Here is a 121896-nt window from a genome sequence, read left to right as displayed (position 1 = left end):
GGTAATTAGGTTTACTTAATTTATTTCTAGAGGAAGTACTGGGGATTGAACCCAGGACCTTGCATATGCTAAACATGCACTCTGCCACTTGAGCTATACCCACTCCTCTTGAAGGTATATTTTTGAAATTCCCCGGGGGACTCTAATGTGCAGACAAGTTTGGGAACCACTGGTACAGTGGCTAAGAATATATGTTTTTGAGTCAGACTGCCTGGGTGTGAACCCAGATTCCACTGCTTGTTAGCTGTGCAGCCTTGGGGAAGTTGCTTAACCTTTCTGTGCTGCGGTTTCCTTCTCTATAAAATAGAGCTAGTAATAGGGTTGTTATGATGATTGCATGAGTTAATATATGCAAAGTGCTTAGAACAGTGTCTGACACGTATTAAGTACCATCTCTAATGTTAGATACTATTGTTACTGTTTCCTGAATGCCTGCTATGAGCAGTGCCCTGGGCCAGAGATGGAAGATTTGGTTCTTGCTTCTGAGGAACCCAAGACCCGGTGGCAATACATCAAACTCTAATACAAAACTGATTAGACACAGCTAATCATTCCAGCCATTTGTTTCTTATAAATGGAAATCAATTTGTTTTGCTTCTGAGAAATTGAGTGGCATTTTCAAAGCCTAGGAAAGGAGCAGAAACCACTCAGAGCAGTTTTAGAACTGGAGTTCATGATCTGGAAGGCAACATCTGGTCTTCTCTTTTACTGCCACCCAGACATCTGCTTCCCTGACAATAAACACAGACTCGGGGCAACCGTGCGAAAGCTGAGGGAGCCAGTTCCCTTTTTAGCCTGGGGTTCAGAATTGACTGGTTACGGGGAAATTTGACTTGAACGTTAAATCTTGGGTAGCATCTAGAAGTAAAAGTCAAGGAGGGTGCTGGAGGCAAAGTCTTTTGGGTTTTGCGTTAGCTGAGAAAAATGAACACTGGCACATCCTTACAGTAAGAATTTCTAAGGCTATGATAAGAGGGCAAAAACATTCTTTTAAGTTTAGATTTCATTGAGGTATAAAGGAAAACATGACTACTCAATGCCAAGTACTAATGTTGCTTTCGAAACGCTAATTGAATATTTTGTCTGCCCAGATGTGGCCCATTTACTTTTAGAGTGATGGAGACCTCAAGGGTATAACTCCAAAAACATTGAACATTTAGTAAAAGTGAAGCACAATGCACCCCTCCCCCCCAAAACTTCACTAATTAAAAATCAGTATCAATGTCATAGCTCCATAGTTAAAATTTCTCCTTTCATTTATAATAAACAATTCTCCTCCAAATAAACACCTCCCTCTCTTCTCCATTTCAGTTTAAACTAAAGTTTTACGTCCTCCTCACCCCCTGTCTTCTTCAAAATACGATTTTCTTCGAAACTGTCCTTAATCCTTCACACCAGATTTCATTTTGAAAGCCACCTTCTTAGTCTTTTTGTCCTATTTGCTGAACTGGGGTTTCAGACAACTCTCTACCCCAAAGGTTGGCCTTGAGCAAGCCGCTTAACTTGGCTGCACCTCAGTGTCTCAGCGGTGTGCTTGCCTCTTGGAGATCTCACTACCAGGGGAAACACCAATGATACGTGACGCCCACTTAAAATTGGAGTGGCTGTTGTCAACTGCCCTCTTGTGGAAGTTGTACTTGCTGACATACCCACCAACAGGGCTCAAGAGAAACTGTTGCCTTTTCACATTTACATGTTTTGTTATGCTTTGTACCATATCCATTGTAACCCATTCAAGGACTTTGAAAATTTGTGCAGAATTCTGGGGAAAGAGCACTGCTCCTTTGACGCCAGCAGGGGGCGCCCGCCATCCTCCTCAGTGGGACTTCGGTTTTTAGCATCTGCCCCCTACAAAGCCCTGGCGGCACATCTGAGCCTGCGCAAATTCTGACCCCACACAGCGTGGGAAGCCTTTGGAAAAATCCCAGCTGTCTCAACCCTTGCACAAAGCTAGTTTGTAGCAGCTTCCTCTTAGTCAAGGACATGGCTTAAATTTAAAATAAAAATGTCATTTTATTTCACAATTCATTTCTCTTTGTAAATACTGGTTAGGGCAGTTAAAACACACCCGGCCCCTGTCTCAGTCCTGGAGGCTTGTGAAAGTCGCCCCTGGTGCAGTTTTCAGAACAGGTTGATAAGGGAATATTTGGGACAGGAGATAATAGAAATGTGCTTTGTATTAAGATAAAGATCTCTGGCTGTGTTTTCTCTCCTGGGTCGGGGTGGGGATGTAGGTAAAGGTGAGTCTGAAACAGAAGCCTGTTTAAGCTTCTCTGCTAATTCATCCCTTTACTGGAAATGCAGTCCTGGCCCCCAGTCCTGCCACTCAGGGCTGAGACTCGGGGGAGGTGGCTGAGACACTGGCTTTGGGCACCAATTTAAAGAAGAGGGGCGCCAGGGCACGTCCATAATCAAGATAATAATTTAATGCAATGTTTTAAAAATATCAAAATGAATGCAAAACACTCATGATGAACAAAACATTGACATTTTAAATAAAAAGGATGGACCTGTGTTCCATTCTCAGCCGGGTCCTGCTGGGTCCTGTCTTCACTTAAAATGTGGTATTATGTTCATGATGATTGACTCTCATTCTTCCCTCGGCTCCATCTTTCCCCATCTCACCCCCAGCCCTGCCCCCATCACAAGGTTGCCAGTAGTCACATTAAGAGAAGCCACAAGGAGTAGGCTGGAGGTGTTTATTGTCCAACACTGGGGAATGATGCCAAAGTCAATAATGGCAAGTTGCTGTAAACTGATGTCACTGGACTGGAGGAGAGCGTCTGCTGTGATGATGTTAGCAAACATCCATTGTGTGTGCAATGCTGAGTGATTCTCTGGCTATTTAATCATCCCAACTGTTGTTTGCGTGGTACCCCCTCCCCAACTCCGCCCCAGCTCCGAGTGGGCCGGCCTCCAAGCCTCCCTTTGCTAATGTTCTCCTGGCATCATGGCTTCTCCCCTTCTCTTTGTTAAGTTGAATCCTTCAAGGGCTGAAGTTCCACCACCTCCAAGAAGTCTCCCCAGACCACCAGCCTTTCCTGGAGGCCACTGATGAGGAAGTGGATCAGATCAGCCAGAATGTGGCTCTCAGCTGGGGGTGGGGGGTGATTTGCTTCCGGAGGACCTGGAGACATTGGTTGTTGCACTTGGGGAGGGTGGATGCGCTTGGCGTCCAGTGGGCAGAGGTCTAAGACGCTGCCGAACGTCCTATGGTGCCCAGGACGGCCCCACGGCAGAACGCTGTCTGGCCCCAGATGTCCTTAGTGCCAAGAAATCTTGCGTCAAACTTACTAAGATATTACTAAGGATTTTGTGAAAACGCTCAGGAGTCAGATTTGTGTTTCATCATTGGCCTTTCCTGTTTTTTCCCCAAGAAGTGACAGACGTTTGGCATTTGGCTCCCTTGGAGAAAGGGATGAGCAGAATAATACGGGCTGTGGTTTGAGGACGCTCCTGCTTTCTGGCCTGAGTTCTGAACTGAATGAGGCAACAGGAGTCAGCAGATGGGGCCACAATACTCTTTTTTTTAATTTTATTTTTTATTGAAGTATAGTTGATTTACAATGTTGTATTAGTTTCTGGTGTGCAGTACAGTGATTCTGTTATACATATATATATATATATTCTTTTCTCAGATTCTTTTTCATTATAGGTTATGACAAGATATTGAATATAGTTCCCTGTGCTATACAGTAGGACCTTGTTCTTTACCTGTTGTATGTATAGTAGTGTGTATCTGCAAATCCCAAACTCCTAATTTATCCTCCCCCCTTTCCCCTTTGACAACCATAAGTTTGTTTTCTATGTCTGTGAGTCTGTTTCTGTTTTGTAAATAAGTTCATTTGTCACTTTTTAGATCCTACATATAAGTGATATCATATGATATTTGTCTTTCTCTGTCTGACTTACTCCACTTAGTATGACCATCTCTTGGTCCAGCCATGTTGCTGCAAATGGCATTATTTCATTCTTTTTTATGGCTGAGTAGTATTCCATTGTGTATATATACCACAACTTCTTTATCCATTTATCTCTCTATGGACATTTAGGTTGCTTCCATGTCTGGGCTATTGTAAATAGTGCTAGTGTGAACATTGGGGTGCATGTATCTCTTCAAATTAGAGTTTTCTCTGGATATATGCAGAGGAATGGGATTGCTGGATCATACGGTAATGCTATTTTTAGTTTTTAAAGGAATCTCCATTCTGTTTTCCATAGTGGCTGCACCGATTACATTGCCACCAATAATGTAGGAGGGCTGCCTTTTCTCCACACCCTCTCTAGCATTTATTATTTGTAGACTTTTTGATGATGGCCATTCTGACTGGTGTGAGGTGATACCTTAAGGTGTAGTTTTGATTTGCATTTCTCTAATAATTAGCAATATTGAGCATCTTTTCACATGCCTATTAGCCATCTGTATGTCTTCACTGGAGAAATGTCTTCTGCCCATTTTTTGATTAGGTTGTTTACAATATTATCTTTATTACTGAGAAGAACTAGCTTGGACAGTGTCACTCAGGCATGTGCCAACAATGGGCTTCTTAATTCTGAAACCAGGAATCAGGCTGCCTTACCCATGCAGGCCCAGGCAATGCTGACAATTTCCCCCTCTGAGGCAGATCCTCATGGTGGAGAGACCTGGGCATCTGCAGACAGGCAGGACATGGGGGAAGAAACAGCTCTGCAGGCTCAATTCCTTTTTAGAAATTAGTCAGTCAGGTAAGTCACTTTTCTTCCTTGGAGAGGAGTAAGGGGCGGGAAAGAGGCTCAGAGATCAGGGAGCAACCCCTCCTCATTGAAACCTGGTGAATCAGTGAGGATGGGCTGGGCTCTGCTGCAGTAACAAACACGACTCCCAGCTGTCTGTGGCTTAAAACAACAAAAGTTGATTTCTCACCCACGCTGCATGTTTAACACAGGTTGGTGGGGGCCCTGCTCTTCTAGTCCTTGGGGGTCCGGGCTGACGGGCTCCAGGCTGACGGGCTCCACACCTTAGTGACACCACCCTCTTGATTTAAGTCTCCGGAGTTTGCTACAGCAGAGAGAGGAGAGCAGGGAGAACTCTGCTCCTCAGTGCTTCTGTCCAGAGGTGGCACACAAGTGCCCTCACACTGGTGAGTGGAGTGTGAAGCCCACGCTTCACCTCAGTGGGGTGAGGAAGTTCAGCCGCTCATCTCCCAGTACAGGAGGACCAGGATTGTCAGAGAGCAGAGGTCATGCCCCTCCCACCACCTCCATCCGCACTGAGCTAAGGCACTTCCACTGGAAAGACAAGGTGTTCTCAGGAAGTGTTTTCTGGGGAGGTACTCGACAAGCTAGAGAACGAGATGTGGCCGGAGAAGAGCTGGTGCTACCCTCAGACCCTACCCTGATGGTACCACTGTGTGATGGGCAAAGCATTTGGGGCCTCAGTTTTTCCAGCTGTGAATTGAACAGGCTGCACTAGGTGATCTCTTCCATGTCCTGTGAACTCTTTAAAGGTGGGAAATGTCTCATTTACCCTGCACTTCTGTGCCTTGCACAATACCTGGCCTGCATTAGACACTCAGTCTGGGTACTTGAAGCACTGAGTGAATCAGCTGCTCTGATTCCATATGAGTTTGGGAAGGTCAGGGGTGGGGGAGCTCCTTAGCTCACCACAGTACGCCTAACCCATCATGGCTTTTAACTCCATTTGAGGTGAGCTCTGTGCCTTCTGCACCCCCCTGCCCCCACCCCAGCAGCAGAACCACTAGTTGACCAGCTGCTGATCACAGATGGGTGGGTAAACCCAGCCTAGACCTTTGGAAGAAACATCCAGATGAACCCAATCCAAGTGGTCAACTACAGAACTGTGAGCTAAGGCTGTCATTTTAATTCGTTGAAGTTTTGGAGTGGTTTGTTATGCAGCAATAGATGACTGATACGCTTTTCAGGCCATGATCTATATTCTAGTGAAGTGATGTCTCTAAAACACAGGTCTGTGTATGGCATTCCCCTGTTCAGAGTATCCATTGACTGGGTACACTGACCCCTTAGCCTTGGCATAATTCTTCCAGCTCTTGATTTCACTGGCTGAAAATATGGGTGAAGCAAAGGCAGCAGGTGGTAAGTACCCTCGCTGTCCTGTTTAACTTTAAGACTCAGCTAGGGGTCTCCTCCTTTGATGCCTCCTTCCTTTCTGAACTCCTCTCGGGCAGACTCTGTCCCCCTCATATTTCAGATCTCATACTTAGAAGTGGGCTTTTTTCTTTAAAATTTTTTTTAATTAAAAAAAGTTTAAACTTTCAATTAAAAAAATTTAAGTTGAAGTATAGTTGATTTACAATGCTGTGTTAGTTTCAGGTATGGAGCAAAGTGATTTAGTTACACACATATCTATTCTTTTTTAGATCCTTTTCCATTATAGGTTACTATTGAATAGTTCCCTGTGTAAAGTAGGTCCTTGTTGTTTATCTATTTTATATATTATAGTGTGTATCAATCTCAAACTCCTAATTTACCCTCCTGTCCTCCCCTTTGATAAACAACATTTGTTTTCTATGTCTGTGAGTTTCTGTTTTGTGAACAAGTTCACTTGTACAATTTTTTTAAGAGTCCACATATAACTGATATCATATGATATTTGTCTTTCTTTGCCTGACTTACTTCCCTTAGTGTGCTAATCTCTAGGTCCATCCATGTTGCTGCAAATGGCATTATTTCATTCTTTTTATGGCTGAATAGTATTCCATCACACACACACACACACACACACACACACACACACCCCACAACTTATTTATTCAGTGATCTCTTTTCTTATTTGCCTCCCCTGCATGAGTGAACTCCTCAAGGATGGGTGTGTTCTAGATACTTTTGTGATCTTTGTTGTAACATGCTGCCAAGAGACCCTGTAGCTTCGCTTGGATAACTCCAGCGATGGGGAACCCACTGTTCTCCAAGTTGTATCAAGGAACAGCCATCATGGGACAGCATTCTACCATGGGACAGCTCTGTGCATCAGAAAACTCCTCAGATTAAGCTGGAGTGTGCTTCTCTTTGGTCTTACTGGGGTCACACCAAATACATTTGTTCCCTTGTCCCCACAAGTCTTGTCCACTTCAGGTAAGCCCTCTCAGGTTCCAGCTGTGTCACAGAGGGTATGATATTGAGTCCCTTCAATAGTCAGATCTCCTTTTTCTGAATCAGCCAAGAACTGGACACAATACACCTCATGTACCTTGTCCAGTTCTAAGCTAAATGAGATATCACCTCCCTCACTTTAGTTGCTATACTCCTGTTAATGTAGCCCAACCACCAGCAGCTATTTCAGCAGCAGACTGTGCTCCCTGCCAACTAAAACTCTGAGGTGACTTCCCTAATACTTGCTGAGCACCTAGTGACCCTTCTAATAATTTTCTGTCTCTAGAAGCTCCTGGAAAGTAGACCTGGAACCCTGCTCACTGCCTCAAATCCCACCCCAGCCACAGAGAGCTCGACCACCATCAAGGCAGCTCAAATGATAGGGTCCCTGACACTCAGGCCTCTTCTCTGACCTCACAGCCTAACGAGCATCCCAGGGTAACCCGGGGTGAGTCTCTGCCCATCTCTGGGCCTTGGTGTCGTTATCTGTGAAATGGAGGGGCTGAACTTGGCGATATTTTCTTTTGAGCACTTTTGATTAGATTCATAGATTCCTTTTACTCTTTACTCAGTCTCCCCTAATGGTAACATCTTGCACACGGGACAATATCACAATCAGAAAATTGGCATTAGTATAATTTTTCAGATTCTATTTAGATTGTACCAGTTTGACATGCAATCATTTCGATGGTATTTAAAGCACCCTCCAGCCCATAGGAGAAAACTTCCCACCTGCTCTTCATCAAGCTCATGACTCATCTCCGGAGAGTAAGAAGCGGCCTGTGTCCATTGCAACACCCAGGAGTCTCCCCAGGCTGGGATTTGTGGGGTGGGGGTGGGCGGCTTAGTGTTGCTCAGTGTCGGGATGGATGAGGAGGTGGACGCAGTTGGGGACGGGGGCTGGCAGCCTCAGAGTCACATGCCACGCCCAAAGCTGGAAGTGAATTGGAGAAGAAATCCCATGTCTCTACTTGATTCTCTTGGAGCAGGAGCCCAGGTGGGTGCTGGAGTCAGGGATGCTGGAGGCCCGCTTGCTAACACGCCTTGCTGTGCCAGGTGTTAGCCCGGCCAGGTGAGGCCAGGGCCTAGACCCAGGTGTGAAATCCTCCAGGTGAGCGCATCAGCCAGATACATGGGGACTCAAAAACATACATTTCTCCCGCAGCACTGATCCTTTTAAACAAGTCAGGAATTTCTCCATCTGCGAATGAATAATTAACTTCCCCAGCAGAAGGGCAACAGCATCCTTGTTGTGGGGGTTGCCAGTGTCTGTCCCGCTGTGGGCCCGTGTCCTGTGCTTGGTAAGTGTCGTGGGCGTTCCGTAAACCAGGTGTCTGCTTCCCAGAGAGCATGCTGACAGTCTGCTGTTGAGCTGCAGGCCTGTGAACAATGTTCTGACTTCTCAGGCCAGCACACTCTTCCAGAACGTGGGATTATTTTATTCCACCCCTGAAAAGGAAGGCTATTTATAAGCCGCAACTTTAACGCAGGGGCTGAGAAAGAAGGGAAGAGGGCGTGCCAGGTCAGTGCACTCAGAGCAGAGAGACGGCTGTTACTTTCTTTCTGACTCTCTCTTCCTGCCTGTTCTTGTTCCTCCACTACGGGACCCTTGCTCACCTGGTTCCTGCCTGGGGCTCAGAAATGGTATTGGCATTGGAGGCGAGCAAGCCGGGGACTCCAGCCTCCACCCTCGGGTGGAGGTCCTGCCTACAGGGGCGCTGCGACTCAGCACCAAGGGGCTGGTGCCCTGGGGGAGCCCCGGGAGGCCAGCTCCCAGAGGACCAGGGGTGCTCCTCTGTCTGGTCCCCTGCTGTGTTCTCAGAACCTGCTTGAATGCTTGGCACAAAGTAGATGCTCAGAAAATATGAGCTGAATGAATGAAAGCCGACTGTGTTGCAGGAGCTTCCAAGTGTTCAAGGGAAGCCCAAAATGTGGATCCTTGTACGGAACTTAAATCTCTGTAGCCAATTTAAAAACATTTGTGAAACACCACGTGGTCCAGATTAGACACGTGTGCAGAGGGGATTCTGCTTGTCGACCTAAATCCAGGCCACCTGAACCTCTCTCTGCTCTCCAGGAAACCCTACGGGGGCCGGGACACTGATCAAAGTGTTGTCACTGATGGCCTACAAGGACCTGGCGGCCCAGCCCCCACCAGTCTCTCCATCACCAGGACGCAGGAGCACCGGCCTTCTTTGTGTTTCTTAAATGACTCTGGGTCTTCAGTGCTCTCCCATGAGGACTGGTCCTTCCCACGAAGCAGGAGAGGCTGCTCGTCCCTCCCACACCCCCCCAGTCCAGGGAGACTGGCCTTGGTGCCTGGCCCCCTGGCCTCTCCTCCCAGGTCCCTCCAGCATCCTGCATGTCTGCATACAACCCATCCTCCACCTCTATTCTTTGACCGTCTGGTCCCTTTATTCCAACCACCCCATGCCGTGGCCGCTATTGGCCCTTGTCACCTGCCAGGATGGACCCACCTCTGGAAGGTTCCAGGCAAGCATTCTCACTCTGTGGCCACAACCTCCTAGTTTTCTTGCTCTGTCCCCCAGGTGCTCCCACCACCCCGTTCTTTAACCACACCAAGGTCACTCTACTTTCTTCACCTCCTATGTTTATTTCCTTCCCCAGTTTAGCCATTCCTCATGATCTGACCAGTCTTCCCAGTGCCCCTGAACTCTGGCTGTCCGTCTGACAAGTCCCATCTCTGGAGCAACCTACTGTTTGCCTTTCTTGGGCCCGCTGAGCATGGCTGGAGTAAATCACATAGGAACTGCACGCCTCCGGCTCCAGCCAGGCCCTGGCAGCTGCCATCTCAGCCCTTGGCCATCACAGAGCCTTCCATCACCTTCCTGCTCCTCAGACCTCAAGTCCCTGCATAACCACCTGGTACTGCTTTCCTCCATCCTCCCTCCTGACCTTTGAACCCTCCTGTCTCTGGGTCTGATATGTTTCTTTTATCTGGAACACTCCTTTCCCCATTTTGCTTGGCCAACTGCTGATCCTTTGGGATTCAGTGTATATGTCTCTTCCTCCCGGAAACCATCTCCAGCCATCCCCTCCCAGCTCCCCGGGCTGGACACCCCCTCTCTGTGCTCTCGGAGAGCCTGCTCTCACCCTCTCACCCCGTGCTGGAGTCACCCAGTGCTGTGACACTCTCCTAATTATTGTCCCCATTGCCACGAGCTCCTGGAAAGCAGACATTCTCAGGTCAACCCTGGGGACCCCAGCAGCGAAAAGAGCACTGAAGCATTAAGTGCCAATAAGTATCCTTTTGCACGCAGCCCCCGCTTCTACCCGTGTGTCTCGGTTATGCCCCAGCAGATCTTCCTGCCTCTCTCCGTGTGTCCAGATTCTACCCCTTGTCAAACTCAGCTCACAGTTTACTCCCTTCACAGCCTCTCTGTTGCAGCCTGGAAGGAGCCCCCATCTCCGCTGTGTGCTCCTGGAACTGGGTCTGTGTGATGCTCGTGCAATTTCTTGTTTTCTTTCTTTCTTTCTTTTTTATTTGTACTATAATTTTTTCGATCTAAGTAAGCTCTTTGGAGATAGGCCCTCTAGCCAGCGCATCTCTGCATTCCTAGCGGAGGGTGTCATAGCCGGGAATAACCTGGAACGTTGTGAATGGGCAAGTGGATGTGGGATAAGAGATACTTACTGAAAACTTGTTTCCTGTCGCTGTAACAAATTAACCACAAACTTGTTGACTTAACGCAACATAAATTTATTATCTTACGGTTCTGGAGACCACATCCGAAATCAGTGTCACTGGGCTAAAGTCAAGACGTCAGCAGGGCTGGTTCCTTCTGGAGGCTCCAGGGAGAAGCCTTGCCAGTTGATGCTTCTGCTGGGCGCCTGCAGTCCTTGGTGTGTGGCCCCTTCACTGCATCCCTTAGACGTCTTGCTTCTGGTGTCACATTACCTTCTCCATCTCTGGCCCTCCTGCATCCCCTTCGTAAGGACCCTGGTGATGACACTGGGCTCACCCAGATGATCCAGGATAACCTGCCTGCCTCAGGGTCCTGAGCTTAATCACATCTGCAAAGTCCCCATGACCGTATAAGCCCTGGGAGTTCCTGGGACTGGGTCCCGGTTATCTCGTGGAGCCTTTACTCAGCTACCACAGTCACATTCCTTACGTCCCAAGTAATTGATAAGGAAACTACACTTCTCGGCTCCCTGCTGTTTTAATTCCGCCAGAAAAGTTGGAGGATTTCTTTCCTATGGGACAAGGACATTGAAGTGAGACTTCTAGGGAGGCACTGTTTATAAAGTTCCCAGACCTTGGTCCTGAAAAGCCGTCCCCAAAAGACATAAATTATTGGATTCAGGCAGCTGTTGAGGAAGGCAAAGAAGTTGGCCCACTGCAGGCCCAGGTCGGTGAAATTCTCCCAGAAGCAGCCTCGGACCGCCCGCACCTGGAACAGGAATTCCAGGAAGGCAAAGAAGTGGTAGGGGGCCCAGCAGATCAGGAAGGCGGCCACGAGCGTGAGGATCAGTGCCGTGGTCTTGCCGTCCGTGGGCCCCCCGCGCCTCGTCCTGCCCACCTCCATCCGCCCTCGCAGGGCCGCCAGGATGTGATAGTTGAAGAAGACAATTGCCACCAGCGGCAGGAGGAAACCCAGCACGTTTAACTCCACCATCCTCGCGAAGGGCCAGGCCGGGTGGGGGAAGAGCAGCACGCAGGCGGAGACGTTCAGCTCCGGGACGGCCCTGACGGAGCGCAGCAGGAAGGTGGGGGTGCTCAGCAGGCCGCCCACGGCCCAGATGAGCGCGCACGCGGCATGGGCCCGCCGCCGCCGCCGCCGCCCCCGGCTGGCCATGGGGTGCACCAGCAGGCGGTAGCGGTCCTGACTGATGGCCACCACCAGGAAGATGCTGATGAACAAATTGGCCTTGATGACGCCGTTGACGACGCGGCAGAGGGGGGCCCCAAAGGGCCAGTTGAATTCGTTCCGGATGTTCTCTGCCCAGAAGGGCAAGCCCAAGACAAACACCAGATCGGAAGCCGCCAGGTTGGCCAGGTAGATTTCTGCCGCGTTCAGGCGCCGTCGGGGCAGCAGGAAGACGGACAGCACGAAGAGGTTGCCCAGCAGACCGCAGAGGCAGACGGCGATGATGAACGTCGGTAACACTCTGTGCAGCAGGTCCCAGGCTTCCGGAGCGCTGTCGCAGGACGTGGCATTTGGAGGCGGGAGCTGGCTCTGGTTGGAGGCCTGGAGCTCCAGGAGGGCCCGGGAGGCCATTCACAGCACCTGCAACGAACAGCAGGTAGCATCACTGCGGAGGCGGCCAACTGTCCCCCAGGCGGACCCAGCCTGGGTGTGGAGAATAAAGTTTTATTGGCACACGGCCACACCCATTCCATTCTGTGTTACAACAGCAAAGTTGGGTGGTTGCAACAGCGGCGCTGGGCCTGCACAACTGAGACTATTCACCACCTATTCCCTGGGAGGAAGATTTGCTGACCCCTGGTATAAAGGGAAGGACCAGGGCTTTGAAACCTGAGTATGAATCCTGACACGACCACTCGGTGTGGGCCACTTAGACCCACTGGCTTTTATTTCCCTTTTTGAAAACTGGAGCACATCCTACCCCTATTGTGGGACTGTGGTGAGGACCGGGGAGGGTATCCATGGAGAACTCGGTGTGGTTGCCTGGCACAGAGCAGGCACTCAATGGAAGTGGGCTGTGGGTCTGAGTAACAGCCATGCTATTATTATTAACAGTTTCACAAACGTTGAATGGGCACCTACTTTGTGCCAGCACTTTGCCAGGTGCTGGAGATACAGGGAACAGGACCCCGCCCCATGAAGGTACCCATCATCTAGACGGAGGCAGACGAGGAGACGGTGGTCCGTGACTGAAATCGGCATCGAGCAAGGCTGAGGAAGAGGCACAGCCAGCGGGTTTGCTGATGCACCGGGCTGGACCCGTAGGGTGTATGGATGGGGGCAATTGTAGCAGGCGTGGCGTTTCTCGGGCTCCACCCCTACAAAACCTTCCGCCCCCTGGATGAGTGAATATATGCAAAGTGCTCCTAACGTTCCTGGCCCTTTGTAAGCACTTGCTACTCATTAACAGTGGTGCTTAAGAGTCCTTCAGCTGGGTAAAGTTCATAGTACCCAACGCAAGATGTCGCAAAAGGAAGAGCCTATTTGGCTCTGCGATGCGAGGCAATCACTTTGAGTCTTGGAGCCCGGCTTTCCTCCCCTGAAGAGGATGCGACAAGCTTCTCCCTGTGACACTGTAACTCACACACTGGGCCATTCACAGCAGCTACAATTTACAGGTTCCTCATCCACTCATTGGTCCACTAGGCAAGTGTTCACTGGGTACCCACTACGTGCCAGGCACTGTTCTGTGCATTTGGGACACAGTGGTGAATCCAAAGGGCAACCCCCCCTGCCCTCAAGGTGCTTCTAGCCTAGGGGCAGGAGAGAGGCGCTGGCAAGGAGCATGCAACAAACCTGCTAGCAGGGGAGGGGCGGCAGTGGAGGCAGTGAGCCGTGACCCGGCTCTAGATACATTCTGAAGGCAGGACCCCCATGGTTTTCAACTGGATATAGGTTATGAGAAAGGGGCACTTGTATGATGCCTAGATTTTTAGCCTGAGTACCTGGAAATAGGAAGCTGCCATCAACTGAAATAGAGATGACAGGGTGGAGAAAGCCCATTTTTTGGCAGGGGAGGATCAGGAGTTCACTTTTGGACGTGTTAAGGTTGAGCTGGGTTGGAAATCAAATGAGGTGTCAGGGGCTGTTAACTATACTGGACTGGTGATGGCGGACCAGGTCTGTGAGATAATGATACACAGCTGGGAATTGTAATCACATAGATGGCATTTGGTATTTAAAGGCAGAGGACTGGGTGAAATCACCAAGGGAGCATGGGGACAGAGAAGAGAAGCTGGTGGGCTGCCAGTTGATGGGTCAGGGGGAGACATGGGAAGTTATGGGCTAGGTGGCTCTGATGGCCCCATGGCTTACTGAGTTCAGACCTAGAGCGTATGGAAAAGCAGGGGTGCTCTTGTTTTGCTATTTATTTCAGGACACAAATCCACAGCTAAATGTTTGTTTTGTTATTTGGCAACGCTTTTAAACTTTGCAAGAAACACTTGGAGTAGCAAAGAGCAAAAAAAAAAAAAGTTTAATGAATATTTAAGGCCTGAACTTCTGTCTCTCAAGGAAGTTGACTGTGAACGTGGAACGTGCACAAAGTGTCTGTTGATGTTTGCATCATGATGGGGACTGGCGGTTTCACTGACCACAAGGAAACTTGAGACAGAACTGCTATCAGAAGTTGGTGGGGCAGGGGCGAGGGTACAGCCCAAGGGGTAGGGCGCATGTTTAGCATGCACGAGGCCCTAGGTTCAATCCCCAGTGCCTGCTCCATAAACAAATGAGTAAACTTAACTACCTCCCCTCAAAAAACAAACAAACAAACAAACAAACAAAAAGAAGTGAGTCGTTTTCAAAGCTGGTGCCCTAAGACATAGGGGCAGGGGATGCTGTCTAGGGCACTCTGGAAGGATAACTTTTTGCTTACAGCAAACAACTCTCCTTTAAGTTAATTCAGCTCATTTTTGGTTCCAAGTCATCCTGTGCACATACAACGGTGGAGGTGATGGCTGATTAATGTGTCTGCTCTCCAAGAGCTTCACAGACAGTGAAATGGTGCCACTTTAGTGTCAGCATCCTTAGACTCCTCAAGTAGAAAAATCAGTCGGTTCCAGTCCTGATTCAGTTTTTCTCATCCCATTCATGGAATCAAAGCCAAACTATTGAAAGTTCACTCTGGCGAAGTGAAACAATGGACATTCTGTGAATACTGTCCTAAAGTCAGTTTACATGGTTCACATTGGAAATAAAGTTGTGCTTTTCTGATGACAGTGCACCCACAATTTGGCAGGGCACAGTGTCACGGTAACAACAACGCCCTTGCTAACATACGAGGCCAGTGGGGCAGAAATGCACTTTGAACAGGTCCTGGTGCACACACAATTTCTGTGTATAAATGAGTTTCACTATTTTACCACTGAAATGGAAACTCAGGAACTGAATTCCAGAAGGCTGTGTTCCCGGAGGGCCTGTGTTCTTGGCAGTGGGATTCTCATTTGTCTCCTGCCTCGGAGCCTGAACCACTGGGAGGTCTGAGAAGGAACCAGAAGGAGGGGAGGATGTTTGCCGTGGACACTGACTGAGTCCCTACATGTGGTCTGCTTGGCTTCTCTCCCTTCCCTCCTCCAGGCCTCCTTGAACATGTAGGGCAGGGGGGCTGAGTCCCCTCTGAGGTGTAGGTGCCTGGGCAGGTAAGGGTGGCTCTTGGGGGGCACTGGATGGGACTCCTGTGTCCTCCTGAGGGACCACAAGGTCAGTGAGGGGCAGGAGCTGCCCAGGCACTGCCAGACCAGAGCATGGGCGGTGCCCCAGTGGCACAGTGCTGACAGGAGGGGAGGCTGGCAGAATCACGGTCCCCAAAGATGTCCACGTCTCAGTCCCTGGGATCTGCCAGGATGTTCCCTTACATGGCGAAAGGGACTTTGCAGGTGGGATGAAGTTAAGGATCTTGAGATGGGGAGATGGTGCTGGATTACGGAGAAGGACTTTATGTGATCACAAGTGGAAGTCATTTCACTTATAAGTAAAAGCAGGTGGCAGGGAGGGGGTCAGAGTCAGAGAGAGATCAGAAGATGCTGTGCTGTTGGCTTTGAAGATTCAGGAAGGGGCCACGAGCTTAGGAACACAGGCAGCCTCTAGAAGCTGGAAAAAGCAAGTCACAGCTTCTTCCTTCAAGTCTCCAGAAGGAGCACAGCCCTGCCAGCACCTTGACATTAGCCAGATGTGGCTGATTTTGAACTTCTGCCCTCTAGAACTCTAAGATAATAGATTAGTGTTGTTCTAAGCCACAAAGCTTGTGTTCATTTGTTACAGCATCAGCTGGACACTAATACAAAGGTCAAGACCTCACCCTGCCCAGGACTCCAGGGACTGTAACCTACGCGACCAGCAGAGACCTCTTCCTGATCAGTCCAGTGGATGCTGCCCGCCAGCCTGCAGGACCCGGCTGCGTCTGCAGCCGGGCTTTTTTTCAGGAGGTTGCCTTTACCAGTTGCTGCCTGTGTTTACGTGAAGTTGGCCAGAGAGGAGAAATTATCCTTCATTGCTTCCTAGTTCTAGCTCTGATATGTGCCTGACACATAGTAGTCAATTAACAGCAGCTACTGATACTACTCCTAATACTGGATTCTACTTGAAAAACTCGGGGGTGATGTCAGGCAAGTCTACTAGAGATGATTCGCCAACTTCTGTGTGATATTTTCTGAGTTCTGCGTATTCTAAAGCTGGCACCTGCTACTCAGGGGACAGCGTGCCCTTCATCAACAAATTAGCTTTCTTCAAATTAATTTCAGTTCCGACAGTGAGGTGATGATAAAGGCATTTGAGATACAGATACAGATATTAAAGAATGTCAACCTAGTTACATAATAAGATACTGTTTTCAAACCACAAATAACCCAACCAGTTACTGGCCTTATGGAAGTTTTGTAGGTGACTCTGGGGAGACCAATTCGATTTTTATAAATCAGAATTGGTAGATTGTAACTGGTCAGAGATCACACGGAGCTCTAAGGGCTGTGTTCAACTTGACAGGTTTCATATGACCCTGCTGAAAAGACCTGCTGAAAATGCCCTCCTGGTCCAAACCCTCCCCCTCCCCCTCCTCTTCTGGAAAAGCGACTAAAACCCAAAGGAGGCATGGAATGCAAGTCTCTTTAATTGACCCAAAATTACGTTTTAAAAAACCATACACTTACAGAAAGCTGAAAAGTCTGCCAATATTAGTTGTAAAAGGAAGGTTTGTGGTTTGTTTTTTTTTCCCTGAGATGGAGATCCTCTCTAACTTCTTACTCGTATAAAAGAGAAAAAAAAGGTGGTCATTTACTTACTCAGACAAAATGAGAGCGATCACAACTTCAGTGGGGTTTTCTGATGGTGAAAGCTGGCTTTGGAGATATTTTCTGCTCTGGGAAGCGCTGTGGAAGTGTGAGGGCCTTAAATTACATAACCCCCACACCAGTGATGTCATTGGTGGGGCTGCCAGAAAAGTGGGCCTTTCAGGAGGGAGCAAGCTGGGATTTTGAAAGGAAGCCTGTCTTGCACTTTGGGGCTGGCAAGAGATGACTCACCCACTATCTCCCTCTTTACTGTGGTAACATCTGGGAAGCCCCATGATCTTGCCCAAGAATGGTACAGCAGCCAACATGCCCTTCAAACACACGTGGGCATCACTGAGTCCCAATGAGCATCGCCCTGTATCTGTGGACACTGAGCGGTGACTTTGCCTTTTCGCGCTGGGGGCCTGAATGCCTGGGGTTCTGCAGCAGCTTTTGTGGAAGCTGACTTGATTATCCCCTTTTGAATTTTGGCCATAAAGGGTATGGCGCCAAGAATCCATCACTGTGGACCCTGTTAAACAAACAGTAAGCCAGGAAAAGCTTGACTCATGCAATGTGCAGAGTTGAGTAAAATCGGATGAACTTTTCCCTAAACCCCCCCTGGCAGTCCTGAAATCTGTTTCTGATGTAAGTCTGCACGTATCAAGTGGAGCCACTCAGGGCCTCGTGTTCAGACCATCAGAAACTGCTGGTTTTCCGTGAGTGTCAGGCCTCAAGATCCTTTGACTGAATGACGCCTACCTTCTGTCCTGGCTGCTAAAAATCAAGACCTTTCAAGCTCCCCCGCCAAGTGCAGGAGATGCTTCTGCACCAGGGCTTTGATTCTGGAAAGTGACCCCCAAATCTCAGGCCTCAGCACCCCACACCCTAGTCCTGCCTCTGGGACCCTCTGCTAGCCTTTCTTGATGTCACCTTGCACCCAGCGTGTCTGGAGCACAAAACGTCCCCTTTGTCTTCAGCATCTGGCGCCCTTGTCGTGTCTCCCTTTTCTGTTACTGACACCTCAATGGGGACAAACTACACTTTTGAATTTTCTAGCCGCTTTCACCCATTGCTGAACGCCTTAAAATTATGGGAGCTGGTTATAGGAAAAAAAAAAAAGGACCACGCTAAGAGTCAGGAGCGGATCTGCGTTTTAGGAAGGAAGCTGGGATTTACCTTTAGGGAAGGGCTCTTCACGTCAGGAGAGACTTGGGATGTTTTCAGTCATGCCGATGTTAGGGAAGTGCCTGCCATCATTTTGGGATAAATTTTAGCCAGAAAAGGTTCTGCAAATCCCAGTCCTTTTTAGTGAGTAATGTCAACTGGGATGTCGTCAGCCAGACCCCCTTGGCAGAGGCGGTCGGCTTTTCTCCCTTTGATGCGAGTTTAGACAAGACCGTTTCTGAGAGGTGTCTGTCCTTGGGAGATGTCTTCCTGCCCGGGCACATGTTTCCCCCCCAGAGAAGACCAGCTCTGCCAGGACAGCAGTGCGCAGGCCTGATCCTGGCTTTGCCTCGTGCAGAGGGCAGGCTGTGAGAAGGGGCCAGTGCATGGCGGGCCACGTGGCCGGGACTGCCGGCGCCTCACATGCCACCGGTGGCGGCTGCAAGTGGTCTTTTGGGGACGGACTCTCGGGCAGCCTTGCCAGGGCCGGGGGGCCCCCACCCCGTGGGTGGAATGGAAAATTCTGTAAGGAAGATGGATGTTCTCACGGCCACTCACCAAGGTTGGGAAATAGGCAGTGGGCCTGGATCCAGGGAGGGGAGGGTGTGCCTCTGCCTCTGAGGCTGTGGGGTGTGGGAGCCTGAATTCTGGGGCTGAGGGCAGGATGAGGGAGCCTCACGTCTAGAAAGGCCCACAGGCCCCCAGAACATGGAGACAATGGGAGGGGACTATGAGACAGAGCTGAGGCTGTGAGCATTTATCTTTAACAGAGACCATGCTGGTCCCCATGATTGGGAATGCATCTGTGAGATGCAGAACTCAGGGTTTTCAGTTTTCAGAACTGAGTGCTGAAGAGAACTTTCACATTTCTGGAAGACTCGAGGTCATCCTTGACCGGCAAGCAAGCAGAGAAAACTACGTGTAGTTGTCATTGTGGTGAGTTCTATGAAGAAGCACTCAGGAGGCAGTGTGCCACACAGCAGAGAGGGGGGTGAGCATTCGTACTTCAGGATGTCAGGGAGACAGAGGGAACACTGGCGCTATGAGGAGAAACCAACTGTAGAGTCAGAGGAGCTCAGGGCAGGCAGAGGGAACAGCATAAGTGAAGGTCCTGGGGCTGCTCAAGGAACTGAAGAAGCAAGCGTAGGAAGTGGAACGGCTGGAGAGAAGGTGGAGGGTGGGCAGGGCGAGCCCAGATGGAGCCTGGGACAGCAGTTTATGGAGTTCAGAGTTTCCCATGTCCAGTGACATTGCAGGTTGCAGGTGAGCCACGGGGTCAGGACCTGGGAGAGCGACAGGAAGGAAGAAGGATTGAGCAAAGGAAGCACTGAGCTGCAGGGCGGACTTAAGAGAAGCCTCCACAGATCTGTGAACATTCTTGAATGGGATGACCCTTCAGAGCTGTCTGAGTTGGGACAAGAGGGCTGGGCTTCCCTCCTCCCCTCAGCCACTGAATGCAGGATGCCCTGGAAGGCGGTGGACCTCAGGCGAAACGGCACCCTTCAGCTGAGCACCGTCTGCCAGCAGCATCCCTGGTAGTTGGGGTAACAGGTCTCTCATACCTTAAAGAATGTCTGGATGGCACATCCGCCAGAAACAGGCCGTCACCCAGGGGTTTGAAACATTTGAAAAGAACACCCTAACCCTTGTGTGGCAAATGAGTTGGAAGTATTCAAGGCTGGAAGAGGAGTTGGAACTGGGGATGGATTTGAGATGGTGCCTGGAACTGAAAGTGCCTGGTGTTGCATGGGGAAGGGGGAAGCATTACAGATTTTTCTAGGAGTAACTGGGTGGTACCATTTACTGAGATGGGGAAGATGAAGGAGGAATATGTTTTTTAAAAAGAGAATCAAAAAGGCTGGTTTTGGAATTAAGTTGGAGATGCATGTGAAATAACTAAATGGGGCTCTCCACTGGGCATCTAGGTCAGAGAAGATTCCTCAGAAGAGAGCTGGTGGCAGAGACGTGCATCAGTCAGAGCTCCCCAGAGACACAGAGCCAATAGGATCTATCTGTCTGCCTGCTTATTTATCTGCCTATCTCTCTATCTATGTATTCTATGTATCTATGTATTTATCTATCCATCCATCCATCATCCATCTATCTATCAAGAGATTTATTTCAGGGAATTGGCTCACATCATTGTGGATGCTGACAAGTCCAAAATCTGTAGGGCAGGCCAGCAGACTGGAAACTCAGGCAGGACTTGAGGCTGCAGTCTTGGGGCAGAATCTCTTCTTTTTCAAGAAACCACAGTTTGGACTCTTAAGGCATTCCTACTGCTTGGATGAGGCCTACATTATTGAGAATCATCTCCTTTACTTGAAGTCAACTGACTGGAGATGTTTGCCACATCTGCAAAATACCTTCACAGCAGCACGTAGATATGGATTTGGTCAAATAACTGGGTGCTGGAGCCCAGGCACGTTAACACATAAGACCAAGCATCGCAGTGTTTAGAGCCGTGATCCTGGCTGGGATTATTTAGGTGGGCCATGTAGAGAGATGAGAAGAGGGTTTAGGATGGAAGGCTGAGGAATTCCAACACTTAAACCTCAGGTGGAAAAGGAGACGCTGGGTAAGGAGAATAGGAAGGAGCAGGCAGTGAAGGTCAGGTTCTGTGCCAACCAAGTCTGGGAGCCTCCGTGTTAGGCAAAGTCGTGCATTAGACAAAGCACAGTGGGCAGGACTCTTGTCTGCAGACCTTCTCAGGGCCTTGAATGTGTGTCTGTGCAGCCCCATGAGGAAGATGTTGTAGCTGCATTTCTCAGACTCATTTGACTAGTCAGGAGCCAGGCTTTTGTTCTTGTGGTGGTGGTTGTTTGAGAAACTTTCGGAAACCCTGCAGAAGTAAATAATTGCACCAAAATAGCTTGAACATTGGAAGGGGAGCCCTGCAGCTCCAGAAGAAGATGATGACAGGACTCAGCTGAAGAGAAAGAATTTGGGCAACTAATTGGAGCAGGGGTGCTGAGTGAGAGGCACTGTTCTTCGGTGATGGAGCACGCGGCGGGGGGTGGGCTACCCCGAGAGGCCTCTCAGCAGGCAGGATGCCGGGGTCTCACTGCCTTGTCTCCCTCCAGGTGGACAGGAACTTGGTGAAAGAATCTGATCCCAAAGCCGGACCCCAGTCCTTAAGGTCTGATGCAGAAGTCACGGTGGGCAGGTGCCTGCCATGCAGTCACTTTGTCAGGGTTTAAATCCCCGCCCCATCACCGCTGAGCTGGGTGGACTTGGGCCACTTTCTATACCACCTCCTGGAGCCTCGGTCTCTTTTTCTTTTCCTTTCTTTTTTTTTTTTTTAGGTTAAAAAATTTTTAAATTATTTTACTTTGTTTTTAAAATTATTTTTATTACTTTTATTTTAAAATTAAATAAATTAATAAAATATTCATTTTATATTTATTTTTAATTAAAATTTTTAATTAAAATTTTTTATTTTTTTATTTTTTAGCCTCAGACTCTTAGTCAGTGGAGCAGGCCTCTGCTCAGAGTTTGGGGATCGCATGAGATGGCGTGCTGACGTGGTGGCCCTTGGTCAGCAGCCAGCGGGAGCTGTCCCGGCTTTAGCCCCTTGCGGTGGTAGTGTGGGCACAGGAAGGGCTACATAAGCAGTCCTGCGTCTGGGCCGGGGCTGGGGAGAGGAATGGGCATGCTCTGCTGCCTTCTGAGTGGGCCGTGCAGTGACTCAGCCTGGAGGGAGGCGTCCAGATGGGCCTCGGAGCCCTGTCCTGGGCCATCTTTCAGGCTTGTTTATAAACAGCCTCCCGCTGAGGTGGGCTTGGCGGCTGGGCTGTCGGGAAGCCCAGAGCCTGGCCCCGTGGCCTCCTCTTAACCTGGTCCGAGACTCCCTCCCGGAATGGGCTTGCCTTTTAGGGAAGGAGGAGAGAAACGAGGCAGCCCGGGTCCCGGGTGAGCAGCGACGGGGCACAGAAACGCAGCACCACGGAGCTTGTGGTGCGCACGCTGGGGCCCCAGGCCAGTCCCTAACATGCTGCGTCACCTTGAGAGAGGCCTCAGCACCCTCCTTTGTAAGAAATCTCAAGAATTCTGTAAGATGGCATATCCCATTCTCACTTAGGAAACCTTCTGTTGCCAACTAGCAGCTCCAGCCCCCAGGAGACCTGAAGGAAGCGTCTGGTCCCCTCTTCGTTTGTTAGGGTTGGGGTGTGCACGGACGACCTTCACGGTGAGCAGGTGCTCAGAGCTGTTACAGAGTTGTAACAGCTCCCGCATCAGTCTCCTGGAGCGGCCGCATCAAAGTACCCCAGAAGGTGTGGCTTAAAGGAACAGAAATGTATTCTCTCCCAGGGAAGGAGGCTGGAAGTCCAGAATCAAGGTGCTGGCAGGGTGGGTTCCTCCTGGAGGCTCTGAGGGAAAGTCTGTTCTAAGGCTCTGCCCCGCTTCCAGTGGCTCCAGGCAACCCCTGGTGTCCCTCGGCTTGTAGAAGCATCACTCCATGTCTGCCTTCCTCTTCTCAAGGCCTTGTCTCTGTGTCTCTGAGAGTCTTTTCTTCTTATTGGGACCCCAGTTACTGGATTCGGGGCTGATCCTTATCCAGTATGACCTCATCTTAACTTAATTACTTCTGCAAAGACCTTATTCCCAGATAAGGTCACATGCTGAGGTGCTGCATGGACATGAATTTTGGAGGGCAGGGGACGCTATTCAACCCACTAGGACACCTTTCTCTTGTTAATCTTTGTAACACCTAGATCCTCATTTTATAGGCAACCCCCCCAAAACTTGGAGCAGTTAACTGATTGTGGCAAGTGGCAGAGCTGGTGTGTGACCTGGGAACCTGGCCCCAAGTCCGGGGGGTCCCTGTCCTGTTGCTGTTGCCCCTTACAGGTTACAAAGCCCCCTTTCCAGAGTCATTAGCTCTGGGTGACCTAGGCATACTTATTCTATCATCTGCCCATTTGACTGATGAGGAAACTGAGGCCAAAGGCCGAGGCGGGAAATGAGTAAAGTGCTTTGCCAAGATCACTTGGCAAGTAGGTGGCACGGTAGGGACTCAAGGTCTGGCCTCCGGGGTTCTTCCTCTACAATTAAATATTACATTTCAGTGTAGGCTGGGGAAAGAAGCCAGACACGGAGGCACAGACTGCATGATTCCGTCTACATGTAATGTCTGGCACAGGCAAATCTAGAGACATAAGGAAAGCTAGTGGCTACTGGAGGCCATGAGGAGCGAGGAATGCAGTGACTGCTAATGGGTGTGGGACTTCACTGTGGGGTGATGCCTGGGCTCTGGAATTAGAGAGCAGGGCTGGTTGCATAATTCTGTGAATACACTAAAAGTCACGGGAACGGCTTAACTATGAGGCTGGTAAATCATATTTCAGTAAAGCGGCTATAAAACATATTCATTGTAAGACATCAGCCACCAGCCTCTGGGGAGGTGACTTAGTAGGAAGCAGGCATTCACAAGCCCCAGAAGATGCAAAGTCTGTTCACTGGGGCAGAAACAGCCCAAGCTGAGACTCAGAAGCCCTCCATGCAGAAAGGCACCTTGAGCCCTTTCTCAGTCCCAGAATTTGCATCCCTCTTTTAAGGCACGGATACACAGAGAGCAGGTGGGCTTCCGGACCACCCTCCTGAAGAACCGCATGGCCTTAGCAGGTTATTTCCCTCTCTGGGCCTCAGTTTCCACATCTCAAACTGGCGATGATACAGGCAGCTGCCTACCTGCGTGGTCGTGAGGGTCACGTCTAAAAGGAACTCAGCAGAGTATAAGACATTTTCCTTGATCTCAGCCAAAAACACACAAACAAACCATTAAACTTTCAGCCACTGTTATTGCCAAACTGTGACCTCCTTGCTCAAGCCTGTCCCCCACATCCTCCTGGGGCTTGGCGAGAGGTCAGGGCTGTGGGACGCTCAGCAGGGGCTCAGGGATTGAGGAACTAGGAGGTGCGCAGCACGTGGCTGGGGTCGACAGATGCAGACTCCACCTTCCGAATCATAAGAGCGGTGCTCAGGTGCCTTCATCATCAGCAGTAGCTGCCACCAGCCACAGCAGCAGCAGCACCAGTTCCTGACCGGTCACCTGGCAGACAGTTTACACCTCTGCACCTGGCCGTCACCCGCTCTGTCTGAGCAGACTTGGGAGCGGGGCCCATCTCTCGTTTCTGAGTCCGCCAGAGGCTCCCGTGGGCTTCTCCCCATCACAGCAACTTGCTGGGGCCAAGGAGGGTCAGGAGTTGGGATCCGTTCGTGTTGCCTGGCTGGGGTGGGGCGAGGTGGGAGGGAGAGCCCTGCCCAGATTCCTCCAGCTTGCAGACTTCCTTGAGTCATGACCCACTGTGGAAAAAGTGCCTTGGATGAGTAAGCTCCCTTGAGCACTTGTGGGCAACTTTCTCCAAGCCCAGGGCCTTGGTGGGAAGTGTGGGCACTGAAGGGGGATGGAATATCTGCTGGGCACTGTCCAGGCACTTATGTCCAGTACGGCTGGAGGATAGAGAACAAGCCAGGGACTGGAGAGAGGGAAAGAGACAAGGCAGGGGCCAGCTCATGAAGGGTCTTGCAAGCCATGTCACAAAGACAGAACTTTATCCCAAGAGTGGTGGGACCCTGTTGAAGGGTTTCCTGTTAGAGATGCGATCATCACCTTCCCCATCAATTTCATTACAGCCGTCACCCTCAGCATCACCATCATTTCCATCACAGCCGTCATCATCACCATCCACATCATCACCATCATGGCAGCTCATGGGTTGACTGACTGCCAACTCTGTTCCAGGCTAAACACATTTATACTCAAATCCTGTTTACAGTGCTACGAGGTGGATGCCATTATTATCCTCATCTTACAGCCGAGGAACTATAGGCTCAGAGAGGGTAAGTGAGATGCCCAGGACACAGTAAATAAGAGTCTGAGCCAGAAGCAGATGTGGTATCCAGGTCCGCCTGATCCCAAGGCCTTGGCTCCTAAACACTGTCCTTTACTTGTATAGCCTCCCTATTGGCGTATTTGCGTTCTTAAAGGATGTCATTGGCTGCCGAGTGGAGAATAAGAATTGGGAGAAGGATGTGGTTAATATCAGAGATGGGGAGACCAATGAGAGATGATGGTTAGACACAGAAAGAAGCAGACAGATCCATGAAGCCCTTAGGTAGAATCTGAAAGAGGTGCTAATTCATTGGGTGGAAAGGATAATGGAGAAGGTGCACTTAACCATAAGCCCCAGGTTTCTAACATGGATGGATGGATGTGTAGATGGAGCGCTGCCATTTCTGTAGACTCAGAATGCGAGTTTTGTTTAATGAAAGAGTGAGTGAACGAATACAAGAATAATGAAGGGGTCCCAAAATGGAGTGGGTAATGAATCCCCCATCACTGGGAGTATGCACGCAGTGGTTAGACAACTGTTTGCTCTAGACCTTGTCAAATGGAGAGCAAATGGAAGGCACTTGATATCTATAGATCGATTGATCTGTCTGTTTATCTATCTGTCTATCTATCTGTCATCCCACATGCATGAATGATTGGATTCCTGTCATCCTTGTTCCTCTAGGGCCTCATGGGGCCTCATGGGCACCTGATGGGAGCTCAGTAATGAGTGACTGGTATCGGAATGTAGGATGGGAGAAAATAATAAAAACTTGTCAAAGTTTCTTAAATTTCTACTTGAAGTATAATTTTAGAATGTGCACATTTTAATACATGTTAATAAACATACACATTGGACATATATAATCAAAATTGTTTCACTTATATGGATACACAATCACTTATATGGATGGCTTGGTCCCCACTGATCCACAGGGCAGAAGCCCTAAGGTAGGTTGAGTGGAAATAAATGAAACTCCTTGCTCCACCAAGGCTTCTAACTGCCTGTGGCAGCGTCCTTGACTAAACTCACTGTTTTGAGAGTTGTAACAAATGAAAGAACTTAAGCAAAAAATGCCTCATTCATTTATCATGCTCGACAGAAAAGACAAGTTTGCACTGTTCATCCATTTCTCCTCTTTTGTAAAACCCTCCCTCTTTACAATGTAACAGCTCTTTCACAAGATGGATGTTCTTTATCACAGTATCAACACAACACACCCGGCAGCACCCCTCCCGCAGCCCAATCGCTCCTCAGACCACGCGTGGACACTTCAATGACCTTTAGGAGCCCTTTAAGGCTGCGATGGGGCTCTGCTCATAGGACACCCTCAGACCATACACACCCGCTGATGAATGAGGGCTACACGTTCGATATCCCAGCCTCCTTTCCCCCCGCCCCCCCACAATATCTGCTTGGTTTAACACCGTTCTAATACTAAACTGTTTCTGCTTCTTATTTCGCCTGTTTTCTTTCTCCAGCTGCAGTGTGTGTGCTTATTGGGGCAGAGGGGTGTGAGAGACAGAAAGGAAGAAATGGCTGGGGCAGGGAGGGAATCTTTTTCCACCCTTTTTCTTTTAAAATCCAGACCTGGCTTGGTCAGGATTTACGGGCTCTTTGCCATCCAAATCCGTCTGGTCTTCCAGGTTCCATTCTCTCCAGAGAGAGCCCACTAACAAATCACCCATTTACAGAGCGAGTGAGCTCTTCCCAGGCGACGCCTCGGTTACCGCCCCGTGCAGCTCCCCAGCTCCGCTGCTCCTGAGTGCCGCTCCGGCCTTGACGCTAAGCAGCTTGATATTGGCGCCTGAGTGGTGCTTTCTCCCGTGGGCCAGCCACAGGAGGCAGATTACAAAACGCGTAGAAAAAGAAGAAACGAATTCCCCCTGGAGGACCTGGGACGTGGGGCCAGGGCTGTCTCTTAAGCTTCTGGCCAAGGATGCGGGTCCCGCTTCTTCCTGCCTGACACGTGGTACCCGCCCTCGGCCCCGCCCACCACGGCCCCGCCCTGCCGCGCGCTCCACCGCCCCGCCCACCACCCCGCCCCTGCCCCCGCTCACAGGAGACGGAGCTGGTCCCTCTGCAGTTGGTTGTTCGGGCAAATGATCTGATGGGGGCAGGTTGGGAAAGGCGTTCTCTCATTTCCATTGAAGAGGTGATCTTCCCTGAAAATGCTGTGTGTGGGGCGGTGGGGAAGAAGAGGGAGGAGACTGATGGGAAGGACAGGTGGGGGAGGGAGCTGACGTTAATAAGCACCTACTATGTGTCAGACACTGATTGGTGCTTTGCACAACCATTACCTACAATACCAAGTCTCTCCTACAGACCTTTTGCTGAACCTTAAATAATTCCCTTTCTGCGGGCATAATAATGCCTCACATTTACATAGCACCTTTCATTTGTCAAAGTCCTTCTATGCCTGTTACGTCCTTTAATTCCCCCAACAACCTCGAGTTACAGAGGAGGAAACTGAGGCAGGGACACAGCCACGTGCAACTCGTGATCCGCTGAGCTGGGGCGTCCAGCCGTCACCTCGCCACTCTGCACCGCCCACAGTGCCTTGCTTGACCACTCCTAGAACAGCCTTCTGGTGGTTGCAGGTGCTGAATCACTCCCACATGGGTCTGCAAGTTCCTTCAAGATGGAGACAGAACTCTCTTTTTTTCCCCTCTTGCCCACAGTGCTCAATGCTGTGTGTACAGCAAGTGCTGGATAAGTGCTTACTGGGCTCTTCTTTGGCACAGACCACCTTGTCTTTCTGCAAGGGGAATGAAAGAATCTCAGTCCCTGGGTTCTTACCAGAGATCTCTCAGAGTTTAACCTTCATTTATCTGAGAAATCATCCTCCGAAGTCCCAGCTGAGTGGATTAAAGAAACGCAAGACAAAACTTCAGCTGGGTCCCGTGTGGATACTCAGATGCTGCACCAAAGCCGGACTGCATTTCTGGAGATCTGAGCGGTTCTGCTGGGGCAGCGTGGGACAGCCTGTGGGAGGGAAGCTCAGTCACTCCTGTCCCTACCCCCAGGCTCCCTCCACTCCTGGGAAGGAGCAGACTGGCCCAGGGGTGGCAGCAAATAAGAACAATAATACTGTCGTGTTTATGGGACCTTTGGCTGTGCACCAGATCCCTCCAGCCTCTCAGCCTTGCTCACTGCAACTTGGGCAGGGCGGGAATTTCGCTCCTCTGTTGTGCTGGAGACACCGACTCCCTGCCCAAGGTCACACATGGGATGCCTTCTGTCCCTCCTTGAGCGCGTCCTGGAGAGCCCCGTCCATCAATCGTCACGCGCACGAGTAGCCCGGGTACCATTGCTCCCTGGTTGCTCCCTACCCGCTACGGCAATTTGTGAATCTGGCGTTCCACGGAGATGGAGGTCCGCAGCGTGCCCATGGAGCTCTCCATCTGGTTGGGCTCCGACAGGCAGCCCGCTTTCCCGCACAGCCGCCGGTACACCTCCCGAGACTTCTTGCGGAAGCGCTTGCCCACGATCACGTACACCAGCGGGTTGAGGCCGCTGTTGCTGTAGGCGGCGAAGGAGGCGATCTGCGTGAAGACGTCGACCACGTGCTCATGCCAGCAGCCGGAGAGGACGCCGAGGCGCAGCAGCGTGTCCAGGAAAGTGCTGATCTGGAAGGGCAGCCAGCAGATGACAAACAGCAGCAGCACAGCCAGGACCAGAACCGTGGCCTTCCTCTCCGTCTGGATCTCCTTGAACTTCTGCATCTCGTTGTTGCGAAGCACATGCATGATCTGCACGGTACAGAAGGTGATGACGCTCAGGGGCAGCACGAAGCCCACGGAGTTCAGGAGGATGTTGGTGAACACCTCCCAGCTGCGGGACGGGTAGTCGATGAGGCAGACGGTGACGTTGTAGCCCTCGTCCCTGTACTCCTGCATGGTCCGGAAGGCCAGCATGGGGGAGCTCAGGAGCAGCGTGCACCCCCAGATCACCACGCTGTAGAGCTTGGCCCAGCGCACCCCGCGCATCCGGCCCATGGACATGGTCTTCACCAGTGCCAGGTAGCGGTCGATGCTCACCAGCATGAGGAAGCAGATGCTGCTGTAGAAGTTCATGTAGACCACGGTGTTCACCACGCGGCACAGGACCTCCCCGAAGAGCCAGTCGAAGTTGTTGGCGATGGTGATGGCCCAGAAGGGCAGCCCGCAGGCCAGGAGCAGGTCGGCTGCGGCCAGGTTGCCCAGGTAGATCTCCGCCACCGTGCAGCTGCTCTTGTGCAGGCAGAAGACGCTGAGGACAAAGATGTTTTCTAGAGCCGCCAGGATGAACAGGACCCAGAGGAAGGGGGCCTGGGTGATGTTGAGCCAGCTCAGCCACTCAGAGTGGGCGCAGGTGCTGCTCTGGGGAAGGGTCCCGTTGAGAGCAGGTTGGAGGACTTGCGAGGTGACATTGAACATTTTGGCGCTGCAAGAAAGTGGAGAGGAGGTTGTTACACCTCGAGGGCACAAGAGGAAGGAGAGACAACTGATGCAGGAGGAGAGGGGATACTTCCAAAAGGTGAGGTCAGGGGTGGCGCTCAGGCCCTTTCTGTGCTGTGTTCAGGGACAGGTCCGGGCACAGGTGAGTCCCTAGGGTCTTAGAAAGGTGCCTCTGCTCCTTGGGCCTAAACTGAGAGCTCGTGTTCTTCACCTCCAGGCTCCACTGGGATGTTTCCTTGGCCAGCATCCTTCACCCACGTTGACAAGCGTGAGTCTTGGACCCGGGACCTCCTTGAAACTTCCACGATGGGAGGATATACAGTGTGTTCCTTCCTTATTGCACGGGCTCCCCCCAAGGAAGCTGGTCTCTGTCAGCCACTCATGCCTGGGCTTTGGGTGAGTAAATTATTAGAAGAGAAAAATGATATCATGCCAGACAGGGAGGTTCCAGCCTGGCTCCAAGACCACAGCCGACCTGCCCACGCCCTGTCTCCCGGCAGAGGGCAGCGTCGTGCTTTGGTACCTTCCATCAGCATAGCGTTGATGATGATACGAGGTTGCTTGACAGAAAGGGAGGGCAGGGGCTTTGGAGTCAGACAGTCCTCTGGGTTCAAATCCTGACTCTGTCATTAGCTGTGTGACCTTGGATCAGTTAATTAACCTCTCTGAATCTTAATGTCCTCCCTTGTAAAGTGGGAACAACAAAATCTGCTTCTCAGGGTTGTGGTGGGGATCTGAGACAATGTGCAAAAAGTCCCAAGAGCTATACTTGTTGCAGTAAACATGAGTAATTACCTATTTTTTGTGGACTTATTAAAATAACCCACATCAAACTCCTGCACCACTGTTGGCAGGTTCTTGCTCCTGTGTTGGTGACTTCATCATTAACACACTGGCTTCTCTGTCACTCTGGGGTGAGACTCAGACTGGGGCAGTTCACTTTCCGGAAGTACCACTAAGGCCAGTGCATCTCTGCCTTCAGCAAAGAGGTATGAGGCTTGGACAGACCTGGTGCTGACCCTAGCTGTGTGGACTTGGGTAAATTGTTTGACCTGTCTGAGCTTCCATTTTGTTTTCCTTGGAGTACAGGAAAACTCTTTCCCTGACTTGCCTGGCACGGCTGTTGCAAGGTTCAAATCCAAGAGTAGGAATGGAGATGATGAGAAGCCAAAAGTACAACGCAGAGGTGGGATGAAGGAGGCATTTTCTTAGCGCTCCGTGGGGTGGATGAAGGAGGTGGAGGCAGAGGGGCTCTTCTTCGGCAGTTTATTGTTGGGAAGGCTCGGAGGGGAGGAGCTGAGCAGCAAATTATGGGAGGGAATTTCCTGATTGCTTCAGGATTTCCTAGGAAAAGCCCCCATGCGTCCTGCAGCAGCTGGCTGGCTTTGAGGGGCCAGATAGGGGAGCGGGGATTAACTCATTCATAGATGCGTTTATTTTAATGTTTCTTGAGCATCTCTGCCATGCTGAGCTCCACCTTGGCTGTAGGGACCCAGAGGGGCCACCACACATCTCTTGCATCACCTGAGTGCCCCACAAGTGTGACCCAGAGTGTGGTGAGGGCCGAGGGGTCGGGGGAGGGGCGGGTGGAGGAGGTTGGAGGTGACTCTGGAGCTGGGTCTCAAGGGCTGAAGAGCATGTCAACAGGGGCCAAGAAGGAGGGAGGGCAGGTCGGGCAGGAGGAGCAGCTTGGCAGAGGCACAAGTGGGGAAGCTGCTGGCCTCTTCTGGCAGGTGGACTCCACGTTGGATGGGGAGGTGGGAAGTGACCAGAGATGGGCTTGAATAAGGGAGTAAAGATGGTCTTCAGTTGGGTGCTAAGAAAGCGAGGCTTTGTCCCCAAGGGCTTTAAGGAGCAAGTGATGGAATGGGAAGCATCCCCTGGAAAGAATCTGCCGGTGGAGTGGTGGTTTTAATATATTCAAAAATTCTCTGATACTCCTTTCAGAAGGCGGAATCTAATTCCACTTCTAGTGAGTGTGGCTGGACTTAGGGACTTGCTTTCCACCCACGGTGGCTGTGATGGTGTGTGGCTTCCAAGACTAGGGCAGAAAAGCATTGCAGCTTCCTCATTGGCTTCTTGAGTTGCTTGCTCAGGGGGAGGCCAGCCACCGTGCTGTGAGGACCCTCAAGTAGCTCCATAAAGAGGAACCAACTTGCCTCGTTGGATGTGGATCCACTGGCCCCAGTGAAGCCTTCAGTTGATTCTGGTCCCCCAGCCTTTGAGTCTTCCAGCTGAGGCCCCAGATATCGTGGACTAGGGACAAGCCATTGCCACTGGGCCGGAAATTCCTGACCTGTGGAAACCGGCAGGCTTCTCTGCAGAACCTCCGAAGGTAAGACCTCCCTTGCTCAGTCCCACTGGTCCAGCCTTTGGCCCATTTCTTCAGGTACAAAAGCCCTGCCTCCTCAGTGCCCCAGACTTGGGGGGTTGCCTCTCAGGGTCTAGCTCCCCAGAGACCCAAGGGTCATACCAGGTGATACTTTAATTTCCCAGCAAGGGAGGCCCTAGCCGACAGGATGGCACCCGGCCTGTACCTGACTCTGGGAAGCCACAGGATCGTCAGAAGGTGACCTGGGGAGCGCTCGAATGGGAGCTGTAGGGCCCGTGTTCCATGGCCCCTGCTGAGATGGCTGTCCAGTCATCTCCATGGCAGGTCACACCTGCCACTGGGCCCGCTGCCCTTTGTCTTACTAACACTGCCCCCCTCAGGACTGACCCTCTCTTTCCTCTGCTTCCATTAGGGATCAGTTCCCCCTACATCCTCTCTTTGGAGTGTCCTGACCTTCCCTGGATGTCAGCCATATGTTGGAAACATCTGGTCTTCATGGCCACTGGGCACCTCTGTGATCTCTTGGACTTGACTCCAGAGTTTCACTCTTTCCCTGTCTACATTCATCTGGGGTCACTCATAGGTGTCCTCCTGCACACCCCTCCCCCAGACAGAACAATCCACGCCCTCTGCCCCGGCAGACCTCTGGGGATGTGAACACCAGCCCCACTATCCTTTGAGTAGTTTTGTCTTTGAATGTAACTTTGCCTGTGGCTTTAACTGCTGTCCAGTGGAGGAGGGGCTCGCTCTCCTGGGTGTTCCTGGCTTATCCACCTCCCACCAGCAAGAAATAGTAAATCAGGGAATCCCTTTGACTCACCCGAGAGAGGCAGCGGTGGGCAGGGCGTCCTCATGAACAGACAGGAACATTGGTCTCTTCCAGGCAGAGAACATTCGGATGCAGAGGGGGACGTGAGCGAGGCCCTGCCTGGGCTGACTGGAGGAGAAAAGATGGTTAGATGGTGGAACTGGGGAACCATAAAACACACACATTCTCCACTGGGGGAGGGGAATGGGGCCTCCATGTAACAGATACTCACTAAGCATCCCTCACACACTGGGTGCCAGGATGTAACGTGAGAGCAGCATCTGTCCTGCAGGAGCTTATGGCCTAGTGGAGAAGCCCCAGGCATTACTGTGTCCTTAAGTGACAGAAAACTGCTGTAAGTGCTATGAAATAAAATGCAGGGTCCTGTGACAGAATGGAATGTGGGGTTCTAAACCCACCTGGGGCAGGGGGTGACTGAATATTTATTGTGAGACCTGGGTGAGCTGGGTGAAGGGATGGCAGTGGAGAGGAGGGTGTCTGGGCAGAAGGAGCAGTAGGTGCAAAGGCCCTGAGGCAGGAAGAAGCTTGGTGTGAATGTGTGTTAGGCCCTAGAGGCTGCTGGGAGACAGGACTGTGGCGAGGGTAGGGGCTGGGGGGGCGCAGAGTAGAAGCAGGGAGACTAGTTAGTAGGTGTGGCCCATTCTTCTAGGCACAGGATGAAGGAATTTGAAAAGGATGCATTCCAGAGGTGTTCAGGGAGTAACACTGATGTGTCTGGTACAAGACTGGACGTGGAAAGGTTGGGGCTGAGTGTGAGGAAGGTGCCCCCACCTCTCTCTTGTGCTGCCATCTCCTATGAAGGGGACGAAGAAGGACAGCTGACTTGGAGAGAGAGGCTCCTGTGTTTAAACTTCAGCCTGTTAAGTTTGAGGTGTTTGGAGACTTGCGGGTGGGTCTGGAGCTCAGGGGAGAGGGCTGGGCTGGGGGCAGTTTCACTTTGCAGCGCTGGAGGTGACTTAGACACAGGATCTCCAGGACCTCGGAGTCTAACAGACTAGTTCAGATGAACATTTCCAATCCACTGCGGTGGGCACTGCTCCTACGTGCTCTCAAGTTCTGAGCCCCAGGGGGAGGGTGGAAGCCTTTCTCCCCAAGGGGGCTGGCACTGACACAGCCTCTCTACCCCTCTTCAAGTTGAACTGCACTCAGATCCAGGGAGGTGGGCATCGGCGGGATGCTTGCTTTGCAGAGGGGGAAACGAGGTGCAGAGACAGAGGGTGACCTGTCCAAGCACCACTGCTGCCAAGACCTGGAGGTGGGACTTAAACCCATCTGGTGCTAGACTTCGACCTCTGCCCAGCATCCTAGGTGACCTCTCGCTGCTTCTAGGAAGGGCCTGAAAAACCGAGCTCACTCGTGCACATGGGTGTGCGAACATGCGTGTGTGCATGCGAGTGTGTGTGTTTGTTTAGCCTTGGACCTGTCCTGCCCCAGCTTTCGGCTGCCCCTCAGCTAGAGGAGTCTGTGCAGACCCCGGCTTCCAGAAGCCCAGCTCTCCTAATGTTGTGGGAGCGGGAGATAAGGCAGTGGACCATTCTGGAAATTTGAACACTTTGGGAAAAAAAAAATTGAGGCTGGATTGGTGAGCAGGAAACGAAGCAGAAGATACTCAGTTAACACCCAGAAAAGGTTTCCCCAAACCCCTAAGCCAAGCTGAGGTCAGGATTTGAACTTGCAAGAGATGAGATGCGTAGCAAATCCTTTTGATTCTTCAAGGAGGGGGCTCGGGGTAGGGGAGAGAGACCTAGTAGGGTGGCCCTGGGAGGGGCCCTGCCGGGTCCTGGAAAGAAGATTCAACTGGGGGGTCAGAGGTCGTATCACGTGTTCAGATCACTCCTTCCTCAGCGGCAGTTATTGTCCGTTTTTCCGGTGCTGGAGAGTCAGTGGGGAAGAGTGGAGATGAGCTTCCCCTCCGCCCTGTGGGGCTCAGCTCCCGCCCAGGGACCTCGGCCTGCTCGCTGGGCCTCCCAGCTCGGCCTCCAGGGGAGGTGGCCTGCTTTCCCTCCCTGGCTGTCCTCCGTGATGGGGCCACCTGGTCTGTGGTGTCCCCGCATCTGGCAGAATCAGCCCACCTGTATCCTCACTGTTTGCCAGCAACTGTCAACAGTGGTCTTGTTTCCAAAACAAACTTGAGGGCTTTCCTCTCTATGGTGTCCGGAGAGCAGGGGTTTGAGGACAAGGGAGAAGCTGGGGGTCTGAAGTCCCTTGAGGTGTGGTTGTGTGTCTGCTTTGGAGGCCTGCCCTGGGGCAGAATGGATGGGATCGCACACCACCCCCTGCTTCTCCTCCCCGGGGGCGCGGGGACTCTATGCACCACAAGGTTGCCTGGCTTCCCGTGGGATTTGGCCCAGAGGGGCACCTGAAGGAGGCTGAGGGACAGAGGACAGTGAGCGAGAGGCAGGGGCTCCCACCCCTGCCTTGGGGCCTCCAGGGCCAGGCCGGGCCTGGAGCCCTGACAGCACCCATCAGGGGCCCTTCCCAACTTGCTGTAACTCTCACCTCCCTTCTCTGGCTCAGGCCCCAGGTGGGGAGGGAGCCGGGAGTGGGTCCTCCCCCAAGGCCTCTGCTGTGCAGGCTCTGAGGCCCTGGCAGTAAACAGACCCTTAATGTAGGTAACTAGACTCTCTGTTGAACAGAGCCTCCACTCTATAAATAGACCCTCTGTTAAGACTCTCTTCATATTAGCCGGTTAGGATGTGCTCTCTCTTTCCTACTGGGATCCTGCCTTGGGGTTACAAACTCGGATGTCAGGGAACTATTTAAGGGACTGTGGCTGGGGGCGGGGCCGTGGTGTGTGGTGTGTGGTGTGGTGGGCACGTGGGCACTGAGGGCGGTGGCGGAGGTCAGGAGTGCGGCCCCCGGTCTGTGATCTTGGGGGGGTCCCCTTGCACCCCTGGGCCTCGGTTTCCTCTTTCCTCGCCGACACAGCGGGGAATGGGGGGGCCATGCTCCCCCGACCCTGCTCCCCGTGGCTGGGCGCGGGTGATGAGGCCATGAGTCGGCAGCTGGGCTTTCCCCTCATTTTTCAAACTAATGCTTTAGGAGAGACACCAAACCCCCTGATTCACTTCACTCTAGCTCCCTCAGTATTCGGTCCAAGGAGACTTACTTTGAAAGAATTTCCTTTGGTTGAATCACATACACACTGGCTCTCAGGGCAGGAAGCAATTCCACTTTAGTCTCAGAGAGAGTCTATTCTGGTCCCTCAGGAAGCCATGTCTCAAGGGCTCTGAGGCTGTGGCCACCCCAGAAGGCTCAGCATCCCTTCCTCAAGGGCCAGCTTTTGCCTTGTATAGGGCCCTGTCCCTGCCCCCAGCTTGCGTCCGGGATTTTGCGGTGGCGTGCTGGAGCCGGGAGGCATTTCCCAAAGTGAAGGCTGTGGACTAGATGGTAAATAACCCCAGTCATTGAGTCGCTCCTCCCTGTTAGCCCTGGAGAGTGTCCAGTGATGCTGCGTGTCTTCAGCACCTCTCCGGTGTTTGTCATTAACGGAAAAGTGGTCCAGGTGACATTGACAGGGCAGAGCCTGTGCATGGGGAAGGGCTGGAGGAGGGAGACACGGCCCTGGGGAGTCCAGCTGAAAACTGGTGTCACAAATGGGAGGCCCAGCCTGGCCATCAGGCTCACAGACTCTGGAGCCGGACCTGGAACTGGCGCCCCTCCATCTGGTCACAGTTTAACCTCAGGGTGGCTCGTTTTCCTCAGCTGTAAAATGGGGGCTGGTGTAAAAAGAGCTCCCACCTCCTGGGGCCACTACGGGAGCAGAGGATGAATACAGATGCACAAAGCACGCGGGGAAGGTGCCCAGATCAGGGGTGACTCCACCCGCACCAGCACGGGGGCCATTCTGCTTCAGCCACACTTGGGGGTCTGGGGGTGGGACCTAGAAGCCCCGCATGTGGCCCCGCATGTGGCCTGCTGTCCCTCTCCCAGCCTCTGCTGAGGTTTTCAGACACCGTCCCACAGCAGGATAGAGAGACCAGAGGGCTGCTGGGACATTCCTGGCCCTCTGATCCATGGGAATCATTGAGACTGCACAGTTCTAGCCTCTGTCTGGCGCGGGGCTGTTCCCCTTGTGGCTTTAGCATCCCCTCTCGTGGTGAGCGGAGGTCTGTGCGCGCATGCGTGCATATCCCATTGTAACATACACATCTGCCTTGTTCTTCTCCTCCACCCCGCCTGCCGCTGTGTTTTGCAGACCCCAATCTCTTGGAAAACATTTGCTCCATAAGTAAATAAAATCTCACAGACCACCCAGCAAATTGGAGTCAAGGCCACAGCTGGAAAGAACCAAGGTCTCCCGAATCCCAGCTCAGAACCCTTTCCTGGGCTCCTCCCAGAAGAAATATTCTAAAATCTGCTTGACGCGGTCGCTGAGTAAGGACACAGTTTCTGGACAGTCACAAAGGCAAAACTCAGGCCACAGTAAACGCTGGGGGTGGCGATGGGGCCTCGTGCACCGGGTCAGCCTCACTGCCAGGGAGAAGCGTGGCCAGAGGACAGTTTCCAAGGGCCTTTTTCTCCATTTCCCTGTGAAAAGGCCAGAGCTGTCTGTAGGGGAAGGATGGAGTTTGGGGAAGTCAACCTCTGTTCCAGGAGCACCTACAGAGGGCTAAATCAGAGGGTCCAATTCAGTCTTAGACATACGCATGTGGGCCCTTCTGGCATTTGGACACTTTATGGGCCTGGAATGTTTTGGAGGCACCTACGCTGTGGGGGAGCGGGGAGCTGGCGGGAGGTCCTTGAGAAGTGGAGCTCCTCTCCTGCCCCGCTTTCTGCAGGAGAGTCTGGGGCTGTCTCCCTGACCCCTCTCACCCTCAGACCCCGGGCTCATGTCAGTCTTCACCTGTCTCCTGTTTCTTCTGCTGAGATTATTCTGTTCAGCACATCTTGTTTCTTTCCCCCATGTTGGGTTTTGTAGTTTTCATGAACAAGCAACTTTATCTGATACCCTAATACTGATTTTTCCGCTTAAAAAAATTACAACTCCCTTTTTGTTTTAAAAGATAATATAACCCCAGTAAATAGCATTTTAAAGTCCTGGAATCTCCCAGAGAGCTATCCTCAGACAGCTCTTTTTATGTCCCCATTCAACTGTCCTTTCGTCTCCTGTGGTTTTATATAGAATAGTGTTTCAAGGGAATTTTCCCTTGTTGTTCCACAGTTTTCATAAAGAGGCCTTTAAAATAAATTGCATTTGTGCATTGTTGTTTATTAAACCATTCCTTGATTTGAATCCCTTTGTATATACTGTCATGTGTTTTCGTGGGACCCAGCCACATTGACCTACATCCACTCCTCAGGATATTTCTTTTCCTTTTTGGGGGGAGTGGGAGGTGGGGAATGTAACTAGACTTACTTATTTAATTTAAGAAAATGGAGGTACTGAGGCTTGAACCCAGGACCTCATGCCTGCTAAGCACACACTCTACCACTGAATTATATCCTCTCCCACCCAGGGATATTTCTCAGCTTCCCACCACCTCTGCCTTTGCTAGGACTGCCCCTTCTGCCTGGGTGCCCTTCCTCGCTTCTGCCTGTTGAAGTTGAGGCCGACTCAGTCACTAACCCTTCCATGGAGCCTCTTAAGTGCCCTGCAATGGTCAGTTTCACATGTTACCATGTCTAGGCTACAGCCCAGTTGTTCAATCTCATACTGATCTAGGTGTTACTGTAAAGTCACTTGGTAGATGTTACTGAAGTCCCTAATGAGACTTTAAGTCAGAGAGATTAGCCTCCATTATCTGGGTGGGCCTGACTTGATTAGTTGAAAGCCCTTAAGAGCAGGAAACCTTCTGAGGTTTCCCAGAAGAAGGAGAAATTCTGCTTGAAAGCAGCAGCTTAAGTCCAAACCGAGAGTTCTGGCCTGCTCCTCGGGTCTTACTGACGGATTCTGAACTTGCCTAGCCAGCCCTACCATCGCTTAAGCCAATTCCTTGCAATAAATCTATTAATACGCATCTCCTACTGGCTCTCTTCCTCTGGTTGAATGCCCTGGAGCAGAGGAGTTCTCTCCCTCTTGTCTTCCTCCTCCATCTCCCTGACATTGATTTAGGGCATGTCTATTAGAGATGCCTGTCTTGTGTCTTCCTGTCTCTGTTACATGCCTGATGCCTATTAAGTGCTCAATAAATGATTGCTGACTGACTCATAGAGGGCAGGGTGAGCCTTCTTTTTCTTTTTCTCCCCAGCAAACACATTTGCAGGGTAGAGACAAAGGGAACTAGAAGAACTTAAAAGTGAGCCCTGCCTGTTACATCCTGAAGACCTGCCTGGGTGGTTGACCTGGGTGGTTGATGCATCCTTATTCCCACACTGCAGACAAGAAGGCAGAGGCTAAGCTGAGTAACCTGAGGTGGGTCCAGCTCACACGGCCAGCCAGAGGCAGGGCCAGGATTCAAAGCCAGGTCTGCTCGAGTTCAAGCACCAAGTTATTTCTCTTGTACCTGACAGCCTCCCCGACTCCAAGTTCCTGGTCAGGTCACCCCCACGAAACAGTTGAGGGATGAAGGGGGCTGGAGGGCCTGACAGTTTCTGGCCTGAAGGGGGTGCTGTGACTTCATTCCTCAAGGGACGATGTTCTGGGCAGGCGGCTGCAGGTGGGCAGCATAGACCCGGCTCAGAAGGCCGCACGGGGATGGCTCGGGGATCAGCACAGGGCGGGAAATCACAGCCCCTGGGCTTTGGTCACTGGGATGCTTTGGTGATGTGGGTTTCTTAGCGCAGGAAACCTCAGTCTCTCAATCTTGCCAGTCACCTGTGGTTTGGGCCCTGAGTGGAGCTTCAAGGAGCAAGCCATAGGGTGAGTGTGTGCGTGTGTTTGCGTGTGTGTGTGTGTGTATATAAGAGCATGTGTCGTGTGCCAGGAGATGTCCCAGGGGTTAGAAAGACAAAGGAACTGGGGTTTAACTACTGAAATCCAACCAGTTCAGAATCCCAGCTCCAGCACTTGGCTGTGTCTAACCTTGGACAAGCATCTGAACCCCTCAGGGCCTCAGTTTCTTCATCTGTCAAATGGGGAGGCTAATAGCACATACTTGGTGGGGTTGCTCTGAGAATAAGAAGGTTAATGACTGTCAGGGGCTTAGAACAGTGCTTGACACCCTTTAAATGCTCTGTAAGTATCAGGGTTTCCTGTCTCTGCTCTGTAGTAGGTTTCTGTGAACAACGTTATTGGAGAAAAGAGTTCTGCTTAAAAAGAAAATGTTCACCCTACCTGCAGCCCCTCACGACAGAGAGGGAAACTGAGGCTCAGGGAGGTGGGGAGATGCCCAAAGACACACAGTGAGTAAATGCCAGTCTGCAAGACGAGCCGCAGCCTCGCCTGTCTCCTGCTGGAGTGGCCTTTTAGGGGTCTGCTCCGGGCTGGAGGTGACCAGGGGTTGGGACGCACTTGCAGGTTGGGGCCCCTGGGGACAGAGCCGAGGGCTGCCTTAATTGAAGCCTGGTGACCTGCCCCAGGCTTACTCCCCTTTCCTTCTCCCCCTGCTCTGGGAACCTTCCTGGGTTAACCCGACAGGATCCGGGAAACAGCTCTTGGACACTGTCTCATCAGACCCCTTCATGTTACAGAAGTGGACACGGAAGCCCAGAGACAGTGGTGGGCATACTCCCCAGACACACAGCCAGTTAGTGGCAGAGCTCAACTTTGAACCCAGATTCTGGCATCCTGGTACTCAGGCCCCCTGTATTTTTTTTTTCCAATCATCCCACAGCTGCCCCCATCCTGTGTGCTAATGTCTGATTGTGAACATGTTCAAAAACTGAAACCTCATACCCCCAGCCTGTGCAAAGGTGTGGTGGAGCATGTACCGAAACTGTACAAGCAGCCGCCCTTGCGTGATTAGAAAGATGTCCTTCTGGGAGAAAATATTTGCAAATGACGCGACCGACAAGGGAATAATTTCCAAAATATACAAACAGCTCCTACAATGCAGTAACAAGAACCAAACAACCCAATCAAAGACCTAAATGGACATTTCTTCAAAGAAGACTTACGGATGTCCAACAGGCACATGAAAAGAGCCTCAATATCGCTAATTATCAGAGAAATGCAAACCAAAATTACAATGAGGTACCACCTCACACCAGTCAGAATGGCCACCATCAAAACTCCACAAACGATAAATGCTGGAGAGGGTGTGGAGAAAAGGGAACTCTCCTACACTGTTGTGTAGGGAACGTAGTTTGGTGCAGCCATTATGGAAAACAGTATGGAGAGTCCTTAAAAACCTAAAAATAGACTTACCATATGACCCAGCAATCCCACTCCTGGGCATATATCCTGAGAAAATTCTAATTTGAAAAGATACATGCACCCCAATGTTCATAGCAGCATTATTTACAATAGCCAAGACATGGAAGCCACCTAAATGTCCATCAACAGACATAAAGGAGATGTGATGTGCATATGTATGTGGAATGCTACTCAGCCATGAAAAATAATGAAATAATGTAATTTGCAGCAACATGGATGGACCTAGAGATGATCATACTAAATGGGATAAGTCAGAGAGAGGAAAACATGTATCATATGATATCAATTATATGTGGAATCTAAAATATGATACAAAACAGAAACAGACTCACCGACCTAGAAAACAAACTTGGTTTGTTTACCTATGGTTACCAAAGGGGAATGAGGTAGGAATAAATTCGGAGTTTGGGACTAGCAGATACAAACTACTATATATAAAATGGATGAACAAAGTCCTACTATATAGTGCAGAGAACTATACTCAGTATCTTGTATTAAACTATAATGGAAAAGAATCTGAAAAAGAAGACATACATACATATGCATGTATAACTGAATCACTTTGCCGTATGCCTGAAACTAACACAGCATTGTAAATCAACTCTCCTTCAATTAAACAAATTAAAAGAAAAAGAAAGCTGTCCTCTTTCCACTTTCCTGTATGTTCTGGGGTTTCTGTCACAGGCTTGCAAATTACTTATTTATTTATTTATTTACTTACTTACTTACAAATAAAATATTCTTTTTTATTGAAGTACAGTTGATTTACAATATTATATTAATTTTAGATATACAACATAGTGATTCAATGTTTTTATAGATTATACTCCATTTTACAATGGGAGGAAATAGAATTCTTTGTAGGAGAGCAAAAGCAGAAACCACATGAGAAAGGAAGGCTGCGGGTCCAGAGGGAATGTGTTTTCCAGAAGAGCCTTTGCCCAGGAGCAGCTCGGACCCGGGGAGCTGAAGATGCTCACTTCCCTGAAGACGCTATAGCTCCCCGAAGGTCCTGGTGGCCCCGGGGGTGGCCAAGGCTCTGCTAGGGTGGGAGGAGAGGACAGCTGGCCAGGGGCTTCAGCCACACGCAAGTGTGGGCTGTGGCCTGTCTTCCCACTCAGCCCGGTTTCCAACACAAGGCGGGGGAAGACACAATAAACGGAGATGCTGAACCAGCTGCAGAGAAAAAACTATCCTTCTTGGCACGAAGGGGGTTGGGCCCTGCCCCAGGCGCGTGCAGGAGGAGCGGTGGACACCAACTTGGAGTTTTATCCTTTCCCGCAGAGGGTCATCACAGGATGCCCTGGGCTCCCAGGAGACTGGTACGCATTCACCTCCCAGGAGTAGCCTTCCTGCCCATTCATTCATTCATTCATTCAGTCATTCAACAAACTTCTATTCCCCATGTATTTGCCATGCTTAATGTGAGATGTAGTGAGAAGAGTACAGGAATGGTGGGCAGGACAAAAAGAATTTAAACATCAAACCCAATCTTGATGCCATCCTTTAAGGACTATCTCAAATGTCACCTCCTCTGAGAAGCCTTCCTTGACCTCTCAGCCAGTAGAGATCCCTCCGTTGTCTGAGACTGTGTAGCAAAGAGGTGGAAGAGTCCAGGGCTCTGAGTATCAGAGCCCTCAGCTCTAGTTCTGCCTCCGTCACTGAGTACCAGGTGTGACCTTGGATAAATGCCTTGACATCTTTGGGACTTCATTTCCCCATGGGGAGAAGGAAAGACTGTCATGGATGATTCTGGAGGCCTTTGCATAACCGTGACCCTAAAGAGGAAAGGAACTGTGGAGGGGAAGCAGTGAGCTCCTGGTTCTGAGGAGCATGCAAGCAGAGGCAATAGGGTTGACACACTGCATTTTCAGGGGTACATCTCCTCACTCATTGGCATCCAAAGGCTCTTATAGAGATGGAAGAATAAGTCAGTCTCAGCAAATTTCCCTTCGCTGCCTTCTTGCCTGGCTCCCTAAGGCCCCCAAAGATTCCGAGTCCCAGGTTCCGGCCTTATCCTGTCAGGCCTGCATAAGTCAAAGCCACAGTCAAGTCAAATGTGTTCCCCAGCCACGTGACTGATGCCCTCTGCCCAAATCCGCTGCGAGATGCTGATCCTCTTGGAATGCAGGGACTCAACTTTCAGAATTCTAGAGCTCTGGGTTTGTCAGTGTTACACCTTTTCTAGAAAAGAGTGGAAGGGGAGCATGTTTCCTGAGAGTTGACCTGCAGAGAAATGGGTCTAGAATCCCCCCGACGGGAGAAGCCGAGAGGATGGGAAATGTTGGCCCTGCGTCCCCAGCCCAGGCACTCACATCATCCCCGGAAGCAGGAGTCAGGCAAAACTGGGATGTGTCTTGGTTTTGTCTGGCTGGATAACCTGGACAGGTGATGTAGCCTCTTGGAAAAATGGGCATAAACTGCCCTGAAAAGGGTGTCGTGAAGCCCAGTAACAATGTGTAAAAGTGCCTGCAACTTTCGTTTTGTTTGCACATTTCTGAGTACATCACAGATAAACCCCTGCATGTAGGGATGATGGTAATCATCCCTATTTTACAGGTGAGCAAACTGAGGCACAGCCAGTAAGGTGGAGCTGGAATTTTAATCCCAAGTGGTCTGAGCCAGAGCCCCAGGTTTGATTCTGGGGTTTGTTTTTTAGCTTGTTATTAAGGAAAGTTTTGAATGTACGCACAAGTAGCTAGACTAGCATCTTGAAACTATGTACCTATCACCCAGTTTGAGTAACTGCCAAATCACGAAATCAGGGTTGATCTAATTGCTTCCATCCCAAACCCCAGCCTCACCCCTTCTGGAGGATTTGAAGCAAATCTCGCACGCCTATCACTTAACCTTTAAATCTTTCAGGATGCATCTCTAACAGATAAGGACTCTTTTTCAAAAAGCATAACTGCACACCCATTATCACACCTAAAAGGCAGCAACAATAATTTCTCACCAGCATCAACCATCCAGGCAGGGTTCCAGTTCCGATTGTGTCATAAATTTCATATAATTTTTTTTCAGTTATTTTCTTGAATCAGAATCCAAAGGCCTTCACACATTGGTTTGGTTGCTATGTCTCAAGTTTTTTTTTTTTTAATCTAGAGGTTTTTCCTGATATCTGTCATTCTGTCTTTTCTTCCTTATTAATTTAATTTTTAAATTTATATGTTAATGAGTCTTGGGGTTTGTTCTATAGAGTTTCCCACAGCCTAGAGCAGTCCTGTTCAACGGAAATATAATGTGAGCTGCAGAGTAATTAAAATTCTCAAGGAGCCATATTAAAAAAACCAGGCTATATTAATTTTAATAATATGTTTTAACCCAGTGTATCTATTTATTTTTCTAATTGAGTTATAGTTGATTTACAACATTGTGTTAGTTTCAGGTGTACAGCAAGGTGATTCGGTTATACATATATGTGTATATATCTATATTCTTTTTTTTCAATTCTTTCCCATTATAGTTTATTACAAGATATTGAATACAGTTCCCTGTGCTCTGCAGTAAGTCCTTGTTTATCTATTTTACGGATAGTAGAGTGTATCTGTTAATCCCATACTCCCAATTTACCCCTCCCTCGCTTCCCCTTTGGTAACTGTCAGTTTGTTTTCTAAGTCTGTAAGTCTGTTTCTGTTTTGTAAATAAGTTCATTTGCATTATTTTTTAGCTTCCACAAATAAATATCATATGCTATTTGTCTTCCTCTGTCTGACTTCACTTAGTATGATCATCTCTATGTATGTTGCTGCACATTAACTCAGTCTATTAACCCTAATCTAAAATGTCATTTCAACATGTCATCAGCAAGCTCTTCCCTGGTCACAGTGCATTCATTCAGTCAATTTATGAGCGCCTACTGTGTACGGGCTGCCAGGACATGGTAACAGCTTCAGCCTTTAGGGTTTATTCTGATTGCCCAGCAGTATTCTAAGTGTTGCTTGTGAGTCAGTTCATGCGCTCCACATCCATCGTAGATGGAGGTCCTATCATTATCCCCATTTTACAGTTGAGAAAGCAGAGGCATGAGAGATGAAGTAACTTGTCTAGAGTCACACATCTAGTTGCTGGTGGAGCTGAGCCTTGAACTCTGGCATCACTGCACTGTCTCTGTAGTGTGAGGACAGTGGTAAACAAGACCCAACACCTGCCCTCAGGTGTCTCCCAGCTGATGGGGAGTATGCCCAAGACGGGGCACACGAGGGTCCCTGGGGAAGATCTCAGCCCCTTCCACAAGTGCCAGGTGACTCAACAGTGTAGCATTAACATTTGGCTCTCCTCTCTTTGGCTTCCCTGCTAGGACACCTGACCAGCCAAAGCGTGTTCCTGTTAGGGTAGGACTGGAATGAGGGGCCGGCTAAGTCTGGAGGCAAGGAGCTAGGGGGCTGGGCAGCCAGGCAGGAGAGATGATGGCGCCAGAGATGGAGTTGGGGATGGAGGGGGGAGGTGCAGGAATGGGGAGATTCAGGGAGGGAAGATGGAGTCCAGAGAGGGTGAAGAAGGGACTGACCAGGGATGGTCCGTGACCTTAAAGCGGGTGGGGAGAAGGAAGGCGGAGCAACGGAGGGTGACACTCTGGGACTCAGGCTGGTACCTCCACTGGCAGGATCTCAGGGGAGCCCCAACTCCTCAGAAGGCAGACGGAAAGACCTTAATGGTTTCTCTGGTTCCCAGAGAGCTGTCAGCTTCCTTCCACATCTGCCCTTTCTAGCTGACTTCTGGCACTCCGGGACTATCTGTCCTGCGGTGGAAAGCTTGTCCCAGAAAGACCCGTTCATGCCTCATTCACCTTTGGGACCCAATGTCGAGCCCCTGGCACAAGGTAGACTCCTGGTAAATTTTTTTTTTCCAGTAAATACTCAGTAAATGCTCCCTCTGACTGGCCCTAGACCACCATTCACAAGAAGAGGCCCTGGCAGCCCTGCCTGGCACCTCTGGGCACCTCTGAGCAAGGGTGGGCTTCTTCGGACAGACCGAGAGGGGACAGACGCAGTGATGTGCTGGCACGTGTCAACAACTGGACCTCTGGGGAAGAGAAGACCTAACTGGTAGCATCTGTGAATTTTCGTGATGTAAATATGCTACCATGGCTGCTTTCAAGTCCAATTGACCTCATAAAATTCCTGACAATGTTTTAACAATTGACTCCACGCCTCCCACCTCCCGAGCCCCAGCTTATACCATGTCAGAGGACCACCTCCCTGCCTCCTTGCCCATCTCCCCTGCTACACAGGGCAGGAGCCCTTCCAACTCCTATTCATCCTTCAGATTCAGGTGAACGTCACCTCCTCCAGGAAGCCTTCCAGGACCCTGCTGAGTCATTTCTCTTTCATACAACTCTCAGCACATCATAGGTAAACAACTTGTTTAGTCGGCTCTCTCCCCGGTAGGCTGGGAGCCCCCGACTGCAAGAAATGTCTGAGTCTTCCCTCTACTGTATGCTTATCTCCAGGGGCTGGGCCTGGCCCATGGCAGGCACACAGGAAATATTGTGGAAGGGAAGGATAATGACGACAATGATGACGTTGACAGCAATGCATGTACCATCTGCTGGATGACAGCTCTCTTCTGAGCACGTAACAAATAACAACTCATTCAATTCTTACAACAACTGTAGACAGGCATTGCCAGCCCCATTTTACAGATGGGAAAACTGAGCCCCGGCAAAATTCAGTGGCAGAGCCTGGCCTGGGACACTGTGCGGAAGTGCTACGCTCAGTCCTGTAAAAAAGGTGGGGCTTACAGCCTTGTCCTCATCTTAACAACCAAACAAGCTTGCATTCCGGAGAGGGGCTCGTCCAAGTTTAGGTAAAGGCTCTTGGCCAAGGTCATTGCTATTAAGTGGGTTGGGATGGGGTAGGATTCAGACTCAGGGGTCTCGGATGCAAAAGTGCTTTGTAAACTGCCAAGTAGCACAGACCTGTCAGGGCCACGGAAGTTCTGAGCCAGAAGAATCTCGCTACTCAGAAATTTTTTAGTCCAACCCTACCTAACTGAACAGGTGAGGAAACCAGAGCCTTGAGAGGGAGGTGACCTGTCCCGAGTCATGCATGAAGCGTCCCGACCTCAGTCCTCCGCACACAACCCCATGATGCCAGTTACTTAGCAGCAATGGGTATGGCACTTCACAGTTTATGCCAGGGAGGTTTGCACATTGGTTCTTTCCCTGAACCTCATGATTTTCCTGCAGAAGGCCTATTAGATGCATTTTATAGACAAGGAAACAGAGGCTCGGCAAAGTGATGTATTGAAGCTCACATCTTCCTAAGTGGGGACCCAGGGGACCACTACCAGAGCCACCAGAGAGATGCAAAGAACCAAGAAAGAGCCAAGTTGGGTGTGTCATGTGTATCAGGCAGACCCTGCTGGAGGGGCCTGGAGATAGGGGCTCAGGAAGGGCTTGTGAACTCCTCCTGATTCCTGTCCCCCAGCCACTACAGGGCTGCCTCATCAGGGCTTTCAAATGTCAGCCTGTGGCCAGGGCGGTGGGAGGGCCAGGGGGTGACAGGTCTGCCTGGCCCGACCCCCAGTTCCTCTCTTCCCTCTGAACCTTGGCTTCCTCATCTGCAAAGTGGGGAGGGTAGCTGCGCTGCCCCTGGGGTTGTCTGGGGAAGAGAAGAGCTGATGCCGTCAGCTGCCGAGCCTCAGGGCTGGCGTGGAGCTGATGGCCCCCCAGGCAGCTGCCGCCTGATGTGCTCTTGTTATTATTATTATCTGACCTTCCCTGGGCCACTGACTCCACCTTTGAGCAGGTGGCTTTCCCTCTCTGGGGCTCAGTTTCCTCATCTGTAGGGCCAGGAGTGAGGTGATCACCAGATTACTTTGTAAGGTCCTCCCAGCTGTGACAGCCTGTGATCGGCAGCTTTCTAAATCTGCCCGTCCCAGGGTGGGCCTCCTCCCTGCAATAACTTTCTGTTAATACATATTCCCGGCGCTGTTGTTCCCATGTACACAAACACACACACACACACACACACACACACACACACACACACACACACACACACACACCCTGACTGCCACACTGTCAGTCACTCAAGCACAGAGCAGAGTCTTTGCTTCTTTGAACCCCTGGTCCTGGCAGCATAACTGCTAGTTGAATGTTTGCTGAACTGCACTGCTATTATTGGCAGTAGTGAGTTCCCCGACCCTGAAAGTATTCAAGTAAAGTCTGGGCAGTGTTTTTGGTGTATTTGGGCCAAGATTCCTTAAATCCTGCGGGTTTAGCCCTAGGACTACATGTGGCCGCCCCATCCAATGCCACAGCCCTCTTAGCCCCTTGGCCTTTCTGGTTCAAGACACATGTTAAATTTACATGATTTGAAGGTGCTGGGATTGCTGACTGTGTGTCAGTGCATTCACAGACCTGACCTCCCGCAATTCTCCAAGAACACTACAGGGGGATTACCCTGAGTGTGACACCATCTGGCTTCAGGGTGGAAAATGAACTTCAGAGAGGTTGTTAACCCCCAGAAGGCCGCTCCGCTGTGAAGCAGGGTGTGGCCTCAGACCACCCAACACCTGCATTTCTTCTGCTTGTGGGAGGGGGAGAGAAGTAGCCGGGCCGGGAGCGCTGCTGTCCCTGCAAGGTAACCCTGCAGAGGAACCGTGGTTTAGCTCAGCTGGCGCCGCGGCGACCTGGCCCGGGGGCTCTGAGACCGCCCTGGACCCTGCTTGCGGGGGGCCGAGCCCCGGGGTTCATTACCTCTAGTGCTAAGGCAGGTGGAAAATTCCTACTTTGTGAGCCTGGAGAGAGGAGAATTTCTGACATGCACGAGCTTGCCTAGCCCCCGGGTATTTCACAATTTGGGATGTGGAGAGAAGAGCTGTGGGGATGCCCGTCCAGGCCTCGGTGAGCCTGTGCAGGGGAGGAGGTGGGGCAGAGTGTGTGGGGGGGCACGCCCAAGCAGCCCGCTCTCCCGCACACTCTGCTGGATGCGGGGAAGCGGGCCCGCAGTCCTGTGCCTCTGCTCACTGCCACGTCCCTTAGCCTCTCAGAGCCTCAGTTTCCTTGGTTAAGTGGGATGGGTTATTGGGGTAGGTACTTGGTTAGCGATTGATTATCATTAGCAGGAGTTTGCATCTGCTCAGATGCCAGCTCCACTGTCTCCAGACTCTGGCTGCCTGGCCCTGATCCTTCAAGAACCTTTGGAGCTAAGCAACATTAAAAAATCTGTGTTGCAAGGGCCAGTCGCAGGCTGGGGAGGCAGGCGGATGGCAGCTTCTAACTCCTCACTGAATAGGGGCAGGCAGAGGGGGTTGATCGGCTCTCAAACTGGCCTCCGGAAAATTCAGGTTTGATAATTCGATGAAGCAAATCAAGAACTTAAAAAAATACCCTTTACTTTTTGCTTGGCATTTCTGAAGACAATCAAAAGGACAGGAGAAGCCTCCTGTCTTTCGATTAGGGAAACAAGAAATAACTGAAGGGTTTCAGACCAGGGGACTGGTTAAATATGAGAAAAATGACACTTTGAAGAGTTCACCAACAAAGAGAGACTGCTTCTGAGTTCACGTCAGTGGGGAATAGAGCTGGGTGCTAACTGGTATATATGACACGGTAGGGAAATGTCTGGAAGGCAAACTACCAAACTGTTCCTGGCGGTGGCTGCTTCCCGCGATGGCATCCTGGGTTGCTTCTGCGTTTTCTTTACTCCTTATAGTAGGCGCTACATTTTCCACGAAGAATGCTGATTTCTTTCGGAATGAAACTGTTTAAACATTTAAATAAACCAAATATTCTCTCCTAGTTTTTTTCTCTTAAAATAGAGAAGGAATGAGGGGTTAGCTTGTGTAAGAACGATGATCAGCCAAGAAAAGACCTCGCTTACGTGAAAACTGCTAAATCAATGCGCAATCACGTTTTCATTTAAAATGAAATGTTTAGCGTATTTAGGAGCTGTTTCTTCCATGATTTCCTGCCTTACCCAACCACCAGTCCTGAGCAGGTGAATTCAGTGAGCTGATTCCTTTTTTTTTTTAATTAAAAATGAACTTTTATTTTTAATGGAGGTACTGGGGATTGAACCCAGGACCTTGTACATGCTAAGCAGGTGCTCTACCACTGAGATATATATACCCTCCCCTCTTCAGTGGGCTTCTAAGAACCCAGGAAAAAGCAGCCAGATGGAGGGCTGCTGAGGGAAGCTCTGGGAAGGTGGGATTTCCTGTTGGACCCAAGAGCTACTCGTGGTCCTGACAGTGTGTGGGCTGATTTCCTGAATTTGGGGTCCCAGTGGATCCACAGGTAAGGACAGAGTAAATCCTTCCCCAGACTCTGTTCTTCATTTTGACCCCGATCTCTGTCGCCGGAGTTTCATCTCTGAGTGATTTTTGCACGGTGGTTGCAGGGATGGGATGTCCTCTGAGCCCTTTCCCACAGGAGCGTGGCTTCCCGCTGCCTTCACTCTTGGAAGGCCCTGCGCTGTGATAACCTGTTTCTCTCCTAGGTCTGGAGATGCTCCTCTGTTGGATTGGATGTAGCGATTGATCACTAAAGGGTGTTTGTTTAAGCTCTTGATTTGCTTCACCGAATTATCAAAAGTGAATTTCCTGCAGAAAGCCTGAAGCCGGCCTGATTTTCCTTTCTTTGTGTGTTGCCTGCCACTGTCCCCTGTCCTGCCACCTCTGGTTTATCTGGCGGCCTGTCCTCACCACCTTAGGCCAGCTCTGGCCATTGAGGCAAACACGCAGAAAAACGGAAGAGGCTGGAGGAGAGAATGACTGAAGGCGTCCAGATCTCGAGTCCCACTTTTACGAACAGCGTGACTGAGTGAGGGCCCCTGCTCTCGGCCCAAGCCCCCCACTTGTAGGACTGGGGACATTATCTCCTGGCTGGAGGTTGTGGCAAGGACCCCGGGCGATCACCCCTGACCGTCAGGATCTCATTTGCCCACGGCAGCCTTTCCTGCCACCTCCGTACCCCAGCCCCGGGTCCCGGACTGGTCTGGGTGGTGACTGCCCCAGGTCCCCCCGCTCCCCAGCCACAGCCACCACAGTCCAAACACACTCTCAGAAGAAATTCCCAGGCCACTTGCAAGGAAAATCCCCGTGGTTGAGGTTTATCTTCGCAGTAAACACGTGTCCACTGCTGGGGACACGCTAGGCATCCCAATCAGGGCAGCGGGCACCCAGCCGGGGCTCGGGGTTTACCCCCAGAGTAAGAGCCGGGCCCAGGCTCCCAGGGGCGCGTCCAGCCCTGGCCTCTCTCCCCCGCCGCCCCCAGCGGCAGGGCCGGTCTCCTCGCTGGCCTGAGCCCACCTCCTGATCCTCCCTGACATCCTGGCCAATCCCGGGAGGCACGGTGTCCTTGTGGGAGGAACCAGACCAGCTGGCAACCCCAGCTCAGCCTCTGTCCCCTCTCAGAGGGTTGCCTCAACTCCCCCCAGCTCTCGAGGGGGGAGCCAGCCCTGCTCTATCAGAGTTTTGGGTGACAAGGATGCTGGATGGGGCTGAGATACACACTCACGGGGCACTGGGTGTCTGCGGCGCCTGGTCTGTCCCACAGCTGGGCCTGCCCCACCTAGACACACGCTCCGCTCCACCCGGTCCAGGACCCTCGCGGGAGAGAACGTGAACCCTGCCCACACGACAAGTCAGATAGTGTAGACGTCACGAGCTGGTTGTGGGGACACTGAGGCAGCAGAGGAGTAGTGTGTAGTGTGTGTGTGTGTGGTGTTTATTTGTGTATGTGGTTTATTTTTATGTGTGTGCGATGTGTATCATCACATGTGTGATGTGTATATTTATGTTTTTATGTGCGTGTGGTATGTGTATATGTGTGGTGTGGGAGTGTGTGTGTATGTGTGTGTATATGTGTGGTGTGTGGGTGTGTGGGTGTACGTGTATGGTGTGTGTATATATATGTGTGGTGTGTGAGTGTGCGTATATATGTGTGGTGTGTGTGTGTTTATGTGTGGTGTGTGAATGTGTGTGTATGTGTGGTGTGTGAGTGTGTGTGTGTATATGTGTGATGTATGTGTATATATGTGTACTGTGGTGTGCGTGTGTATGTGTGTGGTGTGTGAGTGTGTGTCGGGGTGGCAGACAGGCCCAGGAAGGGAGGAGTGGAGACCCTGCCATTGGGCTCTGGACCCAGGAAGCCTAGGACCAGCCATGCATGTGACTGTCGCAGGTGCTCCGGGATGGCCCCAGGGTCGCAGGTGCAGAGCCCTGCCCTCGAGCCCTGGGCCCTGGCCTGTCTGTCCCGCAGGCGCGGTGCTCCTCGTTGGCAGCAACCCCCGAGCTGGGAGCCCAGAGCATGTCTCCTCGGGGGCCCGGGCAAGAAGGAGCAGCTGAGCCTGTCGCACACAGCCCTGTTGCAGCAGCTGCACAAAGGCCGAGGGCGCGGTCTTGTCCCCTGTGCAGGTGGGGAGGCAGAGGCTCAGACCAGTCAGTGACATGCCCTGTGCTGCCCAGCAAACAGTGGGTCCAGCGTGCATCAGAATGCTGGGCTGTCAGACAACGAGGCTGGTGTCCCCACCATGCCCTCTGTCCCCACTGTGCCTTTAGGGAAGCCGGCTTTCGGGGTCCAGACGGACCTTCAACGCAGGGACTTTGCCGAGTGATGAAGGCCCACGAATGGCTGCCGGGGGCCCCTGGGGGCTGGACCCCATTCCCTTGCAGAAGGCACCCCAGGCTCAGAGCTGGTAAGCTCAGAAGTGTCATCGTGCCCCAGAGCCATTAGGACACAAGGGAAGAAGCCTGGAAACTCGCCAACCAACTGCTAGTCTGCGGTGACAGAGAGGCCTCCTGGGAACACCTGTTCTCCGCAGGAGGCCAGAGGCCACACTCAGGGAATTCCAGTGCTAATGTCCTGGCTTCTGATGGCCCGATGCCCTTCCTGCCTCAGTGCAGAGTCCTACCCGGGTACAGTCCCCACCAGCCGGGAGGGCGCTCAGGGTCCGGCTCTGGGCCACCTTGCAAGCTGCTGCCCGACTCTGTGCGAGGCCCAGAGGTTATTCAGGTTTCCTTTAGGGCTTAGAACATGATCAGTTTCTGTGAAGACTCCTTGGCATGTATTTCCTTTGTCAAGTACAAAGTAAGATAATTTATAATAATCACATTATAATATATTACACATATTTATGCACATACTCTTCTAATGGTTAGCTTTAAAATTTTAACAAACATATTAAACCTTGTTTCTGTCCATTAGCATTGAGTAGAAAAATAACTATTCTTGCAGGTAAGAGAAAATCTTTAGCACACTTTTCCTTCTCCCTTCTTTTTCCCTTCCTACTTTCAGATTTGGTTGAAGTAATGAGAAATTTTCGTTCCAAGGAGTTTCCTAATTTTTATGTCTCTTTTAAGCCCCCTGCCTAAACAGTGACTAAGCTTCACAACCACATTACAGTCTATTTGTCAGTCATACTTTAGAATTGAACTGGTTTAATGAGTCAACTAATTTTTCCTATAACATGTCTTGAACTATTTGGTGGGATTAATCTCCCAAGTGGCTGGAAGGTACAGCCCCAGAGGCTCTGGAAGGACTGCAGAAGCCTCCCCTCCCTGTCCTGAATTCTCAGGGAGAGGGTGTCTGTCAGTTTCCGAGATGAGGTGGGAGGGGGCAGTGAGGGAGCCCTGGGTGCCAGGGTTTGGGGGCCCTAAATCTCTCGACTGTGGGGATTAAGAGGAGGGGCCTGGGGATGGTGGCTTTGGGGTCCAGGGCAGGGACAGGGCTTGAGGTCTGCTCAAGTTTCTCTCCCCAGAAAGCCCTTTGCTAAGGCAGTGTGTATCAATGGCTGGACTTTTCCGGTCAGGCCACACCCGCCCTGGAACATAGTAGCTCAGGGGACCCAAAGGAAGGAGAAGATGTGACGTCACGGGTGCACATCAACACAGTAACAGCACAGAAGCAGCGGGGCCGCCCAAGTGCCTGCCCCTCTACAGCTTGCAACATGCGATGTCTGGTGCAGGCGCTGTGATTTCCAGATATGGACTCGAGGGTCTCGCAGCCGGCCAGGCCAGCTAGCGAGTTTAGATCAGGGTCTGGAAGCCAGTTCTCTGCACCCCGCCTCCCAGCGCCCCACTAGCCTCAGAGACCAGAGAGGCCCAGAGGCGCTGGGCTGTGTAGGGTGGAAACCTAAAGTATGAGTGGCAGGGCTTCAGCTGTTGCCACCCACAGATGCATTGCCTAGGAATCTGAATATGGGCATGCTGGGGGTGCCCTGTTCCCTGGGACTCCCAGGCCCTCACTCCTGTCCCCAGAGGCCATCCCTCTGCTAGGCGGACACCTGCAGTGAGCCTGGCACCTGCTTGTGCTGCACCAGCATCATCTGAGTTAAACCTCATCATGGTCTTGGAAACAGGAGTGACTATCCCCATTGTACAGCTGAGAAAACTGAGGCTCGGAGAGCTTCTCCAGCAGTAAGTCATCAGAATTCAAACTCAGAGCCCATGCTTGCTCAACTCTGCTTTGTGCTGTGATGATTTTTTTTGAGGCGGTTCACATATTTCTAGCATCCGGAATCCTACAGATCCCAGAGTCAAAGAAACATCTTACTCGTTGGGTTTGTTCTGGAACGTGTATTTTGATTAAGGAGCTGTGGACGCTTGGCTAAGGGAGAACCCATAAAGATGGGAATTATACTGTCCAACTCCAAGAGATAGACGGTGGACCAGTGCTCAGTGGGAGCGGGATCTAGCTTGTCTGAGAAAAGACTTTTCACCTGGCCAGTTCTCCAGGGATGGAGCAGGCTGCCTTGTAAAGTGCCGAACTCCTCGTTCCTAAGCATGCGAACTAAGAAGGTTGCTCAGGGGTCCGGGGATTCCTGGGATGGGTGCGCCTTGAAAGTGATGCACTCAGTCTTACTATCAAGTCTTAGGGAGTTCTGATCATTTGACTCAAGGTCCTGGGATACCCTAAATGCCTTCTGAATCCTCAAAGCACAGGTCTGCTCTGTGCGCTTAAAAAAGTTTTAAAATAGACTTTATTTTTAGAGCAATTTCAGGTTCACAGAAAAATTGAGCTGAAAGTACAGAAAGTTCCCATACGGCTCCTGTCCCACACGTGCACAATCTTCCCCAGTTATTGACATCCTGCACCAGAGTGGTGTGTTCATACAAGTAATGAACCTCCAAGGACACATTGTATCACATGGTTTACGTTGGGACTCACTCTTGGTGTTGTATATTCTACAGTTTGGAAAATGCTATTATAGTTCCATACAGAATAGTTTCACTGCCCTGCCCTAGAAATCCTCTGTGCTCCGTGTGTTCATCCCTCCCTCCCCACAACTCTGGCAGCCACTGATCTTTTTACTGTCTTATAGTTTTGCCTTTTTCAGAATGTCACACAATTGGAATCCTGCTATATGTAGCTTTCTCAGATTGGTTTCTTTGACTTAGTAATATGCTCTGAGTGCTTTTACTGCCTGCCAAGTGATCAGTGTTCATTTATTCACTCATCCACCCATCCATCCACCAATCCATCCACCCACAGTCCATCCATCCACCCATCCACCCATCCATCCACCAATCCATCCACCCATGTGTCCATCCATCTACCTATCCATCTATCCATCCACCCATCTGTCCATCCATCTACCTATCCATCTATCCATCCACCCATCTGTCCATCCATCTACCTATCCATCTATCCATCCACCCATCCATCCATCCCTCCATCCACTATTCAGTTATTCAGCAAATACTGACCAGTGCCTGCTCTGTGCTAGGCTCCTTTCAATGCAGGGGAGACAGCTATGAATGGACAGACATGATCCCTGCTTTCATTCTGAAAACCAGAATCCCCTGGTGGGTCTGCGGGGGCATTCTCCGGTGTCCCAGGTGTGCCCCTCTCTGACTCTATGGTGGCACAGGTCAGAGGGGCAACCCCTAGGGTTACCCTTGGAGCGCCTCTGAACTTGTATCCAGACACAGTCACTGTGTTAGCAGAGACCACATGGCACAGCTGTTTCCCCTGCTTGGAGCCATTGGTCAGCATCTCCTGAACTCGGTCTAATTCCAAGCCCCTAGTCTCACCACCAGTCAAACACCGGAAACTCCGCTTGTTTACAAGGGACAGACCTGAGGCCCAAAGAGGTTGAGGTGTTTCCCTAGACACTGAGCAGAGGGCTTTTCTCATTTACGTGCCGGCTCTGAGGCTCAGGTTCCTCATCTCTTCTGTGAGGGTCTTGGAGCACACGACTGCAGGGGTTTTGTGAGTCCAGGGCAGAGCTGGGATGAGACCCTGGGATCCTGCCAGTGGGGCCAGCCCGGGAGCCTTCATTTTCAGTGTTTTCCAAAACCCCTTCTCTTGGCTGTTCCCTACACCTCGTTTGACTCCTGTCCTAAGCGAGCAAAAAGCAGTAAACGCTTCTTTCAAGTTTGTGGGGCTCCTGTGGTGGGAAAGTCCCCCTCACCCCCACTGCTGCCAGAGTCCAGAGGGACACACAACAGTTTTCCTCCAGAGAAGGAGGGTGGCCAGTGTCCTCTGGGGTCGCTCACCATGCCCCAAGCCGCCCACTGAGAGAAGGAATAAGAGGCAGGGTGGGCCCGGGGCCCCACCGCCCCACACCTGGGCCAGAGTTCCCACTTCCTGTGGGCTGGCGGGAGCCACGGGCAGCCTGTGACTCAGGGAGGCACATTCTAACCTGCCCGGGAGAGCAACGCCCACCTCCCACCCCGACCCAGGCTCCTGAAACCACCTGCCCATGGCAACTCTAATAACGGCTAACACTTATTAAGTGTCTACTGCATATGTGACACTTTGTAGGCGTGACCCCATCTCTGTCATTGCCACCCTCCACCAGGTCAGCTTTATGGCGCAGGGAACTGAGAAAAGACTGACTCAGTAATGTTTCTCAGGGGATGAGAGCAGAGCTGGGGCGCCAACCCTGGCTAGATGCAAAGTCCATGCTCTAAGCCAATGCACTATCTTATCCCTCTGTCCTGGACAACGAGGACTGGACAGGAGGAGACAAGATGCTTGTCTGAGTTAATGCCACAACCGCCTCAGTGCACATCAGCCAGCGTTTATAAACCCCCTTCCACCTGTGGTCTGACTAACCCCAGCCTCCCTACAAAGTGGGCCAGCAGGATACTTGGCAGATGAAAAACTGAGGCTCAGAGAAGTTAAGTAACCTGTCCAGGGTCACACAGGGCCAATGAGTAGCACGGTGATGAGTGAAAAGCCAGATTCTGGGGTCTAAACCCCACACCTTCCCTGCTGCACCACACTGGCTCGCTTCTCCCTGCCTTAGTCCAGGAATCCACCCAGCGTCTATAAATGTCACATCAGTAAACTACTCATGCAAACGCACGCCTGCCTGTCAGTCTTCCTGATTCAGGGAGAAGACAAAACTAGCATTCCTCCCGCTGGGAGGTCAGGACTAGGGAAAGAAGGGAACTTTCCCCAACTCCCCAGGACCCGAGGAAAACTCTCCCAGGCTGGGAATCAGCGCCGGTGTCGCCGGCCCGCCCTCCCTCTGTGCTGGGTCCGCCTGTCCTCCCGCCAAGGTGAGGCGGCCGAACCAGCCCCCGCCCCGCACCCACCTTGTCCGCAGCTCAAGCGCGGGCCCTTCCGTGGCTCCCTGGTCCAGCGGGGCTGCCCGAGGTCCCCAGTCCTCCGAGGAGCCTCGCAGTGGAGCTGGAGTGGCGGCGGGAACAGCTCATCTTTCAAGGGCTGGGCCGTGATGTCATCGCCCTCCTGGGCACTTCCCCCTCCACCTCCAGCCTCTCCCAGCGCTCCTGCCCAGCGGCCGCCCCAGCCCGGCTGGCTACGGTTTCTAGAACCCAGACCTGCAGAGGCCAGTGGGGTGGCTGTAGCCGTCCGGGCTCCGCCTGCCCCACGAGTGTGGGGAGCTGGCCAGCCACATGGAAGATTTCCAGGCTAGCCCCAGGAGAGTTCTGCTGTGTAGACAAGCTGCCCTTCGAGCCTCGGAGTGGCAAACGTGTCTGGGCTCCGAGTCAGCCTGGATCTCAGCCCCAGTGCTGCCGCTTCCGTGGCTGAAAGCCTGGGGCAAGTGACTTAACCTCTCTGAACTGTAAATGAGGCTGATTGCGACAAACCTCAGAGTAGGGTGCGGTGAGGATGAATAGCAGTCCCAGCAAGTGTATAACTTTTACTCTGTCAGGCATTTTCTAAGCACATAAGTGCACCAGCTCAGCTAATCCTCAGGGAACCCAGGCGGTCTGGCTGCAAAGTCTCTGTCCTTAACCACTCTGCGATTCCCTGTCTCAGTTAAATGAAATGACTCAGGATGCGGGCATCGGACGCACGGCAGGTGACCCCTAAATGCTGGTTCTCCTCCTTCCAGTATTGACATAGCAGCTGCCACACCACACAAGTGAACACATTTGCCTAATATCACATTTTTTCTTGTCACGATTTGTTTTCCCTGTATGGTTGTTTTGGGTCTGAGTTCAGGTGTCACCACTGGGGTTTTACACAGAAGGTGTAAACAGAGGATGGCTGGGGTGGGGGGCAGGGGAGCTCTGATTTTTTTTTATTGAAGTAGTGTTGATTTATAATAATCATGTATCAGTTGTATCTATGTATGTTTTTCAGATTCTTTTCTATTATAGGTTATTAGAGATGCTGAACGTAATTCCCTGTGCCATACACTAAACTCTTGTTGCTTATCTACTTTATGTATAGTAGTATGTATCTGTGAATCCCCTTCTCCTAATTTATCCTTTCCCCCCTGCCCCTTCTGGTAATTGTAAGTTTGTTTTCAAAATCTGTGAGTCTATTTCTGTTTTAAATATAGATTTATCTGTACTATGTTTTAGATTCCACATATAAGTGATGTCATATATAATATTTATCTTTCTGTCTGACTTAACTACACTAAGCAGACAATATTACTGCACTGATTATTTTTAATGTCATGCATACCTCTCAAGGGATGACGGCAGCAAAAAATCTCAGAAACATCTTCAGAGACTGAACACTCCTCCCTGTTCCGCTTTCTGGCCACACTTGAGGGGATGTGTCTGGGAGACTCAGCTGTTTCTTTGGGGATGGTTGGCTGGGGCTTCCTCCTACTTCAACAGAGACTGGCTTTCTTGGCTTCGCTCTGGAGACTTACTGATAATCCACAGGACTGAACAGGTGCTTAGAAGCTGGAAGGCTCAGGGACTTTCTACCATTTTTTGAAAAAGTCTTAAAGTCTTTCCTTCAAAAGAGAGCCGATGACGTGGACCCGGAGAGGCTGGGGAAGAGACAGGAGGGTCAAAACCGCACCTGCTCTCTCCCCTGCCCCTGTAACTTCTTCAAACCAAGTCTTCAAACCAGCGATCCAGTCCAACGTCATCATCAGAGATGGAGAAACCAGGTCCCAGAAAGTCTTGTGGGGGAGGCCTGGGATGTAGGCCTGGCTTGGCTGTGAACTGGTTGCCTAACTTGAGTGAGGTCCCTTCCCCGACCTCAGTGACCTGCACACTGGCCTGTTCTGCTGCGCTGGGACTCCTCAGTCTGGGCCCTGGCCCCCCAGGTTGGGGCAGGGCGCTGTGGAGAGCCTGCCTCCCGGAGTCCACCGCCTCTAAATGGTCTGCAGAGCCGGGCTGCGTACTTTTTCCAGTAGAGGGTCTACAGCCTTTGTCAAATTATTGGGAGGATCTTCTATGATCCAAAGCATCTTGAGACCTTGAATGTCAGACAGAGACCTTGTGAGGCCCCCTCCAGCTCACGTGCTCTGGGTTCTACATCTAGGAGATGAAGATCCTCCAAGGCCTGAATTCAGTGCTGATGCTTCTGTAAATTCTGTTGACTGAGAGAACTCCAAAAAGCATCCTTCCACCTGCACACTTCTCCATCCATTACTGTAATATAATTTTTTGGGGGAAAATGCTGTCTTGACCCAGTTTTGAAGTCCTGGCTGGGGGCCAGTCAGTTCTTCCTGAGCAGCTGTTTTCACTCTCCCATCACTGCCCTCGTTGGACTCTCACAATCTGGCCACTGTGCACCTGCCCTGATCATGCCGGGTCAGCTACCAAACAACTATGCACAGCCCTTAGACCCCGGAATCTGCAAAATTATTCAAATCGGCCAATCCGCAGGAAGCCTGGGAAAGCTGGCTGACCATTGTGTTTGCCACACAAAAGCTCACCTTACAGCTCCAGTTTGCTATTTCCCTGTCCCTGGGTGCAACCTCTGTGTGGCCCTGCCTGGAAGACTTTTCTCGTTCAGAGCTGTAAGTAACAAAATGTTCTGCCTTTCATCTGAGTGTCATTCTGTTGTGTCTCCCCATCAGAAGAATCTAGAAATCCTGTAAAATAATCAACCATTCTTTTATTCACCTATGCTTGTATCTATCTGTCCATTCATCTACCCATCTAGCCACCCACCCACCCATCCATTCATCCATCCATTTGCCCATCCATCCACCCACCTACCTATCCATTCATCCATCCATCCATCCTTCCATCCATCCACTTACCCATCCATTCACCCATCCACCCTCCCATCCATCCACCCATCCATCCATCCAACCCACCCGCTCATTTATCAGACAGGCATATAGCTGGGCTGTGCGCTGTTAGGTGGAAGGGAATAAATCAGATGCACCCAAGCCTGGGCGGAGCCTACCACGGAGGCCAGTCGCCTGCCTAGCGGCAGAGCCCAAGTGAGGGACTATTTCAAAAGGAGCTTCTCAGAGACGCAGGAACAACCTACACTCATTTAAATCTGAATCAGCATGTCTTTTGTATTTCATTTTTGCTATGAGACAATTTGGCTGAACCCCTTCTGCAAAATCTGACACCACTGTCCTGTTATACCCCTTGCCATTCATCTGCTTGGCTGGGGTCACCGGGGGCTCAGCCCTGGCAGGACTCAGGCTCCAGACAGCCCAGCTGTTTTCAGAGCGAACTAGAGGAGGGGCCGAGTTACTCGTGCGTAGCCCTGAGCGCCTCCCCACTAGCCAGGACCCCTCTGCCGCTTGGTAAGAAGCAGCCCGCCGGCCGCTCCGGCTCACGCCCAGCCTTAGGCTTTAGCACCCCGGAGTCCCCGAAGGCTCCGGAAGGCAGCAGAGGGCACTCAGCTCCGCCCCCTTGCGTGTGCAGTGGCTTCTGCAGAGAGCGCCTTTCCTTTGCCCTCACTTGGAAACTCCTGTCTTTTTCTCAGGGGGCTGAGGAGCCTTTCGTGATGTGCCTGGTGGGGGCTGCACCTTGTCTGCACTCCGCATTCTTGCTGTCTCCTGCTACAGCTCCAGGATTTTCCTCTGTGCCCCCTGGACACAAGCCCCATGAGGCAGGGACTCCTGTCTTACTTACCATGGTCTCTTTATCGTCTGGCAGGCAGCAGGCACCCTGTGAACTCCTGACGAACAAAGACACAGCTGAGTCCACAAAAAGGCCCCCAAATCCAACTTCACTGGGGTGGAGAAAAGACCCCACAATACAGAACAGCACAAAGCAGGCTATAGACATGTATGTACCCATGTTTGTTTATGTATGTCTGCCCCTCCACCCCAGTGTTCTGGAACATTCGCTCCAAATTACCTGTGTGTGAGGCTGAGCTCCTGCACCCCCCAACCCCCGGGAAGGCCGTTTTCCATTGGCCTCTAGGACTGGGCTGTGCTTCCGGCCAGAACTCCAGGGTCCTGCCTGGAGGGCAGCCCCTAGTCTCTGTGCATCAGCAGCCGCCCATCGAAGGGCTGGTGTCGAGTGCACCCCAGATGGACCGGTCCCGGAAAACTGGGTAGGCGTTGATTTTGATTCAGAGAGAAACATGCACAAAGCCAGTAGTTCGGACTGGCTGGCACTGATGCCCACATCTTTGGACCCTGCCAAGGGCGTCCCAGCAGGTGTACAGCCCCCTCATCCTGCCCCTGCCCCCACCCCCAGGGTCCCGCACCCCCGCCCCAGCCCTGCAGGAGGCACAGGCCAGCACTCATTCTCCAGCTCTGGCCCCGGGCTGCCCACTGCCCGGTGGTGAGTGACTGGCTCTTCAATGTCCTTCTGAGTAAAGATGAAAGATTCAAATTATTAGCATGCATTTTACCATTCACATTTATGGTGCTCAGTGCTGGTTTTAAGTGCAAATACCAGTGCGTTTAATTCACATTTGAAATCACCAGAATAACACCATTCATGTTGTGCAGCTTGTACGTGCGTGTGTCGTTTGCTCTCTCCAGATCAGTGGGAACACGGCAGGAAACAAACTCAATTGTTTTTATTTAACCTTTTGATGTGGGGGTTTCCCCCACCATTTCTGTTTGAGTTGACTTTCCCACAACACCCCCCCTTGGGTTTAGGGAGTGAGTGACGTCCTTGCTATTCCTGATGTGAAGACTTTCCGAGGTGAGAAGAGAGAGGGGCTTGAGGGAGCAGGGGAAGGCGGAGCACCGGGAGGCCCATCTTATCTCTGTCTGTCTGTCTGTCTGTCTGTGTGTCTCCCCAGTGCCCAGGGAGGTGGATGCGGGGCTGGCCCTGTTGGGCAGATGGTCAGTCACCCGGGTTTGGTGGGGAGGAGCCCTCGGTCTGCCAGTCACCCTGGACCACTTCCTAGCTCTGTCCTTGATCTTGGGGCTGCCGCCACTCTTAGGTCTAGAGGTGATTACTCACTTCCCGCTGCTGCGACGGCAGGCTGGGGGCCTCTGAGTTTGGGAAGTCCTCACGGTGAGGAGCTGAGGCGGGTTCCTGGCATCCCTGGCCCCTCTTTTCCTGGGACTGACCACTGAGCCAGGATCCCCAGGGAGCCGGCTCTGCCTGCAGGGTCCTCGTGCCTCCCTCTGAACGTGGGACCCCTTCCACGGCCCAGCCTTGGCAGCCGGCTGTCTGATTAACCACCTGATACCCATCAGGCTGGCTCCCTGCCGAAGCTCCCCCCTCTCCCCTTCCCACTCCTTCCCCCTCATCCGGAGACTGAAACTCAGAGCCGGATTTACTCTAGTGAACGGTGTCCTTGGATTTACCTATTCTGGGTATTTCAAGTAAATGGGACCCTACCACACCCGGCCTTTCAGGTTTGACTTCTTGCACTCAGTGTAACGTTTCTGAGGCTCAGCCACGTGGTAGCAGAGGTCAGTCCTTCATGCCTGTCTACCGCTCAACAATGTTCCTTTGTGCGGATGGACCCCATTTTTTTGTCCCTTCCTCCACTGATGGACGCGTAGGCTGTTCCCACCTTTTGATGGTTGTGAATAATGCTACCGTGAACAATCCTGCAGAAGGATCTGAGTTCCTGTTTGCACTTCTCTTGGGTAGGCACCCAGAAGAGGGGTCGTGGCTCACATGGTAACTCCGGGCTTAACCTGCTGAGGAGCGACCAGACCGCTTTCACAGCAGCTGCATCCACAGTGCCCCCTTGGCTCTTCCCCGCTCACAGTCTCACTTAGCACGTTGATGCTGTGTGTGTGTGGGGGGGCTGGGGAAGTCACTGACAGGGGTAGAGTATTTTCCATTCACTGAGGCCTACGTGCTATTCATCTGAGTATCGGAAGGAAGCAGAGAGGTCGGGTAACCTGCCCAAGGTCCCCCAGCTAAATAGTGGCCGAGTTGGAGCAGGAATCCCGGCCTCCCACCCCCCCGAGCTCTGACCTGCATGGTGGGCGGCTCTACCCCGCAGCGGATCCCCCCACCCCGTGAGCCAGGCTTCCCTGGGAGCTGTCTGCTCCCTGCCCCTCACCCCTTTCTGCCCAGGTGGGTGCTGCAGTCAACTCCTGATTTCACCCCAACTCAAATGCTCCCGCCTCCCGCCTCCCGGGAGAGAAACACTGAGTACACAACATCCTGGGCCACATTCCTGTGCCTGGGGGCCTCCAGCCAGATGCCCTTCACTGTTGAGTCATTCCCCTTTGGTTCACCTTCAGGTCTGTTTTTCTAACTCGGCCTCTGCAGCTCCCAGCCCCCACCCCGCCCCGGGCCACAGGGTCGCTCTCCCCGAGTCAGTCGCAGCTTCCCTCTGGCAAAGCACAATTGTGCCAAGCCCCTTGCTCTCAGACAGCCCCCCAGGCGGGCTGCAGGCGGCATCTCCAACCCACGCGGTCAGCTTCTAGGTGGAAACCATGGCAGCACCCCCCCATGAAGAAACAGGCCCCCAGAGGTCAAGGACCTGAACCCCCACCAGCCCAGACTCAGCCACCTTCACCCAGGTCACTGCAGTCGGCCGGCTGGCTTCCCACTTCCCTCCTGCCCCTTCTACCTTCCTCCACACAGCTGCCAGAGGGATCTTTTTCTTAATGGTAAACTAAAAAAAAAAAAAAAAAAAAAAAAAAAAAAATCCGCAGGCAATAAAGTTCCTTCTTTGTGACATCTGGTTCCGTGGGTTTTGCCAAATGCAGAATCGTGTCTCCACCATCCTCATGCCCCACCAACCGATTCAATCACCCTACACATTGCCCATGGGCCCCTCTGAGGTCCACCCTCCCATGTCCCCTACTCTCTGGCAACTACAGATCCATTTTCTGAGTAGAGGAATTTTTAAGAAGGTAAAATCATTCTCAAGTGGCTTCCGCTGTATCTAAAATGAAGCACAGCTCCAGGAGGACTTTTGCTCACCCGAGGCTTCCCTGCCACAGGACATTGGTACCGCTGGCTTCTCCCCGGGAATGTACTTCCCTCTTCTCCCACCACCAACTCCTCTCCTCCCCAAGGCACAGCCTCAGTGCTTCCTCCCCAGGGAGGCTTCGCTGCTGTACCGGGGCAGCTGCCCTTCTTCCTCATTCTGTGTCGCCTGGGGGCCCTTTATGTGACATCCACAAAGTGCAAAGGTGTGTGTGTGCTTGTGTGTCACCTGTGTCTGCCGTGAACTCAGCTCCGAGAGGGCAGGGCCGTGTCTACACTACCCGCCAGTCAACAGGGAGGAGGGTACTAGGTGAACAGATGAAGGAGGGCTGCCCATGGCGGTGAACTCAGTGTCCGTCTGACTCTCAGTCTGTATCTTCTCTCCTGTGTCTGTTCGCCTCTCCAGACTCCGCAATCATCTGTCCGTCTGTCCATCTGTCTGTCTGTCCATCAAGCACCTGCTGAGGCCAGCTCTGTCCCCTCGTGCCAACCCAGGTCTCCCAGAGCTGGTTAAAGCTGGTCTCTGCTTTCTCATGGTCAAGATTAACAGCCCACCCTGCTGCCCCCATCGTGCACTTTAGAGGTGGGACAGGACACTCCCCACCCCCATCTATTTCCTTATGTGGCCTCGTCCTCACAACCCCTTGAGGTGAGTGACACTAGAATTATCAACCGAAGGGCAAGTGACCCGGCCAAGGAGAGCGGGACCTGGAGACAGCGCAGGGCTCCCCGGGTCCCTCAGGGCCACGCAGCGCTCTCTGAGGAAGGCAGGACGTGGGCAAGAGGATGGTCCCCACACTGTGTCCTCAGGCAGGCAGAGTGGGCCCTGGAGCCCCGAGGGTCCACGAGAGAACATGGGGCAGGAGAGGCGCCTCGGCGCCGGAGGCCCCCTGGGTGCCCAGCGGGGAACCTGGGGTCCACAGAGGACATTTTAGTCATCCCGCCCATCCTCGCGCGTCCCTGTGTTTCTCGGTGGACCACAAAAGCAGACGTCCTAGAGCTGTGGGGGCGGGGTGCTCTGGGCCCAGGGAGGAAGCCGCCCCGACGTCAGGGTGACAGTGAGTGAGTACGTCCTGGTCCTGTTGCCCCATAAATAGGCATCAGCTTCCTAAACACCTCCCTGCCGCGGACCCTGAGGGTGCGGAGGTGGGGGCAGGCTCAGGGCGCCCTGCTGCCAGAAATAGGCAGGGGCCCCCCTGGTAGGAGAGCCCGTGTGGGTGGCGGCCGGCCGCCCTTCCGAGAACCGAGCTGTGTTCCCTTCCCAGACCTGAGTGATTCACAAAGTGGGAGGTGACCTTTTCCTTTCCTGAGGGTCACGTTTTTTATTCCTAGGTTTATTTGGGCCTTTTCCTTTTTCTTTCTTTGTTTCTTTTTTTAGCAATCTAATGGAAGCCAAAGTGAATTATGTCAAATTATTGAGCGTGACGCAGTGCCTGGTCCCAGGGAAGTGTGTGGTGAACAGATGCTGGTTGAATAAATGACGGCCTCTCTCCCCGCCCCTGTGTGCACAGAGCACTTGGAGACCTGGGGCAGGTCTGTGCCCCAGCGCCCGCGAGAGGCTGGCTCAAGTCTGGGGGTGGGGGCACCAGGGGGCCGGCTGGGGTGGGTGCAGCCAGGAATGGTGCCCAGAAGCCACTTTGCAGCTGCTCCTGTGCGGACTCTACTGGCCCCCTGGGCGCAGATCTCACTGCTGCCACAACTAATGCACCCAGGCCTGGTGCTGGATGTCACACTGCCGCCCATGCAGCGACTGCCACCCTCCCGGGATGGCTTCCCAGGGACTCACTAGCTTTTTTTTTTAACCTCCCACATATTTGTTTTTAATAGAGGTGCTGGGGATTGAACCCAGGACCTCCTGCTATGCTAAGCCTGTGTTCTATCACTGACCTATACCCTCCCCGCCATGCTCACCAGCTTCTGATTCAAAGGTCCGTGTGGGAATGTCTGATGGGGAATCGTGGTCACATCCTGCACCCCAGTTGCAAGAGAGCATTTACGGTCTCCCAGGACTCACTGGGTGGGGGATCTCGTGAGATGCAGGGGGACCGACAAGAAGAAGCACGTTCACGGCAGTGCCCTGAGGACACCCCGCGCCGGCCAGCCCACGTGTTGTGTTGCTGCCTTCAAGCCTGTGCTTGTGCCGCCCTCTGCAGCCGCCTGACATCCCACTGCACGTCCCCCATCTCTGCGCATATATACACACACACACATATACATATATTCCTCTTGCTCTACTCCCCCGATTTCTCCCCATATGATTATGTAAAAACTTTGGTGACATCAATCGGCAGTTTTCCTGTTATTGTGCCTCTGACATGGACCGTGATGGGGCCACGGTGCTACTGGGGAGCCGACTGTGGCACCACGATTAGATTTTGTCAGATTCAGGTTTCCTGTGTGTGCTGTAACAAATGACTGCAGCCCGAGGGGCTTAAAACAACAGAAATGGATTCTCTTCCAGTTCTGGAGGCCAGAGTCTGAAATCAAGGTGTCATTAGGGTTGTGCTCCGTCCCCCAGCTGCCAGCGGCTGTCAGCATCCTTTGGTTTCCTTGGCTCACGGGCACATCACTCCCGACTCTGCCTCCCACGGGGCCTTCTCCATCTGCTTTTCCTCTGACTCCCTCTTACAAGGACACTCGGGGTGATATTTAGGGCCCACTTGGATGATCTGATATAATGTTGTCATCTTAGTCACATTAGCAAAGACCCTTTTTCCAAATAAGGTCACATTTATCATTTCTTTGGCAAGTGTATCCCTTTGGTTTGCTTCTGTTTCCTTTTTTTTTTTTTTGAATTTCTGTTTCTCAGATCTTGAGCCACCTGGATTGATTCTCTAATGCTTAGAATTAAAAAATTCCTACTGTTTATTGTTATGGTTGTTCTTTTGGGGGGATCTTTTTATTGTTAATTTTATCTTAAATTTTTGTTGTTGTTATTAGGCTGGAGGTAATTAGGTTTGTTTATTTATTTATTCATCTTTAACAAAGGTACTGAGGATTGAACCCAGGACCTCGCGCATGCTGGGCGTACATTCTCACCGAGCTATACCCCCCCCCCTCTTTTGGGAACTTTTTTTTGCTATCTTCCAACCTTTTTTTTCAAACATTTAAATGTCAGTTGTCATATTTTTAAACAGCTTTATTGAGGTATAATTGACACATATTTAAACATGAACCACACAGTTTGATAAGTTTTTAGGTGTGTATACACTTCTGAAACCATCACCACAGTCAAAATTACAAGCACATCCATCACTCCCGGGGCCCCTTAGGAGCCTCCCTCCCAGGCCTCCCCCACCAACTCTCTTCACTTTCCGTGACTGTAGGTTAGTTTATATTATTTAGAGTTTTGTAGAAATGGAATTATATGAGTGTTTTTTTGTTGTTGTTGTTCTGGCTTCTTTAACTCAACATAATTAGCCTCACTTTATTGTGCTTTGCAGATACTGATTTTTTTTTCAAATTGAAGTTCTGTGGCAATCCTGCATTGTAAGATGATGATTAGCAGTTTCTAGCAATAAAATGTTTTTAATTAAGTTGTGTACTTTTTAAAGACATAATGCTATTGCACGCTTGGAGGACTACAGTCTAGTGTAAACATAACTTTTATACGCACCAGGAAACCAAAACATCAGTGTGACTCATTTTATCACGACATTCACCTTATTGCTGGGATCTGTACCTGAGCTGCGGCATCTCTGAGGTTTGCCTGTATTTCAATATTCACTCCAGGTGTGGTGAGTGTCAGTTGTTCATTATGTTTCGTTGCTGCCTCAATGGCTGTACTACTCTTCTTCATTTGTTTTTTTTCCAGAGGATAAATCTCATATCCTGGGGTTGGAGGTGGCATGGGAAGGAAGACACTGATGCTGGCATCACACAGGGGACTGGGAACCTGACCCTTTTGTAGAGAAACTTTTATCCAATCTCCTCCCATTTTAGTTCTGGATCCAGCACACTCCTGGTGTGGTACCTGATGTCTCAGACACTGAGCCCCACCTACCCTGCCCAGGGTTCTGTGGTCAAGTGGCGTGTTTTTATGGTAACTCCATCTTGATGCTCTTGCGTGGAAACCATCCTCACTCTGCCAGGTCCTTCTGCTTTCAGTTGAAGGACTGAAATGTCCTGAGTCTCTCAGCTGCTAGTGCAGCCTCTCTGTGTTTATTTTCTTGCAGAATAATACCTTTTTGGGGGGAATAATACCTCTATTAACATTTTGAAAGTGTTTCGGGGAGAGGGAGGAGACCCATGGATGGAGAATCTGCTATTTTTAGCCCAAATCAGCATTTCACTTTCTGACTACGACCTCCCTCCTTCCCAGATGACGTGTCTGACCCCTCCCACTGCCTGTTCTCCCCTCGCACTGGGACACTGCCATCGTCCCTCCCTGTACCCCTGTCCCTCACTGGCTTCCATGCCCTCTCTACCAAGCTCAGCAGAACCCTGATGCCACTGTCAACTCAGAACTGCCGACCCCAGCGGGACCCCCGAACACACCCAGAGCCTCCTGCGGTTTCTCATCCACTGGCTCTTCCATTTTCCCTCAAGTTCCAGATCCTCTTGCTTCTCACCCCAAGCAAATGACCCTCCTGCTACGTCGCAGGGAAAACCAAAGTCCCTGGATGTGGGGTCCGCCCGTCCTCATCACCCCAGACTTCCCATCATCCCCTCCAGCCTGGGTACCATCTCCAGTGCCACATCTGCCCCTCCCCTACCCAGTCTCCACCCAGCAGCCCAAGGGCCCCTCTGAAAACAGACATTGGCCTCTGTCGCTTAAAACTCTCAGTGTGCCTCATTGTTCCTAGACTTTGCCCTTGTTGTCACCTCCTGTGTCATCTTGTCAACCTCCCCCTACGTCTCTCTACTCTCCACACAAGCTTTCTCTCAGTCCCACAAGAGCATGGACTCAGCATTTTTATGTCTGCTTTTCCCCGGGGGTGCTATTAAAAATATTAAAGTGGCAGTATGCCGTCATTGTTATGTTCTCCTAGGAGTCACCCCTTTAGTATCTGGATCATGGAGAGGGTGTTGGTTCCAGGGAACACTGCCACAAACTGAGTGAGTTAAACAGCAGAGATTTATTTTCTCGGAGTTCCTGGGGCTGGAAGTCTGAGGTCAAAGTGCCAGAGGGGCTGCGCTTCTCCAGGGAAGGGTGCGTCCCAGCTCCTTGGCTGTGGCAGGTTAGCTGCAGTCTTCACACTGCGTTCTCCTGGTATGTGTGTCTGTGTCTAACTGTCTTCCCTTCGTGAGGACACACTTATTTTGGATCAGGGACCCACCCTGATGACCTCATCTTAACTTGATTATCTGCAAAGACCCTATTTCCAAATAAGGTCACGTTCCTAGGGCTTCAAAGCTTTTCTGAGGGGACATAATTCAATCCTGATGGGTTGACCAGGGCATTAGGGATGGGCATGTGGGAAAATATCTACTTATTAATGCATGTGGAATTACGTCAGTATTTTAATAACCAGGATGTCCTGACTAAATATTTACTCAGTCCTGGAACTCTTCTCCATCACTCACCTTCCCCTTCACCGGGTGGCATCCTCAACTTAACCATCTGTGCCCCCCGGAGCCTTTCCTGGAGGCCCTGACTGCAGGTGCTGATAGTTATGTCCTGAGCACCCAGCATCCATGCCTCCCCGCCTCCACTGCCTGTATTGAAAGGGATTATTTTCCTTCCCTGGGTGCCTGGAGCTCAGCAGGTGCTCCGTGGTCATTTGCATACATGCCTTTTCCCCAGGGAGTCCGGGGTGGGGGAGGGGCAGCGGCCCCAAGCTCTTACAATCAATCTTGTCAACCTCGCCAGTGTTGTTGGCACCTGAGATAAGGCGATGAATAAACAAATGCTTCCGTGAACAGATTTTGCCCCAGTCAACCAAGAGCAGGTCATATCAGCAACCTTGCTCTGTGTCACCCTCTGAGAGGTGACATGGAACTCATAGGCCAGCAGGTAAGGGACTTAAAATTTGGGGAAGGGGAGATTTGCTGTGCAAAATAAAGTCTGATCTCCTGGGCTCCACTGTGAGCAGGAAACACAAGCTCCTGGTGGGGAACACGGATCACAGACAGAAGGTCCCTGGGGGGTCAGGGCTCTCTGAGAAAGGGGAGGAACCTGAAATCTATGGTGGTCATCATTCCACAACATGTGTAAGTCAAATCATTATGTTGTGCACATTAAATATATATAGTGTGTTCATGTGTGACGGAAGCATTATGTTGTGCGCCAGAAATTGACACAGCATTGTAAACTGACTGTATTTCAATTAAAAAAAAACATAAGCCCCTTACATAGTGCTGTATGCCACTTATATCTGAAAAAGCCTGGAAGCCCATACCTGGAGCTTCTGCTCCCATAAGCACAAGCCGGGGCCTGGGATTAGCACGGACAGGTCCCCAGCTGAGGCTGGTGCTTCTTGCCCTCAACCCAAGAATCATGGAGAGTCAACAGCTTCACGGTAAAGGGGGTAACGCCCAAGCCCAGAGGTGTGTCTGTCTTCCCTGGCAAAGTCAGCAAACAGCCAAGATGGACAGAAAACCAGGTTGTTGACTCCCAAGTCAGTGAAACCTCCACTGCAGACGGCCTCTGGGACACTCCCCTGAAGAGGGGACGCCCGCCCGACCTCACACGGATTCTCTGAACAACCACGGGGGTAAAGAATCGATAACTTGATGGTGTCTCATCTGGCCTTTGTTTCTGTGGTATTTGAATTTCTGATTCCAGAATCAGCCACGTTCTTGACCTCTGCAACCCAATTTTGAACCACCAAGCATTCTGTCTTGTGTGGGGAGATCTGATCCGTATATAAAAGTAACATTTGAATCACACTGTTGTGAAAAAAATAATCACAGTATCATTTAAGAACTTCTTAATCTTCTTTTCCAATAATAAGGGGTTCTCAGGACAAAGATCTCCTATTTACAGCATCACTTTTCTCTGTAGTAGCTCTCTGTTGGAAAACTGATTGTGAAGGGAACAAAATGCTTCCTGTGTTCACTGAGAGTATGAAATTTCAATATGTACTGGGAGACAGTTCGAAAAAAAAGAAAGAAAGGAGAGGCAGGCTGGGGGCCGTGATGCGCTGGGCAGGGTCTCTGCACGGGGCAGTCTGAACAACGACTTGCGCGGGAGCACAGGGTTCCTCTGGGTTCCTTTGGAAGCTTCCTTTGGAAGTTTTGGTTCTTTGCGGCTCAGAGGACTTGGCAGCTCATTTCTGTGTTTGCCCTCTGCCCACATCTGTGGACCTTTGAAGGAGAGACCACCCCTCGTGTCCTTTCACCAGGAATGGCCCCGAGTGACAGGTGGGCTTGATGTGGGTACCACATGCCAGAGCTGTGTCCTGGGGGTGGCCAGTTCAGATGGTCACCCTGATTGTCCTGTCTTCTGTGGCCAGCTCCTTTGGTCACTTAGGCTAAAATGTCACCTCTCCAGGAGGTTTGCCTGACCACTCGATCTGAAAATGTCTCTGGGGGAGGGGCAAGATAGAGGTAGAGGATTAAGAGTTACAAATGACTATGTACAAAATAAATAAGCCATAAGGATACACGGTACAGCACAGGGACTAGAGCAAACACTTTATAACTATAAATGGAGCATGACCTTTAAAAACTGTCAATCACTATGTTGTACACCTGAAACTAATGTTGTAAATCAACTGTACCTCAATAAAAAATGAAGTAGCCTCCAACACCCTGGCGCACACACACACCCTGCAGCCCCTCAGTACACGCTGCACACACATCACAGCAACACACGTGCACTGACACACCCACCACACATCACATACACGGTAGGTAAGGCGGTCCATCCTTAGCTCAGAAATTAAAATCTTAAACCGCAAATGGAGGCTCCAAGAGGTTAAGTGACAGCCTCTGGGGTGTGTTCATTTCTTGACTCCACCCTCAGACACAGAGATGCTAAGATCAGGTGTCTGTGCTGTGGGTCTCCTCCACCCAACCAAGCCCAGAGTCTGTAAACCCAGGATGTGGCCTCCCTGACCCCCGGCTCTCTGCCCTGGGGTCTGTCTCAGAAACCTCCCTGGAACTCAGGGTACTGGCACCCGGTCCCCTGCTGCACCATGAAGATTGGTCGTGGACCCTGAGGGACGGGCATGCAGCCCAGGGGGAAGAGGGCTGCCTGGGCCACACTCTGGATCTGTCGTGAATCTCAAGCGAGGCCCTTACCTTGCCCTGGCCGAGCTCCCTCTTCTGTCAAATGCAGATGGAAACAGCGCTGAGCTGATGGGCTTGAGTGAGGACTTAGAGGGCAATTGTGTGCAGGCTCCTCTCGATTCCTATTACCCTCAGGACAGCGGTCAGGACAGTGGGCAGCAGCGAGAAGCTTCTGGAACTGCCTTCTTGTGTCCACCATGGGGGAGAAGGCAGATACTTGAGCCAGTGCGGTTAAGGCCGTGTGTGAGCGGAGGCAGCCACGTGCCCTGGGCAGAGGCCGGGTCCGGTCACTCTGAGGACAGTGCTCCCTTCCCCGCCCCCGCCTCCCCGGGGTCACTCTGGCCCCAGCACACTTCCTCAGTATTATGCTCATTTAATTACAGTCTCATTTACTCAGGGGACAATGTCTGGACAGCGCAGGGCCTTTCAGTCCCTGCAGTTCGAGGTCCTGCGAGCTCAGGCGCAGCGCTAGAACTGTGGCCGCCTGCTCTGGGGACTTCACCGGAACCAGGACCTTCCTGAAGATACAGGCCAGGGATGTGCCCTGCAAAAATCAGCCAGCCACCCCCACCAGTAATAAACGATTATAAGCTGTTACTTGGCATCTCTTATTGGACAGAACTAGGCCTTAAGGCTTTCTGTAATTGTTACTCTACTTAAAAGCACACCTGCAGAGTAGGTATGATTAATTGCCTTTTACATCTGGGGAAACTGAGGCTCGGAGAGAAGCAGTGAGCTGCTTCAGGTCACACAACTAAAGGATGGAAGGGTCAGCACTCGAACCAGGTCCTCTCTCTCAGCGCCCACGCGGGCTCCAGACCCCCCTCACCGTCCCTCTGTTAGCCTGGACGGGTACCTGGGTCTCTGCCTGCAGCTCTGGGCAGGTGGGGTCGGAAGAAACTAGCCGAGTGGTAGATGCGGAGGGAGACCGGGCATGGGAGTAAGTACCCCCGAGGCCGGAGGGTACGGAGGGCGGGCGAGGGCTGGCAGAGGCCCTGTCGGGTTGCTCCAAGTCCTGGGAGGAGATTGCGCATTCACATGGGAGAGAGGGAAGTGGGAGCTGCGCAGCAGGGACAGGAGAGGGGCCTGGCGCCTGGGAACCAGACGGTCGTGCAGGAGCGTGGGGGAGCATGTCGAGTCCCCCAGAACCTCTCAAGGCTCTTGACTTTGAGAGACGGGAACCCGTGGACTAGGTTAGGCCAGAAGGAGCCTCACTGTGAGGGTGGGGGGAAAGGGGGCTCCCAGAGGTAGGAAGGGGACCCTTCTGCCTTCTTTTATGGGGCTGAAGTGGACCAAGCTTCTCCCCATGGCTTGGTAAGGCTTGCTCCTGGCTCGTCCCAGCAGGTCAGAGGCGAAGCCATGAGAGCCCATGTGGCTCCTCCTACCCTGCTGCTAAGCTGGCCAAACACGGACCCCTGTGCACACAGACTGGCAGCAGGACGGGAGCTGGCTGTCAAGGATGAGGTCTCGGAGGAGGTCTGGTGCCCACCACCATCTCTGCAGCTGGATGAGAGGGATGCTGTGTTAGGACTGTACCCTGTTGGTGGCAGGCCCTGGAAGGGGAGCCTAGGCGCCTCCCATCCCTGCTCCGAGCAGCTTCCCCTTCTTACCCGGGCCGTATCGCCAGGCTGTGGAGACTGAACACACTGTGCTGAAGAAACATTTTGTAGAGTTTGAGGGCCACGCAGGTGACAAGGGCTGCCCACTGGAGAAGGGCCCTGGCAGGCCCCAGCCTCTGAGCCCAGGTTCTTCATCTGAAGTGGCCAGTAGGAGAAAGGATTCAGGCCTGGCTGACATCTCACCTCTGACTCAGGCATGAAATCCCCCACGTGGCAGGACAGCTGGAAAAATACCAGCATTGGGGGGTAGCGTGCGACGGCCAGATGGTTTTCATCTTGGTGATGATGGAACTTGGGACACTGGGATGCAGATGGAGACCCAAGGCTCTGATGTGATGAAACGTGGTCCTTCCAGCCAGCCTCTTCACGCTCACCGTCCTGCACTCTTTCTCTGTCTTTGAACCTGAGGTGTTTCTTTCATGCTAATTTCACTTTTTTGTTGGTTCCTGTTTCTCACTCTCTTCCTTTTGTGTGCTTTTCTTTTGCCTCTCGCCCTCCCTCGCAGTCCTTGGAAGTGGCCCTCTGGTGCCCTCGGCAGCAGCAGGGCTCACCCTCCTCGACCCTCATTGGACTGTGATGCAGTCTGGGGACGGGTCCGTGCCCCTGCCCCCAGGTCTTGTCCGTCCCGTGTGTCGCTCCTGCACATTCCCTGACCCTGGCTGGGGAGTAACAGACACATGTGCTAGTCCATTCAGGATTCGCGGGGGCTTTCCAGGAGTGTCTCCTGGGCATCCTGCGCCTGAAGCCCCAGCTGCTACACATGCGGAATGTGACTTGGCCGAGACTCGTTAACCAGTAAGCGCTTCCTGGTCCCGCATCTCACCCACCAGGGGGTTTCTCTTCTGGGTACTGAGACAAGTGTTCTTTGGATTGGCAGGCGTATTAGTTAGCATGAGTACAGACATGTCGCAGCAAAGAGGCCTTCACCCCCCAAGGACGGCTACACACATGGAAGTCTGTTTCTTGTGCTCACGTAATGACAGTCCTCAAGTGAGCCACCTGGGTGGGGTGATCTTTGCTGTCACTCTGGGGCCTGGGCTCCTACCCCACTGTTCCGTAGGTCATAGGTCATTTGCTTGGTGGCAGTTGGGTCACTGCCATGTCTGGGTTCCATCTAATGGGAAAGGAAAGAGAATGTGGTGGAAGCACTCCTTGTGGTCTAAATTCCAAATGGCACATGTCACATCCACAGCAGCCTGGGGAATGCAGTCTAACCAGGCAGCTTGTGCCCAGCTACACGCGTCCATGACTCAGAGATAAGGGCAGTGGGTCTGGGTGGACAGAGAGCCACCTTGGTCACACGGGACAACAGAAAAAACTATTGTTCTGGTTCCGTTCCCATCTCTGCCCTCTCGACTGAGATGCGGAGCTGAGGGTTCCAGCTACAGGCTAGTCCCATAGGTGGCCTCTTTGTACGAAGGACTCAGGAGTTTCTTAGGAAATAAGTCACCTGAAGGGAAGAATCAGTTGTCGCTGGGTTCGAGGCAAAAATGGTCAGGATAGGGGGACGAGTGAGTCTGAGCACAGCCTGCTGTCTGCCTGTCACTCAGATATTGCTCTGGGTCAACCCTGCAGACCCATGCCTAAGTCAGAGAGGAGGTGCAAGGAAAGTGAGTCAAAACCAGAAGGATCTTCGTCACACAGGAGAAGGAGGCAGCCTTTGGGGTGAGTCCTCCCAGGGGCGATGCTGCTTTGCCTGGCACTCAAGCCCGCGTCCTCTGATGGCAGTGCCCACCCCACCCCCAGCTCCCTGCTTGCCTTTAAGGCAAGCGGTGGGCGTGTGTTGGGCTGATCAGAGGCTCTTTTCCAGGAACTTGACCTTTGCGTGGTGGCTGTGAGGCTGGACCGTGGTCGGGACACTGTGGCCCAGAGGGGCACATGGGGCTTTCTGACCTGCTGGCGATGTTCTGTTCCTTAACCTAGCAGTGGGCACACGGGAGGCCAGTTTCTTACTTTGTTCTTAACACCATACTGATACGTTATGGATGCAATTTTTTTCTAGTCTTGTTGAGAAATAATTGACACACATCACGGTGTGTTTGAGGCATACAGTGTGATGGTTGATTTATATATATTGTGAGTGAATGTGATCTCTTACATGTAGGATATAATTCAGTGACAAAAGTGAGGAAGCGGTGGTGGGCTGATTTGTCCTGCTTGTGGAACTATGAAGACACCCCTTGCGAGTTCCCACTTCTGGGTATCGGACCTGTGTCCTTTGCAAGGCCTGATTGTCCAGCTTCTGTGATTCTGGGAGATTTTCCAATTTTTCCTCCTCATCCTGGTCCTCCCTGTCTCCTCCTCACATAGGCCAGAATTGGATTCTGTTGTTAATAACTGAAAACCCCACCTGAAACAAACATGATGCGAATGCATAGGCGTGCGATCACGTGTGAGCATGTGTGAGTGAGTGTGTATGCCTGAGAGTGGTGTGTATGTGTGTGTAAGACCCACTGAGGACCGCTGACTCAGTTTCTGCAATTACAGGTGTGGAAAGAAGAAGGAAAATCCTGTTTCCTCTTTGTGGCCCCGAGTTTACCTCCAGGCCGGTGTGGCTGGTGTGGCACTTTCTGGTGGCTTGAGAGTTATTTGGGGTGGAGAGGTGAGGGGCGGATTTTGCTCCCAGGCAGAGGAAGTCTTGGCAGCGAGAAGAGACAGTCGGGCCAAGATGCGGAAGGAGGTAGAGGACTGTGGGTCCCACAGAGTCAGGGCTGAAGGGCCCCTGCCGTCCTGATTCAGCATCTCACCCTGCAGAGGAGGAACCCGGCCAGAGAGGTTAGGTAACTTGCTTCGGCTTACACAGAGAGTTAGCAGCTGAGCTGGATCTTAAGTCTGAATTTGCCATTAGGCTGTTCCAGCAGAAAGCAAAGGTGATCACCTCACTCACACTGGTCCGAAAGGCCATCATTAAGATGTCCACAAATGATGAATGCTGGAGAGGGTGTGGACAAAAAAGGTGGGAATGTAAATTGGTGCGGCCACTAAGGAGGACAGTATGGATGTTCCTTAAAAAACTGAAAATAGAGTTACCCTATGATCCAGCAATCCCACTCCTGGGCATATATCTGGAAAAAAAACATAATTTGAAAAGATACATGCACTCCAATGTTCATAGCAGCACAATTTACAATAACCAAGACATGGAAGCAACCTAAATGTCCATCAATGGGTGAATGGAAAAAGAAGATATGGTATATATTCACAATGGAATATTACTCAGCTATAAAAAGGAATGAAATAATGCCATTTGCAGCAACATGGAAGGACCTAGAGATTATCAGACTGAGTGAAGTACGTCAGAGAAAGATAAATATTATGTATCACTTATTTGTGGAGTCCAAAAAAATGATACAAATGGACTTATTTACAAAACAGAAACAGACTCACAAACATAGAAAACAATCTTATGGTTACCAAAAGAGAAGGGAGGGAGGGATAAATTAGGAGTTTGGGATTAACACACACACACTACTATGTATAAAACAGGTAAACAACAAGGACCTACTATACAGCACAGGGAACTATATTCAATATCTTATAATAACATATAATGGAAAAGAATCTGAAAAAGAATGTATGTATATATATGTACATATATGTGTAACTGAATCACTTTGCTGTACACCTGAAATTAACACAACATGGTAAATCAACTATACTTCAAAACAGAAATTCAATTTTTTTTTTAAAAAAGAAAGGGAAGATGAAAGCTGAGAGGGCCTGGAAGCCCTGGCAACTGAGATAGGAATGCTCAGCCAAATGAGGAGAGGAGAAGCGGGGAGGGGCTGGGGCGGAGGTCGTCAGATGCACGGCTGAAGGGTAGCTGGTGGGGTCACTGTGCTGGGCAGCACGCTTTGGTTAATCAGCGGTTGATCATGGACTGGTCAATAATGGAGACATTTTTGAGTGTGCCTCTGTCATCCAGGCAAACACCATGTGATCAGGGATGAGAAAGCACGATTCTTGCTCTACCAGCTGGAGATACAAGTTGGATCATAATAGATATTCATATCTTCAGCCTTTTAAATTGTAGGCAGGCCTACTATGTGCCGGGCACAGGCATGAAACTGTAGGCCTACCCCGATGTGCCCAGTCACTGGCCCTGGGGACCCCATGAGAACAGAGCAGGCTCTGGCTGTTCCTTGCTGGTGGATCTAGGTTTTGGGGGGAGACAGATATTAAGTATGCAGTTCGGTGTCATGTGACAGGGTACCGGTTCCTGTGGAAGTGACACTTCAGCTGCTGCCGGAAGAAGGAAGGTTTAGCTGGGAGGCTCCCAGGTGGTAGAAACAGCATGTGCAAAGACCCCGGGGCTTGAAGAGTGTGGCTCATTGGTAGAACTGAAGAAGGCTTTTGTCAGGGACAAGAGAAGATGAACTTGGCTGTGGCCTGGTGTGTGTGGGGTGGTGGTGGGCAGGTGTAGGGGAGAGAGGGTCTGGAAGTAGGAAAAAGGGGAGGGGGAGGAAGGCCTCGTCAGCCATGGAAAGGAAATTGGACTTTGTCCTGGGGTAAGGGAAGCCACTGTGGGGTTCAGTGTGTGTGTGTGTGTGTGTGTGTGTGTGTGTGTGTATGTTAGGGTTCTCCAGAGAAACAGAACCAATGGGATATGTATATATAGAGAAAAAGATTTATTTTATTTTACTGAAGTATAGTTGATTTACAATGTTGTTAGTTTCTGGTGTACAACAAAGTGATTCAATTTTATATATATATTGTTTTCCATATTCTTTTCCATTATAGGTTATTACAAGCTATTGAATACAGCTCCCTGTGCTGTGCAGTAGGACCTTGTTGTTTATCCACTTTATATATTGTAGTGTGTATCTGTTAATCCCAAACTCCTAATTTATCCCTCCCCCAACCCTTTTCCCCTTTTGTAACCATAGCTTATTTTCTATGTCTGTGAGTCTCTTTCTAGCTTGTAAATAAGTTCATTTGTATTATTATTTTTTTAGATTCCACATACAAGTGATACCATATGATATTTGTCTTTCTGTGTTTGACTTACTTCACTTAGTGTGATCATCTCTAGGTCTATCCATGTTGTGGCAAATGGTTTGATTTCTTTTACGGCTGAGTTGTAGTCCATTATATATATATAGACCACGAGTTCTTTATCCAATCACCTGTTAATGGACATTTAGGTTGCTTTCGTCTTGGCTAGACAATAGCATTCTTACTTGTAGTAGTAATTTCTTACATTTATGATTCTAGTTCCTTATAGTTTTGAAAGCACTCTTTTATGCTTAATTTGTTGTGTCATTTAGTTGCTCTGTAAGCTCTGATCTGACCCACTTTCTACCAGGTCCTGGCGAGGCCCTGGATGGCACGGAGGGAATATAGACCCAGGAGTCATTGGTTGATCGGCCTTCATGCAACTGATCAATTCAGGAAGAAAGTCATGAATGGATTTAGTGATTGCCTGCCAGGTGGGTCCCAGATCATAAGGAGTCTCGGATGCTGTGCCCTGAGGTTTGGTTGGTTTCTTGTTGGCACCGGGGGGCCCAGAAGCAGCGATCTTGGGCCATCATCCTAGGTTTCAGAACTCACTGCTGTGAATGCTGGTTGCAGCTGGGTAAACACAGAGGTGAGAGGTCCAAGAGTCATCAGGGGCTGAAGCCCAGGGTATACCAGGAGTCTGAAGGTAAAGGTCTGATCTGAAACCAAACCCAGACCCAGAGGCTCTTTCTAGAAGCTCATTTCTTAGCCATCAGATGGCTTGGTGGCTGTGCCATCTTCAAGCACTTAGAAGGACTCTCTGCACAGCTGGACCTAGAGCCCCATGGGTTTTTATATATGACTTTGGAGCTGGCCAGAAACCCTGCAGGCAAACATATTGTTCAGATTTATAATTGTGTATCACAGAATCCAGAGAGCATAAACAAAGCCATGTCTGCCACCCACTCTTCGGGATGAGTCAGGATGTCCCGAGCCAGACCTGTCCACCCGAACTTTCTGTGAGTGTGCGTGGTGCACACACACACAGACACATCCCAAACACAGTCCCCAGGGTTGTATGAGAAATTCTGGAAAAACAGAAGTGAGGAGGGCCAAGCACAGGCTGAGGTCATGAGCACCAGGCTCCAGTGCCCTGCTCAGGTGCACTCAGAGACTCTTGGGGAGACCATGGAAGGGGCGCCTGGGATGCGAAGACATGCTCATGGTCTTTGTTCTGCCCTGGCCCTCTCAATGCCTCAGTTTCCCATCTGTAAAAACAGGATGCTCGCGAATGTGAAAACACCTGAGACCAAAGGACCCCTGCTCCTCTGCCCTCCCCCCTGTGAAGGCTGGTGGAGGGTCCCTGCTCCCCCGCCCTCCCCCCTGTGAAGGCTGGTGGAGGGTCCCTGCTCCCCCGCCCTCCTCACTGTGAAGGCTGGTGGTCGCTGGGTTGGTTTCTAGTGCTACAGCTCCATGGGGGAAGCTCACTATGGATAAAAGATAATCCTTGAAAAAAATATTTTGGAAAAATTTAGGGACCTCCCAGAAGAACCGCTGAGGCTGCTCTTCCTCATTGCCTCATAATCCCAGCCTTCAAATCAAATTTAAGCCATTATGGACTTTTTATCTTCAAAGTTATTTTGGAAACTTGGGACAGATCCTGGTAAGAAGAGAATTTTGAATTTGCATGCAACTGTGTTAACTCTTTAAAGTCCGTGACTGCCATTTTCAAGAATTTGGTAAAAATACAGCTGGAAGAGATCTTTCATTTTACAGATGGAGAAACTGAGGCCCCAAAGGTAGAAGGAGCCAGTGGGGAGGGGGGGCCAGTATTTCTGACTTTGTATCTCTGTAGGTAGCTTAAGAGCAAGGTCTTCAAAGTAAAAATGACTCTCTCGGGAATCCCAGCTCAGCCAACTCAAAGTCCTAAGATGGTGAGCAAGTTATTTAAAATTACTGAACTGTAATTTCCTCCTTTGGAAAAAGGAGTAGTTCCTAGTTCACAAGGATCATGTTGGGATCAAATAAGATGAAGGTTGTCAAGTGCTTAGCCTAGAGCAGGCACAAGGAAGATGCTGGAAATGTGTTACTCCAGTATTGCCCCCATTGTCTGGATGAGGAAACTGGGGCTCAGAAAGTTTCAGCTTGTGGCTGGGGGGGATCCGGAGCCTGTGTCCCTAACCACTACACTACATGGTCTGTGTGGAGGGAGAAAAATTGTGCTTCTTGAATTTCTTTCGATGAGAGCGTTTTACGTCTTGGAAAGAAACTCCAAGGCAAGCCCGCTTGGGATAGTAGTGTGACTGAGTCCAAACTCATTCTGCTCAGCACACAACAGGCCAATAAATTGAGAGATGTGGTTTGGGGAAAGGAATAACAACTTTATTTGGAAAGCCAGCAAGTAGAGAAGATGGTGGACTAATGTCCTACAGAACCACCCTCCCTGAGTGTGAATTCAGGCTTCTTACATACTAAAAAGGGAGGGAGGAAAGTCAAACCTTTCCTGTTTCCAGTCGCCCTCCAGAGGGGATGTGCTAATTTCCTCTTTCCCGCAGCCATTCACAGGTGGGCCTGGTCAGGGTGTTTCCTGTGAGTGAAACAAAGGTATCTTAGCTAAACACTCACTACCTGGGAGGCAGGGGTCCCAGAGACGGGCCATTAGTCTAATTTAAGCTTATAGGCAGCATCCCTTTGGTGATTAACAAGCAATAGAATTCAAAGGTTAAAGTAAAAGAAGCAGATCTAATACAGAGTCAGATTTGTTCTTCCCTATGATACATGCTGAGCCTCCAGAGGCCAGCACGAGGGCACAGACATCCTGCTGCCGACCAGGGGAAGGACGCTGCTTGTCTGACGTGTGTGCGTGTTGACAAGAGGGAGCTGGGATAGACGGAGAAAGGGAGGAGCCCAAACCTGGGCAGAGGGAGGTGAACCCCTTGGCCACACTTGCCGTTAAATGCTAAACCCACAAACTGTGGTCCTGGGGGCCCTCCTGGGCTTTGTGTGCAGAACACTGAGCCAGCATCAAGCCAGCAATCCAGGAGACAGATGCACAGAGCTGGAGAGAAGAGCTCAAGGAGCAGGCCTTCGAGAAGTCAGGAAAATCACTTTGCGGGTGGCAAGTTGGGATGCGGAGGGGAGGACCCTCTGGAGACTCAGAGGCCGTAAAATAGGAGTTTGGATAAAATTTCTCTAAATCCATGAGGGGCCAGGAGGCCCAGATGACCTCTAAGTTTCGTGTGTATAAGTCAGTGTAGTTAGTTTCCATGAACCTGGAGAAAGCCCGAGAACTTTGCGTTTTCCCTCCAGGACGGTGCAGCTCCCTTGGCTGCACCCAGCACCCTGGGGTCCTCCGGGTAGCCTGAGCTCTGGGTTCCAGGATCCATCCTACCAAGCTTTAAATGCCCCATCGTCGCAGCCTCTGGCAGCATGTGCGCCTCGTGGATCACCCAGGACCACCCACTTCCTACAGATGCTCTGAACATTCCTAGTCTGACCCCATCACCCACCCTCCTCTACCACCACCCCTTCCTCTGGGCCCTCCAGAACTTGGAGTCAGTCTTGAGTTCTGAGCATTTCACTTTGTGCTGGTTCAAACTCGGGCTGCTGGGAGCACGCCTTCCCACGCAGTCTTTTTTCAGAGGTGGATTTCTTTTTCTATCACTCGCCACAATCTCAGGACCTGGGAAAAGCAGTCAGCACTGTTGCTCTTCATCCCACTTCCCTCCGCCTCCCTCGGAACTGAACTTGCGTCCACTTCCCTGCGTGCAGCGGAGCCAGTCTACCGACGAAAGTGCAGCGTTGACGGCAGGCGCCAAGCAAGGAGCCCAGGCAGCTAGTGCTTAAAAGGCCCCGAAGACTCAAGCTCCCTGAAGGTTTTCAGGGAAGGGTTTTTAAAGATGGAGTGAGGGAGGGGGTTGTGGGTCATGTGATCAGCTTGTGGACATTCTTTTGATGGGTTGGTGGTGAGGTCACCGGGAGTCACCACCATCCACCTCCTGGTTCCAACCGGTCTGGGGTCTGCGTGCCTGTGGGCAGCAGACAGTTAGCATCTTCCACCCAGTGGGGGTTTCAGTGCCTGCAAAACGGCTCAAAGGACGTGGCTCGGAATATTCCCTATCGCCCTTGAGGAGGAACTAAAGGTCCTTGACTTTGTTTAATGGCTAAACTATTATTATTTTGTCTTGCCTGACTGTTTTGCTTTCTTTGGCGAGTCCTCCCAGGAGAAAAGGGGTGAGGATAGGGCAGGTGGAAAAGCTAAGCAACGAAGCAGTCCCGGCTGGAGACCAGCTTTTGCCTGATCCCACGGGGAGCTCCGGAGCATTAACGCACCACCGAGCTTGTTCCATCTCCAGGGAGACGCCTCCGTACCTGCCACCAGCCTGCCACTGGCTGAGGTCCACAGAGTGCGGGGACCGTGGCCTCCTGGGATCTGAGCAGCAGTCACTCCCCCGCCCAACCCCAAACAACCTCCAGTTGCCTGATCTCAAAGGACAGCCACGGTCTTCCCTGCCACCCGTCTCGGCCACCCATTGGCAATCTTGTTTTGAAGCTTCCACCTTTTCTGACCACCATCTCCTATTCTTCCAACTCACTTCCTTCCAAAACTTCTCTTTTCCAACCATCTGCTCAACCCTCCACCTCCACCTGTAAGATGAAGATGAAGATAGCCAGGAAAAACAACGCAGCTGAGCTGGCTGCTCTCACTTCAGCTGTGAAAGCACAGCCCTCCAGAGGCCGTGAACATGTTCAGTAGACCCATCTCTACTTTCCTAGAAACTCCCACCTCCATGTTCCCACCTCTTCCACGTTGCTTTCTTCTCTCCCTCTTGGCTGATGACCTCGTCTCAGATTTTACAGAGACAGTCGCTGTATTTAGATGGAATGGCCCGTCACCAAGTCCCAGCCTCCCAGCATTGCTCTCCACGTGCCCCACAATGGAAGACATGTCTGTTTCCATCACTTGGCTCAGGATTTCATTTCCTTTCATGCTCTTAAGGTCTTTACTTCTGTAATTATCCCCTCTCTTTTCCCCATCGCCAGGGACACCCTTTCTGCTGAACTGCCCCAATATGTCCAAAGGGTAACCTCTGAAACTCTCCTGACTGCACCTCCTCCTCCACCCACCACTCCACACGCCTGCTTCCTTCCCAGCACCATATAGGGTTGTCTTGATTTATTATCTCCACTTTCTCACCTTCTCCTCCAGCCCTTCTAACCAGGCTTTTGTCCTCATGAATCCCCATGAGATGGCTCTAGGCACCCAGTGCCATCCATCATGCCAAGGCCGATGCTCAGTTCTCTGTCCTCCCCTCCCTTGACCGCCAGCTGTCATTTGCCATGATCAGTCATGTCATCCTTCTGAAACTCTCCCTTCTGTAGGCTCCCCACCTCACAGGCTGCTGCCTTTCTGCTGCATCCTCCTCCTCCATCAGATCCCTCAATGTTGGGGTGCCCCAGGGCCAGCCTCAGCTTTCCTCCCGTCCCTGTCCACACTCTGCAGGTGAGCACCTGCAGCCCGTGGCCTCACATACCATCATACGCTGACTCTAAAGTTCCTTCTCCATCCCAGATGTCTCCAGATTCTTCCTCTCTCCATGCCAACGGACCCTCTCCACTTAGGTGAACAACAGACCTCTAACGTCACGTGACAAGGTTGAACTGCGGGCTCTCACCCCACTTCTAAATCTGCTCCTTCTCCAGTCTTCCCCAAGACAGAAAATTGCATTGCTGGTTGCCTTGATTGAAAGCTCAGGGTTGCCCTTGATTCCTGTTTCCCTCAGACCCTGCTTCCAAACCATCAATTACTCCTGGTAGCTCCACTGCTGCCCAGCCCCTCATCCCTCCACCTGAGCCCACGTCACTGCCAGCTCTCACCTGGCCCCCATGAGCTCCTGCCAGCTCTTGCCCCTGCACTGTCCCCACAGAGCTGAGCGATCTTATTGGGGCTGGATGTTACTGTTTAGGGATATTGATGACAGATCACGTCTTGCCCTGCCTAACGCTCCCCAGTGGCTTCCCAGTATGCTTCAGATGGACTCCAGATTCCTCCTGGTGGCTGGCACCACCTGCCCATGCTGGCCTCACACCCTCCTGTGCTCCACACCGTCCCTCTGAGCTCCAGTCACCAGCCACCCAGACCTGCTTTCTGCCCCTCACCCTGTGATGCTTTCCAGGCCTCTCTGGACTTTCCGCTGCCTCATCCTTCAGTTTGGAATGTTTTGCCTGAGATCTTTTTTTTTTTTTAATTAAAAAATTTTAAGGCAATTTTAAAGGTTACTTTCCAGTTACAGTTATTACAAAAATTTTGGCTGTATTCTCTGTGTTGTATGATACATCCATGAGCCTCTTTTACATCCAGTAGTTTGTACCTCCCACTCCCCCCTCCACGTACTTCCCCCCACAACTGGTAACCACTAGTTTGTTGTCTGTATCTGTGAGTCAGCTTCTTTTTCATTACATTCACTATTTTGTTATATTTTTTTAGATTCCACATATAAGTGATACCATACAGTATTCATCTTTCTCTGTCTGAGTATTTCACTGAGCACAATGCCCTCCAAGTCCATCCATGCTGCTGCAAATGGCATTATTTTATTCCTTTTTCTGGCTGAGTAGTATTCCACTGTATATATAGCACATCTTCATCCACTCGTCTGTGATGGACACTTGGGTGGCTTCCATACTTTGCCTGAGATCTTGACGTGTATAGCAAGGTGTCCACCCTACCAGCTGCTTGGGAAGTGGTCCTGGCCTGACAGATTCAGACCTGTAGGTGACCAGTGGCGACTACCAGCCCTTTGGGACAACAGGAATAAGCCACATTCAAGGGCTTGTTGCAGCTGTCACGGCCCATGCCGGCAGGGGCAGGGCAGGCGTGCGGGGCGGGACACCCCAGTACGGAGACCCAGAGGCTGACAAAGCACGAGGAGCTGCCAGAGGTCTCCCGGCTCTGCCAGGATGACTTCCCTCAGAGCCAGAAAAGAGAAGGTGGCCACTTGGAGCAGGAGGAAACGCATCCTGTGGAATCCAGTCCCCTTCAGCCCTAGGAGGCTAAAAATGTTACCTCAACTTCCCACTCAGGACTCCACCCAGTGACATTTCAGAAGCGAGACATTAGCCATGGGGAGGCCAAGTCCAGATCACCTGCGACTCTCCATCAGACGCTGCCAGTTTCAATAAATGTACCACTTATGGACGCCTACAGTGTATCTGCTGCTAAGCAGGGAGCAAAATCGGACTGGCAGGTTGACAGTCTGGGCTGGAACCCAGCAGACCCTCCTCACAGTCACGGCCCATCTCTCCCTGGTGTTGGATCCCAGGGTCCCCGGCCGGGCCCTCAGCCCCGGACAGGGCTTTCTGACAGTCAGGTGGGGCGTCACAAGAGACGCTCCATCTGGGGCTGGATGAGAGTGGAGGGGCTCCAACCTGAGCTGAATCACTGAGCGAGCTTTTGAGCTTCTTTGAGTCTCAGTTTTGTCATCTGTAAGGTGGGGTTAGTCACTCTAAGGTCGGCCAGAGGACAGATGAAGCTGTGGGCTTAAGCCCCCCAGAGCCGGGGCATCCAAACCAAGCAGACGGCTGGTCTGACAGTTCGATTACTGGTGCACTTTGTTAACCAAGTGTCAGTTTGAGAACTCTGGGTTTCATTTTCTAAGCAACGAGGAGGAATGAGAAGTTTGAGGGCAGGGTGGCAACGTGTCTGTGCTTTAGAAAGACTGCTGGTGGCAGTGTGGAGAGGGGACAGGAGAGGAGGTGAGCCTTGCAGACAGACAGCACAGTCAGAGGAGGCTGCCTTGGGCCTGAACTGGGGTAGAAATCCTGGCAAGGGGAAGAGACGGGGGTTTGAGGAAACTGAGAATTTAGACTACATGAGATGAGGGGGCTGATTAAATGTGGGGGCTGTGTGGCCCACAACTGATTGCTTATCTGATACCCATTTCCCTCTCCCCTGCCAAGAGAAACTCAGTTTTGTTCAGGACAGCAATGGGCCTCGTGACCTTTCACCTTCCTGCATGTCTTGCAGCACAAGGTGCAAGGCAACTGGCTGTGTCTCTGAGTTGGGCCAATGCGACATACACAGAGATCCACCAGGCAAAGCTGCTGTTTCTCACATAGAGAGGAACAAACTCAAGTGACAGGAGCCTTTGCCCTGTATACTTTTCCCCTTAGACTGTCCTGCTTGGAATGTAGATGCAATGCTTGGAGGTAGAGCAGCCTCCTTGTGACCATGAGAATGAGAGCTTCCAGGTAAGGATGGTGGTGCAGAAGGTGACATGAAATCTGGGTTCCTGATAATTTCCTCAAACAGGTGCACCAGTCCTGGACTGCCTGCCTCCAGACATCATGTTATACTACACAAACAGAGGCCTTTTTGGTTAAGCCACTGCCATTTGAATTATGGCACATACAGCTCAAGGCAATCTTAGGAGATACAGTAATGGTGAAGGTGATGTTAGAAATGACTTTGGAAATTTGAAGAACGGGTGGAGACTGATGCCCTTAGCTGAGATGGGGAACAGGTGTGGAAGGATCAGTGTGACAGGAAAAGAGTCCGCCACCCAGAGCCAGACTGGCCTCTGGTCAAGTGGGGCCCTGGGAAATCCTTTACTCTGCTCAACCTCTGGTCCCCCATCTGTGAAATGGGATTTTCAAGCCTAATTTATCTGGAAGAGCAGTGACAACAGATCCATTACGGAAAGCATCTGATATATGCTTTGGGTTCCCAGTGACTTAAGGATTTGTTTTCAGAGTGTTAGGAAAGAGGAGGCCAGCCAACAAGAAGGGCACAAAAACCATGGCCTGCGTGTCCGAGCCTGTGTGTCACAGCTTCCCCCAGGATGAGGCTGCCCCGAGCCCATGGAAGGCCTGGTGAGGGCCCTGGAGGGGTGAGCTGGCCAGGTGGGGGGGGGGCTACTGCCCCCGCACCTCTTCTCGGCCAGCAAAAGTACGGTGAGCGTGGCTGACACACAGACCAAACACAGAGATGACAAATGTAGGGTGGTCCAATGTTTGTTGGCTCATTCTTGAAACCACATTTCGTGCAGCCACATAAACTCCAAGGAGCAAACAAACAGAGCTGACAGTAATGTGTTTATAGTGGTTATTAAAAAGGGAGGTGACTTTTATTTAGGCAATCCAAATGGTGACGCAGCTATCCTTCCCCGCTCTGTGCGCGATCAGCTTGCTGGAAACCAAAAGACTATGGGCAGCAAACATCTGGGAGCCACTATTGTCCTGGACCAGGATCTCAAGGAGTCAGGGGTTCAAGGGCCAGAAGGGGCCGTGGAAGCACAGGGCCCCCGCCCATCGGAGCCTGACTGCTCCCCTGCGTTCTCTGCTAAGCTGGTGCTCAGATACCTCCAGAGATGGGGACCTCACTGCCGCCAGCATGCCTGTGTCATTAAGACTGTGAGGACCCTGGGAGCCGATGGCAGGTTTTATTGGACTTGTACTGTCGGAACCTGGCACAGCATCAGATTCCAGAAATGTCCATCCTGCTCCCTCCCTCCAGTACCAGCCTTCACTGAGCTCTGAGCTATGTTCTGGGGGATCTGAGACAAGAAAACTCAGTCTCTGGCATTGAGGAGCCCAGAGTCCAAAGGAGGAGGGAAGTAAACAGGTGATGATGGCTCAGGGTCATGGAGTCCTGCAGGTGTCCCGGCTGAGGGGACTCTCATCAGACGCTTGGTGTGTGTGGGGAGAGGGGCACAGACATGCGGGAGTGAAAGGTGAAAGGGCAAGGTCAGTAGAGATTTCTCTGACCCGTGCCATCTATATCAAGTCTCTGGAGCCCCCACTTCTCACGCTGGGGAAATCCAAAACTTTTCCCAATATTTCTTAAGGATTTAAGTTGCCACGGACACCTCTGGCCCCAAGCTCCTGATTCCACTGAATTCACTTCATGGCTCATCTCCCTGCCCCACATTCCACCTGGGTGTGTGGAACCTAACAGGGACCCCGCCTCTTTGTCACTGCAAGTGAAACAAGTGAGACAGAGCTCACATGCCGTGTGCACGAGCGAGCATGCGCAGAAGACCCCTGAAGGTCTGGGAGAAGGGGCGGGGCGTGCCTCGCAGACCTCCCACCTGGAAGCCCTTCCCCTTCCTCACCTGGGCACCCTCTTCCTCGTCCTCCACCCCACCTCCCTGCTGTCCCCGAATCCCCTGTCCTGCGTTGTCCACAAAGCAGCCCAGCTCTTGCAGCCTACGTTTACCTGTCCACACCCAGCCGTGCTCACCAGGACCAGAGCACCTCTCACAGAGCAAGGGCTTTCCCCTTTGGGAGCAAGACATTTGCAAATCATCCTTGTGCTCCAGGATTTCCAGGTTCCTAGTGAGCTCCAGCCAGTCTCCGCTTGGTCTTGTTCTGTCCCTCAGGCTGCATAGAACCAACGTGTCCCTTCCTTTCCTGGGCAGAGGGCTGTGCCAGCATCTTGTCCGCCCCCTGTGCCAGCCTCGAAGGGAAGTGACTGGCCAGCCTTTCACGTCCCATCACCGACCACAAGGGCATTCCTTCCAAGTTCTTGCTTCCGGACGTCCCCGCCCTGCCCCTCCGACCCGCAATGCAGGCTGCGAAGGGATTTGTCTGTGCTGCCCTTGCGGTCAGGGGTTTTGAGCAACTGTATTGTGGCGAGAGGTCGTGTCAAAAAGATTGTGTGGTCAGAGGCCATTTCTTGAGAAGCCTGTGGTTTGGGCTTTCTTCTCCTTCTATCTTCCTTATGACAGGCGGTCACTCACAACCCAGGCAGGAAAGGAGCTTGGAAATACCGGAGGCTCCTGTCACCCTGGGCGTCTGCCTGTGGGTCCCCGCAGGGGCAGAGAAATGAATCAATCTGTCCCCAGCCCTTGTCACTCACGGCATGCACCCCTGCCCTCCCCCTAATGTCCTGGCCTCTGGGATGGGACCGGTGGGGAGAAGGTGCTGGTAGAGAGAAGAGAGGAAGCAGATGGCTGGCTGGCATGTCCACCCTCCCTCCCCGCTGTCCCTCCAGCCTTGAGGGTACACGCGAGTGTCCCTTCTGCTTCTCCCCAAGGATGAGGTGGCAACTGGAAGAGCTGGAATCAGCAAGGTGGCACCTGGTCCTTATTCCTCCCCTGTTTCCAAAGTGACCAAAGGGCCCAGCACTGCCCTCTGGGTGGAGGAAGGGTGTACCAGGGGTCAGGGGAGGTGGGCTACAGCCTGGCTTTCCACCCATACCCCCTTCTGGCCTGAAACCGAGGATGCTGGCTCAGACTGTACTGCAAGGGCTCCGACTGAATTCAGTGATTCTCTTCAACTGGTTCCTTCCTTCCTTCCTCCCATCTCATTAGGAAGTCTCCTCCACAAACCCACGGGCATCTCAGGGCCAGGGCTTTGCTGGGTCATGTCCGTGTCCACAGCCCCAGCCCTGGACCAGTCTACAATAAATGTCCCAAAGATGCAGCCAGTAAAGCCGAGAGTCAGAGCCTCAGCCTGCAGTCCTGGCCCCTGGGTGACCCCTCACGTTGGGAACCTCTCAGAGCCTCACCTGCCAACAGGGAATGAAAACGTTCACCCCGCAGGGCTGGTGCATTTAGGACTAAGGTTTAATGAGTGCATTCGTTTTCTATTGCTGCATAAGAAATTACCCCAAATTCAGCAGCTTTAAACAAAACCCATGGTAGGGGCTCAAAAATGCTTATTTGCTTTCTTCTCTCCTTCCTACCTGGCAGTGACAATGGCTGGGACAATGGCTGGGACAACTACACTGGGGTCTGTTGGTCTCCTCATGATCAGGCTTCCCCGAAACAGCACCATTGGCTCCATCTCAGGGGATGTTCTGGTCCAGTGGGAACAAAGGCTTCTGGCTTTGTGCCCTGGCTCGCTCCTTGGATGCAAAGAGGCCATTGAACTGACCAGCCTCAGAGTCTCTGTCCTTGAACCTAGGTATCCTGAAGGGGACTCAAGCCTCAAGTGGATCACGGACACCTATCCTAGTGAGAGAGACTCTTACAGCCTGACTCCCTCCTGTTGCCTCCTTGGGTCCTTGGATTCTTTAATCAATAGAAATGGGTAAAAGACCAGATGAGAAATTCAGGCCAGGCTTTATTGGGATTCACGCTGCAGCGCTAGGGAGCGAGAACAAGTAACAGGTGTCCTTGCCCACTCTCCAAGGAGCGGGGGCCGGCTGATCCGTTAAGTGGGGTGAGGGTAGGAGTGGGTTGGTGGGTCGGGCCAGAGGGGTGGCTTAGGTGTCTACCCATCCCCTCAGTGGAGCTGTGTGCAGGGATCATGCAGTCGCCTGCTTCTGCTCCTGGCACCTCAGAAGTGCCAGTTGGATTTTGATCTTCTTGTATCTTATTGTTCATAATTTGCCCCAACTGCGCATGTGTATGGTTGATTTTAGTCCCTTATAGTTTCTTTGCCTTTCGTTGTCCAGGAGACATTGGTCCAGGTGCAAGCACTGCAGTAAAGGGTGCCAGGTCCCAGCCTGTCTCACTCCCAACGACAGTCAGGAAGGACAGACCTGAGAAGCGTGAGGCCAGCCCATGCGGCACAAACGTCATCGTTCCCCAGATGACCTGGTTGCCCGGCATCTGCCATGCTGTTTGTGCGTCCACGATTTGCACTGTTCTAACCTCATCTAGACTGCCATTCTCACCTTTACTCAGCCAGAGAGCCCTTACAAGTCAGCTTGGACCTTGTCTCCTTTAGAAATCCTTCTCTCCTCTGAAGACTGGGCCAGTGTTTATCCTCTGAAGATTGTCCCATGGTGCTGGGTGCTGGCAAACTTCTCACTGTGTTGTTTTAAAGTTTGGTCTGTGGGCTCCTCAGCCTCAGAGACCGGCTCTAATTCAGTTCCATCCTCCATGCCTGGCCCAGAGGGTGGCACAAAATAGCTGCTGTGGGGATGTTTTTAGACATAAACCCAACAGCACTTGGCCTGCTGAGGCTGATGGCAAAGAAGACAGGGCTCAGTGAAGTCACCATCCTTGTGATATAGAAAGCTGACAACTAACTTTATTGTTTCACGACTGTAAACTTATAGATGATTTGCAAAGTTCAGAAAAGTGTAAGAAGAATGGGTAACACACTCGTTACCCAGAAACAATTCCTGTTAATATTTGGTTCCTTTGCTTTTAGAGGTAATTTCTAATGCATTGTTCTATTTTACACTCTTCGCCAGAGTTGCAATCATATTATATATACAAGTGGGTAGATTCTGTCCCCACTTCACATTATATCATAAGTGTTTCTCTCAAGTTACTTGTTATCAGAGCCTTTTTTAAACAGTTACATAATCTTCCACTAGGTAGATTTATCATAGTTTACTTAGCTGATCCCTGTTATTAGAAATTGGATTGTTTCCACATTTTCAGTGTCATAAATATCACTGTGATGACACAACTTTGTACACAACTCGTGGTTTCCTTGGAGATGCAGGGCCCACTCGACACAACGCAGGATCTGCCAGGCTGAGCCTTGGCCAGGCGTAAACAGCCCATACACTATTGAGCTGATTTCTTCTTTGTAAACAGAGGTTTTACATACAAATTCTATTTTACAGCTTACATTTTTAAAAATTTTTACACAATTTTTAAAGGTTACTTTCCATTTACAGTTATTACAAAATACTAGCTATATTCCCCATGCTGTACAATGCATCCTTGAGCCTTCTTAGACCCAGTAGTTTGTACATCCCACTCCCGCAACCTTACATTGCCCCTCCCCTCTCCCCACTGGTAACCACTAGTTTGTTCTCTATCTGTGAGTCTGCCTCTTTTATGCTATATTCACTAGTCTGTTGTATTTTTTAAATTCCACATATAAGCAATATTATACAATGTTCATCTTTCTCTGTCTGGCTTATTTCACTCAGCCTAATGTCCTCCAAGTCCATCCATGTTGCTGCAGATGGGAAATCTTTGGTCTTTTTCATGGCTGAATAGTATTCCATGGTGTACATACACCTCATTTTCTTCATCCGTTCATCTGTCAGTGGACACTGAGGTTGTTTCCATGTCTATTGTAAACAATGTTTACAGCTTATTTGAAGGCACAGAAGATTAGATGACCCTGGGCCCACATCCCTGCATGTCACCACCTGCTGAAGCTCTTAGGGTAGGATTGGACACTCTGTTGCCCCAGTCTCCACTAGCCTCTGTTGCCTCCTTCCCATGGAGGCCATGTGACAGAGTCATTCAGTACTGTACTTATGCTGATTTTTTTCTTAACAAGAGGAATGAGATATTTCTCATATCTATGTGTGCTTCTTTCAAAACTGGGAAATGAAGGAGAGACTGAGAGGGCCTTGGGTTTCGGAAAACACAGAAGAGAACCTTTTTCTTGGCAGAATTGAAGAATATACCTAACACTTAATATGCAAATCAAGTATATCTTTGTTGGAAAAAAATGCCACAAAGAAGGCATTTCGTGGGCGTTTGAAACAAGAGTTATAGGCTCTTATGCCTGGGACTGCTTCACTCATGGCGATTCTCGGCTAGACCCCCTGCTCAGTTTCTGTGTGCAGCCCTTTCTAGGAGACGCTGTACCAGTCAGGAGGCTCCGGAGAGCAAATAAAAGACATGTTATGCCAAAAGGCTTAGACGATGAGGAAATGTATGTCTCACATAACTCAGTCCAGGCAGGGTGGGCTTCAGGCACAGTTTAATCAATGTCTGATGCTCTTATCAGGGACCCAGATTCTTTTCAGTCTCTCTGCTCAGTCACCATGAAGCTGGTCCGTCTCCTGATTGTAAGGTGGTGGCCAGTGACACCTGGGGCGATGTGTTTCCTTATTCACAAGGAGAAGACAGGGAAACCTTTAACCAACATTACGAAGCTTTTCCATCAGCCTGATCAGGCGGCTCAGGACGCCCCTTGACAGGTAATTCTCCAGGGGAATGCTGTGCTCTGATTGATTAGAGTCATCACCACGGTGGACGGACTGGGGAGTCAACCTCACGCCCACCGCAGGCTCCTTCCTCGAGCCCTCCCGACTCAGCTCATCCTCGTTCTTGGCTGTGCTTTGTATTTGCAGGGCTCAAGCTCAGCTCTCCTGGAGTCAAGTCCCGTATCAAACAGAAGCCCGTCATCCACAAACCAGGTCATCAGCTCTCCCGCTGTCGCCCGTATCCTTCCTCCCTCAGAGCAGTCAGGCTGCCCCGCTCCCCACACCATCCTTCCCTTCACTCTTCGATTTGGGACTTCAGTGATTTCACAACTCCGGGTTCTAAGATGCAGTTATGTTTTCTAAGTTCCGTCTGACCCCAGGAGACTGGCTGGTCGGGACAGCAGCACAGTGGTTTGTGGAACAGGAACACTTCAGTGAACAGGAGTAGAGGTTATTTTCCACATCAGACTCTTGATTTCCTCGCTGAGTCTCTTCTCTGTGCTAATGTAACCCGCCATCACCAGCCAGGTCTCCGTGCGGCCACAGGGCTTCCCTGGTTTCTGGGTTTCACGCCGTGTGCGATTGACTTTGGGGGCTGGGGAGGTTTTCCAGCTAACAGATCTGTCATGTAGCTCTCAGCTAATCTGAGCCCGCATCCTGGGCCAGTGCCAGCTGCATGTCCAGGAAGCCCAAGTCCCTAAAGTGACTGGGTTTTGCAGCTGCCTTCCTGATGCCAACAGAATTATGTCTTGGCTACCATTAACCTTGACAGGAGATTCGCCCCCAGGGATCCCTCTAAATGCACATTAGGCCCGTAGCCAGGTCTGCGTTCTTATCTCCATGCGGACTCCTGGGAACATGCTTATTTACACTTAGCAGAGGGTGAAATCACAGGATACTGGAAGGCGCGGGGGCGGAGGGTGGTAACTGGGGAATCTGCAAGTCTAATTCTTGTAGAACCTGCATTAGGCTCACTTAGGGGTGCTGGTCAGAAAGGATGATCTTGGGGCTTTAATGCCGTATCCCCTCCAAAGACATAATAAGAGCCAATGACCTAGAAGCCCAGCTCCCGTCTTCCCCCAGCCAAACCCCTCCCACATGCACAAGGTCTCTTAGTTAGAGATGGTGGGGTCACAACTGGAGTTCGTGGCACAGTCATAAAAAACCTGGGTCCCAACATCCCCGTTCCTCCTCTAACAAGTTCATTTCTTTTTTCTTTTTTAGTGAGGTGTAGTCAGTTTACAATGTTGTGTCAATTTCCGATGTACAGCATAATGTTTCAGTCATATATATACATACATATATTTTTTTCATATTCTTTTTCATCGTAAGTTACTGCAAGATATTCAGTATAGTTCCCTGTATTATACAGCAGAAACTTCTTTGTCTATTTTATATATAGTATTTAGTATCTGTAAATCTTGAACTTTCAATTTATCCCTTCCTACCTCCTTTCCCCTCTGGTAATCATAAGTTTGTTTTCTAGGTCTGTGAGTCTGTTTCTATTTAAGTAAGTTCATTTGTATCATTTTTTTAGATTCCACATATAAGTGATATATATTTGCCATTCTCTGTCTGACTTACTTCACATTGCATGATCATCTCTAAGTCCTTTCATATCGCTGCAAATTGCACTATTTCATTCTTTTTTATGGCTAAGTAGTATTCCATTGTGTGTGTGTATGCATGTATGTGTGTATATATATATATATACCATATTTTCTTTATCCATTCATCTGTCAATGGACATTTATGTTGCTTCCATGTCTTGGCTGTTGTAAATGGTGATACTATGAACATTGGGGTGCATGCACTTTTTCTAATTAGAGTTTTCATTTTTTCTGGATATCCCCAGGAGTGGGATTGCTGGATCATATGGTAACTCTAGTTTTAGTTTTTGTTTGTTTGTTTGTTTTTAGGAACAGCTGTATATTCTCCACAGTGGTTGTACCAATTTACATTCCCACCAACAGGGTAGGAGGGTTCCTTTTCTCCACATCCTCTCCAGAAGCTCTGTCTTTTTTATACTTCTTTTTACCCCTTGTTTTTACCATTCAATTCTTAGAGTCTATATTCAAATTTCTTTTTAATTTTCATATTGTTTAGGCACACTATATATGCAATTCTTTTAAAATTGAGGTAAAGTTTACAGGCACTGAAGTGTGTGGATCTTAAATGTACAATGTGATGAGTTTTGACAGATGGACTGTCCCATGGAACCACTTCCCAACCAAGAAAATGAATTTATCCATTTCCACAGAAAGCTTCCTCATGGCCCCAGCTAGTCAGTCTTCACTTTGCAAAGGCAACCACTGTTCAGATTTATTTCACCATCAAACACGATGATTCGGCCTCTTCTTAAACTTCACGTAAAAGGAATCCCGCCTGATCTTTTGTGTGTGGCTTCTTTTGTTCAGTTCAGTTCATTGTCTATGAGGATTACATTGTTGTGTTTGCTGGTATCATTTTCTACTGCTGAGCTGCATTCCTTTGTAAGAGTATATGACAATTTATTTATCCACTCACCTGCTGATAGACATTTGGGTTGTTTACAGTGTGGGAATATTTTAAATAAGCCTACTGTAAACATTCCTGTACAGGAGTTTTTGTGGGCATATACTTTCATTCTTTTCCTGGGTAAATATCCAGGAGCAGCATTCTTGGTCATAGGGTAAGTACACATTGAACTTTATAAGCAACTGTATGAGTGTGTACAGTGGTAGTTTATACTGTATGAGTGTATAAAGTATAAGTGTAAACTCTGTAAGAATATGACAGTTCTAGCTCCTTCACATGTTCACCAACATTTGGCATTATTAAATTTAAAATTTTTTAGCTCCTCAACTATTCTGAAGTGGTATCTCATTGTGGTTTTAATCTGCATTTCCCTAGTGGCTAATAATGTTGGAGACAGGCATGTGCTTACTGGCCGCTTGTATGTCATCTTTTGTGAAACGTCTTTAAATCTTTTGTTCAATTTTTATTGTGTTATTTGTCCTTTCATAATTGAGGTGCAAGAGTTTAAAAATAGGTCCTGGATACCAGCTTTTCTTCAGATACATATTTTGTAAGCATTTTCTCTCAGACTTTGGTTTACTTATTCATTTTCTAAAATACAATGCCTTTCCTTTTGGTCATGTCTAATTTGTCCATTTTTTTTAATGTTTATTGCTTTCTCTGTCCTGTGTAGGAAACTTTTACCTCCCCCAACTCATGAACATATTTTCCTATGTTTATTTTTATAATTTTTATTTCCGTCTTTAGGCATATGATTCATCTTAATTTTGCTTAATGATGTGATCCAGGTTCCAGGTTCATTTTTTTCCCCATGTCATTATATGTCCCACAATTTGCTGAAAAGTCTTTTCTTTCCCTATTGATTGCTTTGACACCTTAAAAAATTAAGTGACCTACCTAATCGTGGATTTTTTCCTGGGATCTCTATTCTGTTCTGTTGATCTGTTTGTTGGTCTTTATGTCAGTACCATACTGTCTTGATAAATGTAGATTTGTGGCAAGTCTCAAGGTCTGAAGTCAGAAAGTATAAGTCCTTCAACTTTTTTCTTTCTTTTTAGGATTCCTTTGTCTATTCCAGGTTCTTGGTCTTTCCCATTCAAACTTCAGAAGTACATTGTCAATTTTTGGAATTAAAAAAAAAAGTCTGCTAGAAATTAATTTGATCAGGATTGCATTAAATCCATACATCAATTTAAAGAGAATTAACATTTTTAAAACAATGAGTCTTCAAATCCTCCCCTTTTGGAATTGAGCTCATCATTCAAAACCCTGCTTCAATGCCTCCTCCATTTATTTATATCTTTCATTTCTCTCAACGTTTTTTAGTTTCCAGTGTATAGGTCTTGCATTTCCATTTTCCTACATTTATTCCAAAGTATTTAACTGTTTTGATATTGTTGTAAATGCCATTGCTTTTCAAAATTTAAGTTTCAAATTGTTTGCTGCTAACAAATAAAATATGATTAATTTTTACATGTTAATCCTCTATTCTGTGACCTCCCAAAATTCATTATTGATTCTAGTACTTATTTTGTAGCTTTCTTAGCATTTTCTATGTACCAATCATGTCATCTGCAAGAGGTTCATTTCTTCATTTCCTACCTCGATGGCTTGGATTCTCCTTACTTGCCCACTACCTGGCTCCGGTACAATATTATAGAAGAGATGAGAGCATGTATTCTTGTCTTGCTCCTGGTCTTAAGGGAAAGGTATTACATATTTCACCATTAAGTATAATGCTAGCTGTAGCTTTTCCATAAATACCCTTCCTATTTCTACTTTTCAAGACTTTTATTATGAATGGGTGTTGAAGTTTGTCAAAAGCACTTTTTTGTAGCTCTGAAAATTATTTTGTGTTTTCCTTTGTCGGTCTTAATATGACAGTTTTCAGTGTTTGATCTTGAAAGGGTCAGTCAGACTTGCATTCTTGCAGTAAAATCTGTTTAGTCATGATGCATTATCCCTTTACGTAGCACTGGGTTTGGTATGAGAGTATTGTGTTACGATTTTTTGCGTGTGTTTATATTCATGAGGGAGTATTTAATCTGTAATTTCTTTTTTATGTAATGTCTTTGTCAGGTTTTCATTTTAGGGTTATACTGGCTGATTATGTCTGCACAATAACCCTTCTTTCATGCTTGATATTGATAGCTTATATTTACTTTTTTTTCTTCTTGATCAGTCTGACTAGGTGTTTATCAGTTTTTCTTTTATCTTTTCAAAGGACCAATTTTTGGGTTTGTTCATTTTCTCTACTGCATATCTCTTTCTATTTTATTAGCGCCTGCTTTTGTCTTTATTACTTTCTTCCTTTGCTTACTTTGCTCTTTTTCCTAATTTCTTACTGTAGAAGCTTAGGACATTGATTTTTAGACCGTTTCTCTTTTCTAGCGTAAGTGCTTAGAGCTGTAAATTTTCTCTCAAGTGCTGTGTTCGCTACATTGCACACATTTTCTCCCCATTTTAAATATTTTCTAATTTCCTCTGTGGTTTCCTTTTGACCCATGTATTACTTAGACATATTTTGTTTAATTTCCAAACAGTTTTTTATTTTCTGTCTGTATTTTCATCATTGATTTCTAATTTATTCCGTTTACTTCCAATCTTCATGATTTAAATGCTTGTGAATTTATTGAGACAGTTTATGACACGGCATCAGGTCCATTTGGTAAATATAAAATATGCACTTGAAATAAAGGGAGATTGTGCTGTTGTTGAATGTAGTAATTGACAGTGTTGTTCGGATGCTCTATGTCTTACCAAATTTTGCATCAAGTTGGTTTATCAGTTGCTGCGCGAGGGATGTTAAACCTTCTTTAGATTACAGCCAGAGTCCCCTTCCTAAAACATGCTTTAAATCACGGAACCCTTCTATTCAAACACTGGCAAAGGGAGCGTGCCTTTACAGACCCTCCAGCTCCAGCCCTGCCTGCTTCTCCAGCCTCACCTTTGCCCTGGAAGCATGATCAGAGTCCACAAGGGGTCTCAGGCTAGGAATGAACACGTGGAGGAGCATGGGGAACGTCAGAGAGGAGAATGTACTCTCGCAGACCTCTCTCCAGCGTGACAAGGCACGCCCGGCCACCTCAAGAACTTCCATTGTGTTGGCCCCTTTGAATACGCCCCTCAGGAACAGCAGCTTAAGAGTGTCACTTAGCAACCGGCAGTTTTTAGCAGACAAACACACACTCCTGGTGTGTCCACCTTTGGTTTCTGGCTATTTCTTAAACAGAACTAGGCAGGGAGAGGGAAACAACATAACAGGCTATCACACAGAACACAGGCTACTCTCCAGTTTCTAAAGAGGAATTTGAGATTTTATGTAGATAAATGATACAGTTATAGAACAAGTAAGTGGATACAAGAGAGGCCTCTTTGAAGATCAGTGGTTAAGTGGCCATCAAAGGTTAAGTGAAGTTGATTTATTCTGGCATTGCCAAACTTTTGAGTTTCTCTTGTAGGGCCTCCAGACTCCAGACTCGGTCACTTGCTCAGGAAGACCCTTCAGTGGGAGATGCCATTTCCCCTCTTCCTCCCCTTTTGGAATTGAGCTCATCATTCAAAACCCTGCTTCAATGCCTCCTCCTCCATAAAGTCTTCCTTGATTTCCTTCTCAGAGTTGCTTCCCCGGCTCCTTCCCATCACTGCCCCATGAGACTTTTCTCATGTCCTATTTTAGTGTAAAGTAATGGAAATAAATGGAGGCTCTGGAGACAGACGCAAGTTTGTGTCTGGATCTGCCACACATTGGCTTTAACATGTAGGGCCAGTTACTTACCCTTTCTAAGTCTCTGTTTTCTCATCTGTAGAGTTAATAATTGGAACTTCCTCATAAGCCGTGGTGGGATTAAATGAAGCAATGCCTATAAAGTGGGGCTGTACTTGCAGGCAATAGGCACTCGATTGATGCGAGGTATGCTGATGATGGGGTGACAATGATCTTGACGACCTGGTTGATGCTGTCTTGAATGACAGTGGTTCTTTTCACCTGTTTCCCCTTCTCAATTGAACTTCAACTGCTCCTGAAATAAAGAAATTGTGTCTTCTTCTCTGTATCCCAAATATCTACTGTGCACCTAGACCACAGTAAGTACCTAGTAAACGTCTATTAAAAATGCAAAATGAAATGAACCAGACCCTAAAACTGAAACACGAAAACACATTTCGATCTCAGTACTGCAAAGGGCCCACAATTTCTGGAGTCAACCAGAAGGGTAAACATTCTATCAGAACACGTGTTTGCAGATGTATCTAATGTGCCTGCTTGAGCTGCGGCAGGCCAGGGGAAACGCGAGGTCAGCCGTGTTTCTCACTCGTGTCTCAGAGTTCTTGCTGGCGCGCCGCCCATGCTGGGTTCCTGTGGTTGTGCACTGCAGGATGCGGGGCGGGTCACCTGGGAGTTTTTAACCCTGTTTTGGAAGCTGACTCTGCCCAGCTCGTTAAATACTTCCCTCCTCCACACGCTGGGGGCCTGGGTGGGAAAGGACTGAGGGATGGTGCAAGGCCAAGCTCACACACCATCCGTTAATATATTGGTCCAGAGGGAACGGGCTGGCCTATGTTTCCCCCTTCTTGGCTCACAGAAGTGTTTGTTCTGCATGCCTAGGAAAGCTGCAGGCCTAAAACAATGGTGAATGGCTTATTTGGTAAAGTGTATTTGAGTGCCAGAGTGCTGCTAAGCATGTTAAACAGCTGTCCTCCCTTTTCAAACCCAGCCAGGGTTTTTCTCATTTATCTGGGAGGAATTTCACTTACTTGACGTGATTTTTCAAGGTGTTGTTTTATCTCTTCCCTCAGTCTTCCCAGCCTTTGGAAAATAATCACTGTGACTCTCAACCTTCTAGCCACAGGTGATCAACATTATGTAAAACTGTAAAAACTAAATTTAAAAATTCCACAGATTAAAAATGTTAAAGATTAATCACAAAGAAGTCCTAAACCATTCTATATTAGAGTCATAGTTCTTTGTGTCCTGCTCCACCATGTGGATGTCGCGTCTACATGTCTAAGTTCACAAGATGTCCCACCTGGATGTACCACAAGGTGTGGGCTGACCTTCGGGGAGGACTCCTGTACTCCACAGCGGCAAAACATTGCCCCGTATCCTTGAGTAATATACTCCCTTTCTAGTCTGCACCATGGTTATAAAAATAATCATGAAGTAAACAAATTCTTCCTTTAGAGGGTGAGTCTTCAGTAGAAACCCAAACAAACCCAAACAAATCCAAGCAAATCCAAGCAAATCCAAAGCACCTGTTTCCCCCAAATGAATCAGACACAGGCCAGGAGTTGCTTGATGCCTTGTCAAGCTATGGAATATATTTTGAATGTTTTTAAAACAAAATTGTTATTTATATGCTATTTTGTGGCTTTCTCCTTGCACTTACAACATATTGTGAGCATTTTCTTATGTCATTAAGTGGTTTCCTCTACCAGCATTTTTAATGGTTGAAGAGTATTTCATTGGTCCATAGTTTATTTAGGCAATATATTATTGTTGGATGTTTGGAATAATAATAATAATTATGTCTTCATACAATGTATTCATTCTTTGTCAGATATCCAGGAGGCATTGAACACATGCCAGGCTTCCCAGGGATAAATAACACACAATCCTGGTCCTTAAGAAACTCCTAGATTGGGGGGAAGATCTTGCGATCGACTGTGCTGGGGCAAGAATTCCACCCACAGAACAATGGACAAGGCACAGCCCACAGCCCACAGCCCAGACTTCTCTAGTGGGTGGGGACCGTCCCTAAAGCCTGCTCTCCCCTCTCACTCCGAGTGCTCAGACCCTGAGCTGCACCTTTGGAAATGGGAGGCTGACCTTGGGCCAAGTGCCAGCAATCTCCTCTCCTTTTCTACCTTCTTCTAAGGGAGTGGTTCTCAACCTCTCTGCGTGTTAGTCTCAGGCAGTAGGTTTTGAAAAATGCCAATGCCCAGGCTGACCAATAGTAACCAGGAACGGGGCCTGAGCAGTGGTGTGCTGGAAACTATGGAAACATCAGCTCTCAAAAAAAGTATGCATATTTGTACATAAGTTTATTATAAATTTTCCTGGTCCAATAGATGCGTGGGATGCAACTTACAGATCATTTCAAATATGAAATACTCTTTCTTGTAAATTCCATACAACAGTTGGTTCGTACAGAAAGCTTTTGCGGAACCATGGTCATCCTCTGGTATTTGAATGACAAAGGAGGATCGTTCTGCCATGAACAACAGTTGGTATTTTCATCTGTGTTAATAAGTAAGAAGAAAGTGACACAGCAAAGGGGTGTGAGGTCCAGCTTCTGCTGGACTGGATGATGGGTTTTGAACACTGGAAGAATGTTTTCTCTCTGTCTCTTTTTCTGGTACGATTTACAATATAAGAGCTACAAAAAATGGCACTCTTTGTGGTTTAATCTGCACTATTAACATTTTCTCCACCCATTTCTTGAATGTAGACATTCAACATAAAAACACATCAAGCTCTGACTTGTCGTATTTGCTGATTCCTGTGGTGTAGATTCTCCCGTGACCAATTTCAAAGTGTTGCGACTCACTGAATGTAGTGCCTTGTTATATAGAATTTCTACCGCACTGATGCGACAGACCAAAGGGCCTTAGAAACATGAGTAACATTAAAGTGTAGCAAAATAATTAAATGATGGCTTTTGAATATCTTCTATCTTTTGAGTGGAGGTATTGCTCATGTGCTTAGCATGTGTGAGGTCCTGGGTTCAATCCCCAGTACTTCCAGAAAAAAAAAATAAAAATGTAAAAAAAAAAAAAAATAGAATTTACTGAATTATAAACTTATATGGTTTAATGTTTGATAATATCTTGCAAATGATGGAAATGTAATAATAGCTATCACAGGCCAGTAAAGGCCAGATCTCACATGCCACTGGGTCCAAGGCCGGGCAGTGGCATCTTTCCCCAGCGCCTCAAGTAGTTTTGATGAGCCGTTGTTGAGAGCCACTGCCCAGGGCAGACGTCTTCAAACTTTTTTGCTGGTTGCTGGGAAGGGGAAATTTCCCCAATACCTGTCTTGATCTCTCATGGCTAGACTAATGACAAAACTGACAAGAGACTGATCAACAGGAGAAAAAGAAACAGATTTTAATTCATCTGCACAGAGACCTCATAGAAACGGGACCTAAGAGGTGGCCAAAGCAGGCAACTTTTATACTTTTTAGACAAAGAAACAGTAAACTTGTGAGGAATTGACAGGACAAAGAAATGTAGGCTTTGGCTGCTGAATTAGTGAAGAATCTAAACAGAGTTTGGGTTTGGGGGAGTCAATGAAAGAAGGAACAACGCTTGTTTATCCAGGCTTCTTGGCCTGAGGTCCCCATCGCTGGTGATAAGGGTGTCCTTCAACCTCCAGATCCAGGAAGCGCACCTTTCACGTGGGAGATTTATTCCCTGTTTTCAGGGAGACAGAGGGGAGGGTCAAAACGTCCTTCTTGCATCAGCTGTTTCTTAATTAACTTTGATTCAAAATAATCTATATGCCATTGAGGCATATTTCGAGGTGTCCTGCCCTGGGCTCCATTGTGGTGAACTCTTCAAGGTAATTCTGAAAATTATCCCCTTGTGCACACTTAGGTTGAGACCAAAAAACTCATCTTGAGAGAGATGCAAAGTCTTATCATTTCCAAAATATTGTAAATATTGATAATTTCAAAAATCAGTTACGTCTCCCTCCTAAAAGCATCTTGTGGAATCTACGTGCCATAGCAATTTGATACCATGTGGAGGAGGGGAAAAAACATTTCTTTCCTTTCACTTCCTGGGTTCTCTGCTGGGGTCCTATAATGAAAGATAGATGAACAGGAGGAAAACAAACAGAAATGTATGAGCACGTCTATCTCACATCTGCCTGGGAGAAACTCAGGGATAAGTAACTCAAAGGAGTGACTAGAACGTGGCCTTATCTAGCATCTCCAACGAAGAACAATACGTCTGCAGAGAAACGACAGGACAAAGGGGAGCCGTTTTAAGTTTCCAAGGGTGGCAGACTGTGGGAAGATAAATCTATGGGGGAAGCTAACAGTGATGTTTGTTTGCAGATTCCCCTGGTGTGGGTAAGAGTCTAGAAGTGTCCCCAGTAAAGGAAAATTCATACCCTGCCTTTGCGAGGGAGGATGGGGAGAAGAAAGAGCTCTTTCTTATGTAAGAGAGGACTAATTTGAGGTGACCTTTTCTGGTTTTTCCTTAATACTCTAGGGGTTTAGAACAAGCCTGCACAAAACGTACCACTTTTGCACTAGGACTGTTTTGAGCTAAAGGCAAAGGAGACCCTAAAAGTCTACTGTTCCTCCCTTAACCGCCTAGAAGAATTTAAATTGGAGATTTGTTTTCCCAGAAAAGAGTCATTACAGGAGATACATTTTATCTGAGGGGCCCCATCTAGGGGGCGGGGCAAACATCTAGTTACCAAACATCCTCTCTTCCCCTGACTGTCCCGTGAATATCCCTCCGCCCTTGGAAGCCCCAGGCCCCCCTCCCAGCGTGGCATAGGAACCTCATTTTACCTTCCTGTCTCTGACCCTCTCATGTAGGTGGGCTCCTGTATGTAAAAAATTAAATTTGATTTTCTCCTATTAATTGGTTTCATGTCCATTTAATTCTTAAACTGAGCTAGGAGGGAAAGGGCAGGGCAAAGCCATTCAGGAAAGAACACAGCAAGTAACACCAAAGTGGTGGAAAATTCAACTCCCAGTAGACGCTGAGGCCCAAGATGGTGGGAGATGGGACTTCCAGTAGACCTTGAGCGTCATTATACGCTCATTGTAATGTAGTAACATGGTAAATGGCACACCCACAGGCGCCATGACAGTTCCAAGGCTGACCATAAAAGGTCAAAAAGTGGGCGGTGGCCTAATTCCAGGGAACCCCAGCCCCTTCCCCAAAGTAGTTGGAATAATCGTCTCACTTGTTAGCCTATGAAGTTACCGAGCCCATAAAAACTAACAACCCCACACCTCGTGGCCACTCTCCCTTCTGAGTGAGACGGCCACACGCAGTCTATGGAGTGTGCATCTCTCTGAATAAATCTGCCTTTGCTCGACTGTGGCTCACTCTTGAATTCTTTCCTGCATGAAGCCAAGGACCCACGCTTGGTGGGGCACGTCCCAGGGACTCAACCGAGATCTGAGACATGGGCATCCTCTTACCCCACATTCATTTTTCCTGGATCAAAACCAGCTAGAAGAACCTAGAAGGGTACAGGGATTTTTTTTTTCCTCCCCAATAATACCCACTATCAAATATTTATATAAATACATAAACAATTCATTTTTAAAAGTTATACAATTGATATTGTTTCTTTTTCTCTTTGAACTCATATTTCCACTCCACTTCCCTCCCCCCAACTTGTACCTCGATGTAAGGAATACCTTCTTTGCCTGCCAAAAAAATACGGATGTAAATAGAAACTCAGATGACTGTAGTTCCCACTGAGACTGGGCTCTAGGTATTAAAAGAGCCTTCTGAATGATTATGATGATGATTACTAGTTCCCAAATGAGTAAGCCACAGAACATACTGCAAATTACATTAATTATTAAACAACAAAAAATAACATTTTACTGGAAATGCATCTCCCAATAGATGTATGAAGCTTTCTCTGTCCACTGGTTCATGTGTCTGTGGATGAATGTTTATTACTGCAGGGAGGCATCAGGGGCCAGCATCAGTTTCATTACTACTTTCCATTTTTATAGCTGTAAGTTCTGAGAAGCCTTTCTCGCATAAATAAGTCGGCGGGAAGGAGAGGAGCCTGCTTCAGATGTCACTCAGTGCTTTGAATTATTAAAGAGAAAACCACAGGCCCAAAATGGCATCATTTGTGCTAAAGCCCGTAACACCAAACCCGGATTAAGTACCTGACTGAATGGAAGGTTCAGCCTTTCCCTAGAACATAGTCTGAATCTGGCCAGCCCGGAGTTTTCTGGTCAGCACCGATGAGGTTATCCCTCCTGTGGGCCCTTTCCGTCTCCCCTCCCATTCCCCCGAGGAAGAAGAGATAATCTGCGCAGTGGATGCTCGCTCCCTCCCCAGAAGGAGGTGACCTCGCCAGAAGCAATCCTTTCTTTTCTTTGGCTGATGACTTCCTTGCCCCACCCTTCTCCTACCCAAACCCTCGTTTTGTCCAGCTCCTCCAAGTGCCTCTCTGGTTGTCAGATTTTTGAATTGTTAAATCAAGCCAATGAGAACCAACTTACTCAGCTGAATTTTTGTTGTCTTCCAAGTTATCGGCCAAAAGTCACATAGTTCTCTCCCTCTCTCTCTCTCTCTCGTCAAAAATGCTTTTTAATACTCAATCAGGATAATTAGGTCCGTCTTCAATTTAGTTGGAAGAGTGGTAATCCTCCGACTGACAAAAAGGGCATTTAGACACAGCTATTTCTAATGGTCCCTTTGTTGGTCTGAGGCTCTGACTCCCTGAGGAATTTACCACCGTCAAGGGGTGACAGGTCTGCCTTCCCTTGGTGAGGGGGGAGAAGGCGGAGGAGAGAGGACGAAGCCGCCTGCCTCATGGGCTGCAGACCGGGCTCTGGGGCGGATGAGCTTTAGGAAAGAGTCAACTCAAAATTGGGGAGCTGCAGAATCACCCCCTTAAATGAGATGTGTCTGAATATCCCTGAGGGGCATGCATAGCCCAGTTTGAAGACCATTTCTCTAGACTTTTCTAGAGAAATCAGGGGAGACACCCTGAGTTCCCCGACCCCAGCCACAGCAGTGCCCTGCTGTGACCAGGATCCAGTGGTGCCTGCAGCTGGAGTGGGGACAGGGTGGCCCCTACCAGGCTGCAGCCTCTTCTAGGTGGACATTAGAACCATGGCTCTGCCCAGGTGATCATGGCTTCCTGGACCATTTTCCATGGAAGGCAAGAAAACTCTGCTTTTAGCAGGAGCAGGAGACATCAGGTCCCTGTACCTTTTGTTTCCAATTTGAAAATGGAATCTACAACACCAATTTCCCAGGGTGGCTGTGGGATGAAATGAGTCATAGAGTATTTTAGTGCTTCGGAAGCATCAGGCATGATACGGCTCAGGGAGGGAGTTCTCCCTGGGGCAGAGCCCAGGAGCAGTGGAGATCTGGGGTCCACGGGCGAAGAGACTCCACAGTGGTAGGAACTTGCTCTTCGGAAAAGTTAGCCCAAACTTGAAAGTAAGGCAAGTTGTGGGGCTCAGCACATCTTTTCAACATCCTCCCGGGTCCTTGCTTAATAGGTTTATCCAGGAGAGTGTACCTGAGTTTGATTTGGTGAGCGCACGTACTGTGGGTGAAGTCGCATGCAGGTCTGTAGGTTTTTTCTGGCAGAAATGCCAATTTTTTTTTGATTCAGTAGAAAAGATAACTCCAAAGCTTATGCCTTTATTGACATGGGTTAGTTTTGTACCTAGTCCAGCAACCTAATTCTTATTCTAACTTAAAAACATAGATGTTAATTATCCAGTTTCTCAAATGCTCCTTGAATCCATTTGACTACCTTACTGGTTCCTTCCTTAATGAGTTGAATATTTCACATTGGCTCATTCTCTCTCTCTTTTTTTCATTCTATATCTGTATGAGAATCATGTTTTCAGCTTCTTGAAAGTTCTATTTGGACAGTGCTCAGGACTGGTTATATGTATCATCTGTATACAATTTCTTTTGATCTTAATTAATTGTCTTGATGATCTTGGACATATTATCACACCCATTCTACAGATGAAGAAATGGAGGCTGACAGAGACAGTGGTGTTTGCCCAAACTGTCCCAGACAGTGAGGCATAAACAGTGGATAGCGTGAGGAGGATGTGAAAACTAAACTGTTAAGGTCTTGGGTTCCTTTATTTACTTTTGGCTGAAATCAGGTGAATTTTTAAGGCCAAACTCATTTGCCTCCCCCTCCCCCATCCCCCCAGCCTACCAGGCCCCAGGCAGGTGAGCTTGTCCTAGTCTGAGTTCTGCCACTTCCAGCTGCAGGATTATTCCATCCACATCCCTGAGAGCTCTGTTTCTCAGCCAAGTGACATAGAGGCCCCTGAGGACCACTCACCGGCTCCAGAGCCCCCTTGAGCCCCGTCCCCAGGGTCTGAGCCTTCAGGTGCATCAAATCACCCAGGACGAGGTGGGAGAAATTGCCATTTCCTTCTCTGGGTGGACCACCCTGATCCAGATTCTCTTCTCCAAAGTCACAGGTGACTGCCTGGCAGGAAGGGTGGAGCCCCTGAGCAGGGAGGGCTCCCCACCTGCCCTCAGCCACTGCTCCCACTAGGGGGGTCCCTCAACCCAGGGACTAGTGGCAACCAGAGCCTCTTATGGCACCATTTGGCAGAAATACCCCTTTTCAACCAGGGAGCCCAGTATATGTGTGTGTGTGTGTGTGTAAATTTAATGGGATTTTAAAATAAAATTTAAATGCTATAAGTGGCTCTTTGCACTCAGTAACAAAGCACAAATATAATTTTGTATTGTTGATGAAGAATTAGTCTAAGAAAGAAATGGAAAATTTTATTGGAGCCAAATTGAGAATTATAAGCCGGGAACAGCATCTCAGAAAGTTCCGAGAACTGTTCTGCCCATTAGAAGTCAAAGCACAGTTACACAAGTTTTTTGAGACAGAGGGCTGTCCATTAAACGGCATACTACTAACAGTTTACAGAATCCAGATCTAAGTGTCCTCATGGCCCCTTAGGAGATCAAGAAGGAATGTCATCTTTTAAGGAGCTGTCTTGCTGGTGCTCGGAGAATGCTGCTCTTTATGGTTAAGCAGGCGTTTCTGCCGATCGGGGGGGGGGGTTTGGTCCATGCATAATGCAGAATACACAGCGCACAGTATGGGGAGAGGAGGTCAAAGGGCAGAGAAAATGCTTTATGTTTAAATTTCTCTCGTCTTGCCATAATATGTGAATTTTTTTCACAGCGAGATCACATTTCCTCATCTATTTATACTACATAAGCTTCCATCGTATGGATGGCTTCACAAGTTATTTAATAAATCCTTACTGATGGGCATTGAGGTTGTTCCTAGTGGCTGTGATTTTTAACAAGGTGAAATGTAACAGAGTTAAACACAAACCTTCCACATAATTCCCCTCTCCCTGCTCCCCAGTAATCATAATCGCAGTTACACTTTCTCTGGTGCCCACCGTGTGCCCACTCTGACCATAGTCGGGGGCTCACGCCTTGCAGGGCAGTGCTGTTACCTCCACCATCAGTCAACAAAGCCGACCCTCAGAGACTTTCAGCAGCCTCCTGTGGTCACACCAACTAGTGAGAGAGGACCCAGGGTTCAAACCCCGGTCTGCCTGACTTCAGAACCCCAGAGGCCTAGGATGGAGGAATCTGCCAGGATGGGTGTATGAATCGTGCTGTTTGCTTTCTAATTTTTATGATGCTTTGCTTTCTTGGGGCCTTGTGGACTTGGGGAGGGATGGCCCTTCCCGGGGCTAGCTAATTCCTAGGATAGCAAACAACTTACTTGTGAGTCCAAAGCCCATATCCCAACCACCTCCCTTATGAAATCCTCACCCCCACACCACTATTCCCCCGGGCCAGGTGCTGGAACACTGGGGACCACACCTTTAGCCCAGAGCCTGATGAAGTTATCCAAACCATCCAGTCCTAAGCTTACACAGTGGGCCCACCCTGCGCTGCCAATTCTGCCCTGCAAAACCGCAGTGCAGGCTGAGGTCCATATTCCGCCCCCCCCCCCCCCGCCTCCTGACGGCCCCTGGTGCTCCCCTACATGGCTCCACATGGCATGGCATGCCCCTTCCTCTTGGGAAGTGTAAGTAATAAACTCTTCTTTCAAGGTGATTGTTTCTGTGTGTGTCACGCTAACACACTTGATTAAAGGCCTGGGTTTATCTTAAAACAGCGTGGCGGCCAGCTGGGCTTTGGCTGGGGACGTGGACCGCCTGCCCTAGCTCTTCCTCCTGGGCCGTCTGCCTGTTCCACCCATTTCAGGATATCCGCCTTCCTCTGCGGGTCTGCCCAGTCTCCTGCGCGTGGACCCGGCCAGTTCCCCCAAGGCGGCCAAAGTCTAGACTATGATGCTTCGGTCTAAGTATGTTCATTTTCCAGAGCCCTGCTCCTGGGTGCCCTGAGATGCTTACTCTGCTAGTACTCACTTCCCATCTTTGAGAGCTTTACACAAAAACTTCAGACAAGGAGAACAATCGAAGTCCTCTCCAAGGCAATGAGGGGGCTGCGTGGGCTGGAAGGAGCAGGGAAGCTGATGTCAATGGCAGGAGAAGCACCTTTCAGGAAGCTGACTGACTCTGAGTTTCCACAGAGGCCTTCCTTACAACTGAGCTTTCACATGTTGAGAACCCCAGGCAGTGCACAGTTTCCTAAATTAGAATGTCACAGGGCTTTCGTGAAACTTTACTTTGGAGTCAATATCCTCTGTTTCCTTATGAGAATTTCTCTAAGAGAATTTTTTTTTGTGAAGGAAAACAAACAAAAAAAGTGCCCAGAAAAAAACAGAAAATGGAAAATCAAGAAGCAAAATGATTCAGGGTTTTCCCTCAGTGAGATGGTCTGACTGGCCTCTAGGAAAAACTCACCTTGACAGAGGTGAGGGGTGAGCCAGAGACATAATAGCCACTATTTTTTGATAACCTGCTGTGCTCTAGGCACGTTAGAGTCGTGACTTCTTGTCCCCTCAACAACTCTAATAGGTATCATGTGGGTGTGATGCGTACATATCTACCTCATTTTACAGACGGAGAAAGTAAGGCCACACCACTGAGATGTGATCAGACCAGCAACTCAAACCCCAATCTGCTGGACTTCAGCGTTCTTTCCCCTACGTTGTCTTGAAATCAACTTTTATGGCTCCTTGGTGTTGTATTTTGTGACTACATTGACCCCTGATTCCCTTCAGTTGATAGGACCTGGGGACACCCAGGTCACAAGTGTGTGGCCGTCCCTGAGACCCACATCAGTTTCAACGACACTGATGCTTCACTGCGTCCGTGGACCACACACACTTGCCCGCTCTGCGACTTAAGCATTTCCTTCATTTTCTCTGGTTTAAGGCAAACCCTTTAATTCAGGAGGCCAGTGCCTTATCCATTAGGCTACTGGGGTTTCTCAAACCCTTCAATTTAGATTCCAAGAGAAGGGCCTTGCTCAGGGTCACCTGATGAGCTGGCCGTGCAATTTCAGCTCAGCCCCTCCCCGTGAACTCCCAGTTCTGGCATTCCCTCCCTCCACCGCTCCCCCTGCCATCCAGCCTACCCTGCGCATCCTCAGGAGACGGTGAACATCACCGTTCTCCACGTTGTCCAGGAAAACTGGTTGGGAATCAGTTTGTTGAGTTTCCTCCTTTGGAAACCCAGCCAGTGTGTGACTAATTCCACACATCCAGGCCCATTCGGGGAGACAAAGCCGGAGACACCGACCTCTCAGCCCCTCCGCGCCCCCGGAAACCTGGGCGGCAGCCTCGCCAGCCTCTGAAGCGCCGTTTCCTCAGAGCGCGGCCCGGGCAGCGCCCACCTCCCGCCCGCGGCGGCGGGCCCGCGCCTCCGCAGGACGGCGTCTCCCTAGGAGGCGGCTGTTACTGTGCGCGGCCTCGTTCCCAAAATAGGTGCTGGGGAAGTGGCCCTGCTTCACCCACTGAGGGAAGGGCGTCTTCCAGAAGGAGCGAAGACATCCTGGGATGGAACCGGGGAAAGGGAAGGCGGAGCGGCCCGGAGATCTTGGGGTTGGTCGCCGGGGAGGGACGTCCCGTCTCGGGGGTGGACTCGGAGCCCGTTAATCAGACGTGAGGACTGGGGAGCGAGGGGCCTGGGGGGACTAAGCTGCCAAAGAGCGGCTTGAAGTAGTTCCAGAGATTTTGTTCTGTCATGAAGAGATCCTGGAATATTTCATTTTTTTTCAATTCAGGTGAAATTTATAGAAATTTAAAATTAACCCTTTTATTTTATTAAAAAAATTTTTATTGAAGTGTAGTTGATGTACAGTGTTAGTTTCAGGTGTACAGCAAAGTGATGCAGCTATACATACACATACACACATGTACATTTTCTTTTCAGATTCTTTTCCATTATGTGTTATTACAAGAAATTGACTGTCGTTCCCTGTGTTGTTTATCTGTTTATCTGTTTATCCTTGTTTATCTGTTTTATGCACAGTAATGTGTGTCTTCAACCCCTAATCTGAAATTAGCCCTTTTAAAGTGTACAATACAGTAGCATTTAGTACATTCACACTGTTGTGCAACCTCTGTCCTTACCCGGCTCCGAAACATTTTCATCACCTCCAGAGAAAGCCCCGTATCCATTAAAGAGCTAGTCCCCATTCCTCTCTCCCTCCAGTCCCCGGCAACCATCATTATGTGTTTTAGGTCTATGGATTTACTAATTCCGAACCATTTTTATAAATGGAATTGTATATTTGACCTCTTGGGTTTGAGTTTTTTTTTTTGACCTAGCATAATGTTTTCAAGGTTCATCCATGTTGCAGCATGTGTCAGTACTCCATTTAAAAAAAAAAATTAAAAACATTTTTAAATGGGAGGAGGGTATAGCTCAGTGGTAGAGTATGCGCTTAGCATGCATGAGGTCTAGGGTTCAATCCCCAGTACTTCCCCTAAAATGAATAAATAAACATAATTACCTCCCCCTACAAAAAGATTTAGAAAAAGAAAAAAATAATCGAGATATAATTGACACATAACATTATATTAGTTTCAGGTGTATAACACAATGATTCAATATTTGCATATATTTTGAAATGTTCACCACATTAACTCTATCCATCACCACATATTGCTACAAATTTTTTTCTTCTTGTGATGAGAACTTTTAAGGTCTACTCTCTTAGCAACTTTCAAATATACAGTGCAGTATTAACTGTAGTCACCATGCCGTGTGTAACACCCCTGCAACTTTTTATTTTATAACTGGAAGTTGGGAGCTTTTGACCTTCTTCACCCATTTTGTTCCTCCTTCCCCACCTGCCATTCCTCCCTCTGGCAACCACCAATTTGTTTTCTGTTTCTGTGAGTTTGGGGTTTTGTTTGCTTGTTTGTTTTCATTTTTTAGATTCTCCATATAAATGATATCATATGTTATTTGTCTTTGTCTGACTTATTTCACTTATCATAATGCCTTCGTACCTCACTCTTTTTTATGGCTGAATAATATTCCATGGTATGGTATAGCACATTTTATTTATCCATTGAAGGATATTTGGGTTCTTCCGACCTCGGCTATGGTGGATAGTGATGCTATGAATATTTGTGTACAAGTATTTATTTAAGTTCCTGATTTCTGTTCACTGGGGTATATACCTCAAAGTAGAATTGTTGGTTCAAATGGTAATTCTGTGTTAATTTTATGAGAAGCCATCAGATTGTTTTTCACAGCAGCTGCACCATTTCACATTAACGTCAACGTCGTAGGAGGGTTCCAATTTCTCACATTCTTGCCAATACTTGTATTTTCAGATTTAACAAAATTATAGCCATCCTGGTGGGTGGAAAGTGTCTCACTCTGGTTTTGATTTGCATTTTCCTTATGACTAATGATGTTGGACACCTTTTCCTATGCTTACTGGCCATTTGGAGAAATGTCTATTCAAGTCCTTTGCCCATTTTAAAATCAGGTTAGAATCATTTTTTTAATCTCAGAGCTGAAAAGGGCCTTGGGATTGAGTGCCCATTGACACTGCTCCCATTTTATAGATGAGGAGACACAAAAAGGTGCAGAGACAGCCTCAAGACCACAGATAGTGACTGAGCTGAGACAGGAGTTGGTCTCCTGACAATTCCCTGCCTCCATCACCGTCTCTTCTTCAGAGATGTGACCTGAGGGCAGATCCCAAGTCTGGACAGGCTGGCCTTTGGCTCTAAGGAAGACTCCAGAGCGGTCATGCAGGGTCAAATTGATCTGGTTTGCTGGTCACTCGACTGATGGAGGTGGTCCCCTGGGAGCAGGGAAAGGGCCATGGAGAGTGAAGCCAGCAGCATCGCAGCTGGCCTCCCTCATCATCCTGGATGTGAATCTCTCCAGCTGCTTGCCCCTCTTGCTGTTTCTTGTTCCCATCTTTTTATTCCCATGCAAAATACAGATAGACACACGCATACACGTAAGTGCATAAACGGAGCATTTCCCCGTCCCTCATGCTCCTTCCTCCTTAGTTTTCCCACCATGTTGTCTGCAGCCCCCATCTCATGACTTGATGGTGGGGGCTGAGTGGTTTTGCAGCTGTCTGTTTAGGGGCAGGTCGCTGGCCTCAGATTGTGGAATTTACAGATCCTTGCAAAAATGCAGCTCCGTGGGTGGGAGGGGAGCATGGAATTTTTCAATCTTGTCTTTAAGGTCCATCTTCTCAGGGATCTCAGCCTCTTCAGTACCTCCTGCCTCTCCTGTGTCCCCAGTTGGCCTGTACCAATGTCCTTATTAGTTCCTTCCCAGCAGCACCCAAAATGCCCAGCTCTGTCTTATGTTTGCAAACCTCTGAAAACTCAGGCCTGACCTGTTACAGCTTTTTCTCTCCTCCCCATTATCTCTCCTCCCCAACTCCTCTTCCCCATTCTCGCTCATTTTTTAACCAGTCTTCTGGCTTTTGGCTTTCAATCCCATCCCACTGAAATGGTTCTTACCAATATCGACTGAAAAAAAATGTACAACCTAAACGTTGAGAATTATGCTTTATTTGGTGGACTTGCTGAGAACTTAAGCCCTGGACAGCCTCTCAGATAGCAAAAACTCAGGAACATCAAAAGATTACTTACTGCTAATTAAAGAAAAAACCCAAACTTCTCAAGTTAATGAATTTAGTGCTTTTCTAAGTAAGGGAAGATACAAGAGTCTGGACTCATTGAATCATTCCTTTTACATGCACCTTAACTGCCTAGGGCCAGGATCCTGTTTTTCTCCATCCTGAGTCCTCTCTGTCAGGGCGGCTGCAGTGGCTGCTGGCTTGATGGTTGCAACATCCTTTATTTACTGAAATGGCAGGTGACATTCTTCTTTCACATAAGGTGCGCTGGCTGTCTCTAAATGCAACCAGAGCTTTTGAGACTTTATCTTGCACAACCTCTTAAAGGTCTGAGAAAATACAAATGGCGCGAGGACCAGCACAGGAAGACATTTTTAACAGCATGCAGGCAAACTTGCCCCAGCCTAGAACCGTGAAGTGGTTTAGATGTTGGCTCTCTTGGGACCTTAAAATTGGACAGTCCAAATGTAGAAAGGACACCCCAAAGCTCCCTCCCTGGAGCAGGCAGGCCCAGCCTCGTGAAGGGGTGACCTGAGCACTCCCACAGGGCTCTGTGCTCGGAACGGCCTCACAGTGGCTTATGGCCCTGTAGCGGCTGTCTTGATCATATTAATAATTTTATCTTTGAACTTGTGTTTGTAAGTGAAGCCTGATGGGACCCTGGAGCGTGTGTGTGTGTGTGAATAAAGGAGATCCATACAATCTGTGTGTCCCTGCTCCTTGCACCTTATTCACACGTGGTGTTCTAGACGCCCTAAGAACCACGATGCAGAAGAGAACTGCGAGACTCACAGTGAGTTCCGGCGAGTGTGTTGTAGCTACAGCTGAACAGAGGGGGCTCTGACACCCCGAAAGATCCCACTTTTCTTTCCAGTCAGAACTTGCTTCAAAAGCAGAAAGTGGGTGATGGTGTTTTAAGAAAGAGGAACAACCAAGGAACCCTATCTTATCCTTTCTTATTCGTGTTACTTCCCTGTATTAACCAACCAGTAAAGGTGAAAAAAGTGACAGAGAAGGGAAAGGAGAGAGGGGGCCTGACGGGGCCTTTCCTTTCAGTCCTTCCTTCCATCAGTGAATCCAGAGTAGAGTTTAGGTAGAACGCTTGCATATCAAGAAATGAAGTAAACCCTGATGCAAACTATGAACTTCAGCTAATAATAATGTATCAATATTGGTTAATCAGTTCTAACAAATACACCGCATAATGTAAGATGTTCATAATAGGAAAATCTGGGGAAGGGAGAAAAGTTTTATGGAAACTCTCTATATTTTCTGCTCAATATTCTACAAATGTAAAAGCTGTCCTAAATAATAAATCTATCAATAAAAAATAAAGTGAATCACCAGTGGAGGGAAAAAAAAAAAGAAATGAAGTGAAAAACAGCTGAGTTAATTTTGGGCAATTTCAATTCTTCTGGTAAGAGCAAAATACGTATTCACCGATGAGCTCTGAAATACAAATTTAGTGGGTTTTTTTGAAGATTCCACATATGAATTAAATGTTCTTCTATTTGCATTTAAGACTGGAAATGCACAGTGTGAAGTTGAACAAAACTCATGTCAATAATTTAACATTTTAATTTTTCTTAGACCAACATCAGATAGCAAGTAAAAACCACCATCACAAATTAAAGGAAAGAGACTATGATAAAAGGGCAAACATTTACATTTTAGTCCTTTCAATGGCATTTTTCTCCTGTTTTTTTTTTTTTTTTTAACCAGGATCCCATGTCTTTATTGCACCAAGCACTGCAAATTAGGTAGCCAGTCCTGAGAGCGGGACTTGGCTAAAGAGGAATTGCTGAATTCTTTGGGTTCCAGAAGGCAGGATGGGGACCCCAAAGCAAGGACAAAGGAGACAGATTTGGTACAGATGCTAGGAGTTCTTTGAAGAGAGGAAGTGATTTACAGTGGAGTGAGTTTCCAGGACTTAAATAACAAAGTCCCTGGTTCTGGAAGATTCCATGGAGAAATCAGAAGATGTCTACAGAGGACGCAGTGGACGAGGTTCCTGACATGCGTGCAGGGGACCTCAGACACCTTCTTTAAGGCTAACAATTCTGCAGCTTTTAGAACTTGTACTTGGCAGAGGGCAGCCTCACAGTCCTTCCTCTGAAGCCCCCGTGTGACAGAATAGGACACAGACAGCTGGTCTCCGTCCCTGGCTCCGACACCGAGCTTCCAAAGCCTTCAGAATTTTCTGAGGGACAGGAGTGTCTTTTGTTATCCATAAGCTCACCTGACTTTATACTAATGAGGTAACTTAAAAAAAATTTATTAATAGACTATCTTTTTAGAGTGGTTTCAGGTTCACAGCAGAATTGAGCAGAAAATACAGAGAGTTCGCACATAGCCCGCCCCACCCACATGTCCACACTCCCCTGCCCTACTGAGGTAACTCTTGGTGGGCCCTCTGTGGCTTCCGGAGCGGGGCTGACTGTCGGAGGAACTAAGCATGTGACTAGAACATTGGGCCTTTCAGCCCCACCCTTGCACCTCCTGGTAGGAAAGTGCCTGGAAATTGAATTCAGTCACCCATGGCCAATGATTCCATCAATCACGCCTACAAAATGGAATCCCCATCAAACCTCTACATGACGGGCTTTCTGTCCCCGTGGAGTTTGGGGAGCACATCCACGTGCTAGGAGGGTGGTGCACCCCAAACTCCATGGGAACAGAAACTCCTGGGCTCTGGATCCTTTCAGACTTGGCCCTACATACGTCTTTGTGTGGCTGTTCATTTGTATCCTTTATAATATCCTTCATAATAAACAAGTAATAGTAAGTGAAGTGTTTTCTGAAGTTCTATAAGCTGTTTTAACTGTGAATGCAAAGTATTGCCAGCCGTATCAGTTCACAAAGGATGCTGCGGCCACCAAGTCATCAGCTGCTACTGCTACCCCCTGACAGTGAGCAGAGGGAGCTCCGGATGGGGATGCACAGGCAGCCCAGCCTCTGCAGCCACTCCTGACAGTGCCCCCTAAGGAAACTCAGGATGGGAAAGAACAGGACACTGGCCTTAGATGGCTAGGTGCACATCAAAGGAATGATTTCAATGAGCCCAGCAATTTGCACCTTCCCGTCCATAGAAAAGTGCCAAATTCCTTAACTTGAGATATCTGGTTTTCTTAAATTAACAGTAATATTTTAATGTTCTGACTACCTGGTCTTTGCTGCAAAGAAGCTTCTGGCCCCTCCCTTGCCTGGGTGGAAGAGTCTCTTAGAGCCATCTGAGAGGCTGCCTCCCAGGTTCGGGTCCTCAGAAAGTCCACCAAATAAAACAAAACTCTCAGTTTGTAAGTTGTGCATTTTAATTCAGTCCACACAACAAAGTATTAAACCTGAAAAAAAGGGGTGGTTGTGAGAACCCTTCAACTTCATAACCAAGATGGGCAGAGGTGCAGGTAACTTACAGCTGGCTTCCGAAGTGGGTCTGAACCTGATTCTGAGTTACTGGTGTCAGAATAGAATTAAACTGTGGGACATCCCATTGGTATCTGGAGAGATGGAGAACTGATTGGTGTGGGGGAGAAAACCCACACATTTCATGTCAGAAGTGTTGTAAATCAGTACAGCTCATCCAGGGATCAGATTATTCCAGAATTCAGGACTTTCCAGATTTTAAGAAAGAAAACACTATACTTATAACATACATTAGGTAACACCTTTAAGGGAGCTTGAGAAGCACCCAGAATGAAACACTAGTATTTCTGGAGCCAACCACGTGAAGGTGATAACAACACGAAGAGACTCGTACCAGGGTTTGTTGGGAGAGGAGCTCGGGCGGGTCAGATTGTCCCCCAAATACAGGACGTCTTTTGGGATTCAGAGCTTTTGGACGTTGGCCTTGCAGGTCAGGGATTGTGACTCTGCATGTGACCCTCAGAACACTTCACTGACTTGAAAAAACAAAACAAAACAAAACGCCAGACAATGTTTAAACTGAGGCTCCTGAGACATTCTTAAATTTCATGATGGGAAGAGAGAAGCCAGCACCTGTACCAAGGTTTAGACCTGACCAATGGGCCAGGGGCTCCACTGTGTTTGATTCTCATGATGACCTCATGTGGGTGTCTCATCCTCCTCCTCCTTTAGCAGATGAGGAAGCTGAGGCTGGCACCACATAGTTAGTAAATGTTGGTGCCCACGTGGGACTCCAAATGCCACATTTCTCCGGGATGCTTAAAAACTCCCACGTGCTGCCCTGTGGATGTATTATAGGCAGTGGCTATGCAGCCAGATGCCCCAGGACAGCTGTGTTGAATGTCGAACTTCTTCCTTATAAGGTGACAATTTACAAAGACCCTATGCCTCCCAAGGCCTCCTGCCTTATCTTGCTGCCCCAGCTCCCACCCAGGAATCCTCCAGACTCCGACAGTGCAGCAGCCAAAGGGCAGACACTGCCTGGAGCAGGGGCCTCCTGCAGCTGGCTCCAGTCCTAGAGGCCAGAGGCTGTGCCCTCTTGTGACTTCACATTTGGCTTTCCCACCTGTTAGAGGAGTGCCAAGATCCTGTTATCCCCACCCTCAGGGGGGCCAGAGCCTCTGAGCATATAGCCTTCTGCTGAGAACAACGCTCCCCACCCAAGAAAGGTTGGAAAACTCTCCACAAGTCACACTATTCTAGTCCTCGCTGCCCTGAACATCGCAATTTCTGGAGCTCTTGGTAAGAATGCAGATTCCTGGGCCCACCCTGACCTACTACAGAATCAGAGTCTCCAGGCAGGGGCCCAGGATGGTGTGTCACGCACAAGCTCTCCAGGCAAGTCCCATGATTGGGCAAGACAGGAGATCACTGCGTCATTCCACTGATTTTGGTAAGAAGGATTAGCTCATTCAGATTTCGGGGCACAACAGTAAACAACACGCTATAGTTCTCACATGTAAGCAGCTTTAGAGACAGAAGCTCCCGGCTCTAACGATTTCGCCTTCTCTACAGCCACTTCCTCCCTTTGTCGATGGAGGTCTGTGTGTACCCCTCCAGACTTCCGGCTCTGGGCCGGCCCACGTCCTGCCCTGGGCTGGCTGCTCCGCCTCCGCGGGATGGCCGCGGAGCTTTCAGTGCCCGTGTTCTCCAGTTGCCCCGCCTTTCCCCAGCTCATCGTAGGGATCTCAGAGGCAGCAGGCTCCTATGCTGGCGATCAACCCCAAATGTCTGTTTCCTGGGCTCAGTTCCAAATTGGATTGCTTTGGCAACCATCTGACAATGTACCTAAACGTGGGGAAATATTCCTTGTGTTCTCTGCCCTGAATCTTGAGAATTCTACTTAGAAACAGGCAGCCTAGTGACAGAGAGAAGGCTTTTCTCCTCTCCCTTTGCCCTGACGCTGACTGTGGCCGCTCCCAGACCCTGTAGCGACAGCCATGGACCTGTGCATCCCAAATAGCTCTTGGGAAATAGACTGCTTGGGTTTTTATGTTTCTCTTTTTCTGAAGGATGAAGAAATGTGGGGCCAAATAGAACGCTGGAGGAGAAAAATTCTTAGCCCCTGATGCTGCCAAAAGGAAGTGAAATTCTTTTCCATTTAGATCTCAGGAAATAATTTGTCATATTTGAAATCCTTTCCGAAATATTTACTGCTTGTAAACTTCCTGTTCCTCTCTCTTCCTATCTTTTACAACATGATTTTACAACATTACAGAAGGAGGGAATAATGGTTGTGACAGAGCGAAATACTCTAAGTTCCTTAAAATGACGGTGCACTTTTTGTTGTGGAAAAGTTGGAAACTGGAGCCTGGCAGCTCTGTTATTTATTGGCTGTTTGACTACAGGAAAGTTACTTAACTTCTCTGAACCTTGGTTTTGTTACAGAAGAAGGGGGTAATCATTGCAGTAGTTTGAAAAATGGTGACAATCCTGCACCCCTCCCCGAATCCCACCCTTTGCCTTGAAGGTCCACCCATCAACAAGCGGCATCCATTTCCCACCCCTCTGAATCTGGTTGGGCCCTTTAATTTGCTTTAGCCGAGAGAGTGGTGGGTGCCTGTTCCAAGTCTAGGCTTAAGAAGCCTCGTACACTTCTGCTCCTTCTTTGAACCCTTCTTTGAACACTCAGCTGTCATGTGAGAAAATATGATACCTTACTGGAGGATGAGAGACATGTGGAGCAGAAATGAGCCACTCTGGGCGGAGGTCATTCTAGATCAGCTAGCCTCCAGTCTACTGGGCCGCTGAGTACAGAGGTATAAGTGAACCCAGCTGAGGCTGGAAGAATCTCTCAGATGAGCCCAAACTGTCTACCTGTGAAATGGTGAGCTAAGTCAGTGGTTATGTTTGGAAGCCACTAGTTTGGGGGTGGTTTTGTTATGCAGTAAAAGCTGATATAACAGGCTTATGTTTCAGTGCTATTGTGTAAATAAAATTAGATACTATACATAAGACACCTGAATCAATACGTATTGACTGGCAGGGTTTGTTTGGATGGTCTGTAACTCCAGCTGGTGTGTCCATGTCATACCTCCTGGGTAGGGCATGTCAGTTTCAGTGTCTGTAGCTTATATGTGAAAATAAATATATTTCCCTGAAAAACATGATGACAATATGAATGTAATGTTTCAAAAAGAACCCATAAAACTTAGCCATCATCCTACTGCCTCCATGACAGAATGAATGAAGTCCAGATACCTCAGCAGAGCTTGCAAAATCCTTTCAGGTCACAATCTAGATGCTGGTTGTTTTTTTTCCTCCCCCCTTTCTTCCTCCTCACCAGCCTTTG

General features: G+C 49.6%; 2 protein-coding genes across 3 annotated transcripts; both read right to left on the bottom strand.

Annotated features, from left to right (window-relative positions):
- Positions 1-10834: 10834 nt before the first annotated feature.
- BDKRB1 (bradykinin receptor B1) lies at positions 10835-32743 on the bottom strand. Its single transcript, XM_031679377.2, has 2 exons — positions 32639-32743; positions 10835-12362 (listed from the first exon to the last, which is right to left on the bottom strand). Exon 2 carries the CDS (start codon positions 12351-12353, stop codon positions 11295-11297), a length of 1059 nt encoding a protein of 352 aa, XP_031535237.2. The 5' UTR covers positions 12354-12362; positions 32639-32743; the 3' UTR covers positions 10835-11294.
- Positions 25843-57682, bottom strand: BDKRB2 (bradykinin receptor B2). Of its 2 annotated transcripts, none has more exons than XM_072963670.1 (3): positions 57402-57682; positions 32639-32755; positions 25843-29472 (listed from the first exon to the last, which is right to left on the bottom strand). In XM_072963670.1, the coding sequence occupies exons 2-3, from the start codon at positions 32710-32712 to the stop codon at positions 28383-28385; spliced, it is 1164 nt and encodes a 387-aa protein (XP_072819771.1). In that variant the 5' UTR covers positions 32713-32755; positions 57402-57682; the 3' UTR covers positions 25843-28382. The 2 variants fall into 2 exon arrangements, with proteins under 2 accessions (XP_072819771.1, XP_031535236.1); XM_031679376.2 differs by having other exon boundaries at positions 32639-32751.
- Between the last annotated feature and the right edge of the window lie 64214 nt (positions 57683-121896).

Source organism: Vicugna pacos, chromosome 6 (assembly GCF_048564905.1).
Source record: "Vicugna pacos chromosome 6, VicPac4, whole genome shotgun sequence".
Taxonomy (NCBI): domain Eukaryota; kingdom Metazoa; phylum Chordata; class Mammalia; order Artiodactyla; family Camelidae; genus Vicugna; species Vicugna pacos.
The sequence above is the reverse complement of the archived record's forward strand: the minus strand, read 5'-3'. Positions and strand labels throughout refer to the sequence as shown.

Excerpts from the sequence above, each read along its gene's own strand:
- BDKRB2 (XM_072963670.1), bottom strand. The coding sequence starts at position 32,712 with ATGTTCTCTGCCTGGAAGAGACCAATGTTCCTGTCTGTTCATGAGGAC. Across the intron at positions 29,473-32,638 it reads CCCACCGCTGCCTCTCTCGG|CGCCAAAATGTTCAATGTCA; the intron begins GTGAGTCAAAGG and ends ACTTTCTTGCAG.
- BDKRB1 (XM_031679377.2), bottom strand. The coding sequence starts at position 12,353 with ATGGCCTCCCGGGCCCTCCTGGAGCTCCAGGCCTCCAACCAGAGCCAG.